Here is a 143,265-nt window from a genome sequence, read left to right on the forward strand (position 1 = left end):
CTGGCCCAGACTCCTGAGTAGCTGGGATTACAGGTGCACACCACTACACCCAGCTAATATTGGTATTTTTAGAAGAGACATTGTTTCACCATGTTGGCCAGGCTGGTCTTGAACTCCTGAGCTCAAGTGATGTGCCCACCCCAGCCTCCCAAAGTGGTGGGATTACAGGGGTGAGCCATCAAGCCCAGCCTTGGACATTTGTGTGTGAGTTTTTGTATAGACATGTTTTTATTTCTTTTGGGTATATACCTAGGAGTGGAATTGTTGGGTTATATTATTACCAGAATGGGGTCCTGATCGAGTCCCCAAGAGAGGGTTCTTGGATCTTATACAGGAAAGAAGTCAGAGTAAGTCCATAGAGTAAAGTGAAAGCATGTTTATTAGAGAAGAAACAAAAGAATAGCTGTTCCATAGGCAGAGCAGCCCTGAGGGCTGCTGGTTGGATATTTTTATGGTTATTTCTTGATTATACGCTACATATGGGGTAGATTATTCATGAGTTTTCCAGGAAAGAGGTGGCGATTTCTTGGAACTGAGGGTTCCTTTTCCTTTTTGACCATTTAGGGTAACTTCTAGACATTGCCATGGTATTTGTAAACTGTCATGGCACTGGTGGGAGTGTCTTCTAGCATGGTCACCATTATAATTTGTGTATAAAGAGCAATGAGGACAACCAGAAGTCAGTTCCATCTTTATCTTGGTTTGGGCGGGTTTTGGCCAGCTTCTTTACTGCATCCTGTTTTATCAGCGGGTTCTTTGTGACCTGTATCTTGTGCCGACCTCCTGTCTCATGCTGCAACTAAAAATGCCTAATCTGGGAATGCAGCCCAGCAGGTCTCAGCTTTATTTTACCCAGACCCTGTTCAAGATGGTGTTGCTCTGGTTTGAAGACCTCTGACATATTTCCCGCCTTTTTACAAGGGAATCTTTAATCCTAAGGGTTGCAGAGGGGCAAAGATCCATCTACTGTAACTTCTTTAGGCTGAATAGGGGCAGTGATATTCCTGCCTATTAGGGTGTCTTGTATCCAGGGTAGAGAGGAGCTCAGTCAGAGAGCTTCAGTATAGTGAGGGCCCTTCATAACTCTGAGTTCTGACAAAAGGTGATATCTGAAAGATAATAAGTACTCAATTTAAGAAAACATTGAATAAGCTTATCTTGCATTTTTACACAAAGAATATGAGAGCAATATATTCCACAAAAGTAAAGCAAAATAAGTAAAATTATTCCAAGTGAACTAAATAAGAAAGTGTTTCATGAACAGGGCAGTTGTTGGAACCAAGCTGATACAGAGTCACTAGCTGATTCCAATACATGCCCAGAATTAAGATATTGATCTAGATTTTTACATTACCTTCCCCTTTTGTTTCTTCTGAGCAGCAGCCAGAGATCACTGGTTGGTTCACAGGAAGAAGCAGAGTCAGTCTAAAATGCAGAAAAAACTCAAAAAGCAACAGATGAGACTAGAGTCTAATAACAGGTGTATCACAGTTTTTGAAAAATAATTTTTCTCTAATTCCCATTTTTATTAAAAACGAATCATGGTAGGACTCATTTATTTGCAAACTAAGTTTTAGTCTTATTATACTAGGTCTGATTGTTTGTATAAAGTGCAGCAAGAGTAATTATTTGCCATATAGGCTCTTTTTAAATTGGATTTGATGGAACTTTGTTCCATAAGGAATCTCGGATTAGAGCTTTTAAAGCACTGAGCCCAGCCATGGGTTTGTACCTTCACATACTTGTATGACTTGGGTACATTTCTCTCCTCTCAATTTCCCAGGATAATTGGGACTCCTGGGCCAGAGAGTGACATTTTTGGCCAGGCGTGGTAGTCACACCTGTAACGCCAGCACTTTTGGAGGCTGAGGTGGATTGATCACTTGATGTCAGGAGTTTGAGACCGGCCTGGCCAACATGGTGAAAACCCTGTCTCTACTAATAATACAAACGAATATTTAGCTGGGCATGGTGGCACATGCCTGTAATCACAGCTGCTCAGAGGCTGAGGCAGGAGAATCACTTGAACCTGGGAGATGGAGGTTGCAGTAAGCCAAGATTGTATCACTGCACTCCAGGCTGAGTGACAGAGTGAAACACTCTCTCAAAAAAAAAAAAAAAAAAAAAAAGTGACATTCTTTAGAAAGTGACATTCTTTACTTACCACAGGTCAGGATCTCTGTACAAGGATTGCATAGACAAGGCACGAGGCCAGTTTTCCCAGGGGGCTTTTTCTGACTCTGTAAGTCAACTTTTGATTCCTTAAAAGTAGTCTTTTTGCACCTGGCATGCCATTCCAGTCAAAGCCTTCACAAAATAACCATTGTCTCCAGTGGTGTCCTGTTACGAAAGAAAACAGATTCTTATTGTACTTGTGCAAATATTGCCATAGTTAAGAATACTTACAGTTTCCAAATTTTGGAGAAATGAGGTAGAGAGAAAGAAATATGCTCCAAATTTTATTTATTGGAATGTATTTTACTTGTTAAAAGCTGTAAATAGCTCAAAAGAAAAGTATTCTTGACTCTGAAAAGACAGAAAGGATCAGCAATGTTTTAGGCAAAAAGTCATAAAAAGATTATTTTCGTCTTTTGTTAGTTCAGTCTATGCAATTAATTCCTGTTTCACTCAACATTTATGTACACATTAGTTTTCCAAGAGAGTCTTTGAAGTTCTTTCCTCTCTATTTTAATGGCACACTTTCCAAAGTTATCAAAGGCCTGCATTTAAGAGTACTTGTCAGAGTCCTATAGCTGATTATAAACTGCCCTTTAAAGAGGATCAAAATAAGACAACAATTGTCTGTGGATGACAGAAATTCTTATGGCAGTCATGGTTCTTCTGTAGCATACAACAATTTTACAAAACAATTATAATTATTACTGATAATATACACTAAGTCATATCAGTATTATAGGACTATAGTATAATTTTGGAAAACATACCAATAACACATTTATACAAATACAGCCCAAAGAAAGCCAAACACTATTTCATATTTGACAATGCTTCCTGTATGATTTTAATATACCAAATAAGCCAAATGTGTCTCTTTTGGACTTTAGGGTATCTAATATCTAAAGGATTAATCAGGTCAGAAACTGGCAATTTATACTTTGATTTTGAAAAGTTTTCAAATGTCAAAGGTTTGAAATACTTGATATAAAAAAGAATCCCGGCACACTGTAAGTCATTTAGCCAAAATGATAACTCAAAGATTTTAAAAAGGGAAAAACCTGACTGGGCATGGTGGCTCATGTCTGTAATCCCAGCACTTTGGGAGGCCGAGGTGGGTGGATCATAAGGTCAGGTGTTTGAGACCAGCCTGGCCAATATGGGGAAACACTGTCTCACTAAAAATACAAGAAATTAACCAGGCGTGGTGGTGCATGCCTATAATCCCAGCTACTTGGGAGGCGGAGGCAGGAGATTTACTTGAACCTGGGATGCGGAGGTTTTAGTGAGCCAAGATTGTGCCACTGCACTCCAGTCTGGGTGACAGAGTGAGACTCTACCTGAAAAAAAAAAAAAAAAAAAAAAGGGGAAAAACCTTTACTCATTGACAGAGGGAAGACTTAGCTTTCCAAATAATCTTTCTCTTTTCTTTCATTCTTTTTCCTGTAGTTTATTCAAAAGGCAAACCAAAATCTTTCATTAAAAAGAAATTACACAAAAATCTTGTTCAAGAGAGAAAGCCAAATCTCACCTTTATGTTAGTGTACTATATTGATGTTAAATCTAGTTCTTAATGAAACCTAACAGACAAATCTGGTCAGGTGCAATGGCTCATGCCTCTAATCCTAACACTTTGGGAGACTGAGGCAGGAGAATCACTTAAACCCAGGAGTTTAAGACCAGCCCCCCCTTTTTTTTGAGACGGAGTCTCACTCTGTCACCAGACTGGAGTGCAGTGGTGTGATCTCGGCTCACTGCAATTTCTGCCTCTCAGGTTCATGCCATTCCCCTGCCTCAGCCTCCTAAGTAACTGGGATTACAGGTGTGCACTGCCACACCCAGCTAATTTTTGTATTTTTAGTAGAGACAGGATTTCACCATGTTGGCCAGGATGGTCTTGATCTCCTGACCTTGTGATCTGCCCACATCAGCCTGCAAAAGTGCTGGGATTACAGGTGTGAGCCACAGTGCCTGGCCAAAAAAAAAAAAAAAAAAAAAAAATTATACGCAAATCTGTCTAATCTTAATCATTTGATCATAAGGTAAGATTGTTATAAACCTTTTATAACACTTTACAGGTTTGTTGTTGTTGTTGTTGTTAAAGAATAGAACCATACTCTAAGAAAGCCATGTTATGCTTTTATTCCAATGTTCAATTTACAGATAAATTGAATAATACTCGTTTAATTTTAGCCAATATCTTCTCATAATTTCTTTTACAACACTAACCTTTCATAAACCTTTCACAACTTACTCAAACATCAGCTTTATTCTATCCTTTAACTCTCTAAATTAGGGAAAGAAACACATCTCCATACTTTCTTACAATCTTTTACCAAAAACACATTCTACTTTCCTTATATACCTTGCATGTAAAACTGTTTCTCCAGTAGTCTCAATTACATATGTTACAATGTTAACTCTTAGCAACTTTTATTTTTGGTGAAAGACCTGGTTAGTAAGCAATTTTATTTATGTACCAGGTGTGTAGCCTAGGACACCAGACAGAAATGCAGATAAGGTCTCACTATTTCCAACACAGTTGGGGGCATGGATAACTCCATATGTCCCCAGGCCTTATCTAGAATCTAGCTACAAAGTAGGTAAGTTGTACAAGTATCAAAAGTCAAAGATGTAGTTTATAACCTGAAGCCTTCTAGCAAAGACAGTATTTGACCTGACTAATTTAGACTAAATGTCTAAGTTTTGAAGATGTTTGTGTTTTACCAATAATCTTGAAAAGTTTCTTTATTTCATAAAGATTACTAAAGTCATGTGAATTAAAAGACATTAAAGTTTTTATTTTTCTGACAAAATATTTGATTTCAGCACTTATTTTTCTTTAAGCCAATCAATTAGAGCTTTTTATATAAATACCGCACACACAACACATATAAATACACAGACGAAAAACAAAAACAAGAACAAAAAACAAAACTTAGATACACAGACAGAAGCAGAACCAGTAGTTGTAAGATTTTTCATTTGCCAGTTTTTAAGTTTTTCTTTCCCATTTTATGAACTCTGTCATGACTTACACAGACCATGTGTGACATGCTTAGACTTTCTAACTTGTCTTATATTTCCCTCTTTCCTAAATAATCAGTCATTCTACTTTAGGACAAGAATTTACCATACAAGATCTTTTCTCACATAATATTTCTTTTCTTTATAACTTTCCTTACCAAAAATACATCTTCATATTCATAGCTTTCTTCACACCTCTCTCCTCTACTGTTTTTTTTCTTTCTACCTTGTTTCTATTTTCTTCTGTTCCCTGTCCTCATTGTCAGCTAAGCAATGCTAAATTACATTTCCAAAGGGCCAACTCTTAGATGAAACAAAATAGAGAATTCATATTTTATTCAAACCAAGGAAAATGGTGTGAATAACAGTTCAGTTAAGACAGCCAGGGCCAAGTGCGGTGGCTTACGCCTATAATCACAGCACTTTGGGAGGCCAAGGTGGGTGGATCACCTAAGGTAAGGAGTTCGTGACCAGCCTGGCCAACATGGTGAAACCCCACCTGTAATAAAAATACAAAATTAACTGGACATGGTGGTGGGTGCCACTCCAGCCTTGGAGACAAGAGCAAACCTCTTGTCTAAAAAAAAAAAAAAAAGACAGCTAGGAAAAGCATACACTCTTACACATAGAGATTTCTCCAAGGATGTTAATTACTGACTGGCTTTAGGGTGGAGCCTTTTAAAGAACGATGCCAGAAAAGCATGTGGTTTCTAGGGCCTAATAAGGAAACACAGCTGGAAGGCAAAACAGATCCCCAATAATTAAGGGGCCCATTTTTATACTGGATCCTGGATCCCAAAAAAGAAATAAACAGCCCATCTCCCATGGGAGACTCATCTCTCAGTGGGAGTTGCAGATGTTTCCATACCTTTTAGGTGGCTGAGAGCATGTTTCTCTGGTCCAAACATGCGAAGAGCTGAGTATTCCCCCATAACTGCCATTAGCCATCCCTTAAGTGTATTTCCTACCTAGTTATTACACATGAAGGCTAAAAACTCTCTTGTAATGCAAAGTAATTTCTTTTTTTTTGAGACAGAGTTTCACTCTTGTTGCCCAGGCTGGAGTGCAATGATGTGATCTTGGCTCACCACAACCTCTGCCTCCCAGGTTCAAGCAATTCTCCTGCCTCAGCCTCCTGAGTAGCTGGGATTATAGGCATGCACCACCACGTCCAGCTAATTTTGTATTTTTAGTAGAGATAGGGTTTCTCCATGTTGAGTCTGGTCTCAAGCTCCTGACCTCAGGTGATCTGCCCCCCTTGGCCTCCCAAAGTGCTAGGATTACAGGTGTGAGCCACCATGCCCGGCCAATGCAAAGTAATTTCTGATACCCCCCAAAAGTCAAAACGTCAGGTAATGCAATGCAAAACAGAACAGAGCCTTAGATTTTGAGAGGCATCTGTCCACTTTTATTTTATGGTTTTTTTTTTTTTTTTTTTTTTTTTTTTTTTTTTTTTTTGAGACGGAGTCTCGCTCTGTCGCCCAGGCTGGAGTGCAGTGGCCAGATCTCAGCTCACTGCAAGCTCCGCCTTCCGGGTTTGCACCATTCTCCTGTCTCAGCCTCCCGAGTAGCTGGGACTACAGGCGCCCGCCACCTCGCCCGGCTATTTTTTTGTATTTTTTAGTAGAGACGGGGTTTCACTGCGTTAGCCAGGATGGTCTCGATCTCCTGACCTCGTGATCCACCCGTCTTGGCCTCCCAAAGTGCTGGGATTACAGGCTTGAGCCACCGCGCCCGGCCTATTTTATGTTTTTTTGAGACAGAGTCTTGCTCTGTTGCCCAGGCTGGAGTGCAGTGGTGTAAGCTCACTGCAAACTCTGCCTCAGGAGTTCAAGCAATTCTCTGCCTCAGCCTCCCAAGTAGCTGGGATTACAGGAACCTGCCACCATGCCCAGCTAATTTTTGTATTTTTAGTAGAGATGAGGTTTCATCATCTTGGCCAGGCTGGTCTTGAACTCCTGACCTCGTGATCCACCTGCCTCGGCCTCCCAAAGTGCTGGGATTACAGGTGTGAACCACTGCGCCTGGCCTATCCACTTTTAATTCCTGGGGTTCCATGAAGAAAAGAGAAGTTTTCCCCAAAATGGGGTCTGTGTCACCTCCTCTGTTTTTCCCAAGGAGTCCCAGGCTATTAGAAATTATCTTAGGTCCTCGGCCGGGCGCGGTGGCTCAAGCCTGTAATCCCAGCACTTTGGGAGGCCGAGGCGGGCGGATCACAAGGTCAGGAGATCGAGACCACAGTGAAACCCCGTCTCTACTAAAAATACAAAAAATTAGCCGGGCGCGGTGGCGGGCGCCTGTAGTCCCAGCTACTCAGGAGGCTGAGGCAGGAGAATGGCGGGAACCCGGGAGGCGGAGCTTGCAGTGAGCCAAGATCGCGCCACTGCACTCCAGCCTGGGCAACAGCGTGAGACTCCGTCTCAAAAAAAAAAAAAAAAAAAAAAGAAATTATCTTAGGTCCTCTTATATAGGCATGAAGGTGGCAAGAATAAAAACTGGAGAAAGAGAATTCAGTTGTCTGAGAAGAAAAAGTTTTTGTTTTTGTTTTTTCCAGGAAAGTAAGATCAAAAAAAAAAAAAAAAACATAAACACCTTTAAAACGTATGCATAGCTTGGACATCTGCTTTAAATTAAGCTGCCTTTTAACCAAACCTCTTATTACTAGACTCTAGTTAAGACAAACAGTCAATATTTCTGGCTTTTGGACTTTACCAAAGGTAACTTCTCAGATGAAACCAATAAGTTTTAACTAAGGTTATGATTTAACTGTGGGTGTACCGGATATTTCCAAAGAGCTGGTAAGCAGTTTTTACAAGATCTGGAATCTGTTAAGGTAGCACAGAGAAAGGAAAATTTGAGAAGGGGAGTCAGAAGTTGTTCATGGACGGGGGCACATGTTCTCAGGATCTCCTGAGGGTTGTGTCATGGGCAAAAAAAAAAAAAAAAAGTAATAAAAATTAAAAAAGAAGTTGTTCATGGAGAGGCAGATAATTAATAAATGGCAAAGGTCACACAAATAAACCAGAAAGGACTTATTCCCCAGGCTGGAAATTGAACCCTGGCCACCATTGTGAAAAGAGAGAAATCTTAGCTACTGAGCTACAACATTGGGCAGTTTCTGTTACTCTTCCCAGAAGAAGCCTAGAACAGCCAATTTTGAACTTGCTAAGGCTTTTAACTGCTCAAGGTAATTTTTAGGGCTATGACATGAGCCCCCAAATTCCTGCCCTCCAGATGGCAGAGACCAAGAGAAAGTACCAGGGTTACAATGTCAGACTCCCAAGGACATAAAATAAGGTGAGGGAGAAACCTCATCCAGGTTTTTTGTTTGTTTTGTTTTTTGGTTTCATTAACCTGCAGTGTTTGTAACTGAACAGCTTTCTGGGGCGGCTTGAACAGAGGGCTTACAGGGGTCCTTGGCTGGCATTCTATCCTATGGTATCTCTTTTTATGACAGAATGACACAGAAAAACAAATTCGTAGAACAAATTACACTGGATTTGTTACAGCCTAAGATGAGCTTCATAAATCCTTTTTCCCAGTAATGAAAACTTTGCAGAGGAGATAAAAAGTGATTTTTACCATACATTCAACTGGTTTGCGCACAGAGAGAGAGGAAAGGGAAGGGAGAAAAGCATTGCCTGCAGCAGGGCGGGAGAGGCAAGGAGCTCAGAGGGGCCAGGGAAAGACCCACCCATTGCAGCGACACTGGATCAAACATTCAGGCAGCTGATTGTCAGTCTTGGCGGGATCTTTTCTGGTAGTCTCAATGGCTCTCAAGTTTCCCCCTTTAGGGAGAAAAAAGCTCCCTGTGTCCCACAATCCTGTACATGCCTAATCCTGTAACTTGTGGCTTTCAGCAAAGAGCGCAAGGCAGATTAATCCAAAGAGAATAGTGGTTAACATCCTGTAGTACCAAATCCATTTTTAACCAAGAGGAATGTTACCAAGGGAGACCTCTAACTCCCTATGTCTTAGGAGAGACTCTGACCTTCCTAAGTTGAGCCTTTAGCCCAAGTTCAGACAAGCATCCTTGCCCTTTACTGTGATGGGCCTTTTAACCCCTTATGCCTGCCTGTCTGCCTGCCTGCCTGCCTGCCTTCCTTCCTCCTTCCCTCCCTCCCTCCCTCCCTCCTTCCCTTCCTCCCTTCCATCTTCCTCCCTTCCTTCCTCCCATCCTTCCTTTCTTCCTTCCTTTTCTCTTTTAATATATAAAAACTTTTAGCTAATCTTCTCTATATCATTCCAATTTTAGTATATGTGTTGCTGAAGCGAGCACAACCCGCTATGTCTTAGGAGGGATTCTAACCCTTTCAGGTTGGGCCTCTAACCCAACTTTGTCCTTTACCTAGGACAAAATGTACCCCAGCACTTACCCAAAGTCAGCCAATTGGTGCTGCATGGATAATTTTCCTTTGGATTGGGAGGTCTCTCCAGTATTGTCCCTTCATGGTTCCCGGGAAGATGTTATGGGAAAGGGGTCCCAATCCAGACCCCAAGAGAGGGTTCTTGGATCTTGCACAAGAAAGAATTCAGGGCAAGTCCATAAAGTGAAAGCAAGTTTGTTAGAGAACTAAAGAAACAAAAGAATGGCTACTCCATAGGCAGAGTAGCCCTGAGTGCTTCCAGTTGGCTATTTTTATGGTTATTTTTTGATCATATGCTAAATATAGGGTGGATTATTCATGAGTTTTCCAAGGAAGGGACAGGGATTTCCCAGAACTGAGGGCTCCTCTTTTTTTTAGATCATGTAGGGTAACTTCCAGATATTGCCATGGCAATTGCAAACTGCCGTGGTGCTGGGGGGAGTGTCTTCTAGCATGCTAATACATTATAATTAGTGTATAATGAGCAGTGAGGGCAACCAGAGGTCAGTTTCATCACTATCTTGGTTTTGGTGGGTTTTGACCAGCTTCTTTACTGCATCCTGTTTTATCAGCAGGGAATTTGTGACCTAGATCTTGTGTTGACCTAGCTCATCCTGCAACTAAGAATGCCTAACCTCCTGGGAATGCAGCCCAGCAGGTCTCAGCCTCATTTTACCCAGCCCCAGTTCAATATGGAGTTGCTCTGGTTCTAACGCCTCTGACAGTATGGAGGACTTACAATTCTTAAGAAGAGAGAGGTTGCTGAGCTTTAGAGAATAAGCTGAAACATGCATGAAGCACTAATAACTAATACTCTTGCCCTGTACTTTGTTAATTTAGTGATAAATTTTACAGCTGGTTCTTTGAATAATTTACATTAATTAAGTTTCTCTGTCTGATGTGAAGTAGCCAGTGAATGAGCAAAGCCTTATTCTCCAATAAAGATAATAAAGCCCTTCTTGTGTTAAATGGAAGTGGGAGAATGTCACATCTGTTTCTGTCCATTTCCACTCCTTCTCCTTCTCCTCTGGACCAAACAGGGCTGGCTGATGGAGTTAACCAGGAAGGCTTCAAATGGGGAAATTGGCCTGTTTAAACTCCTGCTAGTATTAAACCGTTCCTAAGTCCTATGTAAGTTAAGACAAAAAAGTTATGAAACTCATATGAGTTATAGGTATAGGATTCTATTAACAAGTATATCGTATCCAGATAAATATGGGCACCTTAAAAGTAGTTGTCCTGGGAATAAACACACATCTATCCAAAAAATTCTGTCATCATTACTCAAAATATTTTGCTCAACTTGCCATGTAGAGTTACTTTCAAAACCAGTCTGAGGCCTACAAGAAAACCAGTTTCACTTCCTTATAATCACACTTAGGATTTCAGATACTTGCTACTCTGCTTGTGTTTATTGGCCTTTTTTTTTTTTTTTTTTTTTTTTTTTTAACAGTTACCTCTTTTTAATTCTCTAGCCCCAAGCAAGAAAAACTCTGGGTTCACATAGTGCTCCAGGTACAGGACAAGGCTCACATCATACAGAGCCCAAGCAATGAAGAAAGATTGGCATGCTTCACAAGACTTTGACCTTTAAACAAAGCATGGTCAGTCTGTTTTCTCCAGTGTCCTGTTTCTGCTTTGTGGTCCCCTCTCCCACCCTTCTTGCATTAAAGAACCCTTAAACCTGAGGCTGGGGACACGGCCTTGAATTGTCTTCTCAGAGGAAACAGGGAGAATGGGTAGAGAGAGGTACTTCGGAGGTCTCTTTTTCCTTCCGCTTGTGGGTAGTTAATGATCTACCAGCAGTCCCCACTCTTGGGGAGACTGGGATCATGTTCCAGCCCCACATCATGGCTCAGGGCAGAGGGCACTTTGTACACAGAGGGAACTGCATCTGACTTTCCTACTTGATCTTTAGAGTCAGTAGCCATCTGCGGTCTTGTATGTTCTCAGTTCTCAGGCTCCAGATATGAAAATGGATCTTCCCATTTTCTTTCTCTCTGAGTCTGCTCTGAGGGAAAATGAGGACGTTTACTAGCAGAGGAAAAAGAAATACTGAAGTTTGCAAAAATTGATAGAAAGCTGGGCTCCCTGCTCATCAGGCCTCCTTCCTCCCCAGCAGTTTCTAAACCCCCAGAACATTACAGTGAGATTTTAGCTGATGGTACAAACATGTCTACAGGATTTCCTCAAGCTGGGGCTACATTTGAAGGCTTTATATTTTGGCATCTGACCTGCTTTTGTCTTTTCATTTTGGCCATCTGACCTGCTTTTCTCTTTTCCAGAGGATTCTACTTTTCACGAATAGGTATGATCTAGGAATTCAGCCTCCCTCACCGTTCACTAATTGCAGAATAAGCAATGCAGAGGCTGTTCAGGGAGTATCTTATCTGTGGGGAGAGAGAGAGGAAGCACTGGAAAACCTGCCAGGGAAGGGACCAGAGGGCATAATTAATAAATGAACAACCCTGGAGCAGAATAGGGGAGGAGTTAGACACAAGGAAGGAAGCTAAAGGAAGCCAGAGAATTTCAGGAATTGAGGGTATCACATGGAGAAATAAAGAGGGAGTTAGACAGAGGCTGTTGATGGTCCCTCCCCTGCCACCTGAAAGAATTGCCTGATCAAGGCCTACTATGGGCGTGGTCTTAGGCTAGTTTTTAGGAATAAAGAGATAGATAAGACACAGTCCTTATTTTACAAGTTTACAGTCTAACAAAAAGGAGATACATTAACAAATTGGAGGATATTTTTCAGAATGTGCGGTATCGTAGGCTAGGAGTCTGCTACCATTGCTAATAGCTGGCATTTATTTTTTACCCACCGTCTTCTAAGCATTTTACACATTAAATAATTCATCAACTCCTGACATCAGCCCCTTGAAGTATATATTGCTATTGCTCTAATCCTTGTTTTATAGGTAAAGAATCTGAGGCACAGAGACATTACACATATCCTGCCTGAGGTCTCACAGCAGGCACTCAGAAGCAGAACTCCAGCACAGGTAGTCTGGTTCTAGAACCTACCCTTGCACTAACATGGCTGCTAGTAAGTCATGTGGGGAAGCTCTGCTACTTCATGTCTATGTGCCTTTGTACCCACTTGTCTTTCCTTGGCCTGAGATACTCTTCCTTAAAGCCTCTGGTCAACGAGGGGCTCTTCTTTGATATCTACTCTGACTCCTTCTGCCTATCCCAGAACCATTGCTGCCCTTGGAGCTGACCCAACACTTTGTCATTGTATTCTATTTGTTGGAATGTCTGACTCCTTTTATTATAAGCTTCTGGAGAGCAAGGAATTTTTATTCTCGGAAAACAGTTATAAAAGTAGAGCCAATAATGTAATGAGTTTGCATTTACTTATCATCCAGCTTCAGTGATGAACATTTCAATTCAATCTCTTGTCATCTATATTCCCACTTCCAACTATGAATTATTTTGTAGAAAATCATAGACATCAAATCATTTCATCTGTAGATATTTCAGCTTACTCCTAAAATACAAGGGCATTTTAAGAAACAATATCACAAATATATCAGAAACCATTATCACACTAAAAGATTGTTTCCTCCTGGGCCGGGCGCGGTGGCTCACACCTGTAATCCCAGCACTTTGGGAGGCTGAGGCAGGCAGATCACAAGGTCAGGAGATCGAGACCATCCTGGTGAGCATGATGAAACCCCGTCTCTACTAAAAATACAAAAAAATTAGCCGGGTGTGGTGGTGGGCACCTGTAGTCCCAGCTACTCGGAAGGCTGAGGCAGGAGAATGTTGTGAACCTGGGAGGCGGAGCTTGCAGTGAGCGGAGATCACACCACTTCACTCCAGCCTGGGCAACAGAGCAAGACTCTGTCTCAAAAAAAAAAAAAGATTATTTCCTCCTTAATATCATAAAATATCCAGCCAATGATCAAATTTCTGCAATTACCTTATAATTGTTCTTCCTTTCCGTTTTTCATTTATTTGTTCTTTGTTTCATTCCTTCCTTTGTTGTTTCCCTCCCTCCTCCTCTTCTTTTTTAAATAGTAGGATTGTTTGAATCAGAATCCAAATCAGAAGGACTTTATTTATTTATTTATTTATTTATTATTATTATTTTTTGAGACGGAGTCTCATGCTGTTGCCCAGGCTGGAGTGCAGTGGCGCGATCTCGGCTCACTGCAAGCTCCGCCTCCCGGGTTCCCGCCATTCTCCTGCCTCAGCCTCCTGAGTAGCTGGGACTACAGGCGCCCGCCACCGCGCCCGGCTAATTTTTTGTATTTTTAGTAGAGACGGGGTTTCACTGTGGTCTCGATCTCCTGACCTTGTGATCCGCCCGCCTCGGCCTCCCAAAGTGCTGGGATTACAGGCTTGAGCCACCGCGCCCGGCCAGGACTTTATTTTTTAATCTTCATGTTCTCTTCAACACCTAGCTTAGTATTTGACATATAGTAAGTCCTCAATAAATGTTTGTTAAATAATCAGACACCTAGAAAAGGTCCTGTTTGATATTTGGTTGGTTTCTTGGAATGCCTTTCAATTTCTGATAATCTTAGTTTTTCAGGGGTTAACTTTGGTGCTAGCTATTATCAGTGTATGAACATTACTAGAGGTTTGAGGGCAATGGGTATATCCTTGACTCAGACATTTCTAGGCTGGGAGGAAATGGGGGTCCTTTCTTTCTTTCTTTCTTTCTTTCTTTCTTTCTTTCTTTCTTTCTTTCTTTCTTTCTTTCTTTCTTTCTCTCTCTCTCTCTCTCTCTCTCTCTCTCTCTCTCTCTCTCTTTCTTTCTTTCTTTCTTTCTTTCTTTCTTTCTTTTTTTGCTTTGAGACAGAGTCTCTTGCTGTCACCCAGGTTGCAGTGCAGTGGCATGGCCTTGGCTCACTGCAACCTCTACCTTCCAAGTTCAAGTGATTCTTGTGCCCCAGCCTCCCGAGTAGCTGGGATTATAGGTATGCACCACCATACCCTGCTAATTTTTTGTATTTTTAGTAGAGATGGGGTTTCACATGTTGCCAAGGCTGGTCTCGAACTCCTGGCCTCAGGTGATTTGCCCGCCTCGGCCTCCCAAAGTGTTAGGATTACAGGTGTGAGCCACTGCGCCTGGCCTGGTCCTTGCTTTCTTGTTTCTGTTTTTTGTCCTTGGTCTCTGTCATGGGCTGAATTGTGTTCCCTTAAAATTCTTCTGTTGAAACCCTAACCCCTAGTGCCTCAGAATGTGACTGTATTTGGAAATAGGGGCTTTAGAGGTGATTAAGATAATGCCTGTAGGGTGAGCCCTAATTCATTCTGACTGATGTCCTTAAAGAAGAGGAAATTTGGACTCAGAGAGAGACACCACAGATATGTAGGTACAGAGAAGAGACCATGTGAGGAGATAGCAAGAAGGCACCTCCAAAACCATGAGAAATAAATTTCTGTTGCTTAAGTCATTTAGGCTTTCTGGTACTTGGTTATGGCAGCCATATAGTCATATGGCAGCCATATAGTCTGTTATAGCAGACTAATAACAGTATCTTATTACACATTAAATTGTGACTCACTCCTGTAATCCCAGCGCTTTGTTAGGCCGAGGCAGGAAGATTGCTTCTGTTCAGGAGTTCAAGAACAGCCTGGGCAACATAGCGAGACCCTGTGTCTACAAAAAATAAAAATATTAGCCCCATGTGGTGGTATGCGCTTGTGGTCCCACCTAGTCAGGAGGCTGAACCTAGGAATCGCCTGAGTCTGGGAGGTCAAGACCGCAATTAGCCATGATTGTGCCCCTATACTCCAGCCTGGGAAACATAGTGAGATCCTGTCTCTAAAAATAAAAGTTGGGGGCCAGGTGCAGTGGCTCACACCTGTAATCCCAGCACTCTGGGAGGCCAAGGTAGGTGGATCACTTGAGGTCAGGAGTTTGAGACCAGCCTCACCAACATAGTAAAACCCCATCTCTAATAAAAAGAATACAAAAATTAGCCTGGTGTGATAGCATGCACCTGTAATCTCAGCTACTCAGGAGGCTGAGGCATGAGAATCACTTGAACCCAGGATACCGAGGTTGCATTGGGCTGAGATCGTGCCACTGTACTCCAGCCTGGGTGACAGAGTGAGACTGTCTCAAAAAAAAAAAAAAAATGTTGGATTGATCATTTTTGACTTCTTTGCCACTTCCTCTGAACAGGATTATAAAGGAGCTTCCAGAAAGCACCAATGGCTTTATGTGTGCTTGGTACACAGAATTCTAAGATGGCCCCTAATACCTGAAACTATGAATGATGAGATATCACACCCATGATTATGCTACCTTGTGTGGCAAACAGGATTTTGAAGACATAATTAAGGTTACAACTTAGTTGATTTTGAATTAATCAGAAGGGAAACGATCTGAGTGGACCTAATGTAATCATGTGAGCTTTTTAAAAGCAAAATCAGAGAGTTTTTCAGGCTGGTCTCAGAAGGGAAAATTAGAGAGAGTACAAGTGTGAGAGGAATTTGACTTGAGAGAGGTTCTCCATGGCTAAGATGGAAGAGGTCACAGTGCTAGGACCTGAGAAGGTCTTCTAGGAGCTAATAATAGTCCCTGGCCGAAAACAGGACAATGGGGAACTCAAACTATGACTTCAAGGAACTGAATTCTGCAAACTAATGAGTAAGTGTTGTTTAAGCCACTAAATTAGTGGTGGTTTATTGCATCAATAGAACATGAATACAGGTGCTTTGTACCTGATAGATTGAATTATTGGCTCCTTTCCTTAGTTTATATTTAAAAATTGAAGTAAAATTAAAATACATTGAAATGTATATAGATCTCAAGTATACAAGTTGATTTTTGGTAAATGTGTATACCCATGCAATCACTACCTGAATTGAAATGTAGAACATTTCCATCAGCCCAGAGTTCCCTTGAGCACCTGTGCCATTAATCCCACCCTCTAGGGTGAATTCTTAACACCATTAATTGGAATTGCCTGTTTTTGAGCTTCATTTAAATGGCATCATATAGGCTGGGCATAATGGCTTATGCTTGTAATTTCAGCACTTTGAGAGGCCAAGGCGGGAAGATCACTTGCCTCTAGCAGTTCAAGACCAGCCTGGGCAACATAGCGAGACCTCCTCTCTACAAAAAATAAAAAATTAGCTGGGTGTGGTGGTGGCATGCATCTGTAGTCCCAGCTACTGAGGAGGTTGACGTGGGAGCATTACTTGAGTCTGGGAGGTCAAGGCTGCAGTAAGCCATGATTGTGCCACTGCACTCAGCCTGGTGACAGAGTGAGACCCTGTCTGAAAAAGAACAATGACATTATATAACATGTGCTCCTTTGTGTCTGGCTTCTTTTGCATGGCATAATGTTTTCAAGATTTATCTTCTCTTTTTTTTTGAGATGGAGTCTTGCTCTGTCATCAGGCTGGAGTGCAGTGGTGTGATCTCGGCTCACTGCAACCTCCACCTCTTGGGTTCAAGCAATTCTTCTGCCTCAGCCTCCTGAGTAGCTGGGACCACAGACGCCCACCACCTCGCCCGGCTAGTTTTTTGTATTTTTTAGTAGAGATGGGGTTTCACCGTGTTAGCCAGAATGGTCTCGATCTTCTGACCTCGTGATCCGCCCGTCTCGGCCTCCCAAAGTGCTGGGATTACAGGCTTGAGCCACCGCGCCTGGCCGTGAACTAGTTTTTAGGAAGATAATGAGGCAATCGTATGCAAGGAAGATTTTAGAGAGACTGGAGACAAGAAGTCAAGCAAGACTGTGTGCTGTTGAGGGTCTGGGTCAGTTAGGTTTATGGGAATGGTGAGAACAGTATAACTGAGAGTTGTTAAAAAAGGATCAAGAGGCTTTCACAGTGTATTGGATCTGGAAACAAATGAGCAGGGGCTGTGGAAACTTAGGAGGTGTCACTGGGAGAAATGAGTGAGCTGTGTGGGAGAGCTTGTTTAAATGGGTAATTTCACACAGTATTTCGATGTGGGTGTCATGAGTTCTAGAAGTAGTTGGGGTAGAGATATAAATTAAGAGCCATCTCCAGAGAGGTCACTAAGCTGATGAAAGAGGGTGGATGGAGATAAGAAAGGTCTGAGTACTAAATCTGGTGTCGGGGAGCAGTACATAAGTGGGATATGGAGGGAGGATAACTTTCCAGAATGGAAAAGTTGTCTGTGATCTTAGATATTGTAAAAGGAAAAAGTGTGAGGACCGTAAAAATGCCTTTGGATTTGGCCAAGACATGGATACTGATTTTGTGCTGTTTCCAGCGATCTTGGGTATGGTGGCACTGCAGAGGGCCAGGAAAAATTAGGTGATGAGGAAAGGGAAAGACAGCACATGTGTTTCAATTGCTTGGAAGTGAAGGAAATGAGGTTATAGCTTAGTACTTAGCAGAATTAATAAATGAAGGCTACTCAGGTTACAAGAGATCTGACCCTCCTAGAGGGCAGAATAAAGGAACTGGGAACCAGGAAGAGTTAGAAGGTGAATGAACCTGTGGAGATCTAATTCACTGGAGCCGCCAGAGTGGGAAGGGTTGTTGGCCCCTAATGAAGAGGCTGGGAGGTCTTTTACTCATGAGATCATCTTCTGTCCCAGAGGAAGGTAGGCACTTCCTCCCAGGCATGTTGGAGCTGTGGTCTGTTGCTCCCAGATAGACTCACTTTGTTAGCAGGTATGCAAATGAATTTACCTAATTCTCTGATCACTAGATCAAATATCTGTAGACTTAGAAATAGTTTTATGACCTCCGGCAGGCGCAGTTGCTCACGCCTGTAATCCCAGCACTTTGGGAGGCCAAGGTGGGCGGATTGCCTGAGGTCAGGAGTTTGAAACCAGTCTGGCGAACATGGTGAAACCCGTCTCTACTAAAAATACAAAAAAATTAGCTGGGCATGGTGGCATGCACCTGTAATCCCAGCTACTTGGGGAGGCTGAGATGGGGGATTGCTTGAACCAGGAAAGTGGAGGTTGCAGTGAGCTGAGATAGTGCCACTGCACTCCAGCCTGGGTGACAGAGCAAGACTCTATTTCAAAAACGAAAAAAAAAGAAATAGTTTTACTCTGACTCCCCATTGAACAATTTGTTTATTCTGCCTGTAGAGAAAAACATTGTCTAAGGTAGTATCAACCATGAGGCAGTATGTTGATGTCTGATATATTATTTTTATTATAAAAACATAGAACAATTTTCATATATAATTCAGACATGGTCTTAGCCAGGAAAAATTAAATAATGCAGCATAGCATGGATGAGGGAAAGTATGCACAGTCCGTATCAGGGTTAGAAAACCCTGAAAGAGGTACCTGAGTATAGAGAACTCCAAGCTAATCCTCTTGGAAAAAGCCTCTTAGGCCTAACATGAGATCAGTAGGCAATATAGAATAAAACCTTTCTCTTAGCCCCAAAGAGATTCCATCGGTGTAGAAGACTGGGTGAGAAGTACTTTTGCCTGTCTTCCTCCTGTCCTTCCTTTTTATTATAAGATACATTTATAGACCCCATAGGAGAAAAGATAAATTTCAGAGGCTGTTAAAAAAGGCTAGGCCTAAGTTACAATCCTCCTCCTCACAGCCCTGTTTCCTCAAGGGGCATCAGCACCAGTGCAGCTTTCTAGTTGTAAACAATGCCACCAGCACGACTGATAGTGTCCCTGTAGGGTGTTCCCACTTCTCAAGGACCAAATACACCTTAGCAGAGGCCAAGGTTTCCTGAGAAAGTGAGTGGGGGCAGACAGAAAATGCACAGGTGCAAACTTGGAACAGAATGGTAGTTGATGATTGGTCTGAGGTGCCTAGAAACCGAGTGAAATCTAGCTCTAGCCATGAGTGAAGAAAACCTTTTCTTATTTTCTATTTGGAGCCTCTGACAAAAAAACCTTGAGAGGCTTCTGACCAAGGGACCTGAGGGATTTTGGTGGTTTCTTTCACCTAAGGCAATCGGATTGGCTTACACAGTTAAGCTAAGTAAAAATAACCCTTTTCACATAAATAAGCAGTTACAAAAATTAAAATGGTGGAATGTCTCAGAGAAAAGGAGAAGAATCCCAATACCCCAAATTGTGTATTCTTTAACAATAATTTAAATAATCGCTGAAGGGCAGCTCTCTGATTCCTTTCCCAAGTTCCTAGCAGATTGTTTATCAGAAGCTGGTTCCCTCCTAAAGCTATAACCCCTCCCTCTCAGCACTGCTTTGAATAGAGCCCATAAAGATATTAAAACATATCTGTGCTTTTGCATTTTCCATCAGAAATTGCCTTGGATTTTGGCAAGTGATTTTCCTAGTTGCTTCTAGTGGATTCTCTGAAGACAGGCTTGCCAGAAGGACTAGGTGGTATTCTAGCTAAGCACCAAGGTGCTTAGACCCTGATCCTACAGGTAGACAACCCTGACAGTGGACAAGGGTGTGGAATTTCACTATTGGTTATATATTTGATTTTCTTGTGTTTGGTGAGTTCACACAAGGCTTTGGAGAAATAGGAGAAGGCATTACTGCCTTTCTCTCTCTCTTGTTTTCTGGCACATGTACTTAATGGAAAGGGACATAACCTCAAGGCTATGGCAGATCCGAATTAGAGTGATAGGACCGGACTGAGGTGGGAAGGAATGAGTGCTCTGAACAGGCAAGTTTAAAACAAGTCCAGGTGGGGAAAAGGGAAAGGGAGGGGAAGTTTTGGCCACTCTTTCCCAAAGTCAGCTTTGCCAAATTTCAATGACAAGAAAGTTGGGTTTCCTACAGACTCCCAATGTACCTTTTCATCTATTGACACTGAGGGAGGGGCTGTGACCAGGCAGTCTGGAGGTGCCTATTAGGAAGAAAGAGTAGCAGAAAATTCTTTCTGTCTCCACCCCTCTACCGCTACAGGGGAAAGGAATCTCCTACTGATGAGGGTGAGAGACTTGAAAGACATCAGCACTGCGGTGAGCAGGACAGGTTTCGTTACTTCTTTTTTACTTCTGAATAAATTATTTCTGTGGCTGTTGGGGATGAGGAGGCTGAAGTTGGTTTTGTGGGTTGCTGGGCTTCAAAGTTCAGGGTAGAATAAGTAACTTCATTCATCTGAAAAGCACAAGTAATGATCAGTTAAGTCGGTGACACAGGGCAGGGCCTCACCTTGCCTGGTGTGATTCAGCACCACAAGCTGTTACCATTTTGAAATTTTAGCTCTGGAGAAGGGCTTTTGTTGTTACCCATTCTCTGCTTGCTGACCTCCTGATGAATGATCATTAGAAGAGAGAAATTATGGTATATATGTAATGGAATAGGATAATGCAGCAATGAGAACCAGTAAACGACAAATACATACAACAATATGGATGAGTCTCACAAAGCAATGTTGAAGAAGCCACATATAAGGATATGTTATATTTCTCCTTTATGTAAGAACAAAACCAAGCAAAACTAATCTGGAGCATTAGAAGTCAGGATAGTGGTTACTGTTTGGCTCTTTGGAGGGAAGTGACTGGTAGAGTTTCTTTCTTTTTTGTTTTTTTTTTGAGACGGAGTCTCGTTCTGTCACCCAGGCTGGAGTGCAATGGCATGATCTCAGTTTGCTGCAAGCTCCACCTCCCAGGTTCAAGTGATTCTCCTGTCTCAGCCTCCCAAGTAGCTGGGATTATAGGCATCCACCACCACGCCCAGCTAATTTTTTATATTTTTAGTAGAGACAAGGTTTCACCATGTTGGCCAGGCTGGTTTAGAACTCCTGACTTCAAGTGATCCACCTGCCTTGGCCTCGCAGACTGCTGGGATTACAGGTGTGAGCCACTGTGCCTGGCTGGAAGGGTTTCTTTTTAAGGGGAGGTCGTATAGTATTTCATGATTTGGGTGCTGCTTACCTAGGTGTGTTCAACTTGTGAAAGTTCATACATTGTGAAAGTATAATTGTGATTTAGCATTTTTCAGTATGTGTGTTTGCTCTATAGAAAAGGTAAAATGAAAATGAAAAATTCTTTTTTTCTTGTTTTTTTTTGAGATGGAGTCTCTCTCTGTCGCCCAGGCTGGAGTGCAGTGGCGTGATCTCAGCTCACTGCAAGCTCCACCTCCCGGGTTCACACCATTCTCCTGCCTCAGCCTCCCGAGTAGCTGGGACTACAGGCACCCGCCACCACTCCTGGCTAATTTTTTGTATTTTTAGTAGAGACGGCGTTTCACCATGTTAGCCAGGATGGTCTCGATCTCCTGACCTCGTGATCTGCCTCCCAAAGTGCTGGAATTACAGGTGTGAGCCACCACGCCCGGCCATATAATGGAAAATTCTATACAATTATTATAAAAAACAGGATCTCAGATCTATTAAAATTGAAATTATCGTTTTGACTGTAAGAGCAGGATCAGACTGAAGGTAGGGGAGTGAGAATGATTCAGTGCTTTCCTTTTGTAGGCCATTGTGCTGGGTGCTCTATGTAGGTTATCTTGTTTAATCCCTTCAACTTCTCTTTGAAGTAGGCAGAATGCCCATTTTACAGATGACAAAGCTGAGGATCAAAGAGGTTAGGTTACTTGACAAGGGTCACAGAGCTACTAAGAGTAACATCCAGTATTCAGACACAGGATGGGAATAATTCCAAAATGCACATTCTTGCTGCAAGGTAGACTCATGGGAGTGATTACAAATATTTCTTTGTTGTTGCACTGAGGAACATTAACCCAAACTTGATGTTACATTGTGTCTTCAGGAATAACCAATTTTCTACAGAGTCATTTCCATGAGAAAATAAGCCCATGAAAACCGGATATGCTTACCTTGTTAGGTGGGTCGTTGGAGTGGTCCTGAGCTGGAAAAGCAAAAGAAGAGTTAGCAATCCATGGAAATGCAAAGCTGACTTAAGGTGATTCTAGCTGAAGGGGGTGGCAGTTGGAGGGTGGGGAGATTAAGGATTAGTTAAGGAATTTGCTTCCCTCAGAGTGTATGGTCCAGACCCAGCACGTTAGTACCAGAGAGGGGGCAGGGGCAGAGCCACAGGAGGCCACAATCCACTTCTGAAGAGTTCTACCAGTTCACAAGGCCTTGATTTTTGCCCAGATGTATTTCTCACCAACATGCTCCAGTGGCAAGGAGGGGCAGCACCCACAGCACCCACAAGACAAGGAAAGTCTCACCAAGGGAGAGTGCCCACATCCGTAATAGAGGCAGGAGGTGGAAGGAGTAAGGCTGAGGAAATGGCTCCTGGAAACACGGGATCTTCCTCAGGCCTGCCTGGCCAAGGCAGAGTGAGCCTCTCTCCTCAGATGTGTCTCAGGGGACTCCTGTGGCTAGGAAGGGTGGGAAGACCTATGCCACTTAGGGTTGGGAAATAGAGATCCTTTCTGTGACAATTCACAAGGGAGGGAGTGGTTTGGGAATCCAGGATTCCCTGCCAGGGGAGGGCACGTGGTGGAACATACCAGTTCTCACTGGGTAAGTGGCTTTACTTACTGTGGTTGGAGACTGAGGGTTTGTGCTCTGTGAGATCACGCTGGTCGGTTGCCCTAAATAAATATCAGACACTGTGACTGCTATTCCCAAGCACAGGATCTTTGTTCTTTGAGTTAGGAAGGACACTGTGAGCAGGTAATTCCTTGGAGTCCTTGATGTTCATACTGCCTTTCTTCTGAGGGCCTCATTCCTTAGTCTAACTACAGTCCCTTCTAATGTTTAATCTTTTCCTGTTTGCTGGATGTTCACATTTCGTTTCATTGTTTATCATCTGCTTCTATGCCTACTTCTATCCTTAAAACCTTTCCCATTTTGTTTTCCAGGGTAGATACTTTTTTTTTTTTCTTCTCTATTTATTGTTCAAGAGGACTTTGGTTGTTTTTGCTTTCTCTTAGGTTCTCTTCCTATGCTATTTCTCCCTCCTCTTCCTGCTGTGGTCAACAGAACATGTGACTTGCTTTCTCCTGCTGCTTCTTCCATTTTTTCATTTGTTTTCCTTCTTAGACCTTGCTTTCCCTGACTAGGGGACAGAGAAACATACTTGAGTCTCTTCCTCTAGATTAGATGGGGATTGGAATAGCCTTGTCCAGGAGATAATGGGAGATAGGGAGCATGAAGACCAGGGAAGAGGAAACCTGTGGGAATTAGTGCCAAGAAGCAGAAGTTTAGTGGGAGGAGAATGAGATCCAGGCCCAGAGACAGGCAAAGAAATTCTTTCCCTCTCCCAAGCATGGCAGTCAGCCTTGGAGGAAACAGAACAAGAGGAAAGGCCATCATACCTGCCAGTCTTCCTAAAATGCAGAAAACACGCCAGGGCTGCTACTATCAGAACAACCAGGGCCAGTACTCCAATCACAATGCCAGCAATGGCCCCAGCTGGGAGGCTATTTTCTTGTGCTGGATTATTATCCGTCATGGAAAGAAAAGAGAAGAAATGAAGGTGAAATTATTTTACAGTGGGGGCTGGGAAACAACTCTCAGAATGAAGTAGTTTCTAATAGTTCCTTCAAGGAATACAGTTTCGTTGTAGGAAGGTTGCTGGAAAGTGATTAGCTAACTATATCCTTGCAATTTTTTTTTTCAATCACCATGTTTCTTTTTTTCTTTTCTTTTCTTTTCTTCTTCTTCTTTTTTTTTTTTTGAGACAGAGTCTTGCTCTGTCACCCTGGCTGGAGTGCAGCTGGAGATCTTGGCTCACTGTAACCTCTGCCTCCCGGGTTCAAGCGATTCTCCTGCCTCAGCCTTCCAAGTAGCTGGGACTACAGGCATGTGCCACCAAGCCTGGCTAATTTTTGTATTTTTTTAGTAGAGATGGGGTTTCACCATCTTGGCCAGGCTGGTCTTGAACTCCCGACCTTGTGATCCACCTGCCTCAGCCTCCCAAAGTGCTTGGATTATAGGCGTGAGCCACCGCGCCCAGCCCCAGTCACCATGTTTCTAGGTTGATGATCTTTCTTCTGTCAATTCCACCCTGGCCTTTCTACACTCAGACATTTTTTTTTTTTTTTTTTTTTTTTTTGAGACGGAGTCTCGCTCTGTCGCCCAGGCTGGAGTGCAGTGGCCGGATCTCAGCTCACTGCAAGCTCCACCTCCCGGGTTTACGCCATTCTCCTGCCTCAGCCTCCCGAGTAGCTGGGACTACAGGCGCCCGCCACCTCGCCCGGCTAGTTTTTTTGTATTTTTAGTAGAGACGGGGTTTCACCATGTTAGCCAGGATGGTCTCGATCTCCTGACCTTGTGATCCGCCCGTCTCGGCCTCCCAAAGTGCTGGGATTACAGGCTTGAGCCACCGCGCCCGGCCACTCAGACATTTTTAAGGCTTTGAAATGTGAGAAAGGCTGATTGCTATTTTGTATATGATTAGAACTTTCCACCTTTTTCGTGGTTGCATCTTTTTCTCAGTGTCTCAGTTGTGACAGTCTGTGCATTCTGAATTCACCACCTCTTTTGCATAGAGAACTGGCTTCCCACTGGCTCCCAGCAGGGGTATGAAAGCAAGCCCAGTTCTGCATGACTGTTTTACTCTGAAGTGTGAATGGCTGGAGGACTCCCTGTCAGCCTTGCAGAAATGCTCTTAGAACTTCACTGCAGGCCGGGTGCCATGGCTCACGCCTGTAATCCCAGCACTTTGGGAGGCCGAGGCGGGTGGATCACGAGGTCAGGAGTTCAAGACCAGCCTGGTCAAGATGGTGAAACCCCATCTTTACTAAAAATACAAAAATTCGCCGGGGGTGGTGGCAGGCGACTGTAATTCCGGCTACTTAGGAAGCTGAGGCAGGAGAATCGCTTGAACCCGGGGGGTGGAGGTTGCAGTAAGCCGAGATCACACCACTGCACTCAAGCCTGGGTGACAGTGAGGCTCTGTCTCAAAAAAACAACAAAAAACAAACAAACAAACAAACAAAAAAACTGCACTGCAATCTAAAACTTCCTTCCTTTCTCTTCCACAGGAATCAGATCTGCATCATGGTCTGAGGTTCCTCTCACTCTCGCCTCACTTTCTCTCACAGGCATTTCCCCAGTTAATTATCTCGTATGTTTAATCTCATCTTCAGTATATCTAGGTAGATGGAAACTGACATACCAGGCTTGAGACTCTGCTTTAATTCCTTTTTATCCCCTTTCCCATATTTTATCATAGCCATGTCCCGGTGGGTTTCTTGTATAATGCTTCTCCCCCTATATATATAAAATAAATATACAAATAATACCTTTTGCATCTATTTCTTCTTCTTTTTTTTTTTGAGGCAGGTTCTCACTCTATCACCCAGGCTGGAGTGCAGTGGCACAATCATGGCTCATTGTAGCCTTTTGGGATCAAGTGATCCTCCCACCTCAGTCTCCTCAATAGCTGGGACTACAAGCACATGCCACCACACCTGGCTAATTCTTTTTCTTTCTTTCTTTTTTTTTTTTTGAGACTGAGTTTCACTCTTGTTGCCCAGGCTAGAGTGCAATGGCGTGATCTCGGCTCACTGCAACCTCTGCCTCCCAGGTTCAAGCGATTCTTCTGCCTCAGCTTCCTGAGTAGCTGGGATTACAGGCACGTGCCACCACGCCCAGCTAATTTTGTATGTTTAGTAGAGATGGGAGTTCTCCATGCTGGTTAGGCTGGTCTTGAACTCCCAACCTCAGGTGACCCGCCTGCCTCGCCTTCCCAAAGTGTTGGGATTACAGGCATGAGCCACCACGCCCACCCACCTGGCTAATTTAGAAAAATAATTTTTGTAGAGATAGGATTCTACTATATTACCCAGGCTGGTCTTAGACTCTTGGGCTCAAGAGATCCTCCAGCCTTGGTCTTCCAAGTGTTGGGATTACAGATGTGAGCCACTATGTCCAGCCTATTTCTCCTTTATATCTGTTGCAACTATTTGGGGCTTAACCCTCACCAGTCAACTCAGGCTGGTGATTAATGCTATGTTAGCTACTTTTGTGGGGTACTTCCTGTGTGCCAGGCCCTGTGCTGCTAAATGCTTTACGTGTATCTCATTTGATCCATAAAATGGTGCTGTCAGGTAGACATTATTTCCATTTTAAATATGAAAAAATGGAAGCTTAGAGTGGTGAAAAGCTTACCTAAAGTCAGAGGGCTAGTGAGAGGTGGATCTGAGATTTGACTCTAGGACTACCTGATTTCAAGGCTAATGATAATAGCAGTAGTAATAGCAGCTAACATTTATGAAACATTTCCTCTGTGCGTGGTGTTTTGCTGAAGGTTTATTATTACATTAAATCTTTAAAATAACACTAAGGGGCCAGGCGTGGTGGCTCACACCTCTAATCCCAGCACTTTGGGAAACTGAGATGGGAGGATTGCTTGAGCCCAGGAATTTGAGTCCAGCCTGGGTAACATGGTGAGATTCTGTCTCTTTGAAAACAAAAATAAAAATAAATTAGCCAGGTGTGATAGCATATACTACTTAGGAGGCTAAGGTGGGGGAATTGCTTGAGCCCAGGAGGTTGAAGCTGCAGTGAGCTGTGTTTGCACCACTGCACTCCAGTCTGGGTGACAGAGTGAGACCCTGTCTCAAAAACAAAACAAAAACCAAAAGCCTTGCAATACTATGGAGCAGGCATTCTCAGTGCAATTTTTGGTTGAGGAATCCGAGGCTCAGAGTAGTTAAAAATCTTGTGCAAGAAAGAAATTCATAACTGTAGGCCAGGTACAGTGGTGCACGACTGTAATCCCAGCAATTTAGGAGGCTGAGGCAGGTGTATCACTTGAGCTCAGGAATTTGAGACCAGCTGGGCAAGATGGTGAAACCCTGTCTCTACAAAAAATTACAAAAATTAGCTGGGGGTGGTGGTGCGTGTTTGTAGTTTCAGCTACCCAGGAGGCTGAGGCAGGAGGATTGCTTGAACCTGGGAGGTTAAGGCTGTGGTGAGCCATGATCAGCCTCGGTGACAGTGAAAACCTGTCTCAAACCAAAAAAAAAAAAAAAAAAAAGTTGTTCTTCAAAAAAGATCATTATAATTGACGACTTGTAACTAGATTGACTAAGAAAGAAAGAAGATTCATATTACTAAAGTCAGAAATGAAAGTGAAACATTACTACTAATTCTGCAGAAATAATAAGGATTATAAGAGTACTATGAGTAATTGAATGCCAACAGATTGGATTACCTGGATGAAATGAACAAATTCCTAGAAACACAAAACCTGCCATGATAGAATCATGAATAAATAGAAAATCTGAATAGACCTATAAGCAGTAATGAAAATGAGTCGATAAAAGCATTTGACAAAATTCAACATTCTTTCATGCTAAAAAACACTGAAACTAGGAATAGAAGGAAATTCTCAACATAATAAATGCTACACGTGAAAACCCCCAGCTACTATCATAGTCAATGGTGAAAGATTGAAAACTTTTCCTTTAAGATCAAGAATAAGACAAGGATGCCTGCTTTTGCCACTTCTATTCAATGTAGTATTGGAAGACCTAGACAGAACAATTAGCCAAGAAAAAAAAAGCATCTAGATTGGAAAGAAGTACAATTATATCTGTTTGCAGAATACACTAACTTATATATAGAAAACCCTAGAGATCCCACAAAAAAACTATTAGAATAATAAATTCAGCCAAGTGGCAGTATACAAAATCAACAAACAAAAATCAGTTGTATTTTTGTATACTAACAATGAACAATTCAAAGGAAAATTATGAAAAAAATTATGTTTATAAGAGCTTTAAAAATACTTAGAAATAAACTTAACCAAAGAGGTGAAAGATTTGTACCCTGAAAATACAAAACATTGCCAAAAGAAATTAAATAAGACATAAATGGAAAAGACATCCCATTTTCATGGATTAGAAGACTTAATATTGTTAAGATGACAGTACTACCCAAAGTGATCTACAGATTCAGTGCAATCTCTATCAAAATTCCAGTAATATTTTTTGCAGAAATAGAAAAATTCATTCTAAAATTTATATAGACTCTGAAGGGACCATGAATAGTCAAAGCAATCTTGAAAAAGAACAAAGTTGAAGGGCTCATACTTCCTGGTTTCAAAATTTTTTACAAAGTTACGGTAATCATCACGCCCATAATCTTAGCACTTTGGGAGGTGGAGGTGGGTGTATTGCTTGAGCTCAGGAGTTTGAGACCAGCCTTGGCAACATGGTGAAACCCCACCTCTACAAAGAAAAGCAACAAAACTAAATGAAAAAACCCCACACAACAACAATACAACAAACAAACAAAACCCAAAAGCTACAGTAATCAAAACAGTATGGTACTGGCAAAAAGAAATAGAAACCAGTGGAATAAAATATAGAGCCCAGAAAGAAATGTTTGCATACATAGCCAAATGTTTTTTGACAAGGGTGCCAAGTTCATTCAATGGGGAAAGGATAGTCTTTTCAACAAATGGCATTGAAGAAACTGGATATCCCTGCAAAAGAATGAAATTGAACCTTTATGTAACACCATATGTAAAAATTAATTCAAAATGCATAAAAGACCCAAATGTAAGAGCTAAAACTATAAAGCTCTTGGAAGACAGAGTGAAAACTTTGGAACTTTGAATTTGGCAATAATTTCTTGGCTATGACACCAAAAGCATAGGCAACGAAAGAAGAAATAGAGAAATTGAACTTCATGAAAATTAAAAGCTTTTGTGCATCAAAGCACATTATCACAAAAGTGAAAAGACCTCTTATAGAATGGGAGAAAATATTTGAGAATCACGTATCTGATAAGAGATTAATATCCAAAATATATAAAGAACTACTGCAACTCAACAAAAAATCCCCAAACAACCTAATTAAAACATGGGCAAAGAACTTGAATAAACATTTCTCCAAAGAAGATAAATGGCCAATAAGCACATGAAAAGATGCTAAATATTGCTAATCATTAGGGAAGTGCAAATCAAAACTCCAGTGATATACCACCTTACAACCATTAGGATGGCCCTTATAAAAAACAAAACAAAACTAAACCAAACCGAAAAACAACAAATATTTTTGAGGATGTAGAGAAATTGGAACTCTAGTGCATTACTGGTGGGAATGTGAAATGGTATAGCCACTGTGGAAAATGGTATGATGGTTCTTCAAAATTAACCAGAATTACCATTTGATCCAGCAGTTCCACTTCTGCGTATCTATTCAAAAGAACTGAAAGCAGGGATTTGAACAGATGTTTGTATACCCATGTGTGTAATAGCATTATTCATAATAGCCAAAAGGTAGAAGCAACCTAACTGTCCATAGATGGATGAATGGATAAGCAAAATGTGATATATCTATCTACACAGCGTAATAGTATTCGGTCTCCAAAAAGAATGAAATTCTGATACATTCTACAACATAGATGGACCTTGAAGACATTATGCTAAATGAAGTAAGCCAGACACAAAAGGACAAATACTGCATGCTTCCATCTGTATGACAGGTACTTAGAATAGTTAAATACAGGGTGGGCACAGTGGCTCATTCCAGTAATCCCAGCACTTCGGGAGGTGGAGGCTGAGACTAGGAGATTGAGACCAGCCTGGGCAACACAGTGAAACCCCATCTCTACAAAAAAATTTAAAAAATTAGCCAGGCATGGTGGTGCACACCTGTAGTCCCAGCTACTCTGGAGGCTGAAGTGGCAGGATTGCTTGAGCCCAGGGGATTGAGGCTGGAGTGAGCTTTGATCACACCACAGCACTCCAGCCTGGGTGACAGATCAAGACCCCGTCTCAAAACAACAAAATAAACAAAAAAATCCAACCAACCAAAAAAAAAAAAACCCAAAAAACAAAAACCATAAAAACTAAGTATATTTGATTCAGAGCCTAAGCTCTTAACCACTTTGCAATTCTGTTTGCTATAATGGTCTCTTCATTGAGATTCTGCCTTATGTGAGTTTTATCCATTTTGCACACCATTGGCAGAGTAATCCTCCAGGGACATATAGGAAGGGGTGAGGAGTCACTTACAGTTTACGATGAGCACGATGGGGTCGCTTCGGTTCTTACTGATTAGGTTGAAGACCTCACACGAATAATTCCCAGCATCCTCTCTCTTGACAGGGTTTATGCTGAGGGTGGCATTGTCCTGGGACAGTTTCATCCTCTCTGAGGACGGGAGACTCTGGTCCTTGAAGAACCAACTGATGGAGATTCCAGTGTCATTTGTGGAGCAGGTCAGGTTCACATAATCCTTATCTTCTGTGACTGTGGTCTTGCTGGCTTTGATTTGGGGCTGTGCTACTACTAGACTTTGTTCTGTGGACAAACAGAGTATCTGAGATAACCTCCTGAGAACAGGGTTGGGGCCTGGGGCCTGGAGCTATGCTCCTTTCCCTGAGATCTTAGCCAGCTCTCAGGTCCCACAGTGAGCTGTGCAAAGGTGACCAACCAGGGGATAGCCCTGACCCTCTGCAGAAGGTCAAGTGTCTTTGTTCAGGTGATGATCTGTAAGGAGAGGGCTACACTTCCCTTCTGACCCCAGATTGTCTCAGAGTGACCCTCTAGGTATCTCTGTATCCCCACTTGGAATCCTCTTCTCAGTGTGCAGACCGAGTAACATCATCAGGTAGAATGTTTTGCCCACTGACTTTTTTTTTTTTTTTCTTTTTTTTTTGAGACAGAGCCTTGCTCTGTCGCCCAGGCTGGAGTGCAGTGGCATGATCTTGGCTCACTGCAAACTCCGCCTTTCGGGTTCACGCCATTCTCCTGCATCAGCCTACCGAGTAGCTGGGACTACAGGCGCCTGCCACCACACCCAGATAATTTTTTGTGTTTTTAGTAGAGACCAGGTTTCACTGTGTCAGCCAGGATGGTCTCGATCTCCTGACCTTGTGATCCACCCACCTCAGCCTCCCAAAGTGCTGGGGTTACAGGCATGAGCCACCGTGCCCGGCCTCCCACTGACTTTTGTGTGACCCTTTCCTCGAGCTTTCTGTGATCAGGCCTCCTTCCTGTGACTGTCACTTTACATAAAAAGGGAAGGTAGTGTGTTTTTTCATTAAATAATTTTTTAGAGAATGAAGTTGGCCCATCCAGTCTTCACGACCTTAGTATCTGGAGAAGTTCCAATCCAAAGGATTTCTCACTGTAAAGAGGAGTTTTACTTCCTGGTCTGTGGATAGAATATCACAGTGAAGGAGATTCCTAGAGAGTAGGCACAGTGTTAACAAAAGGCTGATATTCTTACCTTCTCTACAAATACACACTGTTTGGCATTGCCCATTCTCTCCAATGCAGAGCCCCTGTGGCTGAATCTCTGGATTTCTCCAAGTGTGGGTCACTTGCTGTGTTCTGTGCTATCCCACGTGCTGTGCCCACAGCCTTATACAGCTGGTGACTTCAGAGCCAGGACAAGCTCAGGGAGGCAGCCTGACCCAGGAGAGGATCAGGTGTTGACTGCTTTTTTTTTTTTTTTTTTTTTTTGAGACAGAGTCTTGCTCTGTCGCCCAGGCTGGAGTGCAGTGGCCAGATCTCAGCTCACTGCAAGCTCCGCCTCCCGGGTTCACGCCGTTCTCCTGCCTCAGCCTCCTGAGTAGCTGGGACTACAGGCGCCCGCCACTTGCCCGCCTAGTTTTTTTGTATTTTTTAGTAGAGACGGGGTTTCACCCTGTTAACCAGGATGGTCTCGATCTCCTGACCTGGTGATCCGCCCGTCTCGGCCTCCCAAAGTGCTGGGATTACAGGCTTGAGCCACCGCGCCCAGCCTTTTTTTTCTTTTTTTTTTTTGAGACAGAGTCTCTCTCTGTTGTCCAGGCTGGAGTGCAGTGGCGCCATCTCGGCTCACTGCAACCTCTGCCCCCCAGGTTGAAGTGATTCTTGTGCCTCAGCCTCCCTAGTGACTGGGATTACAGGCACGTACAACCATGCCTGGTTAATTTTTTTTTTTTTTTAATATTTTTAGTAGAGATGGAGTTTTGCCATGTTGGTCAGGCTGGTCTCGAACTCCTAATGTCAGGTGATCCTCCTACTCGGCCTTCCGAAGTGCTGGGATTGCAAGCATGAGCCACCACACCCAGCCATTGACTGCCATTTTGATTTAGCTGGATTCACAACAGGCCACCTGGCCACCTTCCCCACACACCTGCGTCCTACCCCACATGGAGTCAGGGCAGAGCCAATCACCGGGCAAGCTGGGAGTAGAGCAGGGAGCAAAGTCTGAGCTGCTCATCGCTGATGAAGGGCATTTCCTTCTCTCATTTAGGGAAAACTAATGTGAACCTGTTTTAAAACCTCACATATTCCTTATGTCTCATGGAGTAGGTAAAAGAAGGCCAAGAAGTTACAGAGAGGGACATGTCAGTGACAGAAGCAACTTGACCTTGAGGACCCTTTCTGCTTTCCCGTCTGTGGAGCCCCTCCTGCTACATGGGGCTTTCTGGGACTGAGAGAACCCCCTCCCCACATTCCAGGCTGGACCTAAGTTCAGCTGTGAGAAATCAGAAAAACAAAGGGAAGAGAGTCGGCAGAGATGAATTGAGAGGGTTCAGGGGAGAATTTGGACTTGTTTTGCCCTTTGGATACAGGCTGGAAAAGAAAATTTCTTCTCCGCTCCTATTTGAAAACCAGAGAGCTTGTACCCCAGAGCTTAGTGTCGATGCCCCGGGGATTACTTACCAGAGACTATGATCATCTTGACTGTGGTCCTGTTGCGGCCAGTGACTGAGTTATTGGCGTGGCAGGTATAGGATCCACTATTATTCACAGTGATGTTGGGGATAAACAGCTCTTGTGTGCTTTGCTGGAATGTTTCATTAATAAGCCAGGAATATTGTGCAGGTGGGTTAGAGGCCGCAGAGCAGGAGAGGCTGAGGTTTGCCCCTGGACGGTAATAGGTGTCTGAAGGGGAAATGGTGGGGGTATCCGGGCCATCTGGAGCAAATAAAATAAAGCCACAGGTGATGTCATCAGAGGGAAGGGGAAGCTCCTGGTCTGGAGAAGGGCCACAGTGTTCCTCTCTACCAAGTCACAACCCTGAAGTCCCAACCAAACCTCCGCTGTGTCCACTGAGTCTGGGTCTGAGACATTCACCTGTTTCTTCCATCACAGGCTGCAGACCCTGAGCCTCCCAGGACAGGAGCAGCCCCTCCCCTCCTATTCTTGGTCCAGGCTGGGACTGCCCAGGTTTGCTTGGGACAGGAAGTCATGGCCAGCCTGGGTGTCTAGAGTTAAGGGTCTGCGTCCTTAGACCTGAGAGGGACTGAGAGGCCCGGCCTCTGGGTGCGTGGATTTGGGCTGGCGGCCTGGGCCACAGAGGAACAGAAAATACTCACAGGTGACATTCAAGGTGACTGGGTCACTGCGGTTGGCACTCACTGGGTTCTGTATTTCACACTCATAGGGTCCTGTGTCATTCCTTAAGACACTGAGTAGAGTGAGGGTCTTATTGCCATTGGAGAGCTGCAGCCTGGAACTGACCGGGAGGCTCTGATTGTTTACCCACCACAGGTAGGTTGTGTCCTGAGCCTCAGATTCACAGGTGAAGGTCACAGCATCCTTGTCCTCCACGGGGTTGGAGTTGTTGATGGTGATGTTGGGCTTGGGCAGCTCCGCTGTACAGATAACAGAGAGAAGATTGCCCTGTGTGGCACCTTTGATTCCTCCACAGGCATTTTTCTTTTCTCTCTTTTTTTTTTTTTTGGAGATGGAGCCTTGCTCTGTTGCCCAGGCTGGAGTGCAGTGGTGTGATCTCGGCTCAGTGCAACCTCCACCTCCTGGGTTCAAGCAATTCTCCTGCCTCAGCCTCCCAAGTAACTGGGATTACAGGCACATGCCACCATGCCCAACGGGCTTTCACTGTGTTGCCCAGACTGGTCTCGAACTCCTGAGCTCTGGCAATCCGCCTGACTCGGCCTCCCAAAGCGCTGGGATTACAAGTGTGAGCCACCGTGCCTGGCTGGGCATTTTTCTTTCTTTCTTTTTTTTTTTGAGGCAGAGTCTCGCTTTGCTGCTGAGGCTGGGGTACAGTGGCACGATCTTGGCTCACTGCAACCTCTTCCTCCTGGGTTCAAGTGATTCTCCTGCCTCAGCCTCCTGAGTAACTGGGTCTACAGGTGTGTGCCACCATGCCCGGCTAATTTTTTGTATTTTTGATAGAGATGGGGTTTCACCGTTAGCCAGGATGGTCTCGATCTCCTGACCTCGTGATCTGCCTGCCTCGGCCTCCCAAAGTGCTGGGATTCCGGCCAGGCATTTTTCAGAGTTGGCATCTCCCCACCTCTCAGCCAACCTGAGTCTTTAAAAGCCTGGCAAGTGTGTGTTTCACAAGACAGATGCACGATGATCTGAGGGCTCAGAGACTATGAGGCCGCCTGCTTTGTGTGAGAGAAGCACAGACTTTCTCAAGTGTGAACTGAGCAGCAGTGTTGGGTCGTGGACAGACCCAGGACTGGGACTCATAGCCCCCACCACTTCTGGTCTTTCCCTGACTGGCTGACGACTGCCTGGCCCACCTGTGGGTCCTCACCTGGAACGTGCAGGTGCTGGCTCCCTTCCAGCTTCACAGTCCTACTTTGCCCCACTAGGTGTGTTTTCTCTGCAGCTTCCCTGTCTAAGGACATCCTAGAGATGGGTAATGATGGGACTTCCCATTGTCCTTAAACCCTGAGGATACTGTGCAGCCTGGCCTGGGACTCTGCGTTTCAGCAGAAATAACACAGGGAACACCAGGGGCAAGCCTGAAGGTCAGCTCAGTCGTCAGGCAGTGGAACCACAAGGTGGGGCAGTTTTTCCCAGGTGTTTAATGATGACTGACTTGAGCCAGTGACTCCTAAAGATAAAGCAGAGTCCAAGGAATGATCTAGAAAAGAGTGAGGGTGACAGGCAGGAGCTGCCTGGATTTAACAGCATAACTATGTTCCTTGACTTTGGTTTTTAATGTCCCTTCTTCCCCTGAAAAGGGCAGGTGACAGCACTGTGGATCTTTTCTGAAATATGTGGGTTTTTTGCAAATGCAGAATAACTGACTAGTGGAATGGAAGGAGCATGAACTTGCTGAAAATCTGACCCTCATGGACTGTGTGTGTTTGGTAGATCTGGGATATAAATTTGAGAAGTTAGATTATTCCATTTGTGAAAATTGTTATTAATACTCTGGATCTAACACCAACTACTAAGAGGAATATTTCTCTAGAGAGCATGATAAACTCTTAAACCAAGCTCTGAAGTCTGATAGGATCATGTTATGATCAAAGAAAGATGCTGAAGTCAGTTTGAAATCAGTGACTCCCTGGGTAGAAGGAACTCCTGGGTCCTGTTAGGAAGACAGAACTTGTCAGAAAGGATATCTGAGGGTTCTCAATTGCATTAAGAGAGAAACGATGCCATATGAGGAGAAGTGATGTATGTTATGTTAGTAAATTTAGAAAGAGTTCTATGCTACAAATTCCTGTGGAAATTCAGGTAAAAAGAAGAGGAACCCAAAACAGTTGTGTGAAATACTTTCTTCCTTTTCTCTCAACCTCAGGAAACACAACTAGAGTTTGACCAAATTCATCCAAATTGGGCAGAGTCTAAGTGAGACACTAGTGGCTAATGCATCTGCCTGTCCGAGAGATCCCACCTTATGACAATGGTGTCATCATGAGGACACAGATGTATATGGAATGGGCAGCAAACCCATCAGACAGCACCTGCCTGGACAGCTCCACCTGGGGAAGGTCCCAGGAACCAGTAGAGGATGTGAGCCCACAGCAGGACAGGGATAGAGTTGGGAGTCAAATGGGTGAAATGAGCCCATGGGCTTTGGGGACTGCAGACCTGTCCTTCTGCCTCTGATCCCCTGGTGAGTCAGTGTAGAGAGTGCACGGAGGAGTCGCTCGTCCCTGTCCTGTGGCCTGTTCCGGGACTCATGTTGGCCTCACTGAGGGAAAGAGCCCTGGATGGGAACACAGTGGAAGCTCGTTCTCCTGGTGAGCTGGGGACAGTGGCTTGTGATGGACCTGGCAGGGGCGGCTGCTCCGGGTTGTTTTCTGTGCCTTTCCTACTGCCTGGGAGGTGGGCCTGGCCACAGTGTGAGCAGGAAGGGAACAGGACAGTCAGCCTTGTAAGAGGGAGTGTCTGGGAAAGGCCTAAGGTTGGAGGAAATGGTGCAGTTCAGCTGGGATAAAAGAAGAGGAAAATGAGGACATGGAGGAGCAGAGAGAGAGAGTCAGAGATGCCCATGATAGTGAGCAGTGGGGGCTACAGTGACCTCAGAGACCCCAGCAACCAGGAGCCTCTGGTGTCCCAGAATCAAGACCAGGGAGCCCTGAAAACCTTCCCACAGCCGAGCAGCCCCAGAGAGTCACATGAAATGTGGTACTTGGGGTGGCTTTAGGGGCAGATGGTCAGGGGATGGAACATGGGTCTCAGTCCCTGGAAGGATGGGGAGCAGGCATGGCAAGAACCTCCCAGGATTCTGCAACCAGATCCAGTTTCTAAAGAGGTTATGGATCATTCAATCATTCATTCATTCATGAGAGAACTACTGAGCGAGTGTGTATTTCTTGTTGGGCCCTGGCTGGTGCAGGGTGTGAGTGGGGAGAGAAAGCAAAGTCCTTTCCTTTATCCTCCTGTGGGAGTGACACCAACACATCAGGAAACACAGGATTTCAAGTCCAGGGAGCAGAGGCGTGGGTCTGAGGGGATAGGCCTGAACTTTTTTTTTTTTTTTTTTTTTTGAGATAGAGTCTCGGCTGGGCACGGTGGCTGACACCTGTAATCCCAGCACTTTGGGAGGCTGAGGTGGGTGAATCACGAGGTCAGGAGATCCAGACCATCCTGGCTAACACAGTGAAACCCTGTCTTTACTAATAAAATACAAAAATATTAGGCGGGCGCGGTGGCCCGCGCCTGTAGTCCCAGCTACTCCGGAGGTTGAGGTAGGAGAATGGTGTGAACCTGGGAGGCGGAGCTTGCAGTGAGCTGAGGTTGCACCACTACACTCCAGCCCGGGTGACAGAGCGAGATTCTGTCTCAAAAAAAAAAAAAAAGATAGAGTCTTGCTCTGTCTCCCAGGCTGGAGCACAGTGGCACGATCTTGGCTCACTGCAACCTCTGCCTCCTGGGTTCACGCGATTCTCCCACCTTAGCCTCCCAAGTAACTGGGATTACAGGCACGCACCACCACGCCCGGCTAGTATTTTTTTGTATTTTTAGTAGAGATGGGGTTTCACCATGTTGGCCAGGCTGGTCTTGAACTCCTGACCTCAAGTGATCTGCCCATCTTGGCATCCCAAAGTGCTGGGATTACAGGTGTGAGCCCCCACGCCTGGCCCAGGCCCGGACATTTCCGACACTGACTCTAATTGTTGAATAAGTTCCAGAATAAAACTTGGTTAATTCTCCATTTGATCTCACTCCCCAGACCAGGATCTCCCCTCTGGGCTGCAGATGCCTAAGAAGAAAGGAACTGAACTAACTCTGGTATTGGGGTCCACAGATGCCAAATACAGCCCCTGGAGTAGAGGAGAAGTTGAGGCTGTGGTTGAAGACACATCTCCTGTAACTGATTTGCCAGTTATGGTCTGTGTGACCTTGATATAGTGACTGTATTTATTGCCACGTGGCTCAGTTTCCCCTCAGACCTCAGAAAAACAGTATAAATGGTTAAAGGTTTTGGCTTGTCTTGTGTCTGTGAATTAACGTTAAAATATTTGTAATTATTTGACCTCAGCTCGGCATAGGGGAGCTGCCCAAATAAACAATCTTTTTTTTTTTTTTTTTTTTTTTGAGACAGAGTCTCGATCTGTCACCCAGGCTAGGGTGCAGTGGTGTGATCTCAGCTCACTGCAACCTCCACCTTCCAGGTTCAAGCGATTCTTCTGCCTCAGCCTCCTGAGTAGCTGGGATTACAGGCGCGCGCCACCATGCCCGGCTAATTTTTTTGTATTTTTAGTAGAGATGGGGTTTCACCATGTTGGTCAGGCTGGTCTTGAACTCCTGACCTCATAGTCCGTCTGCCTCGGCCTCCCAAAGTGCTGGGATTACAGGCATGAGCCACTGCGCCCGGTCACAGCATCTATTATTGTTGGATTCTGTGAGAGTGCCTCTCAGCCTGATCCCTGGTGGACAAGGAGCTTTCAGGAGCATCCTGTCTCCTCTGTTCCTCCTCCTGGGGATGCTGCACTTCCTATGGCATCTCCTAAGCCCCCAGGGCAGTTGGCTGATGGCCTGGGGAGCTTGTGCATCTGTCCTCTCCAGGCCGAGACTAAGGTGAAGGATGAGGCTCCGTCCTTGCCCAAATGAGGCTCTAGTGCCTGAACCCTGGCTGGTTACCAGCTCTAGGAGCCACAGCCCTTGGATAACTCAAATTCTTGTTCCCAGTCAGCCTGGCCCAGGAGGCCACAATCTAGCACTGGCCCAGGCTTCTCAGGGTCACCAGGAGTCGAGAACCTTGGGATAGTGTGTTGGAGCAGAGGATTCCCAGGGCTGAGCTTGTCTGTGAGGATCCCAGAAGGCCCCTCAGGCCAGACCCTGACTGAGTCCTACTGGGTCTTTCTTAGGGACATGTTCACCAGGAGGGTTCCAGGGGGCTACACTGAGACTGGTCTCCCCTCGATAAGTTACCCACATCAGACTGTCCTTCCTCTGAAGCAAGTGTCTGCAGAATCAGGACTCTGGAGTAAGAAATTTGATATTTTGGTGTCTATCCCTTAGTGTGTGTCCTGCACTAAATGCTCAAACCTTAACGTGGAGTGTAATGCAGAGGGGGACACAGGCACAACCCAGGCCTGACAATCCCATGTGTGTGAAGTAGAACTAACCCCAGAGGTCATGGGGAATCACTCACGATATACCCGGAACTGGCCAGTTGCTTCTTCATTCACAAGATCTCCCTTTATGACTTGTAGGGTGTAGGATCCTGTGTCATTCTGGGTGACGTTCTGGATCAGCAGGGATGCATTGGAGTATATCATCTCTCGACCGCTGTGTGCAGGCCCTGGGGTAGTTTGTTTAGTTTCTATTACATATGCTACAATTAGACGTTTGGCATCCACTCTTTCCCCTTTGTGCCAGTTGTAGCCAATAAGATTCTGGGACAGATTGTGGGCGAGTAGAAGAACCTCCTTCCCCTCTGCGACATTGAACGGCCTGGATTCAATAGTGAGCTGGGCAGTGGTGGGCGGGTTCCAGAAGGTTAGAAGTGAGGCTAGGAGAGAGGAGAGAGCATCGGTCAATATTGGGACCTATGCATTAGGGTGGAAAAACGGGGCCCCGGGTCCTGACCAGGTCTCTTCACCCCTCCACCTTGGAGTGTGTCTGTCCTACTGAGTCAAGGACAGCAGTGTGACTCCCATTCCCTTAGTGCCTCTGACCTTGTCATTTCCCTGGAATGCTCTTCCCCAGGGATCTGCATGGCTCCCTCCCCACTGCCCTCAGATCCTGCTTACATCAGGGTGTTCTTGGGAGATCCTTTCCCTGACATCTCCCCTAGAGACCCTGGGTCTTCTCTTTCTGACCTTTTTCTGCTCTGTTCCCTCCAGGGCTCTTGTCTACCCCTGACCTCACATTCTAGATCTCTTTGCGTGTCTGTCTTCCCCACTCATGAGAGCGTGAGCTCTGTGACGGCAGGGATTTGTGTGATGTTGGCTGCACCCCAGTGCCTGGGACAGGCTGCAGACTCCTGTGGATGAGTTCCTGAGCATTGCCAGGGCCCTTCATGTCCTGGGGTTTATTGCCAATATCTGAGGTTGGTGGCTCAGGGCTCTGTTTAATGCCCCTTTTAAAATGTTTTCCTTAATTGTCACACTGACTTAAATTGTGATTATTGTCATCCGTTTTTGAAATTTATTGCTCATTGATGATTCACTTGGAAAAGGTAAAAAATGGGAGATCGTTTCTTCACTAACAGTTTCAGATCACAGACTTTCCTTTTATGATCTCTATCCCTCTTTCATGGCTTCTCTTCTATTTGGCTCCAAGAGAAGCCCTCTCTCCCCTTGCAGAGCCCCATCCTCCCCAGGGGACCCTAGCCGTTCTCTGTGCACCCTCCTTCCACCCCTTCCCAGGGAGTCTTCCCCTCACCTGTGAGCAGAAGCCCCTGCCAGGGGACACGCACTCTGTGAAGTGGGGTTGAGAGGTACCCCATGGTGTCTGCTACTGGCCCTGTCTTCACCTGTGGAGGAGAGCTTGGGCTCCAGGAACGCTTCACGCAGGGCTGCTGTGACTGTCAGCTCTGCTGTTTTCTACCCTCTCTGCTGAGCCTCCTCCCTGGGGCCGGGAGCTTTGTCTGATGATGTGTGCTGGGGCGGGGTTTGCCCAGGAGGCTCTGTTTCTTCGTTCCTGCCCCTTTGTCCTTACTTTCTCTTTTCTTTCTGTCTACATTTTGGTTTCCCAGACCACACTTTGAGAATCAAGGCTGACGGGACCTCTGTCCTCATCAGGGGAGGAGGATCCCCCATCTCCAGCACTGACCTCTATTGTGTCCTGGCTATGGGCCTGTCAGCAGCACACAGAAAACCCTGGCATATCCAAATGTGGTAATTATTTTCTTTGCAACACAGTGAGCTTCCAGGTTTCCCCATGCTCTCCAGCGCTCTGGGAAGGTAGGAAGACACCCAGCAGGAAGGTGACAGAGGTGGCTCTGGGGGATAGAAAGGGGCTCACTGGGGTATGACTGGGGAGGGACCAGCCTTCTGTCTCTAGTGTCACCAGCCTGGCCTCTGACCCAGGGACAGAGACCCAGGCCCAGGGGTCTCAGGTGGAGCTGCAGCTCCTGGATATGGAGGGGGAGGTGTCCTGTGGGTCCTGGGAAGAGAGGACTGTGATGACTCTGGGTGGCTCTGGGCTCTACTGTCCTTGGGGAAGGCTTCAGGGGGACCCTCCCTCTCTGTGTCTGTTGGCTGAGCTGAGGCTCAGGGCCTGTCCATGTTCTCCCTGACCATCCTGGGTGGTCTCTGTCCTCTGCGAGGCTGATTGTCTTGTGGTCACTGCACCTTCCCCACGGGTGGTACTAGGAGGGAATGGGGAGCTGCACAGGGACCCCTCACAGAACAGGGTCCTCAGAGGACCCAGGAAGGGACAGAGCAGGTACATGGGAGGGCCAGGAAGGGTGTTTTGGAGCAAGGGATGGAAAGTGGGCTCTACCTTCGCCTCCTTAGCAAAGCCCGGCTCATGACCAGGGGAATCTGTTTCCTGAGTTTTGTCTGTGTGCAATGTCTCCCCCTGGAGGGCAAGATGAGACCTGCAGCCTTGTCAAGGGCCACCCCAGGGAGGCTGACCAGGGTCCACATGATGTGAGCTGGCCCTGACCTGTGGGCAGACGTGGGCTCTGACCTCCAGGCTTCAAGGTCAGCTCACGCCAGGTCCTGTTCATTAAGGGTCCCCAGGCTGCCCAGCTCCATGCAGTGCAGGATGAGCCCAGGGAGAGGACATGAGTTGTCCAGAGGACTTCTGTCAAGATTCGAGAGAACTGTCCACCAGGGGGATGGGCTGCCTCAGAAGGAGCCATCTGTCCCAGAGGTTTAAAAAACAAAAACAAAACCAAAACAAAACCAAAACAAAACAAAAAAACAAAGGCCCAGTGAGGTGTCTTTGGGGGCTTGAGAATGAAATCTTGTCACGTGTGGCAACATGAATGGAACTGGGCTAGGAACAGAAAGTTAAACACCACATGTTCTTACTAATATATGGAACCTAAAACCAGTTGATCTCATGGAAGGAAAAGGTAGAACAGAGGATACCAGGGGCTGGGAAGGGTAGAGGAAGGGAGGGACAGGGAAAGATGTGTTAAAGGATATAAAATTACACCTAGATAGGCCGGGCACGGTGCCTCATGCCTGTAATCCCAGAACTTTAGGAGGCCGAGGCAGGTGGATCATGAGGTCAAGAGATAGAGACCATCCTGGCCAGCATGGTGAAACCTCATTTGTACTAAAAGTACAACAAATTAGCCAGGCGTGGTGGCGGGCGCCTGTAATCCCAGCTACTTGGGAGGCTGAGGCAGGAGAATCATTTGAATCTGGGAGGCAGAGGTTGCAGTGAGCCGAGATTGCGCTGTTGCATTCCAGCCTGGCGACAGAGTGAGACTCCGTCTTTAAAAAAAAAAAAAAAAACAGCTAGATAGGAGGAGGAATAAGTTCTAATGTTCTATACCACTGTAGGATGACTATAGATTTTTTTTTTTTTTTTGAGACAGGGTCTGGAGTACACTGCAGCCTCAACCCCCTGCAATCAAGTGATACTCCTGCCTCGGTCTCCCATGTAGCTGGAACTATAGGTGCACGCCACCACGCCTGGCTAATTTTTTGTTTTATTTTTCAATTTTTTTTTTTTTTTTTTAAATAAAGAGACAGGATCTCACTATGTTGCCAAGGCTGGCCTTGAACTCCTGAGCTCAAGTGATCCTCCCACCTAGGCCTCCCAAAGTGCTAGGATTACAGGCATGAGCCACCATGCCCAGCCAAGTGTTTTGATTTTTTTGTAGAGACTGATCTCATTATGTTGGTCAGGCGGGTCTCGAACTCCTGGGCTCAAGCAGTCCTCCTGTCTTGGCCTTCCAAAGTGCTGAGATTATAGGTGTGACCCACCGCAACCGGCCTGACTATAGTTAACAATAATATATAGTTCCAAGTAGCTAGAAAGAGGATATTGAATGTTCCCAACACAACGAAATGCTAAATGTTTGAGATGATGAATATGCTAATCACCCTGACCTGATCACTATACCTTATATGTATCAATTCGCTATGGACCCATAAATATGTACAATGATTAGGTGTCAATTAAAAAATACAATTAAAAAAGTCATTTAGAGCTAAATCATGATGTGAAATGTTGTTTTCTTACCTCTCATCTCATGACAAACAACACATGGCAATGGCAAAACATCCTCAGGAGCTGTGGCTGTGTGCTTTAGTGCACAGACCAGTTTGTTTGTGAGAATGTGTCACCTAATGCGAGTGAACCTACATGAGATCATCACCCTTCCTGGGGGACCTCAGAGAAGGACTGAGAACCGCTAGCTCAGTTGTGTGGAAGAGGTTGCAGGTGAGTCACTTGCTGGAAGGAAGGCCTGTGGGCCAGCTTGAGGAGGAATCTATTTGTGGAGGCCACTGGATGGGGCCACCTGGGCCTGGGTGAAGAGGGCCTGAGGGCACAGGACAGGGGGAGAGAGAAGGTGGTGTGCATCGTCATGCCGGCAGGTGCTTCAAATGTCTCTTCATTCGTTCATGGCAGGCAACTCACACTTTAACAAAGCAACTCAGCAAATAAAATGAGGATATTGGCTGGGTGCAGTGGCTCACGTCTGTAATCCCAGCGCTTTGGGAGGCCGAGGCAGGTGGATCACCTGAGGTTAGGAGTTCAAGACCAGCCTGGCCAACATGGTGAAACCTCATCTCTACTAAAAATACAAAAATTAGCTGGGCATGGTGGCAGGCACCTGTAATCCCAGCTACTCTGGAGGCTGAGGCAGGAGAATCGCTTGAACCCAGGAGGCGGAGGTTGCAGTGAGCCAAGATTGTGCCATCGCGTTCCAGCCTGGGCGACCAGAGCGAAACTCAGTCTTAAAAAATAAATAAAAAAAAAAAAAGAAGATTTTTTTCTACTTAGTTCAAGTTCCTAAAAAGGTCTCCAGATTGTCAGATTCCCCTGGAAGCAGGTCAGGGAATGGTCCCCAGTAAGAACTATTGAAATACATTAACAAAAAATAAAGACAGATAGAATAGCTAAAACAATCTTGAAAAAGAAAATTGGAGGACTCACCTTTCTCTTTCTTTCTTTCTTTCTCTCTCTCTCTCTCTCTTTTTTTTGAGACTGGAGTACAATGGCACGATCTTGGCTCACCTCAACCTCCGCCTCCCGGGTTCAAGTGATTCTCCTGCTTCAGCCCCCCGAGTAGCTGGAATTACAGTCATGCGCCACCACACCTGGCTAATTTTTTGTATTTTTAGTAGAGACGGGGTTTCTTCATGTTGGTCAGGCTGACCTTGAACTCCCAACCTCAGGTGATCCGCCTGCCTCAGCCTCCGAAAGTTCTGGGGTTACAGGCGTGAGCCACCGCGCCCAGCCAGGACTCACATTTCCTTATCTGAAAACTTACTATGTGGTGGGTACAGTGTGCCTTGCTCCAGTGATGAATGCACTGAAGGCCTTGACTTTACCACAGTGCAATACATCAGAATAGCAAAATATGAATATGCACATATTTTTAAAAAAGAAAACTTACTACAAAGTTACTGTAATCTGAAGAGTGTGGAACTGGCATAAAGATACACTTATACCAGTGGATTAGACTTGAGAGTCTGGACGTAAACCCTCACATTTAGTCACTTGATCTTTGACAGGGTGCTGTGGTTTTTTAGGTGTCAATTTGCCTGGATTAAGAAACACTCTCATAGCTGGTAAAGCCTTGTATCTGGGTATGACTGTCAGGGTGTTTCCTGGAGAGACTGGCATTGGAGTCAGTGAACTCAGTAAGGAAGACCTGCCCTCACTCACTGTGGGTAGGCACCATCCACTTGGTTGAGGGCCTGGATAGAGCACAAAGGCAGAGGGATGGTGAATTCTCTGTCTCTCCTGGAGCTGGGACGCCCTTTTCCTTTTGCCCTTGGGCATTAGAACTCCAGGTTCTTTGGCCTTCGGCCACAGACTGAGAGTACACCATGGCTTCTTTGGTCAGAACTGAACCATGCTGCCAGCTTCCCTGGTTTTCCAGCATGCAACTGGCTAATCATGGGACTTCTCAGCCTCCGTATTCACACAAGGCAATTCCTCTAACAAATCCCCCTCGTATATCTACATCTATTTCTATGTCTACAACTGTATCTCTATCCTGTTGTCTCTGTCTCTCTGAGGACCCCAATTAATACAGGTGCCAAGTTAATTGAATAGGGGAAGAATAATCTTTTCAAATAATGGTGCTGGGACAATTGGATAACCACCTGCAAAGAAATGAAATTTTGGAGCTCTATTTCTCACCATATTCAAAAATTAACTCAAAACAGATTAATGAGTTAAGTATAAGAGCTAAAACCATAAGAAACTCTTAGAAGAAAACACAAGGATAAATCTTTATGACCTCAGATGGACTTTTTAGATATGACACAAAAACATGAACAACAAAAGGAAAAATAAACTGGACTTTATCAAGATGAAAACCATTTGTACATCAAAGGACATTATCAAGAAAGTGAAAAGATCACCCACTAAATGGTAGAAAAAAATTTGCAGACCATTATATGAATAAGGTTTTATGTCCAGAAAATATAAAGAACTGCTACAACTCAATAACAAAACCCCAAAAACCTGATTACAAATGGGCAAGGGACTCCGATGGACGTTTCTCTAAATGATATACAAATAGTCAATAAGCACATGAAAAGACACTTAGCATCAATAGTCACTAGTGAAATGCAAATCAAAACCACAGTAAGACCCCACACCGCACATACAACAATTGCTACAATTCATTTAAAATGTTAGATAAGATATGTTGGCAATATGTGGAGAAGCTGGAATCCTCATACATTGCTGGTAGGATTATAAAATGGCACAGTCACTGTGGGAAATGGTTTGGCTGTTCCTCAAAAAGCTAAACACAGAATTATCATATGAAATAGCAATTTAATTGTTAGGTATATGTCCAAAGAATTGAAAACAGGAACTCAAACAGATACTTGCATGCGAATGTTCATTGCAGCATTATTCACAATAGGTAAAATGTAGAAACAACCCAAGTGTCCATCAACACATGAATGAATAAACAAATATGGTGATACATACAACAGAATGTCAGTCAGCCTTAAAATGGAGTGAAGCTCCGACGTATGCTGCAACATAGATGGACCTTGGAAACATTATGCTAAACGAAATAAGCCAGAAACAAAGTGACATATGTGTATGATGCTATTTATATGAAAAATCAAGAATAGGTAAATTCAGAGACAGAAAGTAGATTAGTCATTATCAAGATCTGGGGGCAGGGAGCAATGGGGAATTTTTTTTTAATTTTTAATTTTTGTGGGTACATAGTAGGTGTATATATTTATGGGGTACATGAGACATTTTAGTACAGGTATGCACTATATAATAATCGCATCATGAAAAATTGGGTATCCATCCCCTCAAGCATTTATCCTTTGTGTTACAAACAATCCAATTATATTCTTTTAGTTACTTTAAAATGTATAATTAAATTATTGTTGACTATAATCCCCTTGTGCTATTGAATAGTAGGTCTTATTCATTCTTTCTATATATATTTTTTATAACATTAACCATCCCCACCTCTCCCCCTATCCCGCCACTACCCTTCCTAGTTTCTGGGAACCATCCTTCTCTTCTTTATCTCCATGAGTTCAATTGTTTTGATTTTTAGATCCCACAAATAAGTGAGAACATGTGATGTTTGTCTTCCTGTGCCTCGTTTATTTCACTTAACATGATGACCCTTACTTAGTTCCATCCATATTGTTGCAAATGACAGAATCTCATTTTTTTTATTATGGCTGAATAATACTCCATTGTGTATAAGTACCACCTTTTCTTCATTCATTCATCTGTTGATGGACACTTAGGTTACTTCCAAATCTTGGCTGTTGTGAACAGCTCTGTAACAAACATGGGAGCGCAGATATCTCTTTGATAAACTGATTTTCTTTCTTTTGGGTATATACCCAGCAGTAGGATTGCTGGATTGTATGGTAGTTCTATTTTTAGTTTTTTTGAGGAATCTCCAAACTGTTCTTCATAGTGGTTATACTAATTTACATTCCTACCAACAGTGTACAAGAGTTCCCTTTACTCCATATCCTTGCTAGCATTTGTTATTGCCTGTCTTTTGAATAAAAGCCATTTTAACTGGGGCAAGATAATATCTCATTGTAGTTTTGATTTGCGTTTCTCTGATGATCAGTGATGTCAAGCACCTTTTCATATGCCTGTTATTCGTATGTCTTCTTTTGAGAAAATCTATTAAGATATTTTGCCCTTCTTTTAATTGGATTATTAGATTTTTTCCATAGAGTTGTCTGAGCTCCTTATATATTCTGGTTATTAGCATTTCTAGTTCTTTAAGATGCATCATTAGGTTTTAGGTTATTTATTTGAAGTTCTTCTCTTTCTTTTTTGGATGTAGGCACTTAGAGCTATAAATTTCCCTCTTGGTACTGCTTTCATTATATCCCACAGGTTTTGGTATGTTCTGTTTTCATTATTATTTGTTTTGAGAAATTTTCCAATTTCCTTCTTAATTTCTTCATTGACCCACTGGCCATTTAGGAGCATATTGTTTTAATTTCCATGTGTTTGTATAGTTTCCAAAATACCTCTTGTTATTGATTTTCAAAATACCTCTTCCCATTGTAGTCAGGGAAGATGCTTGATATTATTTCAATTTTTTGAATGTTTTAAGACTTGTTTTGTGACCTAATATATAGCCTATTTTTGAGAATGATCCATGTACTGAGGAGAAGAATGTGTATTTTGCAGCCATTGGATGAAATGTTCTGTAAATATCTATTAGGTACATTTGTTCTATAGTTCAGATTAAGTCTGATGTTTCTTTGTTGATTTTCTGTCTGGGAGATCTGTCTAATGCTGAAAGTGGGGTGTTGAAGTCTCCAACTATTATGGTATTGGGGTCTCTCTCCCTAATATTAGACTTATATATTTGGGTGCTCCAGTTTTGGGTGCATGTATGTTTACAATTTTATATACTTTTGCTGAATTGAACCTTTTATCATTGTATAATGACCTCCTTTGTCCCTTCTAACAGTTTTTGTCTTAAAATCTATTTTGTCTGATGCAAGTATAGCTACTCCTACTCTGTTTTTGGTTTCTGTTGGCATGGAATATCTTTTTCCATCCCTTTAACTTCAGTCTATATGTATCTTTAAGGGTGAACTGTGTTTCTTGTAGGCAACAGATCATTATGTCTTATTTTTCAACCATTCAGCCAACTCTATGTCTTGTTTTGGAGAATTTAGTCCGTTTACATTCAATGTTATTATTGATAAGTAGGGACTTACTCCTGCCATTTTGTTGTTTGTTTTTCTGTTTTTGTTTATTGCAGTCTTCTCTTTCTTCTTTCCTTCCTTCCTGTCTTCCTTTTAGTGAAGGTGATTTTCTCTGGTGGTATGCTTTAATTTCTAGCTTTTTATTTTTTGTGTGTTTGTTGTATGCTTTTTGATTTGCGGTTATTATGAAGCCTGCAAATATTGTCTTAAAACCATGATTTTAAACTGACAACAACTTAACACTGACTGCATAAACAAACAAACATGCAAAAGGAAAACTCTACACTTCAGCTTTGTCACGCCACTTTTTAACGTTTTGTTGTTTCTCTTTATGTCTTATTGTACTGTCTGTGTCTTGAAAAGGTAATGTAGTTGTGATTTTTGATTGGTTCATCATTTAGTCTTTCTGCATAAGAGAAGTTTATACACCACAATTACAGTGTTATACTATTCTGTGTACTTAACTATTACCAGTGAGTTTTGTACCTTTAGGTGATTTCTTCTTCATTATTAACATCCTTTTCTTTCAGATTAAAGAACTCCCTTTAGCATTTCTCATAGGACAGGTCTGGTGTTGATGAAATCCCTCAGCTTTTGTTTGTCTAGGAAGGTCTTTATTTCTCCTTCATGTTTGAAGGATATTTTTGCCTGATATACTATTCTAGGGTAAAAGATTTTTTCCTTCAGCACTTTAAATATGCCATACACTTTCTCCTGGCCTGTAAGGTTTCCACTTAAAAGTCTGCTGCCAGATGTATTGGAGCTCCATTGTATGTTGTTTCTTTTCTCTTGCTGCTTTTAGGATCCTTTGATCTTAGGGAGTTTGATTATTAAATGCCTTGAGGTAGTCTTCTTTGTGTTAAATCTGCTTGGTGTTCTATAACCTTCTTGTATTTGAATGTTGATGTCTTTCTCTAGGGTTGGGAAGTTCTCTTATATTATTCCTTTGAATAAACTTTATGTGCCTATCTTTTTCTCTACCTCCTCTTTAAGGCCAATACCTTTTTTTTTTGGAGACAGAGTCTTGCTCTGTCACTCTGGCTGGAGTTCTGTGGCACCTTCTCGGCTCACTACAAGCTCCGCCTCCTGGGTTGGTTCACACCATTCTCCTGCCTCAGCCTCCTGAGTAGCTGGGACTATAGGTACCTGCCACCATGCCCAGCTAATGTTTTTGTATTTTTAGTAGAGACAGAGTTTCACCGTTTTAGCCAGGATGGTCTCGATCTCCTGACCTTGTGATCCGCCTGCCTCGGCCTCCCAAAGCGCTGGGATTACAGGTGTGAGCCACTGCACCTGGCCTAAGGCCAATAACTCTTAGATTTACCCTTTTGAGCCTATTTTCTAGATCTTATAGATATACTTCTTTTTTTTTTTTTGTCTCCTCTGTGTTTTCAAATAGCCTGTCTTCAAGCTCATGAATTCTTTCTTCTGCTTGATCAATTCTGCTATTAAGTGACTCTGTTGCATTCTTCAACATGTCAATTGCATTTTTTCAACTCTAGAATTTCTGCTTGAGTGTTTTAAATTATTTTAATCTCTTTGTTAACATTTTAATTTTATTTATTTTATAGAGACAGAGTCTCACTCTGTTATCCAGGCTGGTCTCAAACTCCTGAGTTGAAGTGATCCTCTGGCCTCTGTCTCCCAAAGTGTTAGGATTACAGGCACGAGCCACTGTGCCCAGCCTGTTTGTTAAATTTATCTGATAGGATTCTGAATTTCTTCTGTGTTTTGTCTTGAATTTCTTTTGAGTTTCCTCAAAACAGTTATTTTGAATTCTGTGTCTGAAAGGTCACATATTTCTGTTTCTCCAGGATTGGTTCCTGGTGTCTTATTTAGCTTGTTTAGTGAGGTCGTCTTTTCATGGATGGTGTCGATGCTTATAGGTGTTTGTTGGTGTCTGTCACTGAAAAGTTAGGTATTTATTGTAGTCTTCATGTCGTAGTCTGGGCTTGTTTATGCCTGTCCTTCTTGGGAAGGCTTTCCAGGTATTTGAAGGCACTTGGGTCCCAAGCCTAAGAATGCTGTGGTTTTTGCAGACTTAAATAGGTACCGCCTTGGTGATCTTGGATAAGATCTGGAAGAATTTTCTGGATTACCAGGTAAAGACTCATGTTCTTTTCCCTTAATTTGTGTCAAACAAATGGAATCTCTCTGTTCGTGCAGAGCCACCTGGAACTGGGAATGTGGTGATGCAAGCACCCCTGTGGCCACCACCACTGGGACTGTGCTGGGCCAGACCTAAGCACCGCACTGGGTCTTGCCCAAGGCCCTTCCCTTCAGAGTGGTGAGTTCTCCAAGCCTCAGATGTGTCTAGAAATGCTGTCTGGGAGCCAGGGATTGGAGTCAAAAACTGTGGCTGATTAGCCAGGCATGGTTGTGGGTGCCTGTAATCCCAGCTACTCGGGAAGCTGAGGTAGGAGAATCGCTTGAACCCGGGGGGCAGAGGTTGCGGTGATCAGAGATCATGCCATTGCACTCCAGTCTGGGCGACAAGAATGAGATTCCATTGCAACAAACAAACAGACAAACAAACAAACAAACAAACACACACACAACTGTGGCTAATCTGGCACTCAAACAATGCAGAGTCCTTCAGGCTCTTCCTTCCCCTTTCTCCACCACCACCACTGTTCCACAGGGGATTCCATCTGTCCTCTGCTGATGTTCACTTAAAGCCCAGGGGCTCTTCCATCAGCTTGTGGTGAATGCTGCCAGGCCTGGGACTCACTCTTCAGGGCAGTGGGCTCCACTCTGGTCCAGGGAAGGTCCAGAAATGCTCTCCAGGAACACAGGACTCGGGGACCCCAAGAGACTGCTTGTTACTCTAGCCCACTGTGGCTGAGCTGGTACCTGAGGCACAAGACAAAGTCCCCTTTACTTTTTCCTCTATTTTTCTCAAGTAGAAGGAGTCTCTCCGCATGGCTACCACAGCTGGGAATGCGCTGGGTCACCCCTGAAGCCAACATGTCTCAGAGCCCAAGGCCCACTGCATACTACCTGGGTATCACTGCTGGTTATTCAGGGCCCAGGGGCTCTTTAGTCAGCAGGTGATGAGTTCTGCCAGGATCAGGTCCTTCCATTCAAGGCAGTGGGTTCCCTTTTGGCTCACGGTGTGTCTAGAGATGTCATCTGGGAGCTAGGGCCTAGAATAAGGGCCTCATGACTCTGCCCAGTTCCCTCTCCTACTGTGACTGAACTGGTATCCAAGATGCGAAACAAAGTCCTCTTTACTCTTTGCTCTTTTCTCCTTAAGCAGAAGGAGGGAGTCACTTTCATTGCTCTAGCTGCATTGCCTGGGGTTGGGGGAGGGGTGGTGAAAGCGTTCCCTTAGCCATGCCAGCTGGTGTCTCCTTTGGTTACATGCCACCCTAGTCCACTGGCTTTAAGCCCAGCCAACTAGCAGTTGCCTTTCAAGTTTACCTAGGACTCCAGAGCACATCAGCCCTCCGTGGGGAGGCTCCCTGACAAACCGAAGTTCCGACTGTTGGGATGGGCGATTCCTCTCTGGCTAGGGCTGGTCCAAATACTGCCTCTGTGTGTGGGCACTGACTGAGCCCAGCATGGCTTTATTCTTTCCTGTGATGAGGCAGCACGGAATTTAGTGTAAGGTCCTCCAGTCGCTGCACTCACCCTTCCCAAAGTGCAGATTCTCTCTCCACGCTGCAGGGCTGCTGCGGGGTGGTGGGGGATGGGTGAGGGGTGGCGTGGCCTCTCTCTGGCCCTCTTCAGTGCCTTCTTTCTTTTTGTAAGACAGAGAGCCTCGCTCTGTCACCCAGGCTGGAGTGCAATGGTGCAATCTCAGCTCACTGCAGCCTCCACCTCCTGGGTTCAGGTGATTCTCATGCCTTAGCCTCTGGAGTAACTGGGATTACAGGAGTGCACCACCACGCCTGGCTAATTTTTTTTTTGAGGTGGAGTCTCACTCTGTTGCCCAGGTTGGAGTGCAGTGGTGCGATCTCGGCTCACCACAACCTCCGCCTCCCGGGTTCAAGCGATTCTCCTGCCTCAGCCTCCTGAGTAGCTAGGATTACAGGCACGTGCCACCATGCCTGGCTATTTTTGTATTTTTAATAGAGACGGGGTTTCATTATGTTGGCCACGGTGGTCTCAAATTCCTGACCTTGTGATTCGCTCGCCTCAGCTTTCCAAAGTGCTGGGATTATAAGCGTGAGCCACTGCGCCCGGCCTAATTTTTGTATTTTTGGTAGAGATGGAGTCTGTGTAGCCCAGGCTGGTCTCATGCTCCTGACCTCAAGTGATCTGCCTGCCTCCACCTCCCAAAGTGCTGGGATTACAGGCATGAGCCACTGCACCTGGCCCAATGCCTCTTTCAGCGATATGAAGTTAAAACCAGGTACTGTGATTGCTCCCCTGGTTTTTGGTTCTTGTGACAGTGCTTTTCTATGTGCGGATTAAAATGTGGTGTTCCAGTTGGTTGGGGGGGGGTGGTGCAAATGGTGTAGGTGTCTATTCTACCACCTTGCTCTGTACCCTGGGAACTATTATTTAATGATACAAAGTTTCTGTTTGGGGTGATGAAAATTTTTTGGAAAAAGTAGTGGTGATGGTGGTTTAGCTTTGTGAATATAGTTAATTCCACTTGTGTAATTAGAGACAGGGTCTCACTATGTTGCCCAGACTAGAGTCCAACTCCTGGCCTCAAGCAATCCTCCCTCCTCAGCCTCCTGAGTAGCTGGGGCTACAGGAGAACTCCATCAGGGCTCTGTAGTAAATTCCATTTAATTGTACAGTTTAAAATGATTAAAATGATACATTTTTTGATATGTATATTTTATTATAGTTTTAAATAAGTATTTGGTGAAAAAACCCCCAGCATGTAAAATACCCACCCTGGGCAGATAGTCCTCAAACTCATGTGCAGACCCATCATGACATTCTGCGCAGAGATCCAATGATTTAGACATGTGACTGACCACACAACTGCAGATGCATGAAATAAATGTACTCGCAAAGAAACAGTTGCGCTGGGCGCTGTGGGCCCCACAGACGGGAGGTCAGCAGCCCCTTGGAAAGGCCCTAGGCTGGGGCACTCTGGTGGACGGTGAGGAAATTGTAGAAGAAAAAGTCATGCCAAGCTGGTTTGGTTAAAAAAAAATCATCCTTTGTTTTTAACGTGTCTAGACAAAATTTCAACACTGTCATGTTCCATATATTTTCTTTCACAATGTTCTTTGATTCTAGCTCTTCTCTGGTGTTTTAAAACAAACTTACACTAAACTCAGATGTTCAAAGTCTGATGCCCTGCCACTTTCTTACTTCAGTGCACATTTCTTTTTCGAGATGGAGTCTTGCTCTGTCGCCCAGGCTGGAGTGCAATGGCACGATCTTGGCTCCTGCAACCTCCGCCTCCTGGGTTCCAGCGATTCTTCTGCCTCAGCCTTCTGAGTAACTGGGATTACAGGCGGGTGCCACCACACCCAGCTAATTTTTGTATTTTTAGTAGAGACGGGGTTTTACCATGTTAGCCAGGGTGGTCTCGAACTCAGGTGATCCACCCATCTCAGCCTCCCAAAGTCCTGGGATTACAGGTATGAGCCACTGTGCCCAGCCTCAGTGCACGTTTCTTATAATTCCTTCTAAAATCTGACCATTGTCATGGGCATGCATCAAGTCTGTGAATGCAGACCTCTGGGATATGCCCAATGGGAATATTGGGGACTCAGAGAATAGTTATTACCCAGGGTAGGAAGGCATGAGGCAGTATCAAGGGACACCTGCAGAGGGGTGGGGGTTGTGTCCCACAGATGGTGGGAGCCATGGATGGTTTCATCAGGACAGAGGCACAATAACCCCATCTTGATGGTCTCAGGGCTTAGACTCACCTGTTGCATCCAGAACCAGGCATTCAAATTAGTGCTCCACCTGCGGAGTACTGGGCAGAGATGGACAGCAACCTCCCCCTGCAGGACAGTCAGTGCAGCCTGGGTCACCTCAGCACTCCACGGGCCTTTGCCTGCAGTGTTCTGGCCGGGGAGGAGGCCAGGCCTATCCCTGTCATATCACCTAAGGGGCTGTCTGCCCTGAGGGTCTGCAGAGGAGTTGAACAGAGTGAGGGGCATAGGAAGCAGTAGGGCCGTGTTTCTTCTTGAGCTCTGTGAACTTTTGTCTTCTTACTCCCTGAGGTCACTCCAAAATGTGGGCATCTAGACCTGAGGCAGGAGGGTAGGACGGGGCCAGCTTCTTCTTGGCATGTGACCTGTGTCATCACATGGGGGCCTGTGCTTAGGAGGGTCCTGCACTTAATATAATGCCCTTCTGTGACTGTGTTGAAACTCTTAATCCTGTCTTGAAGAAGGGTACTGCATTTTTGGGTTGCACTGAATCCCTCACATTATGTTGCTCTTCCTGGGTCAGGAGCAGGGAGAGGGAGAGGCCATGAGGTGAGGGGGAGGCTCTGGGCTAGGTGGGACCTGTGTCCCCCAGGGCTCTGTGCTGCCCCTGTCTTAGGACCTGTAGAGTGGTTTGGTCTCATCTGTTTGCTCCCGGTGTCCACTGAATGGTGAATCCTTGTATACCAGGGACTGTCCCACTATCCAGGACAAGCCTACAGTGTGTGTGCTCACTCAGTATGTATGTCAGGCTGGACAGAACCTCACTTTATCCCTGTCTGCTGTGGGAACTGCAGCGAGGATCACCTCCTGGGAGTCTCGGTGTCTCTGTACCTGAGTGGTGGGATTAAGAGACCTCAAAGGGCCGTCTCAGAGGGGACTCAACAGTGTCGAGGCTGGAGGAGGCCTGGGCTCTGGCGCCCGAGGATGTCACACACCTCTTCAGTCTTTTGAAATCGTTTCATCTGTTATTTTGAAAATCACATAGGAGGCCGGGCGCGGTGGCTCACACCTGTAATCCCAGCACTTTGGGAGGCCAAGACGGGTGGATCACGAGGTCAGGAGATCGAGACCATCCTGGTTAACACAGTGAAACCCCATCTCTACTAAAATTACAAAAAATTAGCCAGGCGTGGTGGCAGTCGCCTGTATTCTCAGCTACTCAGGAGGGTGAGGCAGGAGAATGGCGTGAACCCAAGAGGTGGAACTTACAGTGAGCTGAGATCGCACCACTGTACTCTGGCCTGGGCAACAGAGCAAGACTCTGTCTCAAAAAAAAAAAAAAAAAAAAAAGTCACATAGGAAAGCGTAGCAATATAAGCATGTGTAAAATAATGTGTCAGATCCCTGACCCCACCCCACTCCAATTCCATTTCCAGGATGTAACCGCTGTTTGCAGTTGGTATGAATCTTTCAATAATACTTTCTCATTTGTTCCACTCATTGTTTATACAGTCAAACATTAATGAATTATACTATTACTTGGTAATGTTGTTTATAGTGAAGCATGTGTGGTGGACACTTCCTTTCTCTATACATGGATTTGCTCCAATTGTGTTTCTTTTTCTGTTTTAGAGGTTTCATTTTAGATTCAGGGGTACATGTACAGGTTTATTATATACATAAACTGCATGTCACAGGGGTTTGGTGTACAGATGATTTTGCCACCCAGGTATTAAGCCTAGTACCCAACAGGTGTTTTATCTGATCCTCTCCCTCCTCCCACTCTCCACCCTCAAGTAGGCCCCAGTGTTTGTTGTTCTTCTCTTTGTGTCTATGTGTTCTAATCATTTAGGTCCCACTTAAAAGTGGGAACATGTGGCCGGGCACATGACTCATACCTGTAATCCCAGCACTTTGGGAGGCTGAGGTGGGCAGATCATGAGGTCAGGAGTTTGAGACCAGCCTGGTCAGTATGGTGAAACCCCGTCTCTACTAAAAATAAAAAAGTGAGAATATGCAATATTTGGTTTTCTGTTCCCCTGTTAGTTTGCTAAGGATAATGGCCTCCAGCTCCATCCATGTTTCTGCAAAGGAAATGACCTCATTCTTTTTTATAGCTGTGTAGTATTCCATGGTGTGGATGTACCACATTTTCTTTATCCAGTCTACCACTGATGGACATTAATGTTGATTCCATGTCTTTGTTATTGTGAATAGTGCTGCAATGAACATTCATATGCATGTAGAATGGTAGAATGGTTTATATTCCTCTGGGTATATACCCAGTAATGGGGTTGCAGGGTCAAATGGTACTTTTGTTTTTAGCTCTTTGAGGAATTGCCATACTGCTTTCCATAATCGCTAAACTAATTTACATTCTCACCAACAGTGTATAAACGTTCCCTTTTCTCTCTCTCTGTTTTTTCTTTTTTAGACAATCCTGCTCTGTTGCCCAGACTGGAGTGCAGTGGCATAGCCTCAGCTCTCTGCAACCTCCACCTCCCAGGTTCAAGTGATTCTCGTGCCTCAGCCTCCCAAGTAGCTGGGACTACAGGTGTGCACCACCACGCCTGGCTAATTTTTGTATTCTTAGTAAAGTGGAGGTTTCATCCTGTTGGGCAGGCTGGTCTTGAACTCCTGGCCTCAAGTGATCCTCCCTCCTTGGCTTCCCAAATTGCTGGGATTACAGGTGTGAGCCACTGTGACCAGCGCATACCTTTTTCTCTGCAACCTCAGCAGCATCTGTTATTTTTTGACTTTTTAATAATAGCCACTCTGGTGTGAAATGGTATCTTACTGTAGTTTTGATTTGCATCTCTCTAATAATTAGTGATATTGAGCATTTTTTCATATGCTTGTTGGCCACATGTGTATGTTCAAGCTTTTGAAAAGCATCTGTTCGGCTGGGCGCGGTGGCTCAAGCCTGTAATCCCAGCACTTTGGGAGGCTGAGACGGGCGGATCACAAGGTCAGGAGATCAAGACCATCCTGGCTAACACGGTGAAACCCCGTCTCTACTAAAAAAATACAAAAAACTAGGCAGGCGCCTGTGGTCCCAGCTACTCCGGAGGCTGAGGCAGCGTAAACCCGGGAGGCGGAGCTTGCAGTAAGCTGAGATCCGGCCACTGCCCTCCAGCCCGGGCGACAGAGCGAGTCTCCTTCTCAAAAAAAAAAAAAAAGAAAGAAAAAAAAAAGAAAAGCATCTGTTCATGTTCTTTGGCCCAGTTGTGTTTTTTAATTGGTTTTTCCTTATTTATTTTGTTGCATGGCTACACTGTGATGCTTTATCCACTTGCCTATTGGATTTGACGCTGTGTCCCACTCTTCATGTTGAGAAGACATTCTGCAGTGACTATCCTCATACACATATCTTTTACCCACGTGGAGTATTAATCCAGGAACTCATTTATTCAGCTTTTATAAAGTGCCTTGTGCCAGGCTGTGGGCAGGTCAAGGGCTTTAACAGAGACAGGGCAGGCACAGTCCTGCCTTCTTAGAGCTCACCCTCAGTGGGGCTCTCAGAAGTAGGACAGTGGTCAAAGCGTATGCACACCGAACACAATGAGGCCAGGGCCGGGTGTGGTGGCTGAGCTCAAACCTGCAATTCCAGAGCTTTGGGAGGCCAAGGCAGGAGGTTGCTTGAGGCTAGGAGTTCAAGGCTGCCGTGAGCTCTGATCATGCCACTGTACTCCTGCCTGGGCAACAGAGCGAGACTCCATCTCAAAAACCCCCACAAACACCCCCCCCCAAAAAAATCATGGGCCAACGTTGTTGTAAGTACTGCGATGTCATCAGGAATATATGAAAATGTCCATCTCCAATATCCCTACGTTTCTTGGAATAATGATTAGAGTAGAAAGTGCCTGTATTCCTGTGCCTACCTCTGCCCACACACCGTCTTCACTTGCACTTAGTCATCTACCACTTACCCTTTCACTAAGTGCTGTTGATTATGTCCCTGTGGTGGACCAGATGCCAGGAGCCCTGAGATGTCCTGAGCAGCTCCCTCTGCTGGTCCTTCTAAGAGTTCTGGCCTACAGGTGACACACCTGAGCACAGGTGACCCCTGCAGAACCTGTGATTACCACTGAAGGCTGACAGTGAGTGATGGGTGTTCCAGGAGGGGCTGTCACCTCCATGTACAGGGTGGGGGAAGGTGGAAGGGAGCAAGTGGCTGATGACTTTGGCTGTAAGGCAGGTGGACAGGCTGATGTGGGCTCCTGGGAAAGGATGGAGAGGGGAGGGGAGAGGAGGGGAGGGAAGGGAAAGGAAGGGAGGGAACGATACAGAGGTTGGAACTTGCCTTCATGGACCAAGAACAGCAGTGAGGCCATCCAGGCTGCAGCTGGGGAGGGAAGACATGGGGAGTAGTGGGTCAAGGGAGAAGCAGACAGTAATTGACCTTGGGGGCTGGGCGTGAGCAGAGGTGTGTTATGTGTATCTGTCCCCGCCATTGATATGAGGAGGGGTGGGGCTGTGGGTGACACCTGGGTCAGTGGGATTTCCTAGCGTCTGCTGTTCCCCAAAGCCTCTCCATGTAGAGGGTCAGTATAGATCTGATGCTGTGTCTGGGGGAAGCGGCTGGTGGTCCGAGGCAGCCTGTGGTGCTTACTGTCCCTAGGGATGAGAGGAAAGAGATGAGGAAGCCTCTTTACAGTGAAGCCTCAGGTGTGTGAAGCCACAGGTGTCTCACATGTGCCTTGGGTGACGGTGGTTGTTATTGTTATGATGTTTGCCTGACAAGGACCCAGGTATCCAGGGATCCAGAGCACAAGGCCCTGGTGAGGGGAGGGTCAGATGAGGCTGAGCAGGTTCAAGTGGTCAGAATGGGAGGGACTCCTGGAGAAACTGAACCTCAACTCTTCCTGTCAGGAGCTGTGACTGTGTGCAGGAGAGATGACAGGCGTGACCCAGGACATTGAGTGAGTCATTGAGACATTGGATATGAGGGCAGGGTAGAGAGGACCCTGGTGACTGCTCAGATGTGGGATGTGAGCAGGGCTCTGACCCATGCAAGTTACAGGATCCCCCCACCCCCAGCCCACAGACAACCCTTACACTCGGGATTCTGAGTGCTGTGTGTGCCCAACAGGGACACTGGATTGGCTGGACCTGAGTCCCTGTAAGGGCAGGGATGGGCTGTAAGACCAGAGTCTTCTCTGTGGGTGTGATGTGAGCAGGAATGAGCAAGATGGGGGTGATAAGGCTTGGCCTGGGGGAGCTGGTAGAGGAGCCCAGGGGCTTGGGTCAGCTCAACTTCCCAGTGGCTCAGCTGGGGCTGGAGGAGCAGGATGCTGTACTCGGGGTGCTCCAGGCTGGGTGATGTGTGAGGTCAAATGTTAATCATGAAAAGTTCCCCCCTTTTGTAGGCAGACAGTGGCCTGAGTGTCAGTTGCAGGAAGATGCATCATGAGGCAGGAGCAGGCACTCATCCTCCCAGAGACCACACCCTGGGTGCAGCACTCAGCCCTGCAGGGAGTGGCAACAGATGTGCCTACAACCCTAATGTCCAGGCACATGCAACAAATGTTTCTCCCTCATTGCATCTTTCTCATGTGGAATAGAATGGGCAGTGATATGGTTTGGCTGTGTTCCCACCCAAATCTCATCTTGAATTGTAATTGCCATAATCCCCACATGTTGTGGAAGGGACCTGGTGGGAGGTAATTGAATCATGGGGGTGGTTTCCCCCATGCTATTATCGTGATAGTAAGTTCTCATGAGATCTGATGGTTTTATAAAAGGCCTCCCCCTTTGCTTGGCTCTCATTCTTCTCATTGATGCTGCCATTTGAAGGACATGTTTGCTTCCCCTTCTGCCATGATTGTAAGTTTCCTGAGGCCTTCCCAGCCATGCTGAATGTGAGTCAGTTAAACCTCTTTCCTTTATAAATTACCCAGTCTCCAGCAGTTCTTTATAGAAGCTTGAGAACGGACTAATACAGGCAGCTTTTCCCAAAGTCTCTTCCCATCCATGTGCTGCCTGCTGTGGTGCCTGGGAATGAGGGCCCTGGGTCACTGTCCAGGGTGCTGATGTCCATGAACTGTTGAAGAGCTGGTGAGTTGTGATCTCCCACTTACTTCTGCTTTCTTTTATTCTTAACAACTGAGCATGTCACCAAAGAGAAGATAGAGAGATACTAAGGGCATGAAGAGCCCTCTGTCTGTCTCTCTCTCAGGACCTGGAGGGTGCTGGGGACATCACTACAGGAACTGACACCAAAGTCAGGATGACCCCATCCAGATACACATGTGTAGTTTGTAATGAATGATGATGAGAAAATGGCCTTGAAAGGAGTGATGAACAGCACAAGAGCCTCTCAAAGATGTGCACATCCTCATCTCCATATCTGTGAATAAGTCTCATGGTAAAAGACACTTTACAGATTAAAGGAAAGTTCATGAGATGGGAAGTGATATGGTTTGGCTGTGTCCCCACCCAAATCTCATCTTGAATTCCCATGTATTGTGGGAGGGGCCTGGTGGGAGGTAATTGAATCATGGGGGCAGGTCTTTCCCATGCTGTTCTTGTGATGGTGAGTGGGTCTCAGGATATCTGATAGTTTTATAAGGGGGAGTTTCCCTGTACAAGCTCTCTTTTTGACTGCTGCCATCCATGTAAGACATGACTTGCTCCTCCTTCCCTTCTGCCATGATTTTGAGGCCTCCCTACCCATGTGGAACTGTAAGTCCATTAAACCTCTTTCTTTTGTAAATTGCCCAGTCTCAGGTATGTCTTTATCAGCAGCATGAAAACAGACTAATACAGTAAATTGGTACCAGTAGAGTGGGGTGCTGCTGAAAAGATACCCCAAAATGTTGATAGCAAAATGGACAATAAAGTCCAGGCTGAGGTGGTCTCAGATGGAAGTGAGGAACTTGTCAGGAACTAGAGCAAAGGTGACTCTTGTTATGTTTTAGCAAAGAGACTGGTGGCATTTTGCCCCAGCCCTAGAGATCTGTGGAACTTTGAGCTTGAGAGAGATGATTTTGGGTATCTGGTGGAAGAAATTTCTTTCTCTCTCTTTCTTTCTTTCTCTCTTTCTCTCTCTCTCTCTTTCTTTCTTTATTTCCTCCCTTTCTTTCTTTCTCCCTTTCTCCCTCTCTTTCTCTCTTTCTTTCTTTCTTGACACAGTTTCACTCTTGTTGCCCAGGCTGGAGTGCAATGGCACAACCTCAGCTCACTGCAACCTCTGCCTCCTGAGTTCAAGTGTTTCTCCTGCCTCAGCCTCCTGAGTAGCTGGGATGACAGGCTTGTGCCACCACATCTGGCTAATTTTGTAGTTTTAGTAGAGATGGGGTTTCTCCATGTTGGTCAGGCTGGTCTTGAACTACCAACCTCAGGTAATCTGGCCACCTTGGCCTCCCAAAGTGCTGGGATTACAGGCATGAGCCAACGTGCCCAGCCCTCTGGTGGAAGAAATTTCTAAGCAGCAAAGCATTCAAGAGATGACTTGGGTGCTGTTAAAGGCATTCAGTTTTATAAGGGAAGCAGAGCATAAAAGTTTGGAAAATTTGCAGCCTGATGATGCAATAGAAAAGAAAATCCCATTTTTTTTAGGAGAAATTCAAACTGGCTGCAGAAATTTGCATAAGTAATGAGGAGCTGAATGTTAATCCCCAAGACAATGGGGAAAATGTCTTCAGGGCACATCAGAGGTCTTCATGGCAGCCCCTCCCATCACAGGCCCAAGAGGCCTAGGGGGAAAAAGTGGTTTCGTGGGTTGGGCCCAAGTTCTCTGTGTTGTGTGCACTCTAGAGTCTTGGTGCCCTGCATCCCATCTGCTCCAGCTGTGGCTGAAAGGGGCCAACATAGAGCTTGGGCCATGGCTTCAGAGGGTGCAAGCCCCAAGCTTTGGCAGCTTCCATGTGGTGTTGAGCCTATGGGTGCACATAAGTCAAGAATTGGGGTTTCAGAACCTCCAAGTAGATTTCAGAAGATGTATGGAAACACCTGGATGCTCAGACAGGAGTTTGCTGCAGGGGCAGGGCCCTTATGGAGAACTTCTTCTAGGGCAGTGCAGAAGATAAATGTGGGGTTGGAGCCCCCACACAGAGCCCCTACTGGGGCACTACCTAGTGGAGCTGTGAGAAGAGGGCCACCATCCTCCAGACCCCAGAATGGTGTATCTACTGACAGCTTGTACCATGTGCCTGGAAAAGCTGCAGACACACTCAATGCCAACTCATGAAAGTAGCCAGGAGGGAGGCTGTATCTTGCAAAGCCACAGGGGTGGAGCTGCCCAAGACCATAGGAACTCACCTCTTGCATCAGTGTGACCTGGATGTGAGACATGGAGTCAAAGGAGATCATTTTGGAGCTTTAAGATTTGACTGCCCCACTGGATTTCAGACTAGCATGGGGCCTATGGCCTCTTCGTTTTGGCTAATTTTTCCCATTTGGAATGGTTGTAATTACCATTAGATATAAAGGGGAGTGTGTACTCCCCTTTATATCTAAGAAGTAACTAACTTGCTTTTGATTTTACAGGCTCATAGGCAGAAGGGACTTGCCTTGTCTCAGATGAGACTTTGAGCTGTGGACTTTTGAGTTAATGCTGAAATGAGTTAAGACTTTGGGGGACTGTTGGGAAGGCACGATTGGTTTTGCAATGTGAGAACAGGAGATTTGGGAGGGGCTGGGGTGGAATAACATGGTTTAGCTGTGTTCCCCACCAAAATCTCATCTTGAATTACCACATGTTGTGGGAGGAGCCTGGTGGGAGGTAATTGAATCATGGGGGCAGGTCTTTCCCATGCTGTTCTTGTGATGGTGAGTGGGTCTCATGAGATCTGATGGTTTTATAAGAGAAAGTTTCCCTGAACAAGCTCTCTCTTTTTGCCTGCTGCCGTCTATGTAAGACATGACTTGATCCTCCACCTTCTGCCATGATTGTGAGGCCTCCCCAGCCATGTGAAACTGTAAGTCCATTAAACCTCTTTCTTTTGTAAATTGCCCAGTCTCAGGTATGTCTTTATCAGCAGCATGAAAATGGACTAATACAGGGAGATTATTGTGGTTTATCCAAGCTGCATCCAAAATAACCACAAGGCCCCTTTCTTATAAGTAAGAGAGGGAGGCAGGAGTGGGTGGAGATGTGGAGACAGAAGCAGAGGACAGAGTGGTTTCAAGATGCTGCGCTGCTGTCTTTGAAGATGGAGAAAAAGGACACAACCAAAGATGTAGGCAGCCTCTAGGAGGTGGAAAAGGAGAGGAAACGGATTCTGACCTGGGGCTTCCAGAAGGCACACAGCCATGAGGGCCCCTTGTCACTAAGCTTGTAGTAACTTGTCACAGCATCAACAAGAAACTAAAGAGGTGTCACCTTTCCTCATCTGATGGTGTGTGCAGGTGGGATCAGGGGTCATTTAGAGTTAAATCCTGATGTAAATTCTGATGTAAATTAACCCATTACTAGTTGTTTTCTTACCTCTCATCTCAAGATGAAGAACCTGTGGCAGTGGCAGAACACCCTTGGGAACCGTGGTTCTGTGCTTTAGTGCAGGGACTGGCTTGTTTGTGGGAAGGGGCCGCCTGGTCCAAGTAAACTTACATGAGATTGTCACCCTTCCAGGGGCCCTCAGGGAAGGGCTGAGAACAACTGGCCCAGGTGTGTGGAGGAGCTGCAGGTGAGGCAGGGCTGGAGGGGTCTGCGGGGCCAGGTAGAGGAGCAAACAGGTTGTCCCATCCCCATGGGAGCCTGCATGAGCTTTAGGCTGGGGAGCCCTGCTCCTCTGACCTGGATGCTCCTGTGTGGACAGGAGGCTTGCTCAGTCAGATCCACGCCAGGGGGTAAATTGGGAACTGATGGGAAGTGAGTGGCTAGAGTCCTGGGTAGTGCCTGGGAGGACCTTGCTCAAGGACTGAATTCTTGGTCTGTCCCCACCTTGGTTACTCTGACAGCCCCTCTTTGTGTCCCACAAGAGTCAAGATGTCCTGAGCAGTAGCCACTGGGACAGAGAACCTGGTGGCCAGGGCTAAGTATCCAGGATCCTGGATTTGGGAACAGGCAAGCTCATTTGCAGAGGACAGTGATAGATGGGCCACCAGGGCCTGGGTGAAGAGGGCAGGAGGGCTCAGGACACTGGAGGCTATGTGGGGGTCACACCCATGATCTGCACCACCCATGGACGCTCCTGCATTGCTCACCTTTGTGTGGACATCAGATGGCCCCAACTTCCGCGCTCCTGAGACACCTTGTGCATTCACAGAGGGAGCCAGGCTGGGGCTGTGCATGGCCTTGGTCCCTGGGGCAGTGTGAGGACAGCCGAGCGCTCGGTTGGCTGGGCAGGGCTCCTGGGAATCCCACCCTTTCCTGTGTAGGGTCCACTCCAGCCTGAGTCCCAACCCCCTACTCATGTCTCCCAGGGAAGAAAGACTGGGGTTGAGATAAGGTGGAGATATTTTCCCTGTGTGACCCGGGAGAGAATGGACATGGAGTTTCAGGTGAGTTTCTAAGTTCCCATGAGCAGAAAAAGAGCCAATGAGAGGAAGGGTCCTCTTTATTCATATCCTTTCCGGGTGACCCTGAGTGGGCCACAGGCCCATTCACTTTCCCTGCAAAAGCCCCCGCTTCCTGTGGTGATGGGAGGCCTTTGTCTTGGCCCACCCAGAGCCTAGGGCAGCCTGTCAGGGTCTCCAGATATTCAGCAGGGACCCTCATCCCTCCCTGTCCCCAGGCCTGTGTCTCCTCAGGATTCAGAGCTGGTTCTCCGTCTCAGGCTCCATGTCCTTCCCCATCCCCAGGGCTGGGGGTCGGGGACGCCACATCGACCCACAGGAGCAGCTCCCAGAGGAACCTAAGAAACTACATCTGCTTTGTGGTTGACCCAGCAGTTAATATTTGTGTCATGGTTTAACGAGTCCTGAAAAAAAAAAACAAAAAAAAACCCAAAAGAGGCCTTGACCCCTGTGGCCTTCTCAGAACAGAGTCTGGTGTCTCCCAGGCTCTGGGCCCACCCAGGGCTGCTCTGGGACTGAACCTGGATGTGGCTCAGGGGGTTCCTGTTCCCAGGCCCCTTCCTCATCTGGTCACCATCCCTTGTTCCTGTTTGCAGTTTCCTGAATCTCAGAGCTCAGCCAGGTGTGAAGCCAAGTGGGGGCAGATCCTCGGTCCCCCTGGGGCCTGTGGGACCAGAACATCTGTGACCCACACTTACCTCATAGATGACAGCGGCTGTCCTGGGGCTAGGTAGTGGGGGCCTGGGCAGGGGAGAGAGGGCATGTCAGGGGACAGGGAGGGAGGGTCATGGAGGCCCAGCCTGGAAGGTTCCTGTCTCTGATTGGCCAGGACTTACTTCCCTGGGTCTACTTCTGGTCATTTCCCCTCAGGAGTGACCAGCTCTGCCCCTGAGCTCAGCCTCCCAGTGTGGACACAGCACCCCGACCCCTGTCCTGGCTGGGCCCACCCTGTACCCTTGTTAATGTGGGCCCCTGACTGATGCTCCCAGTGTCCGCTCTGCACCTACTGGGCTCCAGGGGTCTTCTCAGGCAGTGGAGGGTCCCGGGGTGGGGTCAGCACAGGGCGTGGGTGGTCCTGGCCCTGTAGGGAGGCCTGGATCCTGGCTGGAGGCACTCACTTTGACCTGACTGTTCTGGGGAAAGGTGGGTTTGTGCTATGCTGTGGGGTTGATGGTCCCTCTACCCTGAACCTGCACTGCTGGGACCCCATTAGAAAGGGGCTGGGGAGGGGATGGGCTTACAGGGTAGGTGGAGCTGTTTGAGGGACCATGGCCTGGGGGACAGAGACACGAGTCAGTAGCAGGGTGGGAGGAGAGCCTGGGCCCCTCACAGAGGAGGGTGTTGGGGTCCTGAACTCCCAGAGAATCAGGGAGAAGGGGCTTCTTACCAGGAGAGACCGTCCAGCCATTTTAGGGGCCAAGTGAGCAAGTGAGTTTGCAGAGGTGGCCCATGACCAAGAGCCCACAGGTCAGGGCTGACCTGGCCAGTCGGGGTTCCCTGCAATGATGTTTTATGAGACTCCTTGGAGCCCCATGGAAAGGATCAGAGGACCTCAGAGGGTGACTGGCAGGAGTGGACACTGTGGGCCAGGCTTAGGGGTTCCCAGCCACACCCAGGCTGAAGGGACACCGGGGAGCTGCTCTCTAAAGGCCACTGGCCCTAGGAAAGGTCAGGCTTACTTGTGAGGAGTGCAAGATTAAAAGCCAAACTTTGGAGTTAGAACAGGGGATGAAGAGGGGACCCTGTTTCCAAAGAGGGGCATGGGGATCTCCTTTCTCCATGGGTTCTGTAGCAGGAGCTGAGCCAGGTAAGGGGGTTGAAGACCTTACAAAGCCACATCTGTCCTGACCAGAGGGGAAGGACCCTCAGGTTGATGCTGGGCTGGGAGAACATTGACCCAGGGATGCAGGAAAGCAACTGAGGGCCCAGGGAAGGAACCAGATCGTGGGGGTTTGCTGAGAGGAAGGGTTAAGGCCCCAGAGGGGAAGCAGGGCCAGGCACAGGTTTAGGACACTGAGGGGACCGCAAGTGTCTTGGATTCTCCCGGAACTCAGTGTCCCTGCTGTGGCCAGACCCTGCACTCAGGGCTGGTGATGCTGAAATGGGACAATAGCCTTGTCTTCTCTCTCTACCTCTTAGCAAGAGACATAAAGGACATTCCAGAACATGCCATCCTGGAGCCCAGATTCTCTTGTCTCACAGCTCAGGGGCCTCAGGAACTGCATTAGCCATGGGGGCACTGACCCCACCCAGCGTGTCCAAGCTGTTACACCCTTCACTGTGTGACTATGCCCAGGACTCCCCCTCAGACCCCGAGCCTGCAAATCCCTCCTCACTTGGTGGGTGGATTCAATGAACAGCAAGAGGTACCGGGTACTGAGCACCCCTCCCCCACTCCCTTCCTCCAGGCAGCTGTGGCTTTGCTGTGTGAGGGAACGAGGACCACACCCAGAGGTGAGACCTTAACTGGGCTGAATTCACAGAGGAGGAAGCTGTTGAGGAAGCAGCCCAGGGTCAGCAGCTGGTGAGGGAGGAGCTGTGGAATGAGAGGGAAGGATCTCTTGGGGAGGGCTCAGAGAGCCTGGCCCTGAATACTGGGTGGGGTCTTCTTCCTCCTGGCCTGGGGTCAGACTGGGAGGTGGGAGGGAGGCTGGGGAAAAGCTGTAGTAACTTCCAGTCCTGGCGAGGAGCAGGAAACATGCCAGGGCAGCCACCGGTGCCACCCCAACCAGAACCCTGGTCACAATGCCGGCGATGGCCCCCACAGGAAGGCCTGGGGCATTTTTTTCTGCAGAAAGGGGAAGGCAAAGGGGATGAAGCCCAAGTCTGTTCCAGGGGGAACCATGAGGGGCCTTGCAGGGCAGGGGCTTGAGTGCGATCTCTTGTGATGTCCTCATAGCTGACTCCCTTGCTCTCTGCAGTTTTCAAGCCTGAGACATTTTCTGTGTCTCAGGCTTGAAATACTGGGATGCACCGACTCCTACATTCTCCCCCAGGTGCCTGCACCTCGCCCTGCTCCTGTGCCTTTAAATCCCCTTCTTCCTCTCACTTCACACCTCTTCCCTCTGTATTTTTTTTTTCTTTTTTCTTTTTCTTTTTCTTTTTTTTGAGACGGAGCCTTGCTCTGTCGCCAGGCTGGAGTGCAGTGGTGTGATCTCGGCTCACTACAACCTCCACCTCCCAGGTTCAAGTGATTCTACTGCCTCAGCCTCCTGAGTAGCTGGGATTACAGGTGTGTGCCACCATGCCAGGCTAATTTTTGTATTTTAAGTAGAGACGGGGTTTCACCATGTTGGCCAGGATGATCTCGATCTCTTGACCTCTTGATCCACCCACCTCGGCCTTCTAAAGTGCTGAGATTACAGGTGTGAGTCACCCCACCTGGCCTTTTCTTTTTGTTTTTTAGACGGAGTCTCGTCCAGGCTGGAGTAGAGTGGTGCGATCTCCTGCTCACTGAAACCTCCATCTCCTGAGTTCAAACGGTTCTCCTGTCTCAGCCTCCCTCGTAATTGGGATTACAAGCATGTGCCACCATGCCAGGCTAATTTTTGTATTTTTAGTACAGACGGAGTTTCACCATGTTGGCCAGGCTGGTCTCGAATTCCTGACCTCAGGCGATCTGTCTACCTCGGCCTCCCAAAGTGCTGGGATTACAGGCGTGAGCCACAGTGCCCGGTCTTCCCTCTGTTTCTTTTTTTCCATTCCATGATTGTCATACAGAGCTAGCCCTTGCTGTCCACTCAATGCTGATGAGTGGGGATGATGCTCTTTGACTGTTTTCAGGGGCCTTCCATGTGCCAGGCCCAGTGGGCACCAACCTACGTACAGCTCATCTCATCCTCGCATCACCTTGAGGGAAGGGGCATCACCCCCAGCTGCAGAGTTAGCATCTGAGACTTACAGTGCCTCAGTAAGTCAAGGAAGGTGACAGAACTCGTACATGATACAACCAAATTTTAACCAAGGTCTCCTTGACTTAGCTAATAACAAAGTTCATAAAAAAATAATACTAGTTGATAGCACTGATTGAGCCCTGGCTCTGTGCACTACTCTGTTAAGGGCTTTAATTACATTAATCATTGAATAAACATCCTCACAACCACCCTGAGATCCAAGTGTTTGTTAAAATTCTACAGGTGAGGAAACTGAGGCCTAGGAGGTTGAGTGTCTTGCTCAAGGTCAAACACCTGGAATGTTCCCGGCACTGACTGTCAGGCCTCTGAGCCCAAGCTAAGCCATCATAACCCCTGTGACCTGCACATATACATCCAGATGGCTTGGAACAACTGAAGAACCACAAAAGAAGTGAAACAGCCAATTCCTGCCTTAACTGATGACATTCCACCGTTGTGATTTGTTCCTGCCCCACCCTAACTAATCAATTGACCTTGTGACATTCCCCCTGCTAGACAATGAGTCTCATGATCTCTCCACTATGCACCTTGTGACCCTGCCCCTGCCCACAAGAGAAAACCACCTTTAACTGTAATTTTCCACTACCTACCCAAATCCTGTAAAACTGCCCCACCCCTATCTCCCTTTGCTGACTCCTTTTTTGGATTGAGCCCACTTGCACCCAAGTGAATAAACAGCCTCACTGCTCACACAAAGCCTATCTGGTGGTCTCTTCACACGGACACGCATAACACTGACCCTGATAGTTGACACAAGGGATTTAGTTCCAGGTAAAAACTGATGAATTCTCCTTTTGCTCCTCATTCCTCAGATCAGACTCTCCGCCCCTGCACTGTGGATGCCCAAGATGAAGGGAGATGAACCCATGACTGGTCTCAGGTCTGCAGATGCCTAATAACAAGCAGCCTCACACAGCCCCAGTGGAGGAGAGGAAGGGGCTATGGCTGCAGACAGACCTCGCCTGACTCTAATCTGCCAGCTATGGACTGTGTTGTTATAGGAATTATTAAGAAATTATTTTAGGGAGCTAGAGAGGAAAGGAGGTCCTTGGGAAGTTTTTCTTTTCCTTTTTTTGAGACGGAGTCTTGCTCTGTTGCCCAGGCTGGAGTGCAGTGGCATGGTTTCAGCTCACTGCAACCTGTCTCCCAGGTTCAAGCGATTCTCCTGCCCAGCCTCCTGAGTAGCTGGGATTACAGGCGCACACCATCACGCCCGGCTAATTTTTGTATGTTTAGTAGAGACGGAGTTTCACCATGTTGGCCAGGCTAGTCTCCAACTCCTGATGTCAGGTGATCCACCCACCTCGGCCTCCCAAAGTGTTGGGATTACAGGCGTGAGCCACCACCCGGCCAGTTTTTGTTTCTTTTAAAGCAGTTCCAGAAATGTTTCTTGTCTAGCAGAAAAGCCTCAGCTTTTAGAGACTGGCTGGCAAGCTTTGATATGCAAATGAAGGCCATTGGAAACTGGGTCCACCCAAATATGGTGATTCCCGCCCTCTTCTTGCCCTTGCTACCATATGTGCCTGGCAACATGGCCACGCCCACATATCCCCACATGTGTAGAACGTCAAGACACCCTGCATTTGTATATTAAAAGACTAGGGTGGGAGGGCCAGTTTCTTCTCAGGCTACATGAGTGACATGCCTGGTCAAACCAATCCTCTGAGCCCTGTGCAAATCAGACACCACCTCCTCTGGCCTCCTCATATCACTGGCTGTTTTCTGCTACACTTGGGGTTTCCTCTCTTTGCTTGGAACCCCCCTCCTTCTGTCCCTGTATGGGGGAACTTTTTCCTTCTTTTTTTGCCTATTAAACTCTTTGCTCCACATGTTCTGTGTTGTTTTATCTAAATTGGCATAAGACCAAGGATCCTGGTATTGCTCCAGTCACCAGAGCCATATCAGTGTGACCCTAGTCAGTGACTGTCTCCCTGGGCCTCAGTTTCCTTTCAATAAATAAGATAAATGTTATTTGGCTACAAGGTTGTTTATGAATTAACCTCAAAATGTTTACAATTACTTGACCTCAGCTGTGCATAGGGCAGCTGCCCAGATGAACAACATGTATGTGTTTGCAATGCTTGTTCCCTGGTGCCATAAAGAAATAGCACTTGAACATAAATTTAATTTTCTCAGCAAGGCCATTTTTATATTTTCTGCAGAAAGGGTACACTCGCCAGCAGTTTTGCCACGAGAGTACACCGAACAAGGGAGACAGGGTCATTTATAATTTGATGTGTCTACCTTACTGCTGTGTCCGGTTTCCATTGGCTGGAATGGGACCTCCCATTCTGTGTCTGTCCTGATGGGCTAGCAACTTAGAACTTTTTAAAAGAGGCAAAGGCAGAGAACAAAGCAAGGAGGAAGTAACTTGTGGAATGCTGAGAAAGGTAAAAACATCTTCATATAAGGAAGAGGAACAGGCTATGACCTAATGCTTGCTTGGACCAGTATAAGCATGCCAGGGCAAATATTTAGTCTAAATTGTGGGAGCTAAGAACATAACATACATTGATTTTTTTTTTTAATTACAGCTAGCAGATATTTAAGAATATTAGCACACGTCTTTGAGTAAATTTTGCTTCTAAGAGAAGTTGCTATTTATTCCTAATTAGACAGGGAGGAAAGTCTTTGAAGAGGAATCTCTACTTTACTTTTTACATATGCTTATTTGCCTCTAAGAGAAAGGGCCCTGGACCTGATTTCAGGTGGAGGAGGAGCTGCTGGGCATATCCTCTCTTCTTTGTTCCTCTCCCTAGGGACACTGAACTTCCAATGGAGTCACCTAAGTCCCCCAGGGCAATGGACTCATACATGCTGAGTCTCAGGTGAAGGTTGAGGCTCTGTCCTTGCCCAGATGAGGGCCTGGGGGCTGAGCCCTGACTAGTGACCAGCTCCAGGAGCCACTGCCTGGAGAGCTGGTAAATTGTTGCTCCCAGTCAGCCCTGCCCAGGAGGCAACAACCCAGCCCTGGCATAGGCTCCCCAAAGCTCCACAGGATTCCATAGACCCCTCAGGCCAGACCCTGACTTAGTTCTCCAGGGTCTTCTCAAGGTCATGTCCATGGGGAGGGCATGGGGTGCTTGGCTGAGACTGATCTCCCCCTGCTGAGTTCCCCCCATCAGACTGTCCTTCCTCTGCAGTGAATGTCTGCAGGGTCTGGATACAGGAAAGGAATTCTGATCTGTTGAAGTTTGTGTACCTTGTATGTGTCCTGCAGTAAATGTTCAAACCCCAACGTAGGACATAATGCAGAAGGGGACACAGGCACAGCCCAGGCCTGACAATCCCATGTATGTGAAGTAGAACTGACCCCCAATAGTCAGAGGCTGTGGGAAAATCACAATATACATGGAACTGGTCAGATACTTCCTCTTCATCTTTATGGCATATAGGGTGTAGAATCCTGTGTCCTGGGTGACATTCTGGATCAGCAGGGATGCATTGGGGTATATTGTCTCTTGAATGCTGTGTGCAGACCCTGGGGGTAGTTATTAGAGTTCCTATTACATATCCTGTAATATGGTGTTTGGTCTCCACCCTTTCCCCTTTGTACCAATAAGATCCTGGGGCAGATTGTGAGTGAATAGAAGAACCTCCTTCCGCTCTGTGGCATTGGACAGCATGGCTTCAATAGTGAGCCTGGCAGTAGTTGGTGGGTTCCAGAAAGTTAAAAGTGAGGCTAAGATGGGGGAGAAAGCATCAGTCAATATTGGGACCTATGTATTTGGATGGAAAGATGGGGCTTTGGGTTCTGAGGAGGTTTCTTCACCCCCCCAGCCCTGGAGAGAAAGAGAGAGAGAGAGAGAGACAGACAGACAGACAGACAGACAGTGTGTGCATGTGCATGTGCACGCGTGGGTCCTGCTGAGTCAAGGTCAGCAGCGTAACCCCCATTCCCTCAGCACCTCTGACCTTGGCACTTCTCAGTTTGGAATCCTCTTCCCCAGGAGTCTGCACAGGCCCCCACCCCTTACTGCCCTCAGATCCTGCTCACATCAGGGCATCCTTGGGAGACCCTTCCCCTGACACCTCCTCTAGAGACCCTGTTTCTTCCCTTTCTGACCTTTCCCTGCTCTGTTCCCTCCAGGGCTCTTATCAGCACTTGACCTCACATTCTAGATCTCTTTGGGTGTCTGTCTTCCTCCCCATGAGATCGTGAGCTCTGTGAAGGCAAGGACTTGTGTGATCTTGGTTGCACCCCAGTGCCTGGGACAGGCTGCACACTCCTGTGGATGAGTTCATGAGCATTCCCAGGGGCCCCCACCTCCTGGGATTTATTTGCCAATTTCTGAGGTTCATGGGTAAGGACAGTGTTTAGTAGCCCTGGTTCTGTTTTTTTCTGGAGTGTTACCCTGACATAAGATTTTATTGTCGTCAGTTTTCAGAATTTATTCATCAGTGATGATTCACTTGCAGTATGTTAACAATGGAGATTGTTTCTCCATTAACAGCTTCAGATCATTGAGATTTTCCTGGTGTGACCCCTGTCCCTCTCTGGTGTCCTCTCCTCTGAGGCTCCAACAGAAACCCTCTGTCCCCCCTCAGAGTCCCATCCTCCCCAGGAGATCCCAGTCAGTCTCTGTGCTCCCTCCTCCCTCCCACTCCCAAGGAGTCCTCCCCTCACCTGTGAGAAGGAGCCCCTGCCAGGGGATGCGCTCTCTGCAGGGAGGGCTGAGGGAAGAGCCTGAGCTCCAGGAACGCTCTTGTCAGGGCTGCTGTGACTATGACTCTGCTGTCCTTCCTCCCTGTGTGCTGAGTGTCCTCCCAGGGCAGGAGCACTTCCCAGGGTCATGGATGGGGGTGGACTCTGCCCAGGAAGCCTCTCTGCCCCCTCCCCTCTCAGTCCTGCCTCCTAGTCCATCCTTCCTTTTTCCTTTCTGTCTTCATTTAAATTCCCCAGACTATGCTTTGAGAAGCAGGGTTTATTTGGACGCCTGTCCCTTAACAGGACAACCCACCCTCCCCAGCACTGATCTCTGCTGTGTCTTGGCCTTGGGTCTATCAGCATCACAGAGAGAGTCCCTGGGGTCCCCAAACCTGGTGTTATTTTCTCTCTGACACGGAAACCCCTCTGTGTATTCAGGGTCTTCTTAGTGTTCTTAAATGTCTGGGAAGGTTGGATTTCCTCCCAGCAAGGAGGTCACAAAGATGTCTGGGGTCCTAGAAATGGACACATCTAGAGCTAAAGCCCGGGTCTAAGATTCTTACTTGTTCTTTCTGCAGCGCTATGTGACCCTAATTTCCTGGAAGTAACTGAGAATGAAGCTGCACGGTGCTGTAGTATTATGTCATCCAGACCCCAGACATTTCTAGATTGCTTTTATGATTTTCTCTACAGCTTGCACCACATTTATTATTATTTGCTTCATACTATTTTTGTTTTTTTTGGGAGATGGGATTTTGCTCTTGTTGCCCAGGCTGGAGTGCAGTGGCGTGATCTGAGCTCAACGCAACCTCTGCCTCCCGGATTCCAGCGATTCTCCTGCCTCAGCCTCCCGAGTAGCTGGGATTACAGGCATGCGCCACCACACCCAGCTATTTTTTTTGTATTTTTAGTAGAGACAGGGTTTCACTGTGTTGGCCAGGCTGGTCTCCAACTCCTGACTTCAGGTGATCCGCCCACCTCGGTCTCCCAAAGTGCTGGGGTTACAGACATGAGCCACTGCAGCCGGCCCATAGTATATTTTTTTCTAAATAAATGTAGTTTACAAAACATCCTTGTTTTAGCAGGGCACGGTGGCTCATACCTGTGATCCCAGCTACTCGAGAGACCGAGCTGGGAGGATGGCTGAGGCCAGGAGTTGGAGACAAAACATCCTTGTCTTAACGCAATATTGTCCATGAAATTATAGATTTTATATGTGCTTAAATGTTTTTCTAACATGCATTAAAATAAACACATGAGTATTAAAATTAAAAAAACAGCTTATTTAACTTTCACCTAAAATCAGTTTTGGGAAATGCTGATACAGTGGCATAAACATGGACTTTATATCCAGATAGGCCTGGGGTCAACTACTGACTCTGTCACTTAACTGTGTCAACTTGGACAAGTCACTTGGCTTCTGTGATCCTCGATTCCCTGATTTGTAAAAGGAGGATGGTAAAATCCTCCTCGCAGAGTTGTTGGGAATAAGTGAGCTGCTGTGGGAGCCCAGTGCCCAGGCGGGTGTTGAGTACATGATGGTTATCATTGTGGTTATTGCTGTGGAATTCTGGTTATTTTCCAAAGAGAGTATCTGGAATATTGGGCTTGTGGATTTCTGCTGACGTGCATATGTGATAAAGTTACTTTTTTGCTCGTTAGGACTTGTGGCGCATCTGTCATTATTTTCATGTCACAGTTTCACTACCTGTTTGCTCTGTGATTTTGGTCAAGTTGCCTACCTTTTCTGTGCCTCATTTACCTAATTTGTACAATGTGGGTAACAACTAGTGTGAGTGTGTATTTCCCAGATCTGACCACTAGGGGGCACAGAAGCACCAGCACCTACTGACCATGGGTCTATCAGTGCTGACGGTCTGTAAACATCCTTCTCCCATGAAAGAAACCAGGGCTCCCTGGAGAAATAACTGATTCCAGGGCTGGATCAGGAAAGCATAGAGGAACCTGGAGCTTCTTGTGGGGCCCGAAAGTAAGGAACTACACGAAAAATGATGGGGATGTGTCGAAAGATTTCCAAGGAGCTCTCAATGGTCAATTTTGGGACAATATGAACAACATAATAAATAACGATAGTAATGGATTCCAATTCATAAAAACCCATGAGTCCATGCTGATATAAATAAATAATTGAATAAATAAATAAATGAGGGAACAGAAGTAGCTTTTTCTTGTAGCAGAATTCCAGCTAATAAATGTAGAAGGAGTGATGGAAATAGAAAATCACTATTTGGCTAACACCACAGTAACTGTTATTTGTAGGCAAGGATCATCGTGGAATATGAAGGGGCCTGGAATGAGGCAGGAGTGAGAACAGGTGGAGTGACTTTGTTTCCCTGAGAGGAGGGAAGAAGCAAGCCATGAGTCAAAGCCCTTTGATTTTTGTTTGACAATTCTTCTGTCTGTGTTTTCAGATTCTCCCAGCCTGTTGCCTTGTCACAGAGTTGGTTGTGGACTCTGCTATGGCAGGATTTATAAAGCACCTGCAGGGGCCAGGGACTATGCTAGGCAGTGGAGCCTGTGTGAGTCAAAGGGTCAGGCAGGGCCTAAGCTTGGTCTCATGCAAACCACTGATGTGACTTCTTTCTGGAAAATTCTAAAAATAATCTCTGCCTTCAGGAGGCTCAAGTCTAATGAGGGAGATGACATCCACTTCCTAAAGCCTAGAGATATGAGTGCAGCCATCTCTCAAAGTGGCAGAAGTGGACAGGGGACTCTGAGTTGGGTGGGTGGAACTTGAGCTGGCCTCACAGGGTGGGGTAGGATTTGGGTTGGTGGAGGGCAAAGAGAACGGCTGCGTGGAGCAGTGGTGTGTTGTAGGAGAGGCGCTCTCTGGAGCTCTTTGTATGGAGATCATTGAGGGTAGGGGCTGTTTGTGTTCATTTTTGTATTCCCTGAACTCATAGAGCCTGGCACTTTGGGAGTATTCTATAATTGACTGTTGAATGGAATGATCATTTTGTAACCTGTTAACTGGGCCTGATGTGTTATAAAATATGCAAAAGTGCAGCCTATGTCTTAGAAAATATGTGAAAGTGCAGCTTATGAGCAGAAAGAAAATCTTACTGGAAAACGATTCCATGTATGCACAGAGCCTGGTGCGGCCACTTTACTTACGCTGCTGAGTTCTCATCAGTCCATACGGAGGCCACCATGGGGGCCGGGAGCTCCTCCTCAGACCTCCCTCCCAGTGCCTAAGTCTCTTTACCCCTCTGTTCTCCCAGGTCCTGCTCCCTGTCAGTTCACTCCATCTGGTTTCCTCTCCATGCACTTGGGGTGGGTGTCACATCCTGTGTCTCATCACTGGGGGCTTCGGGTCCTTCAGATCCATTGATTAAAATACCTCTAAAACAAATGGACTTTCCTCTTGTTAACATGACAACTTCTTATAACGCATTTCAAGAACATTATTTGTATCAAGAATCTCTCTGATGTACAGAGGCCCTTCCTTCCCCAGGAAGGAGGTAAGGGGAAGTTGGGAGAAAACACCACTCTGCCTGGGTTACTTATTTCCCTATTCTACAATGTACTTGGTAGACGTTCAAAAATATTTGTTGACTTTGTCCATGATCCATATGGCTCTCATATAGTCATTTATTCACACATATCTTCAGTGAGGCTTTGAGCGCCTAGTGTGTGCCTGGTATTTGCCAGACGGTGGATGCTGAGATCAGGTGTGCTGCTGTCTCTGAGGAGCTCTCACTATACAGCTGCACCTAGGGTGACCGAATCCACCTGCCCCACTTTACAGACGTGGAAATTAAAGTGCAGGGAAGTTACAGGATTAGTTCAATGTCACAAGGTCACTAGCCTCAAAGTTATAGGAGTAAAGCAAGTTTCCTGACTTGCTGGATTTTCTGTTAGTGTGCAGCTACCTGGCTGCTGAGGTACAGACGTGGTGAGCTCCCATAGGAAAGAGGACGTTCTGAGTGAAGTGGGAGCCCTGAGCACCCTGGATTAGCCAGGAGGATATGCTGGGTCCAGCTGTGACTGCACAAAGGACCATTGGGGACATTTGTATTCTCTTTTTCAGGTTGAGCTTGAAATGAGGAAAATTGATCTCAGAAAACCAGGAGTGAATTTTTTTTTTTTTTTTTTTTTTTTTTTTGAGACGGAGTCTCGCTCTGTCACCCAGGCTGGAGTACAGTGGGGCAATCTCAGCTCACTGCAAGCTCTTCCTCCCAGGTTCACGCCATTCTCCTGCCTCAGCCTCCCAAGTAGCTGGGACTACAGGCGCCTGCCACTACTCCCGGCTGATTTTTTGTATTTTTAGTAGAGATGGGGTTTCACCGTATTAGCCAGGATGGTCTCGATCTCCTGACCTCGTGATCCACCTGCCTTGGCCTCCCAAAGTGCTGGGATTACAGGGGTGAGCCATTGCGCCCGGCCAGTGGAAGATTTTTCACAGGGCATTGGTGAGGTGGGTCAGAGAAGCCTGTGCTGATATCTGTCACGGTGTTTCTCACTGAATGGTAATGGTCTGGCTTTGAGTGGGTTCCGTCCACAGCCTGGAGCTCTGTGAGGCAGGGACCGGGTGTGATTCACCTTTGTCTCTCCAGTGACAGTGCACAGCAGGCTCTGATAAATATTTCTTACAAAATAAAACTGAATAAAAAGTAGACATCTGCACAGACGTGGGATGACTGAGCAGCAGCAGAAGCAGGAAAAGTCAGTGTCCCCAGATCAGCTGATATGGGGTTTGGCTTCTAGGAGGTGCCAGGATGGGATTGGGGGTCCTGTGGCTCTGCTGCTCTGGGGAATACCCCTATGATTCGGAGTGTCTGCTGTGATTGCTGCATTTCACTTGCTCATGGGTAAATGAGCAGAGGGTGTGGGGCTTCACGTGACCCCTTATGGCAGGAGGCCAAGGAAAGATGGGGTGGGTGGCACATGGGGGTAGTTTACGCATATTTGAAGGCTGGTTGTATGAAAAGGTGTTAAACTTATTTCAGCCTGTGGAGAGTAGGATGAGGATTGGTGAGTGTGAATCAGATACATTTTGACTCAAGATGAAAAAGAACTGTCACAGTAAAGGAAGTTTCCTTGGAAAATTACAAGTTTACTGGCAGAATTCAAGCCAGGGATGGGGGTGTCTGAAAATACCTCTCAATGATTTTTAAGGTAACAAGGGCAGAGCTTGGCTTGGAATGTGGTTTCCCACTGATATCACATATTAAGTATTATAAAACGTGTCCTTTGCAGTGAGACATTGCTCAGTGATGCAGGCTGAGCTCTCTATGACAGTTACTTTCAGTCATGTGGGCAGCTGTGATTGTCTTATCCAGTCTGTGACTTGGACTTCACCAACTACCTCTGTTCCTACCCCGGCCAGCCCTATCCCCTCCTTTACCCCAGGAGTTAGGTGCATTAACTGATAATGGCCACAAGGTGGCAGTGCCGACTCTCTGTTCTTTTCTTCTTCTTGTTTCTTTTTTTTCCTCCAAGAGGGAGTCTCGCTCCATCGCCCAGGCTGGAGTGCAGTGGCGCGATCTCGGCTCACTGAAAGCTCCGCCTCCCACGTTCAGGCGAGTCTCCTGCCTCATCCTCCCGAGTAGCTGGGACTACAGGCGCCTGCCACCACGCCCACCTAACTTTTTGTATTTTTAGTAGAGACGGGGTTTCACCGTGTGAGCCAGGATGGTCTGGATCTCCTGACCTCGTGATCCGCGCACCTCAGCCCCCCAAAGTGCTGGGATGACAGATGTAAGCCACTGCGCCTGGTCCTTTCTGGTGTTTTCTAAAACCTCTACCAGAATGTGGGCAAGCCTAAGAGGCTTTTAGGATTAAGAAAATGTCACGAATGAGGTGAAAGGTAAACCTCATTATTATTTTTCTCTTGTGAGGTTACATAGTTGAGATGAGTATGAAATAGTTGCATTTTAGAAGTGGAAGACACTGGAGAGAAGTGCTTCACAAATCTTAATGTGTTCATGGATCACCCGAAGATCTTGATTAAATACAGGTTCTGATTCTTCTGGTGGGGCCTGAGATTCTCAGTTTCTAAGGAGTTTTGGATGATGTCGTTGCTGCTGGTTGGTGGACCACACTTTGAGTAGCAAGGTTTGAGGGTCATTTAGATATTAATTCTCATTGCATGTGATTTATGGCTGAAGAGAGACCAAACTACAGAGAGAGAATATAACTTACCTTCCATAGCCATGCCCTCACTGCATGACTTTTTGCATTTAAGCCCAGGACTTCAGCTTCTCCGTCCAATTCTTGTTCCATGCATCACGTGGCCCCCTACACTGTTGTTGGTGGTATCTCTTTACCTTAGGAGCCCAGAACCCCGTTTCCACCACCCACTGATCTTGGCTTAAGGTTTCACTTTGACTGATTCTGCCCTTGCTCAAAACCTTCAGGGGTTCTTCTATAATCACAAGATCAAGTTTGAACCTCTATATCTACTGTTCATGCCTCTACAACGTGTGATTCCCCCTTTAGCAAGCTTACATAACTTCCCTGTGTTTTTAACTGACTGTTTGTGCTCTGGCTCCCCCTGCTCCTTCCTGTTCTCTACACATACTTCGTTCAGGTCTCTCAGTGGTAGTGGTGGTTACACGGTCTCTGCTGTTAGCCTCACCAAGTTTCTAATCCCATATCCACCACCGACCTTGACAAGTTACTTCCCCTTTCTGAGGATGAGCATCCTCCTCTGAAATAATTTCAAGTATTGATTGAGAGAGTAAATAAAATAACATCTGCAAGCCTACTCTCATTCCTCGGGCCCTCTTTAAAACTAGCATCTACGCAGGGTGGGGAACATCACACACCAGGGCCTGTCGTGGGGTGGGGGAAGGGGGGAGGGATAGCACTAAGACATACACCAAATGTAAATGACGAGTTAATGGGTGCAGCACACCAACATGGCACATGTATACATAAGTAACAAACCTGCACATTGTGCACATGTACTCCGGAACTTAAAGTATAATTAAAACAAAAACAAAAACAAAAAAACCCTAGCATCTACAGTGGTGCCTGACATCTGGTTCCCTGGCTTATGTTTCTCCATGTCTCCACTTTCCTAAGGCTGAACCATTCAAGGCCTAACCTGAACCCTGTCTCTTTTGTGAGCATTTCTTTTTCTTCCTTCCTTCCTTTCTTTCTTCCTTCCTTCCTTCCTTCCTTCCTTCCTTCCTTCCTTCCTTCCTTCCTTCCTTCCTTCCTTCCTTCCTTCCTTTCTTTTTCTTTCTTTCTTTCTTTCTTTCTTTCTTTCTTTCTTTCTTTCTTTCTTTCTTTCTTTCTTTCTTTCTTTCTTTCTCTTTCTTCCTTTCTTTCTTTCTCTCTTCTTTCTTTCTTTCTCTTTCTTTCTTTGTCTCTCTCTCTCTCTCTTTCTCTCTTTCTTTCTCTCTTTCTTTTTTGAAGGAGTCTCACTCTGTTGCCCAGGCTGGAGTGCAATGGCACAATCTCGGCTCACTGCAACCTCTGCCTCCTGGGTTCAAACAGTTCTCCTGCCTCAGCCTCCCGAGTAGCTGGGATTACAGGTGTGTGCCACCATGCCCAGCTAAGTTTTTTTTTTTTTGTATTTTAGTAGAGATGGGGTTTCACTTTGTTAGTCAGGATGGTCTCGAACTCCTGACCTCAAGTGATCTGCCTGCCTTGGCCTCCCAGAGTGCTAGGATTACAGGCGTGAGCCACCATGCCCGGCCTTATGAGCATTTCTGACCCAGTTGATCCTACCCTTCTATAGATTGTTTCGCCCATGTATTGGCATTTAATTATGTGCCAGTCCTCCCAGTGAGACCCTGTAGGGAGGCTGGAAGGGTATTGGCTGTGTGAGAATTGAAGGCTAATTGAGTGAGTTCTTTTCTTACTACCCCCTGAGTGTTAGAGCTGCCGTCTCTTTTTTTTTTTTTTTTCCAGCTATTGCCAGCAGCAGTTCCTCCTGCACCAGCAGCACCAGACCCTGGCAGGCATGTGAATACCCTAGGGATTGCTCTTGTCAGGTTCCTTCCTGACTCTGGGTTTTGGTTGAATTGGCGTTTTCTTTTTTCATCTTATCAGATGGCCCCTCCGAGGAGGTGATTGATGATATCCCTTTATGGAAACCCTAAGATAATAACTTTAAGGAAGTTTACCACATTCTTTTCTTTTCTTTTTTTTTTTTTGAGACAGAATTTCACTCTTGTTGCCCAGGCTGGAGTACAATGGCACCATGTCGGCTCACTGCAACTTCTGCCTCCTGGGTTCAAGCGATTCTTCTGCCTCAGCCTCCTGAGTAGCTGAGATTACGGGCATGCACCACCACGCCTGGGTAATTTTGTGTTTTTAATAGCAATGGGGTTTCTCCATGTTGGTCAGGCTGGTCTTGAGCTCAGGTGATTCACCCTCCTCGGCCTCCCAAAATGCTGGGATTACAGGTGTGAGCCACTGTGCCCGGCCTGACCACAGTATTTTCTAACTTAAACAACTTGGTGGCAGGAGATGTGTACACTTTCCTATTTCATAAAATTTACAACAGATTCAGAAGAGATTAAGGACAAAGGACCAAATGGGGAGGACAGGTTTGTTTAAGGGAGGTCATGTACTTTCAATCTGGAGTCTATGAATTGTTCATTCAACTCTATGTGGAAGTGTGCATCTTTGCACTTGTGGTTGTATATTTGGATCACATGATTCATAATTCTGTCCCTATCAGTGGCAATTAGGAGCTCATGTCAGGCTTATGAAAATAAAATATATGGGTGTGCACTATTACTGAAGCCAGGGTTTCTGATATCTGGAGAGAAAATAGGCCAGGAGGGCTGGTCACTTCACTTAGTGTCCTGCCTTCTCTCTTTCTCTCTCTCTCTCTCTCTCTCTCTCTCTCTCTCTCTCTCTCTCTCTCTCTCAACAGAGTCTCACTCTGACACCCAGGCTGGAGTGTAGTGGAGTACAGCTCACCTCAACCTTCACCTCCTGGGCTCAAGTGATCCTCCCATATCAGCCTCCTGATTAGTTGGGACCACAAGCACATGCCATCATGCCCAGCTCATTTTTTGTTTTGTTTATTTGTTTGTCTGTTTTTGTAGAGATGGGGTTTCACCATATTGCCCAGGCTGGTCTCGAACTCCTGGGCTCAAGTGATCTAGCCATTTTGGCCTCCCCAAACGCTGGGATTACAAGTGTGAGCCACCATGCCCAGCCCTGCCTTCTCTTTTTATTAGACAGCAGTCTATTCACTCATCATGTTCTCAATAAGAGGATTTTTAACCTTCTCATTTTCCTACCAGGGGTCCATGCCAAAGTCCATATGTATTTATTTGTGTCTAGAATTGGATGTTCTTTTTGAAAAGAGAAGCCCAAGGAATGGCTTCCTAGCTGATTTCCAGGATTCTAATCTTCATTGTCTAAACTTTGAGTTTCCATCCCTGGATACTGGTTAGAGTCACTTGTAGGGCATTTGAAACCTACCAATGTCTGTGCCTTCTCCAAGTATGTCTGATTCGATTGGTGCATGGTGTGGCCCAGCCATTGGTTGGTTAAGAGTGCTTCCAAGGAAAATGGTCATTTTATTGTGGAGGAATTTTAGTCCAGGGCTCAAAGTTAACATCCCGTTAATTAGAGATATCGACATCTCAGGGCATCCTAATATGGATGGAGAAGGCACAAAATCACCTCTTTGGTTTTCTTGCCCGAAGTGCATAACCTCAGTTTAATCATGAGAAAAAATTAGAAAAATTTAAACTGAGGATAACTCTACAAAATAACACGCCAATTCTTTTCAAAAATGTTAAGGTCATGAAGGCAAAAGAAATTCTGAGGAACTGTCCCAAATTAAAGGAGACTTAGAGGACAGAACAATGAGATGCAATGTGTGGTCATACATTGGACTCTGTTTCAGAAAAAGGACATTAGTGGGAAGATAAAGAGGATTTGAATAAGGTTTGTAGATTCATTCATTGTACGATGCCAGTGATCATTTATTGATTTTAATGTTTGCACTGTGGTTATCTAAAACAATATTTAGGGAAGTTGAGCAGAAAGTATATGGGGACTCTATTGTTGGAACATTTTTGAAAGTCTGAAATTATTTCAAAATGAAAAGTTTGGAAAACAAAGAAGAAATCTAGGTATTTCTGTTAAGTTGCCAGAGTTGAAGACCATTTCCCAAGTTATCTTGCCTAATATTGTAGAGTAATCTTCCTGGAAATGCTATTTGTCATGTTTGTGAGCTTCTCAGAGCTTTCCAGTGACTTCTCTTATCTGTAGGATGAAGTTCCCATTCCTTAGGCTGTCATTCAGAGCCCTCATAGCCCGGCCCCAATCTACCCCCTTGATTTACATTGAAGGACCTGACCCACATTTTACTTTCTCATTTCCAAACATTTTCTAATTATTTTCCCTGTTCATATCATACCCTTGCCTGTGTTCTCAGCCTCCTGAGTTGTTCTTTGTCCTAATGGCCCATTTCAGATCCTGTCTCTTCGTTGAAGCCTGTATAGTTATTTCTGTTAGAAGCAGTCATCTTTCCTTTCTTTGAATTCCTGTAGGCACAATGGTATGGAGTGAAACATGAGTTTTATTTTATTATATTATATTTTAGAAAAAATCAATTTATTCTGCTCATTAAAAGTTTTTCTTTTAAAAAAACTTAAAATTTTGATTGGAGAAGGATTAGAGATTAAATTGTTGATGTTTGAATTTTATTGTGGTTTTAAAAAAACTTTTATTTTAGGTTCAGGGTACATGTGCAGCTTTGTTATGTAGGTAAACCCGTGTCACAGGGGTTTGATGTACAGATTATTTCATCACCCAGCTACTAAGCCTAATACTCAGTAGTTATGTTTCCTGCTCCTCTTCTTCCTCCCACTCTCCACCCTCTTGTAGGCCTCAGTGTCTGTTGTTCCCCGTATTATGTCCATGTGTTCTCATCATTTAGCTCCCACTTATTTTTTTAATTTTAATTTAATGTAATGTTATTTATTTATTTATTTTTTCGAGACACAGTCTCGCTCTATCGCCCAGGCTGGAGTGCAGTGGCGCCATCTCCGCTCACTGCAAGCTCCGCCTCACGGGTTCTGGCCATTCTGCCTCAACCTCCCGAGTAGCTGGAACTACAGGCACCCACCACCATGTCCAGCTAATGTTTTTGTATTTTTAGTAGAGACAGGGTTTCACTGTGTTAGCCAGGATGGTCTCGATCTCCTGACCTCATGATCCACCCGCCTCAGCCTCCCAAAGTGCTGGGATTACAGGCATGAGCCGCCGCACCCAGCCTTATCCCCACTTATAAGTGAGAACATGCAGTATTTGTTTTTCTGTTTCTGTGTTAGTTTGCTAAGGATAATGTCCTCTAGCTCTACCCATGTTCCTGCAAAAGAGATGATCACATTATTTTTTATGGCTGCATAGTATTCTGTGGTGTATATGTACCACATTTTAAAAATGCAGTTTTCCATTGACAGGCATTTTGGTTGATTCTGTGTCTTCTCTATTGTGAACAGTACTGCAGTGAACATTCGTGTGCATGTGTCTTTATGATAGGATGATTTATATTCCTCTGGGTATATACCCAGTAATGAGATTGCTGGGTCAAATGGTAGTTCTGTTTTTAGCTCTTTGAGGAATTGCCATACTGCTTTCTACAATGATTGAACTAATAATTGACACTCCCACCAACAGTGTATAAGCACCCCCTTTTCTCCACAGCCTTGCCAGCATGTTATTTTTTTTTTTTGACATTTTTGATAATAGCCATTCTGACTAGTGTGAAATGGTATCTCACTGTAATTTTGATTCGCATTTCTTGAATGATCAGTGATAGTGAGCTTTCTTTCCTATGCTGTTTGGCCACATGTATGTCTTCTTTTGAAAAGTGTCTGTTCGCCAGGTGGAGTGGCTCACACCTGTAACCCTAGCAATTTGGGAGGCTGAGGTGGGTGGATTGAGGTCAGGAGTTCAAAACCAGCCTAGTCAACATGGTGAAACCCTGTCTCTACTAAAAATGAAAAAAAAAAAAAAAGCTGGATGTGGTGGTGGGCACCTGTAATCCCAGCTACTTGGGAGGCTGAGGCAGGAGAATTTCTTGAACTCGGGAGGTGGAGGTTGCAGTGAGCTGAGATCACGCCACTACACTAAAAAAAAAAAAAAAAAAAAGTGTGTTCATGTCCTTTGCTCACGTTTTAGTGGTTTTTTTTTTCTTGTAAATTTGTTTAAGTTCCCTATAGATGCTGGATATTACATTTTTGTCAAATGCATAGTTTGCAAATATGTTTTCCCACTCTGTAAGTTGTCTATTTACTCTGTTGTTAGTGTCTTTTGCTGAAAGCATGAGTTTAGGATTCAGAAATATGTGAGTCTGAGTCCTTTTGTCAGGTGAGATAAGGGACAAGTTAATTTTGATGTCTTGGAATAGAGGGATAATAGTGCCTACTTAAAGGGTCATTGTGAGCATTGGATGAGGTGCAAACATAAAGGTCCCCAGCATATAGCAGATTACTTCCTCTTCATTCCTGTAGCTCAGTGGTTCCAAAGGTATTGTGGGTGGTGTGAACTCTCTTATCAAAATTTTCTATAGATCTTCAAAAATATTTGTATCTGGTCATCACTAAGATGACCTTGAACTGAACTGAATGCTTAGGACTTTAAGAAGTTCAACTGACATTTGGATTTTTGTGAACACAACTCAGTAAATAAATTATCTATCAACAGAGGAATGTAACCCAGCAGAGGAAGAAGGGAATGACAATGGGATTGTAAATGGGAGAAAGCTGTGATGCCTTCCACACTCATCCCTTTGTTCTCAGTCAGACAATATCAAGAAAGTACAACTTCTAAAATTATGTAAAGGAAAATAAACACCTCAGGACTGCCAAACTCATTTCACCAAAGCGATACTTCAGCCTGGAGATTGAGTCATGCAAGACCCTCATTTTTTCCCCAAATGAACAACTGTTACTTTACAACCTTGTGTCAAAGCATTGTACGTTAGCCAGAGCCTCAGGAGAAGACGAAAAGGCCCTAGGCATATCCGGATGACCTCCCTCATAAATTGTTTTTTTGCTGTCCTCGAACCACATTTGAGGTGTATTTGTGGAATAGACTCTTCCAAGTACTCTTGAATATTGGCTTCTCATAACTATGGAGATCATGCCATTGGACTAGGAAAAAAAACCCAGGACTTTAGTTACAAATAAATGCATTCATGATGATTGCTAACCCAACATCAAGTGGAACAAGAGTGAATTATGTGGGGGTAAATTGATACAGGACTAAAATGATTTTTTCATGACCTTTTTTGTCATGAAAAAATTTCTTGCTGACTTTTTTAATGTTTTGTTCTCCAGAGTCAAAAAAGTTTTTTTTTTTTTCTTCCTTTTGAGCTTTTTAGCGTACAACAAATTGGATAAAGTATAATTTTGTGAGCACAATTTGAAAGATTTATCTTTCTCTCTACCCAATTTCTACAAAAATAAACTATTTGTGCATATTCTTAATTTATGGCAATATAGGTATTTGCATAAATTCCATAAGAATTTGTTTTCTCTTGTAACAGGATACAATTAGAGACACTGGTTATTTTACTAAGGCTTTGAGTGAAATGGTATATTTTCAGATATGACCAGAATGCTATGAGGAATTGAGATTGACTTTATAGAACTCACAAAAAGCCTCTTAGACGGACTGACCTGGTTACCTTGTCTATGCAGTTTCTTTAAAAAGTTAATGATCTGTGGTAAGTAAAGAATGTCACTTTCTGATAGGGCCAGGAATCCCCAAGTTATTTTGAGACCTCAAGAAAAGAGGAATTCACGTAATTCATACAAGTATCTACAGGCACAGATAAATCCCTGGCTTGTATAGCCTTGAGAGGCTTTTGGAAGTCTAATTTGAGATTCCTTATGAAAAAGGTCTCAGCAAAGCCAATTTAAAAAGACTCTCTTTATGCCAACCACTATTGTTGCTGTACTTTATGCAAATAATCAGGCCAGGTATAAGACTAAAACTTATTTTGCAAATACATTTGTCCTACTATGATTTGTCTTTCATAAAAATGGGAGCCTGGAGAGAGAAAAATTTGTGTTTCAGAAGAAAACTTCAGTACAACTGTTATTAAATTCTAGGCTTGTTCATTATTTTTGAGTTTTATTATTTGCCTATAATTTGGACTGAATCCTAAATTCTTTCCTGGCTATGAGTATCAAAAGTAATGATTTCAAGATTTTCTTCCATTTTGGAATATTAGAAATGAAAAATGTGCTTTTCTTCAAGCCCTGAAAACTGAAACTAGACGAGTTAAGTAAACTGTTGGAGAAATCACAGGAACTTATATATAAAGAACCTTTGTGCCTGTTGATGTATGGACTACACAAAAGGGTCACATGAACACTAGATTTGGACTGAGATTCAGAGAAATCTGTGAGAGTGTCACTGCAGTTAGAAGATGCTTCAGAGACTCTAGAAAAATGAGTCTATAGGCCGGGCGCGGTGGCTCATGCCTGTAATCCCAGCACTTTGGGAGGCCGAAGCGGGCGGATCACGAGGTCAGGAGATCAAGACCATCCTGGTTAACATGGTGAAACCCTGTCTCTACTAAAAATTACAAAAAATTAGCCGGGCGTGGTGGCAGGTGCCTGTAGCGCCAGCTACTCAGGAGGCTGAGGCAGGAGAATGGCCTCAACCCAGGAGGCGGAGCTTGCAGTAAGCCGAGATTGTGCCACTGTGCTCCAATCTGGGCGGCAGAGCCAGACTCTGTCTCAAAAAAAAAACAAAAAAAAGAAATGAGTCTATCCTATAGATTGCTGCAGACATTACAGGTGAGCCAATGTGCAACTGGAAGTGTTAGTGGCGATGGCCCAAAGAATTGCTCTAATCGAGGAGGCAGTTGTGTATCCTCGATTGGATTCCAGGATTATACTTTTTGTTGTTGTTGTTGTTGCTATAATTAGTCCTTGGTCCTTTTCTGATTTGACTTCACCCCCTTTTCCATGGGAGATGACTTCCTAGGAATGAGCCTTCATAGTGATGTAAGATCAGATGAAACATACAGCCACAAAGTCATGTATTTAACAGTGATTTCTCTGAAAGATTTAGAATAATATAGGGGGTGGGCAGGTGTGGTGCCCTGCCCATAGACCACACCTGGCCTATAGACTCATTTTTCTAGAGTCTCTGAAGCATCTTCTGAAATCTTCACATTTTGAAAGGCCAAGGTGGAAGGATCGCTTGAAGCCAGGAGTTCAGGACCAACCTGAGCAACAAAATGAGACCACATCTCTACAAAAAATAAAATAAAATAAATTAGCTGGGTGCAGTGGTGCATGCCTGTAGTTTCAGCTATTCGGGAGGCTGATGTGGGAGGACCTCCTGAGCCCAGGAGTTTGAGGCTACAGTGAGCTACGATCATGTCACTACACCCTAGCCTAGGTGACAGAGTATTTTTTTTTTCTTAAAAAAAAAAAAAGCAGGGTGGGGGGTGGGGGGAACAGGAAGCCAGAAAGCCTCAGGGATCTCCAGATGATTGCCCCCTAAATAGTTCTTTCCTGGCCTCAAAATCTTTCAAAATGTATAGCGTTTCATAAAACAAGGCATGTCAATTATAACTTCAGGTGTGCAATCAAAATCTAGCTCCTAAAACTAGAGCCTGTTAAGTTTTATTCTAATATTTATCGTCCCAGGCACAGAACAAAGGCAAGATGAGATCAATTATTCTTCCACCTATCCCATCTCTTTCTACCTGCCTTCCCCCCCGGAAGGAAATATATAAATACTAAGCCTTCTGCAGCCTCTTCAGAGAGAACATTACACCCACAGAAGTTTTCTGTGATTCGTATTTTTCCAGGGTGCACTCTCAAGCTCTGGCTCCATAAACCTTAACTGGTTAAGACCCTTGCCTCAGTCACTCATTCTGGATGACCACCATGAGTCTTGCACAGGCCTTCACTGATCCCTTTGCTACCCAGGTGATGTGTACCTAGGTGAATTAGGTTCCCACGAGTCAAACACTCTTCTCCCTTTCTGCCTCCTCTACCTCCCCCTCCTCATTCAGTGCTGTGTGCCCAGGTCTGGCCCCAGCTCCCAGGCCATTAGTATTAACCTAAGAAAGCAAGACCAGGAAGAACAGGCTGAGAAGGAAGTCAGAGGCCAACAGGCATGAAAAGAGGCAGATGAGACTGTCATTTCTCAGAGCCACCCACTCTGGGTGTGTTTTATGACTGCTACTGGATTTGGAATCTTTTCCTCTTTGTGGCCATAATAGGAATTCACCCTTCTCCTACTTCCTTCCTGTTATACTTTCTATTCATAGGGAACTCCATTTGTGACCAGAGAATGGCTGTAAAAATGGTTGACAGTTGAGTAAAACTGACTTTATAATGACTGGGAACCTGGCTCTGTTTTTTTCCAAAAGAGACTGAGATTCCTCAAAGCCAGCTTTTATGCAGGGCTGTGCCATTGTGAGTGTGGCGTTAGGGAACAGGTGCATAAGTGAAGGGTGAGACAGAAAACAAAATCCTGGCTCTTTGTCAAATCCTGAAAGTAGAGGCGGCAAAAATCATTCTGGAAGGTGGATGTCATTCAGGAGACCTTGGAAATCTCAGGGTATCCTCTTCCCAGATGAAGTGGAGGATGAGGTTAAATTATGGAGTTGGGTGATAGTGGGTACATTACTTCTCTGCCTCGTTTTTTTTTGACGGAGTCTCAATCTGTCACCCAGGCGAGAGTGCACTGGCGCAATCTCACCTCACTGCAAGCTCTGCCTCCTGGGTTCACGCCAGTCTCCTGCCTCAGCCTCCCGAGTGGCTGGGACTACAGGCGCCTGCCACCAGGCCTGACTAATTTTTTTGTACTTTTAGTAGAGATGGGGTTTCACCATGTTGGCCAGGATGGTCTCAAACTCCTGACCTTGTGATACGCCCGCCTCAGCCTCCCAAAGTGCTGGGATTATAGGTGTGAGCCACCGCACCTGGCCTGCTTCATTTTTTTAATCTGTAAAAATGGGGATAACATGCAGGAATTTTTGTGAAGATGTTAGCTACATGGAAAGATCTTAGAATAGTGCCTGGCACATAGTGAGTGCCAAGTCAGTGCAAACTATTATGATTATGGGAATAGGAAAAGGTGCCATCCTGGATGTGTAGGGTGAGGAGGTATTTTCCAGCCAGGGTCCTAGCAGGCCAACTGGAGATGAAGATGGTTAAGCAGAAGCAGCTTAACTTCTAGGAGTGGAAGGATTGGGGAGCAGTAACTCATGCACAAGATTCTGTGAAAATGCCTTTACCCAACAGCAGGGATACCCAGAATGGGTGTGGCTTCTGTCACAATTGTTGCCTGAGAGTGTGTCCTAGACTCAAATGGCTTTGGTGTAAGCCAAGTACAGAAACGGGCTTCAGGGCTACCTTGCACATAGCATTCATCTCGTCAAAGGAAAGCATTCGTCTTGTTAAAGGAAAATATTCATTTTGCTAAAGGAATCCCCTCTTGTAGCCCTGGTTATTATTTTTGTCTCAGTACTACTCTTGTTTATAGGTTGTGAAGAGAAAGACTGAAGAAGTGTGAAATACGGAAGTGCATGTATGAATTAACAGGGCAGAATTGGGACTGAGAAAGTGTGTATCAATTTATGTGAACATAAAGAGGACTTCTTGTTTTAAACAGACCTCTTTGTATAAATAATGTGGGCTGTCTTGAGTGGATGGCAGACTCTATCACGAGAACAGCCCAGCAGAGTCCCAAGAGAATGGGGAGCATGACTTCTTTCTCAATGGCAAGTTAAGAGTGTGTAAGTCGATGAAGAGAGAGGAGATGAAGAAGAAGATGGGTGAGGATCAGAGAAATGAGATGGTGAAAAGAACAGATTGAAAGGAATGTTTACCGAGTGCTCATTGGGTACAGGCTCTGTGACTAATACCTTACACATCTTAATTTACTCTTGGACTGTCATCTTCTGATACAGTAAGAGTCATCTTTGTGCTGCCGATGAGAAAAGGCTGTGGGAGGTGAAGTGAGTGGTCCAGGATCATCCAGCCAGGAACCTGTGCATGTTACTTTATTTGGCAAAAAGACTTCACTGTTGAGATGGGAGGTTATTCTGGATTATCTGGGGAGGCTCAGTGTAATCAGAAGCGTCCTTGTAAGTGAAAGAGGGAGGCGGGAGGGTCAGGGTGAAAATGCAGCAGCCGGAGAGACTCCACTAACCATTGCTGGCTGTGAACATGCATCAAAAGATAACATTTCAACTAATGTAGTTACAGATCTAATAGGCTTTTATTTGTGATTCAGGATTTGGGGCAGCTCCCACTCTACGAACACAATGATAGCTCCCCCTGGGCAATACAATAACAGAACAATGGGTTTTGTCAAATTGGAACCAGTAAACAGAGCCATAGAAATAAATGGATCGGTTAACATCAGGGTACTTCAGGTTACTTTTTTTTGGGGTAAATGTTAAAGCAGAGGGGACTTCCTTATGATGTTGACTCAGGGAGACTGGAATCTTCTGTTTTCAGAAAACACTAGTCTGTTTTGAGATCTGCTTCCTTAAAATTCCAGTTGGAGTATGTAGCATGTAGCATGAGTGGCTCTAATTTGGAGTCTTTAGACTCTCACTTTAGTGAGAGTGTGACCAAAAGTTAAAGCATTAGCATTACCTTCAGTTATCATCATTTTTGGCTTCCATCATTTATAGGTTATGATATCCTCCTGATCACACATTTCTTTGAGTTTATGTAATTCCAGCCAAATAGAGACCATTTGATATTTGATGGATGGCAGCACGCAAACATTTAAAACTTTTAGAGATTACAGCACACCAGGGAGACCGCTAGTATGACGATGAGGAAGATAATGTTAAGAGTTTGGAGTATGCACTTTTGGCAAGATGCAAACCAACTAAAATAGAATAGATCAAAGAATGAACCAGATGAGTGTAGCCATTTTAACCAAGTAGCATGTTTGTTAGTTTTTGTAACTGAGACTCTGTAACACCTGATATATTTGTCCATGTGCAACAAGAAGCGTCATAAACTATAGAGACTCCTTTCTGATCAGCCAATAGGGAGCAATTTTATTATCTAGCGTTGCATACCTGGGTTAAATTAAAACAGGCAGTGAGAACAAGTAAGTCTAGGAGTCTGACTCTAAAAGGGACCATAGTACATTTGAACAAACAGTTGTGTTAAAGATGCTGCTAACATCAGCCATTGGGTGGACTAAAGGATCTCATACGTAAAAATTTGGGGTTGACACGATAGATTAGACAGTTAATCTATCATTCTATGTATATTCTCAAATATAACATCCCAATCAAAGCCTTGGTAATATAACGGATGTTTTAAAATATGTCCCATTATAAAGATAGCAGATTCTCACTGAACTTGTACAAATAACTGAATTACAATAAACATATGAATACTCAGGAATAGTTGCCTAGTTCTGTGGCAGTCAGGTAGGGAGCAAAAGTAAATGTTATAATTTTTGTTCACAAAAGTCTACTTTACCAAATGGCAGTAAGTTATAGATAGCTTAAAAGATGAAGAAATTCATAAATCTGAAAAAGAAAACACTTAAAGAATTGGCAAATTTTCAAATAAAAAATCTTAAAAATGGGCTGGACGCAGCATCCCAGCACTTTGGGAGGCTGAGGCAGGCGGACCATGAGGTCAGGAGATCGAGACCATGGTGAAACCCTGTCTTTACCAAAAATACAAAAAACTAGCCGGGCGCGGTGGTGGGCGCCTGTAGTCCCAGCTACTCGGGAGACTGAGGCAGGAGAATGGTGTGAACCCGGGAGGCGGAGCTTGCAGTGAGCCAAGATCGCGCCACTGCACTCCAGCCTGGGCGACAGAGCCAGACTCCATCTCAAAAAACAAACAAACAAACAAACAAACAAACAAACAAAAACTTAAAAATATTATCCTCATTATTATTTAGTTCAATGAAATTGATGTTTTTTTCCTTCTGTGTTTTGGTTGGCAATTTCATGACGGTATCAGCCTGTTTGCAAGTTCTTAGACAGTTCAGTGGTATGATCTTAAAGTTATCAGAAACTTGTGTTTGAGAGTGCTTGTCAGAGTCTTTTCCATAAATCTTGAAAAAGAAGCAATTTTGAATGGTAGCTTATTGCAAATGCTTTGAGGAAGAATATAAACAACTGTCTGTGAATGACAAAGATTGAAAACGACTATGGTTAAAACTCTGAGGGGAGTTCATTATGATAAAGACACGGCTCACATAGAAATTTAGTTACTTCTGTGGCATATGACATTATGAATGATAACATATTCGATTTCTAGGAATCTCATGTAATTTTTGGAACACTCATATCAGTAACATACCTGTAAATATAACTTAGAGAAGGTTTAGCAGCACTTATCAGTTGACAATGCTTTCCATGTAATTTAACATATCAAATAAGGCAGCTTTTCCACTTAGCTTCTGTTTTTCAACCGGATTACTGAGTTTTTGGTGGAGCCCATTAATGAATAGGGCCAGCAAAGTATAGGCTTGTATATGTTGAAAAAGTTTTCTAGGAAATTCTAATGCTCCCAGCTAAAGAACCATTGTTTTAGCCTCATGTTCTACCTATTAGAACAGGAGTTCTCCATCCTGGTTATGTGTTAGTAGCATCTGGGAAGGCTTAAAAATTACCAATGCCTGGGTCCCACTCCAGATAGTAGGTCAGAATTTATGGGTGGGGCTTGAGCATCATTTAAAAAAAGTTTCTCAGTGATTCCATTGTGTGGCTATATTTCCCATCAGATTTCTCTGATTTCTTGTGGCATTTACTTTTTTCTATTTTGGTATCACGATTATTTTTCATATCTTATCTCCTGTCTTAGGCTGTATGTTCTCTGGGGTAGGGACCCTGCCTTCTTCATTTCTGTATCTTTCATGAACACACGAATTGGTCATCAGGAAAAGGTTCTCAACAACACATAGGTTGTGTTCTGAATCTCAGGTTCACACATTAATGCGAGAGTCATTGTTCTCCATGAGGTCAGAGGTTACTTGTTTTGAAGGGTATGTGGGTAATTCCACAGTTCAGATAGTGGATGGGAAATTACCCTGTTTCTAAGCATAGCATTGGAACTAAGAGTTCTATGTGTACTTGGGGTAGAGGGGCAGGGATGTGTAGGAAGACAGTTCTAATTAGGATGGCGGAATTATACTAGGAAGTAGAGATAAAGGAAGTGAGAAGGATTAGTAAAGAGAAGAAATGTGAACTTATAAAATAGGCCAGAATAGGACCCTTTAGATTCTTCAGTAGGTGAGTGAACTAGATTTTAGGAAGGTAATGAGGCAGTCATATGCAAGGAAGATTTTGAAGACTGGAGACAAGGAGTCAAGCAGGACTTTGAACAGTTCGTTGAGGTCTGTGGGAATGGAGAGAATGACGCAAGAGAGATGTTAAGAAAGGATCAGAAGACTTTCATAGTGTATTGAATCTGGGAAACAAATGAGCAGAGGTTGGGGATAATTATGTCTAAGAGACAGTGGGGTACAGGAAGCATGCAGACCAGGGAAGAAGAGACCTGCAGGAATTAGTGCTGAGAAGCAGGAGTTTATTGGGAGGAGGAGGAGATCCAGTCCCAGGATACAGGTCTCTCTCCCAAACATGGCAGTCAACGCTGCAGGAAACAGGACAAGAGGAAAGGCCATCATACCTGCCAGTCTTCCTGAAATGCAGAAACTACACCAGGGCTACTATGTCAGAGCCACCCTGGCAAGTATTCCAATCATGATGCTGACAGTGGCCCTAGCTGAGAGGCCAGGAGAACTTCCTTGTACTGAAGCATCTGTCATGGAAAGAAAAGAAAAGAAGGAATGAAGGTGATGCCATTTTACAGTGGGGTACCCCAGGAACCAGTTCCTAGCATGAAGTAGTCTCTACTTGTTTTTTCAAGGAATACATTATTTTTTGTGGGAAGCTTGCTGGGAGGTGATTAGCCATCTGTATTCTTGCAGGGTTTTTTCCCTCTCACCATGTTTCTAGGCTGGTGATCAGGCCTCTGTCAATTTCATCCTGGCCTTTCTTTACTTAGATATTTTTGAAGGCTTTGTGATGTGAAAAAGCTGATTGCTATTTTATGTGTCATTAGAACTTTCCATCTTTTCACGGTTGCATCTTTTTCTGAGTGTCTTAGTTTTGGCAGGTCTCTATGGCAGGGAGTTGATTGACAGAAGGCCCAGGTCAGGGCATTCCAAATTGACCACCTCCTTTGCACAGAGACCTCTCTTTCCAGGGGCTCCCGGAAGGGGTATGGAAGCAAGCCCAGTATTGTGAGACTCTGTTTAACACTGACGGGTGACTAGTTGGAGGACGCCCCATCAGCCTTGCCTAAACTCACTTAGAACTGCATTGCTATCTAAAACTTCCTTTTCTTTCTCCTTCACAGGAATCAAATCTGCATCGTGGTCTGAGGGCTCTCCTGGGCTCCTCTCACACCTGCCCCACTTTCCCTCACAGGTGTTTTTCCTAATAAATTATCTTGCATGTCTAATCTCATCTTGGTTGCATCTCATTGGGTAAAAACTAACATACTTGGTTTGATTCTTTGCACTTAGTTTTTTTCTGTCTCTTTCACATGTAGCCAGTAACCATGTCCTCGTGTTTTCTGTGTTGCCTCTTTTTTAAATATGTGTGTGTGTTTACATAAGATACCTCTTACACACACACACACACACACACACACACACACACACACACACACAACCTTTTGCATCTGTTTCTTTATTTCTATTGGAACCGTTTACTTTTGGCCCTCACCAGTCAACTCAGGTTGATTATTAATGCTATGTTAGCTACTGTTGGGGGCGCCTCCTATGGGCCAGGCCCTGTGCTAAATACTTTACCTGTATCTCATTTGTTTTATACAATAATCCTGTCAGGTAGACATTATTTCCATTTTACAGATGAGATGACAAAGGCTTAGAGTGGCGAAAAAACTTTCCTGATGTCATATGACTGGTGAAAAGTAGACTTGAGATTTGATTCTAGGACTACCCAACTTGAAGCTAATGATTATAGTAGTAATATACCAGCTAAAATTTATGAAACATTTTCTCTGTGTGAGGCATTTTGCTGAAGGTTTCATTGATGATTACATTAAACCCTTAAAACAATGCTATGAAGCAAACACTGTTACTGCAGTTTTCAGTTGAGAAATCAGAGGCTCAGAGAAGTTAAGAATCTTGTGCAAGAAATTTGTAACTGTAAACACTTACAAAAGAGGAAATAAATCAACAACCTAATTTACAACTTTATGATATAGGAGAAAAACTAAACCCAAACACAGTGAATGAAGGAAGTAATAAGGATTAGAGTTGATATAAATGAAATGGAGAATGGAAAAACAGTAGAGGAAATCAATGAAACCAACAGTTGGTTCTTCAAAATAAGATCAACAAAACTGATAACCATTAACTAGATTGACTAAGAAAAAAAAGAGAGAAGATTGAAATTGCTATACTCAGAAATGAAAATGGACTCCCAGCATGGTGGCTTACACCTTCAATCCCAGCACTTTGGGAAGCCAAATCGGAAGGATTGCTTGAGGCCTGGAGTTTGAAACCAGCCAGGGCAACATAGGGAGATCTTGTGTCTACAAAATTAAAAAAAAAAAAAAAAAAAAAAATCAGCCAGGCATGGTGGCATGCGCCTGTAGTTTCAGCTACCTGGGAAGCTGAGTTGGGAGGATCACTTGAGCTCAGGAGGTTGAGACTATAGTGAGTTGTGATCACACCTCTGCACTCCAGCCCAGGCTAGCCTAAAGAGTGAGACTCTGTCTTTCTCTCTCTCTTGCTCTCAAAAAAAAAGAAAAAAAAAAAAAAAAAAAAAGAGAAAAAGAAAGAAGAAAAGAAAATGGAGATATTATATATCAGTTCTAGAGAAATATTGTTTACAAAAATACTATGAATAACTGCATGCCAATAAAGTGGATAACCTAGGTGAAATGGACAAATTCCTAGAAACACACACAAAAAGTCTAAATAGACCTATAATTAGTAGGAAGTTTGAATAAAAATTTCATTTGACAAAATTCAATATTCTTTCTTAATAAAAACATACTGAGTATGAATGGAAGGAAACCATCTCAGTATAATAAAGGCAGTATATGAAAAGCCCAAGGCTAACATCATACTCAGTAAAGAAAGACTGAAAGCGTTCTCCCTATGATCAGGAACAAGACAAGAATGCCTGCTTTTGCCACGTCTGTTTAACATAGTATTACAAGTCCTAGCCAGAGAAATTAGGCAAGAAAAAAAAAAAAAGACTTTCAGATTGGAAAGAAGAAGTAAAATTATCTGTCTGTTCACAGCTAACTTGAACTTCTATGTAGAAAACTCTAAAGATGAAAAAAACCTGTTAGAATTTATGAATAAATTCAGTAATGTTGCAGGATACAAAATCAACGTGCAAACATCAGTTGCATTTCTGTCTACTAACAATGAACAATCTAAAAAGGAAATTAAGAAAAAAATTTAATTCACATTAACATCAAAAAGAATAAAATACTTAGGGATAAGTTTAACCAAGGAGGTGAAAGGATTGTATTCGGAAAACTAGAAAACACTGCTGAAGGAAATTAAAGACAACCTCAATAAATGTGAAGACATTTTGTTTTTATGGATTGGAAGACTCAGTATTGTTAGGAGGACAATACTACGCAAAGGGAGCTATGGATTCAACACAATTTCTTTCAGAATTCCAATGACTTTTCTTTTTGCAGAAAGAGAAAAATCTATCCTGAAGTTCATATGGAATTTCAGGACTCAAAATAGCAAAACAATCGTGAAAAAAAGAACCTTGAGAAAAAATGCTGAATCCTGATTTCAGCATTTACTACAAAGCCACAGTAATCAATACAATGTGGTACTTGCATAAAGGAAGACATAGAAACCAGTGGAATGGAATAGGAAGCCCAGAAAGGAATGCTTGCATATATGGCCAAATGATTTTTTTTTTTTTTTTTTGAGACGGAGTCTTGCTGTGTCACCCAGGCTGGAGTGCAGTGGCGCGATCTCGGCTCACTGCAAGCTCCGCCTCCCGGGTTTACGCCATTCTCCTGCCTCAGCCTCCGAGTAGCTGGGACTACAGGCGCCCGCCACCACGCCCGGCTAGTTTTTTGTATTTTTAGTAGAGACGGGGTTTCACCATGTTAGCCAGGATGGTCTCGATCTCCTGACTTCGTGATCCACCCGCCTCGGCCTCCCAAAGTACTGGGATTACAGGCTTGAGCCACCGCGCCCGGCCGGCCAAATGATTTTTGATAAGGGTGCCAATACCACTCAATGAAGAAAGTGTAGTCTTTTCAACAAATGATTTTGGGAAAGCTGGAAATCCATGCAGAAGGATGAGCTGAACCTTTACCTGACACCATATACAAAAAACTAACCCACAGTAGGTCAAAGACCAAATGTAAGAGTAAAAACTATAAAACTCTCAGAAGGAAACTCAGGGAAAAAAACTCCACGACATTGGATTTCACAGTGGTTTCTTGGTTATAACAACAAAAGCATAGGCAACAAAAGAAAAAATGGAGAAGTTGAACTTCATGAAAATCAATAAATTTTATACATCAAAGAACATTGTCGAGGAAGTGAAAACGCAACCCTTGAAGTGGGAAAAATATTTGCAAATCATGTCTGATAAGGGATTAATTTTCAGAATATATGAAGAACTACTACAAATTCACAACAGCAAAAATCTAACAACCCAATTAAAAAAGGACGAAAGACTGCCTGGGCGCGGTGGCAGTCGCTCACGCCTGTAATGCCAGCACTTTGGGAGGCCGAGGCGGGTGGATCTCGAGGTCAGGAGATCGAGACCATCCTGGCTAACATGGTGAAACCCCATCTCTACTGAAAATACAAAAAATTTGCCAGGCGTGGTGGCGGGCGCCTGTAGTCCCAGCTACTTGGGAGGCTGAGGCAGGAGAATGGCATGAACCCGGGAGGCGAAACTTGCAGTGAGCCAAGATCGCGCCACTGCACTCCAGCCTGGGCGACATACAAATGGCCAATTAGCACATGCAAAGATGCTCAACATCACTAATACTTAGAGATACGCAAAACAAAACCGCAATGATGGAATACCTCAAACACATTAGGATGGCTTTGATTAGAAAAAACCACACACACACAAACAAGTGTTTTTAAGGAGGTGGAGAAATTGGAGCTCTAGTGCACTGCTGATGGAAGTGTGAAATGTTATAGCCTCTGTGGAAAATGGTATGGCTGTTTCTCAAACAATTAAGCAAAGAATTACCATTTGATCCAACAATTTCACTTCTGGACATATGTGCAAGAGAACTGGAAGGAATTTGAACAGATATTTGTACACTAATGTTCACAGCAGCATTAGTCACACAATAACCAAAAGGTGAAAACAACTGAAAAGTCCATTGAAAGATAAGTGGATAGAAAAATGAGGTGTATCCATACAATGGAATGTTCTTCAATCTTAACAAGGAAGAAAATTCTGATACATGGTGCAAAATGGATGAACCTTAAAAACATTATGTTAAGTGGAACAAGCCAGACACAAAAGGCGAACTGTTATACAATTCCATTTATATAAGGTTGTTAGAATAGTCAATTACATAGAGACAGAAAGTAGAATGGAGGTTACCAGGGGTTGGGGGAGGAGGAGTAAGAGTTACTATTTATTGGGTAGAGAAATTTATTTAATATGGTAAGATGAAAAAGTTCTGGAAATGGATGGTGGTGATGGTTACACAACACTAAATTGCACGCATCGTAATAGTTAATGGTGGCTGGGCATGGTGGCTCACGCCTGTAATCCCAGCACTTTGGGAGGCCGAGGCAGGCGGATCACCTGAGGTCAGGTATTCAAGACCAGCCTGACCAACATGGAGAAACCCCGTCTCTACTAAAAATACAAAATTAGCTGGGTGTGTTGGCGCATGCCTGTAATCCCAGCTACTTGGGAGGCTGAGGCAGGAGAATTGCTTGAACCCAGGAGGCAGAGGTTGTGATGAGCCGAGATCGCACCGTTGCACTCCAACCTGGGCAACAAGAGTGAAACTCCATCTCAAAAAAAAACAAAAAAAGAAAAGAAAAGACATAGTTAATGGTCTCATGTAAAATATATATATAGTGGCTGGTAGTCTTACCTCTATAAATACACACTGGCACTGCCCCTTCCCTCCCATGCAGAACCCCTGTGGCTGAATCTCCCTATGTCTCCAAGTGTGCATCACTCACTGTCCTCCGTGCTGTGCCCACAGCCTCATGCAGCCCGTGACTTCAGAGCCAGGACACAGCTGAGGAGTCTTTCTGGAGGCTCCCTGTCTTCCCATTTTTCTGCAGCCTGACTTGGGGGAGGTTTGGCTTCAACAGGCAACTTAATTTAGCCAGATTTGGGACAGGCCACCTGGGCACCTTCTCCATACACCCTGGCCACTCCCCAGGTGTCACCAGGGGAGCTGGGAGCAGAGATGGGAGCAGAGTCTGAGCTGCTCCTCCCTCATCCAAGGGGCTTCCTCCTCTCATTTGGAGAACGTTGTGGCTTGTTTCAAAGCCTTGGATGTTTCTTTCAGCTAATGGCATAGGTAAAAGAAAACAAAGGGGTAACAGAAACATAGGGGGTGCCATGTGTTGGTGACAAAGAAAAGCAACTTGACCTTGAGGACCCTCCTTCTTCCCACTCTGTGAAGCCCTTTCCATGACATAGGGCTCTGGGGCTGACGAAGGCCCCTTTCCACATTTCTCAGGTCAGCCCCAAGGTCAGCCAAGAGAAATCAGAAAAACAGGCAGAAGAGAGTCTGTAGAGATGAATTGGGAGGGTTTAGGAGAAAAATTGGCGATTTGCTTGTGCCATTGGACACAGGCTGGGAATAAAACTTTTTTTCTGGCTCATCTCTGAAAGCCAGATAGACTCTACCAGAAAACATACTGCCAGTGCTCCAGGGATCCACTTACCAGAGACTGTGATCATCCTGACTGTGGTCCCGTTGTGGCCAGTGGCTGAGTTAGTGGCATGGCAGGCATAGGATCCGCTGTTCTTTGCAGTGATGTTGGGGATAAAGAGGTTTTGTGTGTGTTGCTGGAATGTGCCATTGACAGACCAAGAATACTGTGCCAGTGGATTAGAGGCCGCATGGCAGGAGAGGTTGAGATTTACCCCTGGAAGGTAATAGGTGTCTGAAGGGGAAATGTTGGGGGCATCTGGGCCATCTGGAGCAAAGAGAATAAAGCCACAGGTGATGTCATCAGAGGGAAGGGGAAGCTCCTGGTCTGTAGAAAGGCCACAGTGTCCCTCTGAGCCAAGCCACAACTCTAAACTCCCAACCAAACCCCTTCTGTGTCTACTGAGACAGAGTCCAAGACATTTACCCGTTTCTCCCATCAGAAGATGTGGACCCCAAGTCTCCCATGACAGGGACACCCCCTCCCCTCTTATTCTTGGTCGAGGCTGGGCCTACCCATGTTTGCCTGGGGTAGAAAGTCATGACCAGCTGGGTGTCTAGGGGTGGGGATCTGCATCTTTGGAGCTGAGAGGGACTGAGAGGCCCGGCCTCTGGCTATGTGGATTTGGGCTCGCGGCCTGGGCCACAGAGGAACAGAAGATACTCACAGAGGACATTCAGGGTGACTGGATCACTGAAGTTCACACTCACTGGGTTCTGTATTTCACACTCATAGGGTCCTGTGTCATTCCTTGTGACATTGAGTAGAGTGAGGGTCCTGTTGCCATCGGAGAGCTGCAGCCTGGGACTGACCGGGAGGCTCTGACCATTTACCCACCACAGGTAGGTTGTGTTCTGAGTCTCAGGTTCACAGGTTAAGGCCACAGCATCCCTGTCTTCCACGGGATTGGAGTTGTTGCTGGAGATGGAGGGCTTGGGAGTCTCCGCTGTGCAGAGAACAGAGAGAAGATTGTCCTGTGTGGCACCTTTGATTCCTCCACAGGCATCTTTCAATCAGAGTTGGCATCTCCCACCTCTCAGCCTACTCGAGTCCTTAAAAGCCCATGGCAGGTGTGTATGTCACAAGACAGACGCATGATGATCAGGGCTCAGAGACCATGAGGCCGCCTTCTCTGTGTGGGAGAAGCACAGACTTTCTGAAGTGTGAATTGAGCAGCAGTGCTGGGTTGTGGACACACCCAGGACGGGGAGTTACAGATCCTGGTGTCTCTTCTCATCCCTCCCTGACCGGCTGCCTGCCTAGCCCACCTTGGGGTCCTCACCTGGAACATAGGTGCTGGGTCCCTTCCAGCTTCACAGTCCTACTTTGCCCCTTGAGGTGTGTTTTTGAGAGTTCTGTTTCCAAGAACATTCTAGAGATGGGAGACGATGGGACTTGCCATTGTCCTTAATTCCTGAGGATACTGGGCAGCCTGACCTGGGACTGGGTATTTCAACAGAAATAACACAGGGGAGCCCAGGGGCAAGCCTGGAGGTCGGTTCCGTCATCAGGCAGTGGAGCCACAAGATAGGGCAGTGTTTCCCAGGTGTTTCATCGTGACTTACTTGGGCCAGTGACCTCTAAAGATAGAGCAGAGTCCGAGGAATGATCTAGAAGCAGTGAAGGGGACAGGCAAGAGCAGGTGGCTTTGGAGCAGAACCATGTTTCCTTTCCTTGGTTTTTAATGTCCCTTCTTTCCCTGCAGAGGGCAGGTGAGGAGCTGCGGATCCTCCCATAAATACATGTGGACATTTGCAAATGCAAACTGACTGGCGGGAAGGGGGAGCATGAAGTGCTGGAAATCTGGCTCTCATGGACCATGGGTGTTTGACAGTTATGAGAGAAATTTGGGAAGAAGTTTTGCAAATATTTTCTCCCATTGGACACTATGCAAAGTGAAATAAGTCACTCACAGGATAGATACTGTAGGATTCTACTTACATGAGGTTCCTAGGGTAGTCACACTCACAGAATCACGTAGTAGAATGGTGGTTGCTATGGGCTGGGAGTGGGTGGAATGGAATGTTGTTCATGGGTCTGCAGTTTCAGTTACACAGGATGAGGAGGTTCTAGAGGTGTGCTGTACAGCTTCATGCCTATAGTTCATACACATTGAGTATTTCTTATACATACAGCTTAGGAACAAAAAGTATTTTGAATTTCTAACTTTTTAAAAATTTTGAACGTTTGCAGTATACATACCGGTTTAGTATCTCAAATCTGAAAATCCCAAATCCAAAATGCCCCCGTGAGCATTTCTTTTGAGCATCACATTAGTGGCCAAAAAATGTGGAATTTTGGAGCATTTCAGATTTTGGATTTTTGATGGTCCATGTGTAACTGTAGCTTGCGTTTTAAAATTTGTCAGGAGTTTAGATATTATGTTCTGACTACAGTCAAAAACAAAATTGGAGGAAACATGAAATGTTTACCATAAGTAGAAATTGTTCTTAATTGTCCACAGATATAAATCAGTTGGTGGGAGGAGTATTTCTCTTGATAACAAAATAAGGTTTAGGCGTCCTGTGAATTCCAGCAGGATCACATTATGCTCAAAGGAAGATCCTGAAGTACACTTGAAATTAGCAGCTCCCAGGTAGAGGGAGGCACGTGAGTCCTGTTAGGAGGACACAACCGGTCAGAGAGGAAGTCTTAGGTGTGTCAGTTCCATAAAGGGAGGAACAATGCCAAATTAGGAGAAGGGATGTGTGTTATGTTAGTAAATTTAGAAAGTTTCCTGCCCCTAATTCCTACGCAGAGTTAGGCAAGATTGAGAAGAACCCAAAATAGGTATGTGCAATGCTGTCTTCATTTTCTCTTGACCTCAGGAGACACAGTAGAGTTTGATTAGGTTTTTGCAAATTGGCTACGGTCTAAGTGAAATGCCAGTGGCTCACGCGTCTCCCCACCTGAAGGACCCCATTTATCACAATGATGCCATCACGAAGACACAGATGTGTGTGGAACAGGCAGTAAACCCATCAGACAGCACCTGCCTGGCCATCCAGGATCTAGTCTCTAAAGAGGTTTTGAATCATTCATTCTCTTGTTCATTCCCTCTCTCCTTCATGAGAGAACGATCAAGGGTGTGTCATATGTGGGGCCTGTCCTGGTGCAGGGTATGAGTGGGGAGAGAAAGCAAAGTCTTCTCTTTTGTCCTTCCATGGGAGTGCCAGCAACACATCAGGAAACAGGATTTCAGGTTCAGTGAGTGGGGTTAGGATCTTAGAGGGAGGCTGGACATTACTCGCACCGGCTCTGACAGTTGGGGCAGGTGATTTAGTTCTGTACAAATTAATCAGTTGTGCTGATTTGCTCTCACTTCTCTGAGCTTTGGATGCCCAGGAAGAAAGGATTTGAGTCAATGGATGACCATGGGGTCCATGGAACGCAATAAGCCCTGCTTTCTTGTGGAAGAGAGGATGGGGCTGTGGCTGGAGGGAGACCTCATGCGACCCTGATCTGTCCCTCGTGTTTGTGTGACCCTGGTTCAGTGACTGTGTCTTCCTGTGCCTCCATTTCTTCTCAATAATAAGCTTCTATTAAAATAAATAATAGTCTCCTAAGCCTCCCAGGCCAGTTGGCTGATGACCTAAGAAGCTTGCCCATCTGTCCTCTCCACTCTGAGTCTCAGGCGAAGGACAAGACTCTGTCCTTACCCAGGCTCTGGGTCTGAGCCGTGGCTGGTGAGCAGCTCCAGAAGCCACAGCCCTTAGACGGCTGGTAAATCTTTGCTCCTAGTTGGCCCTGCCCAGGAGGCAATAACCCAGTGCTGGCACAGGTTCCCTGGGGTCACCTGGAGTCAGAATCCTGGGACAGGGGTCTGGAGCAGGGGCGTCCAGGGATGAGCCTCTCTCTGAGGATCCCAGGGGGCCCCTCAGGTCAGGCCCTGACCCAGTTCTTTAGTCTTTCTCAGGGTCAGGTCCATGGGGAGGGCACGGGGTGCTTGGCTGAGACTGATCTCCTCCTGCTGAGCCCCCGCCATCAGACTGTCCTTCCTCTGCCGCGAGTGTCTGCAGGGTCTGGATGCAGGAAAGGAATTCTGATCTGTGGAAGTCTATCTTCCCTGTGTGGGTCCTGCACTACATGTCCAAACCCTAAAGTGGGATGTAATGCAGAGTGGGACACAGGCACAGCCCAGGCCTAACAATCCTGTGTGTGTGAAGTAGAACTGACCTCCCAACACCCAGAGGTCATGGGGAATCACTCACGATGTACGCTGAATTGGCCAGTTACTTCTTCATTCACAAGATTTAGCGTTATGACTTGTAGGGTGTAGGATCCTGTGTCATTTCTGGTGACGTTCTGCATCAGCAGGGTTGCATTGGGGTATATTGTCTCTCGACCGCTGTCTGCAGGCCCTGAGATATTTACTTGAGTTGCTATTACATATCCTATAATTCGACGATTGGCGTCCACCGTTTCCCCTTTGTACCAGTTGTAGCCAAGAGGGTCCTGGGGCAGATTGTGGACAAGTAGAAGAACTTCCTTCCCCTCTGCAGCATTGGATGGCACAGCTTCAATAGTGAGCTGGGCAGTGGTGGGTGGGTTCCAGAAGGTGAAAAGTGAGGCTAGGATGGGGTAGAGAACATCAATCAATATTACAACCTGTGTATTGGGAGTGGAAAAATGGGGACTTTTGCTTTGGAGTTTGTGGTTGTGGTTGTGTGTGTGTGTGTGTGTGTGTGTGTGTGTGTGTGTCCCCTACTGAGTCAAGGTCAGCAGCCCCCATTTCTTCAACACCTCTGACCTTAGCATTTCCCTGTGTGAAATCCTCTTCTTCAGGGTTCTTCGCGGCTCCCTCCACACTGCCCTCAGATCCTGCTCACATCAGGTGTTTTGGGAGACCCTTTCCCTGACACCTCCTCTGGAGACCCTGGGTCTTCCCTTTCTGACCTTTCCCTGCTGTGTTCCTTTCAGGGCTCTTGTCAGCACCTGACCTCACATTCTAGATCTCTTTGTGTGTCTGTCTTCCTCCCCAGGAGAGTGTGAGCTCTGTGAGGGCAGGGACTTGTGTGATGTTGGCTGCACCCCAGTGCCTGGGACAGGCTGCAGACTCCTGTGGATGAGTTCATGAGCATTCCCAGGGCCCTCTGCTTGCTGGGGTTTATTTGCCAATGTCTGACATTGTTGGCTAAGGGCAATGTTTCATACCCTGGTTATGCTTTTATTTGAAGTGTCATCTGGTATGGTTATTATTATCATTTTTCAAATTGTAGCAGCCAGTGATGATTAACCAGGAATATGGAACACTTGAGATGTTCCTGCCTCTCACCAATTCCAGTTCAATGTGATTTCCCTGTTGTGACCCCTGCCCCTCTCTTGTGTCCTCTCCTCTGTTAAGGCTCCAACAGAAGCCTTCTGTCCCCTCTCAGAGCCCTGTCCTCCCCAGGAGACCCCAGCTTATCACTGTGCTTCCTCCTCCTGTCCTCTCCCAGGAAGTCCTCTCCTCACCTGTGAGCAGCAGCTCCTGCCAGGGGATGCACCATCTGCAGGGAGGGGCTGAAATGGGCCCCATGGTCTCTGCTGCCTGTGTGGTCTCCTCTATGGAGATAAGCCTGGGATCCAGAAACTTTCTGAGCACGGCTGTCAGCTGTGCTGTCCTTCCTCCTCCTGTGCTGAGCCTCTTTCCGGGGCAGGAGCACTTCTCAGGCTCATGGGCGGGGTCTGTGCCCAGGACACCTCTCTGTCCCCTCCCCTCTCAGTCCTGCCTCCTTGTCCCTCCTTTCCCTTTATTTTCTGTCTTTGTTTCAGGCCCCTGGGAATTGCTGAGGCCTCTGCCTCCTTCAGCAGTGATTCTCTCACCCAACCTCTACACACACTATGCCCAGACACACACACACACACACACAGACAAACACACAGAGACACACACACAGACACACACACACAGACACACACACACACACACAAAGAGACACACACAGACACACAGTCACACATACACCCTGTAGGTTGGGTGAGCACAGCCGTGGACCCTCAGCGTCCTGCAGCCCCTTGTCTCCAGGTCGGGTGCACAGTTGCTTCCCCTGCCCTCTCCCATCCCCATCTGACTCTTCCCATCAGATCAGGAGGTCAGGGCTCCGCAAGGACCCTGTCACAGGGACACCACCACTGAGCTTTGGGGAGGTGGGTGCTCACTGGTGAGAGGGAGGATCCCTCTCTCTCATTGTGTCAAGCTTGGTTGCAGCTTCCAAGGATGGACATTCAATGCCCTGGATATCCCAGAGGGAACTGTCCTTACTGGTGGTGTGCAGAGCAAATAATCTCTTACGCCTCCCGAGAGAGAGGGCTGTTCTGGTTGGTCAGTTGGGGGCTGTGGGCCTAGTGGTCACCAGGGACAGGTATCAGCTATTTTCTTGCTCTCTGGGTTCTGGCAGCTGAGCTGGGGCTTGGGCCTTCCATGTTCTCTCTGATCATCTTGGGTGTCCTCTGTTTTCGCCCAGCTGACTATCCTGTGGTCACCCCACCTTCCCCATGGCTAGTGCAGCAGGAAGTGGGGAGTTGCCCAAGGGCCCCACAGGACACTGCTCTCTGAGATCCAGGAGAGGGAGCCTGGGACACAGCAGGGGCTCAGAGCTGGAGAGACTCATCCCAACTTACTCTGCAGCCAGGATAGGCTCAGCCCTCCCCATGCTGACATCCTCTGGGGTCTGTCCTAAGGGTTCGGACCTGGTCAGGCCCCTCTGTGTAGAGGAAGGATGGGCAGTGGCCAGAGAGTCCGTCTGGGGGGGACGTTGCTCACACCTGAGAGGGCAGGCAGGGATGGGCCATGTTCTGGGAACAAAGAGAGCTCATCCCTTGCCCCCAGGTTGTGTACATGAGAGAGCTCTGTCCTCCCTCCTGGCTTCACTAAGGACAGCAGGGGGCAGGTGGTCACATCCCAGATAGTGCCTGGGCGTGATCATCACATATTCTTCGAGCTTCCTGGGGTGCAGAGGGAAGGTCACAGGGTGCCTGGCTGATTCCCCAGAGGCACTGTGGGCCCTCAGGCAGCTGTGGTTCTGTGTCAGCGCTGGGCTCAGCCTGTCATGCCCTAGAGAACAGGACATACAGAGCGGGGGGAGGGCATTTAGGGAGCAGTCACAGAAAGAGTTGATGAGGATGGAAGGAGATCATGAGGTGAAAGCGCCCAGAGTGGCGTTGCGTGCACCAGCGCTGCCCTGGCAGATGCTTTTTTTTTTTTTTTTAGACAGAGTCTCGCTCTGTTGCCCAGGCTGGAGTGCAGTGGCCCGATCTCGGCTCACTCTTAGCTCCGCCTCCCGGGTTCACGCCATTCTCCTGCCTCAGCCTCCCTAGTAGCTGGGACTACGGGTGCCCGCCACCATGCCCGGCTAATTTTTTGTATTTTTAGTAGAGACGGGGTTTCACCGTGTTAGCCAGGATGGTCTCGATCTCCTGACCTCGTGATCCGCCCGCCTCGGCCTCCCAAAGTGGCTTTTTAGCTGGACCCCAGGGAAGGAGTGGGTGTGTGGGGCAGGAGGTGCCTGCAGAGGGAGCGGCCTCATGCTGGCGGCTGCCTGGCTGCAGGGAGGAGCTGACAGAGTCTGTATGGGGAGCTTGGAGGGTAAGGAGGACGTGGGCTGGGGTGCCCTGTGAAGGTGGACCCTGCTTGGCTGTGGGTTCTGCTGAGGGAGGTCCACAGTCGCTGGGAAGGCTCCAAGCTGGAGGGACTCTGCCGCCCTCTGGTGAACTGGAAGGGAAGTGTGGGTGGCCGCAGTCCCAGGCCAGGCTCCGTGTTTTATTCCACATGGATCTGCACATTTCACGCGAGGTCACCCACATGTTAAGTCAGAGCTCCATCACGTTCCAGCCACGTGAGTCCCAGTTTCTGTGGCTGCAGGTTCACTGTCCTCCCTCTTTCACAATCAGATGTCCCAGACACAGATTTGTGTCACCTGTGAGTTTGTGTTTGTGTGCAGTGGGCTGCACTGTGTATGTCCTGGGGCAGTGATGTCTGCGGCTGAGCACTGGTTGGGGGTTTGGGAGCAGAAGAGGGAGGTGCCGGGTGGGAAGATCAGTGTTAGGGGAGCAGAGAGGGAGCAGGGACAAGTCATCTTTATTTCTTACTCCCAGGGGACCAGAACTCAGGACCCTGACTCTGGGGCTCAGCACCACACCCTGTTAGTGTCCCTGGGTGTCGTGAGTGCTCATAATTTTATGTTGCCTTGGATTTTTTTAAGTTGTAAGTTTAAGTGCCTTATATCAGAGGCAGGGCTTGGTCACCATGACAGTTTTCAATACTGTACCCGGTCCAAATGGCTCCAGTTGGTGGCCAGAGATAAAATCTTAGAGACATCTCTCCTGCTTAATGTGTTGGGCTCCCCTCTCTCCAGCTGGTTCTTTTAAAAGGACAATTCTGACATGTTTTTTCTTAAATTTAAAGCTCTCAGTCACAGCGTGATCTCCTGGCCCCAGTGCCTGCTTTAAACGAACTCAGTCAATCTGTTTGCTGGAAACCTGTCAGATAGCATCCTGGCCCCAGTAAAGCCAAGATCCACAGGTCCCTTTTCTTCCTTCCTTCCTTCCTTCCTTCCTTCCTTCCTTCCTTCCTCTCCTTCCTCTCCTTCCTCTCCTTCCTCTCCTTCCTCTCCTTCCTTCCTTCCTTCCTTCCTTCCTTCCTTCCTTCCTTCCTTCCTTCCTTCCTTCCTTCTTTCCTTCCTTCCTACCCTCCCTCCCTCCCTCCCTCTCTCTCTCTCTTTCTCTCCCTCCCTCCCTCCCTCTCTCTCTCTCTTTCTTTCTTTTCTTTCTTTCTTAGACGGAGTCTCACTCTATCACCAGGCTGGACTGCAGTGGCATGATCTCAGCTTATCACAACCTCAGCCTCTTGGGTTCAAGTGATTCTCCTGCCTCAGCCCCCTGGGTAGCTGGGACTACAGGCACGCGCCACCACGCCTGGCTAATTTTCGTATTTTTAGTATAGATGGGGTTTCACCATGTTGGCCAGGATGGTCTTGAGCTCTTGACCTCATGATCCACCCACTTCAGCCTCCCAAAGTGCTGGGATTACAGGCGTGAGCCACCGCGCCCGGCCCAGGTCCTTTTCTTTTCCCTGTCTGGGCTCCCTCACCTTGGTGTCTGTGGTCTCCAGGTGTGCCGTGTGCCCCCTAGTGTTGGTAAGTAGTAACAACACTTAAACTTTCACATTGTGGTTGTGTCACGGAGCCTCACCTGCCATCCAGCGCCTGACACTGAGGCTGCCCCATGGGACCCGTGCAGGTTGAGCCCCTGCTGGTGCTCTTTTCTTGGGGCCTTTGGTGCTGTTGGGGACAGGAGCTGCCAGCTAACTTTTTGAAGAAACTGAAGAGTTTTATTTGAAATAGTGGGGTCAGATGATGCATTCCTGGGCTTGGGCTGGTATAACAAACACCGTAGCCTGGGTGACTTAAACAGTAGAAATCTATTTCTCACAGTTCTGGAGGCTGGGATGTCCAAGGTCAAGGTTCCCGCTGATCCAGTCCTGGTGAAGGACCCCTTGCAGATGCCTGCTTTCTTGCTGTATCTGCACATGGTAGGTGCTTGGGAGGGGGTGGAGAGACAGAGAAGGAGAGAGAACATTCTCCTGTGCCTTCCTATTTTTATAAGGGCACTAATTTTATTATGAAACTTCCACCTTGTGACCTAGTCTTACTCTAATTGCTTCCCAAAGACCCTCTTCTCCAAATTCCATCACATCAAGGATAAAGGCTTCAGCAATTTTTGGGGGGCACTTTCAGTTTCCAGCAGGGGAGCTGGGAGCTGCTTCTTTTCCCGTTCATGAGACCTGGCTTTCTTTGCTGGGATGGTTTCACACTCACTGTCCCACACTGGGCTGTAGCCCCACAGAGCCTGTTTCCTCCTCACTTCTTCTGCCCATTCCTGGGTTTTTCTTCCTGGGCTACCATCTCCCTGTGGCTTCACCTGCTTCAGTTGCAAGCAGCTGCCCCTAGGTCGCTGCCCTCCTCACCATCTCTGGCCTCACTGGCCTCTGCCATTTTTTCTGAGCCCTGAGCCCAGAGTTCTGAGCCCTGATCCCAGGAAGGGTGAAGCTGGGATGGGCACTGTCCAAGGTGCTGCTCTCTGTGGCCGGCTTAACAGAGAGGCACCCTGATGTGTCACCAAGGAGGAGGCCCTTGAAAAAAGCTGTTCTTCAGGGGTGCTTGCATCATGGTGGGGTTGGGGGGGTAGACACTCTGGAGTGGACCCATGAACTGCAGGGACCCTGTTCTGTTTCAGCTACCAGCCCCTCCAGCCCCGTGTTTTTCTCTGTAGCTGATTCTCTGGTGTGATCTCTAAGCCTGTGTTAGTCCTCCTCACAATGGTCAGAGCTGTGTGAGGAGATCTAATGGGGGGTATGTGGCTCATGTGCTCACATAAAGTGTCCGGGGGTCAGGCTTTGTGACCTACCCTGCCCCAACTCCACAGCAAGATCTGAATAGTGCGCCAAGTAAGATAAAGTCAGAATCCATGGGGGAGGGTGAGAATCCTGGCAGTGCTGAGGTCTGTGCCTCCAGCTTAACTCTCAGTTTCTCTGCAAATACACTTATGTTGTGCATCTGCAGTTGGCTGGGCAGTTTCATGTCTCTAAATCCTTGACTCTCTCTGTGGATAAGGTCATGAAGGGTCTGCATATAAGTGTATGAGGGCTATCTGATCAGGGTGGGTATGTTTTACATAGTGGGTTTTCTTCACCAAAGACTTCAAAAAATTGTGGTAGAGTGTATATATGTACACTTGTACATATTTATATGTGTAAGACAAATATATATTTATAAATGTATCTGTAAATATGCACATTTATAGATGTCTAATGTGCCATTTAAGCCACTTTAAAATGTGCAATCAAATGGAATTAACCACATTAACTATGTTAAATAACCATCACTAGTATTTTTCCTAGAAAATTTTCATCATTCCAAACTGAACCTCTGTATCTTTTAAGCAACAACTCTCTATTTCTTCCACCCTAGACCTTGATTATCTCTAGTCTGCTTTCTGTCTCTATGAATTTGCCTGTTCTTGGGGTTTCTATAAATGGAATCATACACATATATCATTTTGTTTCTGGCACATTTCACTTAGCATAATGTTTCCAAGGTCCCTGCATGTTCCAGTGGGTGTCAGAGCTTCATTCCTCTTTATGGCTGATTCACATTTTGTTTTTATGTATCACTGTATTTGTTTGTCCATATTCATGTGTTGATGGACATTTGGGTTGTCTCCTTATTTTATCTATTGTGAATAATGCTGCAATCAACACTTTCATCTGAGTACCTGTTTGAGTCCCTGGATTCAATTCTTTGCATATAGAGCTAGGAGTAGGTGTTGTTTCACACAATAATTCTATGATTAGCACTTTGAGGAACAGCATAACTGTCTCTCATAGTGGCTGTACCTTTTTATATTCTCACTAGTAATGTATGAGGATTCCAAATTCTATGTAAGGCTGCCACATGTTATTTAACATTTTAAAAGAATGATAGCCATTGTTATCACTGTGATATGGTATCTCATTGTGGCTTTGACTTTGCAGTTTTCTAATAACTAATGATGCTGAGTGTCTTTTCATGTCCTTATTGACTATCTGTATTTCTTCTTCTCCTTCTCCTTCTTCTTCTTTCTTCTTCTTTGTTTTATTTATTTATTTTTTTGAGATGGAGTCTCGCTCTTTTGCCCAGGCTGGAGTGCAGTGGTGCGATCTCAGCTCACTGCAACCTCCACCTCCTGGGTTCAAGTGATTCTCCTGCCTCAGCCTCCCAAGTAACTGGGACTACAAGTGTGCACCACCAAGCCCGGCTATTTTTTGTATTTTTAGTAGAGATGGGGTTTCACCATGCTGGCCAGTCTGTTCTCAAACTCCTGACCTCGTGATCTACCTGCCTCAGCCTCCCAAAGTGCTGGGATTACAGGTGTGAGCCACTGCACCTGGCCTGTATATCTTCTTTGAAGAGATATCTATTTGAGTTTTTTGCCCACTTATAAATGGGGTGGTTTGTCTTTTTGTTATTGAGTTGTAGCAGTTCTTTATTTATCCTGGACATGAAGCTCTTCTGTATGTAATTTGCAATTTTTTTCTCCCGTTCTGTGCCTTGTCTTTTCACTTTCTTGATAATGTCCTTTGATGCACAAAAGGCTTGCATCTTTATAAAGCTTAATTTATCTGTTTTTCCTTGTTGTTGTTCATGCTTTTGTGTCATATCTAACAATCAATTGCCACATTCGAAGTCATCAAGATTTACCCCTCTTTTTTCATTTTCTTTCTTAAAAAAATGTATTTTATTTACATAGGTTTTTGGGGGAACAGATTGGTATTTGGTTACATGAGTAAGTTATTTAGTGGTGATTTGTGAGATTTTGGTGCACCCATTACCCAAGCAGTGTACACTGAACCCAATTTGTAGTATTTTTTCCCTCACTCCCTTCCCACCCTTTTTACCTGAGTCCCCAAAATCCACTGTGTAATTCTTATGCCTTTACAGCCTCATAACTTAGCTCCCACTTATGAATGAGAACATATGATGTTTGGTTTTCCATTCCTGAGTCACTTCACTTAGAATAATAGTCTCCAATCCCATCCAGGTTGCTGAGAATGCCATTAATTCATTCCTTTTTATGGCTGAGTAGTATTCCATCATATGTATATACATATATACATACCAAGTTTCTTTATCCACTCATTGATTGATGGACATTTTTGTTGGTTCCACATTTTTGCAATTGCAAATTGTGCTGCTATAAACATGCATGTGCAAGTATCTTTTTTGTATAATGACTTCTTTTCTTCTGGGTGGATACCCAAAAGTGGGATTGCTGGATCAAATGGTAGTTCTACTTTTAGTTCTTTAAGGAATCTCCACACTAGTTTTCATAGTGGTTGCACTAGTTCACACTCCCACCAGCAGTGTAGAAGTGTTCCCTTTTCACGGCATTCATGCCAATATCTATTTTTTTTTATTATGGCCACTGTTGTAGGAGAAGGGTGGTGTCACATTGTGGTTTTGATTTGCATTTCCCTGATTGTTAGTGATGTTGAGTATTTTTACGTGTTTGTTGGCCATTGTATATCTTTCTTCAGTAATTGTCTATTCATGTCCTTTGCCCACTTTTTGATGGGATTGTTTGTTTGTTTTTTCCTTGCTAATTTGGTTGAGTTCATTATAGATTCTGGATATTAGTCCTTTGTCCGATGTATACATTGTGAAGAGTTTCTCCCACTCTGTGGGTTGTCTGTTTACTCTGCTGACTGTTCCTTTTGTTGTGCAAATGCTGTTTAGTTTAATTAAGTCCCAGCTATTTATCTTTGTTTTTATTGCATTTGCTTTTGGGTTCTTTGTCATGAACTCTTTCCTAAGCCAATGTTTAGAAGGGTTTTTCTGATGTTATCTTCTATAATTTTTATAGTTTCAGGTCTTAGATGTAAGTCCTTGATCCATCTTGAGTTGATTTTTGTATAAGGTGAGAAATGAGGATCCACTTTCATTCTTCTGCATGTGGCTTGTCAGTTATTCCAGCACCATTTGTTGAATAGGGTGTAATTTTTCCATGTTATATTTTTGTTTGCTTTGTCAAAGATCAGTTGACTGTAAGTATTTGGGTTTATTTCTGGGTTCTCTGTTCTGTTCTATTGTTTCATGTGCCTATTTTTATACCAGTACCATGCTGTTTTGGTGACTATGACTTTATAGTATAGTTTGAAATCAGGTAATGTGATGCCTCCAGACTTGTTCTTTTTGCTTAGTCTTGCTTTGGCTATATGGGCTCTTTTTGGTTCTATATGAATTTTAGGATTTTTTTTCTAGTTCTGTAAAGAATAATGGTGGGGTTTTTTTTTTTTTTTTTTTGAGACGGAGTCTTGCTCTGTTGCCCAGGCTGGAGTGCAGTGGCCGGATCTCGGCTCACTGCAAGTTCCGCCTCCCGGGTTTACACCATTCTCCTGCCTCAGCCTCCCGAGTAGCTGGGACTGCAGGCACCCACCACCTCGCCCGGCTAGTTTTTTTGTATTTTTTTAGTAGAGACGGGGTTTCACCATGTTAGCCAGGATGGTCTCGATCTCCTGACCTCGTGATCCGCCTGTCTCGGCCTCCCAAAGTGCTGGGATTACAGGCTTGAGCCACTGCGCCTGGCCAATGGTGGTATTTTGATGGGAATTGCATGGGATTTATAGATTACTTTTGGCAGTATGGTCATTTTCACAATATTGATTCTACCCATCCATGAGCATGGGATGTGTTTCCATTTTTTTGTGTCATCTATGATTTATTTTAGCAGTGTTTTGTAATTTTCCTTGTAGAGATCTTTTACCACCTTGGTAGGTATATTGCTAAGTATTTAATTTTTTTCCAGTATTGTAAAAGGAGTTGAGTTCTTGATTTGATTCTCAGCCTGGTCGCTGTTGGTGTATAGGAGAGCTACTGATTTGTGTACATTAATTTTGTATCTGGATAGTTTGCTGGATTCTTTTATCAGTTCTAGGAGCTTTTTGGAGGAGTCTTTAGGGTTTTCTAGGTATACAATCATATCATCAGCAAACAGTGACAGTTTGACTTCTTCTTTACTGATTTGGATGCCCTTTTATTTCTTTCTCTTGTCTGATTGCTCGGCTAGAACTTCCAATACTATATTGAATAGAAGTGGTGAGACTGGGCATCCTTGTCTTGTTCTAGTTCTCAGAGGGAATGCTTTCAACCTTTCCTCTTTCAGTATTATGTCGGCTGTGGGTTGGTCATAGATGGCTTTTATTACATTGAGGTATATCCCTTGTATGCTGATTTTGCTGAGAGTTTTAGTCATAAAGGGATGCTGGATTTTGTCAATTTTTTTTTTCTGCTTCTGTTGAGATGATCATGTGGTTTTGTTTTTAATTCTGTTTATGTGCTGTACCACATTTATTGACTTGCATATGTTAAACCATCCCTGCATCCCTGGTATGAAACCCACTTGATCATGGTGGGTTAACTTTTTGATATATTGTTTGATTCAGTTAACTAGTATTTTGTTAAGGATTTTTGCGTCTATGTTCATCAGGGATATTGGTCTGTAGTTTTCTTTTTTGGTTATGTTCTTTCCTGGTTTTGGTATTAGGGTGATACTGACTTCATATAATGATTTAGGGAGGATTCCCTCATTCTCTATCTTGTGGAATAGTGTTAATAGGATTGGTACCAATTCTTCTTTGAATGTCTGGTAGAATTTAACTGTGAATCCATCTGGTCCTGGATTTTTTTTTTTTTGGTTGGAAATTTAAAAAATTACCATTTCAATCTCACAGCCTGCTATTGGTCTGTTCATGGTATCCTAATTCTTCCTGATGTAAGCTAGGAGGGTTGTATCTTTCCAGGAATTTATTCATCTTTTTTAGGTTTTTTAGTTTATGCATGTGCTGGTGTTGACAGTAGCCTTTAACGATCTTTAGTATTTCTGTGGTGTCAGTTGTAATATCTCCCATTTTGTTTCCAATTGAGCTTATTTGGATTTTCCCTCTTCATTTCTTGGTTAATCTTGCTAATGGTCTATCAATTTTATTTACCTTTTCAAAGAACCAGCTTTTTGTTATATTTATCTTTTGTCTTTTTTTGGTTTCAATTTCATTTAGTTCTGCTCTGGTCTTGATTATTTTCTTTCTTCTGCTGGGTTTGGGTTTGGTTTGTTCTTTTTTTTTTTTTTTTTTTTTTTTTGAGACGGAGTCTTGCTCTGCCGCCCAGGCTGGAGTGCAGTGGGGCGATCTCGGCTCACTGAAAGCTCCGCCTCCCGGGTTCACACCATTCTCCTGCCTCAGCCTCCCGAGTAGCTGGGACTACAGGCGCCCACCACCTCGCCCGGCTAGTTTTTTGTATTTTTTAGTAGAGACGGGGTTTCACCGTGTTAGCCAGGATGGTCTCAATCTCCTGACCTCGTGATCCGCCCGTCTCGGCCTCCCAAAGTGCTGGGATTACAGGCTTGAGCCACCGCGCCCGGCCTGGTTTGTTCTTTTTTCTCTAGTTCCTTGAGGTGTGACCTTAGATTGTCAGTTTGTGCTCCTTCAGACTCTGGTGTAGGCATTTAGGGCTATGAACTTTCCTCTAAGCACCGCCTTTGCTGTATCCCAGAGGTTTTGATAGGTTGTGTCACTATTGTCGTTCAGTTTGAAGAATTTTTTAATTTCCATCTTGATTTCATTGTTGACCCAGTGATCATTCAGGAGCACATTATTTAATTTCCATGTGTTTGCATGGTTTTGAAGGTTCCTTTTGGAGTTGATTTCCAGTTTTATTCCACTATTGTCTGAGAGAGTACTTGATATGATTTTAATTTTCTTAAACTTATTGAAACTTGTTTTGTGGCCTATCATATGGTCTATCTTGGAGAAAGTTCCATGCACTGATGAATAGCATGTATATTCTGTGGTTGTTGCGTAGAATGTTCTGTAGATATCTGTTAAGTCCATTTGTTCCCCCTTGGGAGGCTGAGTCAGGAGAATTGCTTGAAACTGGGAGGCAGAGGTTGCAGTTGGCCGAGATTACGCCACTATGCTCCAGCCTGGGTGACAAAGTGAGACTCCATCTCAAAAAAAAAAAAAAAAAAAAAAAAAAAAAAAAGAATTTGGAGGTGGGGACTTTGGGAGGTAATTAGAATAAGAGTCAGTCGTAAAGGTAGGGGCTTCATGATGGAATTAATGCTCCTATAAAAAGTGGAAGACCCAGGAAAATGATCTCTATTTCCTTTTTTCTGTCTTGCCACCCCCTCCCAACCCTCCACTGTATGCAGATACAGCAAGAAAGCAGGCATCTGCAAGAAAGCCCTCACGAGGACTAAATTAGTTGACACCTCCACCTTGGACTTCCCAGCTTCCAGAACTGTGAGATATAGATTTCTATTGCTTAAGTCACCAAGGCTAAGGTGTTTTTAATAGCAGCCCAAACCCAGGAATATATCATCTGACTCACTGTTTTGAATGAAACTCTTCAGTTTCTCCATCAACTTAGCTGGCAGCTCCTGTCCCCAGCAGCATCAGAAGCCCCAAGAAAAGAGCTCCAGGAGGGGCTCAGCCTGCACGGGGGGCAGCCTCAATGTCAGGTCCTGGATGGCAGGTGAGGCCTCAGTGACACAACCACCAATGTGAAAGTGTAAGAGTTTCTAACTACTTACAGATACTGGAAAGCACAGGGCACACTTGGAGACCATGGACACCGGGGTTGGAGAGCCTAGGCAGGGAGGAGAGAAGGGAACTGTAGGCCAATGGCTTTATTGGGTCCAGGGTGTTGTTGATAGGTTTCCAGAAGGGAGCTTTGATGGGTGTGTTTAAAGAAGCAAACACTGGGGCAAGAAGATCACGCTGTGGCTGAGAGGTGGACACTTTAAATTGGAGGGCAAATGTCAGAACTGTTTCAGTTTAAAGGAAGCAGCTGGAGAGAGGGGAGCCCAGCACACTATGCAGGAGAGAAGCCTCTAAGATTTTATCTCTGGCCACCAACTGGAGCCATTTGGACCGGGCACAGTAATGGAAACTCTGTGATAGTGACAAATACGGGAATCACTCTGATGTGTTGCAGTTAAATTTACACCTTAAAAAATGGATGCCAAGACAACATAAACAAGACCCAGGGACACCAACAGGGTATGGTGTTGTGCCCCAAAGTCAGGGTCCTGGGTTCTTATCCAAGTGAGAAATAAAGATAACTTTTCCCTGCTCCCTCTCTCCTCCCCTGACACTGATCTTCCCACCCTGCACCTCCCTCTTCTGCTCCCAAACCCTCACCCAGTGCTCAGTCCCAGATATCACTGCCCCCAGGGCATGTGCAGTGCAGCCCACTGCACATAAACACAAACTCACAGAAGGTGATGACAATTTGTGTTTGGGACATCTGATTGTGAAAGAGGGAGGACAGCCTACTTGCAGCCACAGAGACTGAAACTGGAACGTGCTGGAACATGCGATGTTTGGTTTTCTGTTCCTGTGTTAGTTTGCTGAGAATAATGGTTTCAAGCTTCATCCATGTCCCTGCAAAGGACATGAACTCATCCTTTCTTATAGCTGTCTTGTATTCCATGGTATATATGTGCCACATTTTCTTTATCCAGTCTATCATTGACAGGCATTTGTGTTGGTTCCAAGTCTTTGCTGTTGTAAATAGTGCTGCAATAAGCATACGTGTACATGTGTGTTTATAGTAGAATGATTTATAATCCTTTGGGCATATACCCAGGAATGGGATTGGTGGGTCAAATGGTATTTCTTGTTCTAGATCCTTAAGGTATTGCCACACTGTCTTCCACAATGGTTGAACTAATTTACACTCCCACCAACAGTGTAAACATGTTCCTATTTCTCCACAACCTCTCCAGCATCTGTTGTTTCCTGACTTTTCAATGATTCCAGTCTAACTGGCGTAAGATGGTATCTTATTGTGGTTTTGATTTGCATGTCTTCACTGACCAGTGATGATGAGCTTTTTCCGTATGTTTGTTGGTCAATAAATGTCTTCTTTTGAGAAGTACCTGTTCATATCCTTCTCCCATTTTTGGTGGGGATGTTTGGTTTTTTCTTATACATTTGTTTAAGTTCCTTGTGGATTCTGGATATTAGCCCTTTGTCGGATGGATTGATTGTAAAATTTTTCTCCTATTCTGTAGGTTGCCTGTTCATTCTGATGAGTTTCTTTTGCTGTGCAGAAGCTCTTTAGTTTCATTAGATCCCATTGGTCAATTCTGGCTTTTGTTTCCATTGCTTTTGGAGTCATGAAGTCTTTGCCCATGCCTATGTCCTGAATGGTATTGCCTAGGTTTTCTACTAGGGTTTTTATGGTTTTAGGCCTTACATTTAACTCTTTAATCCATCTTGAGTTAATTTTTGTATAACGTGTAAGGAAGGGGTCCAGTTTCAGTTTTCTGCATATGGCCAGACAGTTTCCCCAACACCATTTATTAAATAGGGAATCCTTTCCCCATTTCTTGTTTATGTTAGGTTTGTCATGGTTGTAGGTGTGTGGTGTTACTTCTGAGGCCTCTGTTCTGTTACATTGGTCTATATATCTGTTTTGGTACCAGTACAATATTTTTTTGGTTACTGTAGCCTTGTAGTATAGTTTGAAATCAGGTAGTGTGATGCCTCCAGCTTTGTTCTTTTTGCTTAGGATTGTCTTGGCTATACAGGCGCTTTTTTGGTTCCATATAAAATTTAAATTAGTTTTTTTCTAATTCTGTGAAGAAAGTCAATGGCAGCTTGATGGGGATAGCATTGAATCTATACATTACTTTGGGCAGTATAGCCATTTTCATGATATTGATTCTTCCTATCCACGAGCATGGAATGTTTTTCCATTTGTTTGTGTCTTCTCTTATTTCCTTGAGCAGTAGTATATAGTTCTCCTTGAAAAGGTCCTTCACATCCCTTGTAAGTTGTATTCCTAGGTATTTTATTCTCTTTGTAGCAATTGTGAATGGGAGTTCACTCATAATTTGGCTCTCTGTTTGTCTATTATTGGTGTATAGGAATGTTTGTGATTTTTGCACATTGATTTTGTATCCTGAGACTTTGCTGAAGTTGGTTATCAGCTTAAGGAGATTTTGGGCTGAGATGATGGGGTTTTCTAAATATACAATCATGTCATCTGCAAACAGAGACAATTTGACTTCCTCTTTTCCTATATGAACACCCTTTATTTCTTTCTCTTGCCTGATTGCCCTGGCCAGAACTTCCAATACTATGTTGAATAGGAGTGGTGAGAGAGGGGATCCTTGTCTTGTGCCTATTTTCAAAGGGAATGCTTCCAGTTTTTGCCCATTCAGGATGATATTGGCTGTGGGTTTGTCATAAATAGCTCTTATTATTTTGAGACACGTTCCCTAAACACCTAGTTTATTGAGAGTTTTTAGCATGAAGGGTGTTGAATTTTATCAAAAGCCTTTTCTGCATCTATTGAGATAATCATGTGGTTTTTGTCATTGGTTTTGTTTATGTAATGGATTATGTTTATTGATTTGTATATGTTGAACCAGCCTTGCATCCCAGGGATGAAGCCATCTTGATCATGTTGGATAAGTTTTTGATGTGCTGCTGGATTCGGTTTGGCAATATTTTATTGAGGATTTTTGCATTGATGTTCATCAGGGATATTGGCCTGAAATTTTCTTTTTTGGTTGTCTCTTTGCCAGGTTTTGGTATCAGGATGATGCTGGCCTCATAAAATGAGTTAGGGAGGAGTCCCTCTTTTTCTATTGTTTGGAATAGTTTCAGAAGGAATGGTACCAGCTCCTCTTTGTACCTCTGGTGGAATTTGGCTATAAATCCGTCTGGTCCTGGGCTTTTTTTTTTTTTTTTTTTTTCCTGGTTAGTAGGCTATTAAATACTGCCTCAACTTCAGAACTTGTTGTTGGGCTCTTCAGGGATTCGACTTCTTCCTGGTTTAGTCTTGGGGGGGTGTATGTGTCCAGGAATTTATCCATTTCTTCTAGTACCTTTTGAAACCAAAAACACATTCTACTTTTTATAATATACTTTGATATAGGGTTTTAAAAATATCTGTTTTAATCACATACTGTAATTACATAATAAGCTCCTAGTAATCCTTTGATATGGTTTGGATCTGTGTCTCTGCCCAAATCTCATATCAAATTGTAATCTCCAATGTTGGAGGTGTGGCCAGGTGAGAGGTGATTGAAACATGGGGGAGGTCTCTCATGATATAACATCGTTGCCCTTGGTGCTGCCATAATAATTGAGAATTCTTGTGAGATCTGATTGTTTAACCATGTGTAGCACCTCCCCCTTGCTCTCCTCTTCTTGCTTCCATCGTGTGAGATTCCTTGCTCCCTCTTTGCCTTCCCCCATTGTAAGTTTTCTGAGGCCTCCCCAGAAGCAAAGCAGGTGCCAGAATTGTGCTTCCCGTACAGCCTGCCAAACCATGGGTGAATTCGACCTCTTTTCTTTTTCTTTTTTAATTAATTAATTAATTTATTTTTCAGATGGAGTTTTGCTCTGTCGCCCAGGCTGATGTGCAGTGGCGTGATCTCGGCTCACTGCAACCTCTGCCTTCCCGGTTCATGCCATTCTCCTGCCTCAGCCTCCCCAGTAGCTAGGACTACAGGTGCCCGCCACCATGCCGGGCTAATTTTTTGTATTTTTAGTAGAGATGGGGTTTCACTGTGTTAGCCAGTATGGTCTCGATCTCCTGACCTTGTGGTCCACCTGCCTCAGTCTCCCAAAGTGCTGGGATTACAGGCATGAGCCACCGCACTCGGTGTCAATCTCTTTTCTTTATAAATTACCCAGTCTCAGATATATCTTGGTAGCAACATGGGAACAGACTAATACACCCTTATATTCAGTAGAACAAACTAGAAAGTAAGCAGTTCTAACTATGTACCTGATGTGAAGCTCAGGACAAAGAACAGAGCTATGAAGATAATGCCTGGAACCTCTCCCAGCCTGGCCAAGAGGCATAGCTGGGACATGGACTGGCTGTTGTTCCCAGGCTTTGCTATGGTTACATCTCTTGAACTCAGAATCTAAGAGCTCAAATCTAAAGACACAGGACTACAGACAAATTAAAGAAATGTGTATATGCAGAGCAGCTGTTTGATGACCTTAAAACATTTAGTAGGCATTATAAACCTGTCTGCCAACAGACCCAGGCACAAATATCTAAATTAAATTCTGAAGACATTTCTACTTTATTTTACCAATAATTTAAAAACCATATTTATTTAAAGATTACTAAAATTGCATGAACTGAAAAGCATTTGTACTTATTTACTTTATGAGTACTCATTTATCTTTACATTAAATTGATACCATGTGTAAACTACATACAAACATATGGATAGACATATACATATATGTAATGTAACATATTGCATATACATGTACCCATAAAGATAGAGGGTGACAAAAAGACTTTAGAGTTTTGATTTTAGGACTTTAAGCATGAGATGGGTAAAACTCAGTATTTTAAAAGGACAGTTGGATTCAAATTGTGCCTTTGTAAATGAAAAAGGTAACGTTTATCTGAAGAAGCCCTTACTGAGTTTTAGAAAAAATGGGTAGCAAATTTACATCTCAAAACACAAAAAGGGATAGAATTTAAGCTTTTACAAGAAGGAATTTGGATGTGTTCAAGAAAGATTAAAAATAGATGCTAAGTTAACACAAGAATGATAGAAATTTACCATAAGATTTTATAAGAAAACTAATTTTATTTTAATAGGTAGCTTTACTTTGGTCTCTGTTTACCAACTGGACCACTGAGCTCAGGACAGAGCCCATTAAAGAAGAGGGATGACAAAGTCTTTGCAATGTTTAGATACTAATAGTTTAAATATGTGAAAAGAAGGGAGAGGACCTAGACCATTAAAAATCAAGGATTTCATTGAATCTCAGGTCCCCGAGAAGAGTAAAATGCCATGGGAACCATAATGTGCAACACTTCCACAGTTTACTTTGCTACAAAGGCATTTTTCTCATTGTTTAAACTGTGTCTTTCTTATCTAAACATGCAAAGATATAAGTAGTCTTCTGAAGTAGTAATCATTTATTATAACCACGGTTAGTCACCTCCCAAACCACAGATTTACCACTGACACAGAAGCCAGCACACAAACAAGTTGAAGCATTTGTACAGTACAAAGTAATCTCTGATGCCCCTAAAAGCCAGAGGTCAGGTAACACAACAGAAAACAGAGCAGAGTTTTAGACCTGAAAGGAATCCATTCACTTACAATTCTTGGGGTTCCATGTGGAAAAACAGAGAATCCTCCCAAACAGAAAAGTCTGTGGCATCTTTCCTGTTTTCCCTAAGTGGTCCCAGGCTGTTCAGAATTCTTTAGGTCCCCTCGTGTGGCATCAAGGGTAGCAAGAGGGAGACAAAGAGAGGAATGAATAAAAGAACAATTGTTAAGAAAGGAACAGAGAGACTAAGCACATGATTTAAAATGATTCCAGTCACCTGAAAAAAAAATTCAAGAAACAAATAAGAAAAGGAGAAAAGTGAAGCAGCATAATTGTCTGGGGTAAATACCCAAGATTTATTGTCTCATAGCCACAGAAACTAGGTTCAGAGTGGAAGTTTAATAGGTGAAAGAAAGAGAAGAGCTCTCTGCAGCAGAGAGGGGTCCTGGAGAAATGGGTTGCTGCTTCTGTGGTGAAATGCAGCAGGTTTTATAGATGAACTTGAGGAGGTGGTGTCTGATTTACAAAGGGCATGAGGGATTAGTCAGACCAGGTGTTCCATTTGCGTAAGGTGCAAAAAACTGGTTAGGTCTAGGTGTACCATCTGCATAGGGTGTGAACATCTGGCTTCCCCCACCCTAATCTTTTATTATGCGGATGGGTTTTCTACCTGGCTGGCACCATGTTGCCAGTTTCTTTACTGTACATGTGGTGACAAAGAAAAGGAAAGATGGAGCCTCCATGTTGAACATGTCTGGCTGCTGCTGCCGCCCCCCACCCCACCCACTGCCCCGCCCTGGTAGCTCCTTTCTGTTGGCACAGCTGCTGGCATTCACCTGTGCAAGATTCCAGCTTGCTTATCTATTTCTGCAGTTCGATTTTTTAGGCTGCTCTTTGTTAGGAAAGAAATGTTTTGGGGGCTGCTTTTTTATTAAAAGAGAAATTTCACCAAGGACTCTGTTTCTCTTACTATCTGCCTAAGTACTTTCTTTCTATCTCCTGTATCATATTTCCCCCCTCAGAAGTAGTAACCCTAACTGCTGTTAAGGGGTGTTGGACAATGGCTCTTTCTGGCTACTTCCTGCTGAAAAGGGGTGTAGTGTGAGAAACAACAGTTAAGTCTCCTCCTGAGGTCAATCTAAGGGTCCTCAGAAGAGATGCATGTCCATGTGTGGTTTCATTGTGTGCAGCACTATTTGGAGTTTAATAGCTTCTAGGTGAGAAGAGATAAATGTTACAAGATGGTTTAGGTATAGAGTTTGAATATGAGTATTAAGATTACCATTGGTAGTGGGGGTACTATAGGTCACAACCATGACAGTAGAGTTTGATACTTGTCAACTGTTCTGATGGGTTGCAATACTGATTTCCTCCACCAGATGTCACTGCATTTTACCAGAAGCATTAATATAGAAGCAACTTTCTTTTAATTTTTTTCTTTTTGAATAAGTGGCATTGGATTGGGTGTCGAGAGTAACTTTAGTGTTAACTTTGGTTAAATCTTTTCTGTAACTATTAGTCCTGCTATAAAGATGATAATTAGGTAGAATGTTACAGAAATTAGAATTTTCCATCCAGTATTTCACATTGTGAGTGCCACAGTGTATAGTCATGCTGCAAATAGTAGAGTGAGTATAACAATTTCTGCAAGGGTGGTGTAGTAAATAATTTCCATCTAAAATTTTGCTCCCCAAGATACAGAATTTCCCTTTTGGGGTCTATGAAATTACAAATGTAATCCCATGGATAATCAAAATCTCCCTGCAAGTATGTGTCAAAAAGAAGTTCTAGTATCTGGAGGCGAATCTTGAGAGGAAAGGTATAAATGACAAAGTATTTGGTGAGGTAGGGGTGGAACTGAGGAGGATGAGTAGCCTTCACTCAGTTACTTATCTTTTATGATTTTCAGCTTAAGTTCTCCTATCTCTTCACATTGATACCTGGGACATTCCTCTAGGCTGTCAGGGGTTGCTCCCTCAGTTTTCCAGACTTTGACTCAAGTGTCACGTATCCAGGAGTCAATACCTGTAACTTTTACCACTGAGGGTGTTGAAAGAAGAACAGTGTAACTTTCTTCCCAGCTTGAGCTTAGGGAAGGAGAGAGAGAAGGGAGAGCTTTCCTAATACCAAATCTCCTGGGTTAAATAAAGGTGGTCTTATTTTCTGGAGTTGGGCTTCTGCTGGTTGTGTTAATTTCTGTTGAAAGTGAGCCAGAGAGGTTACATGTTTAATCAATTCAAAGGTTTAATAGAAAGTCATTGGTAAGGCTGGGCGTGGTGGCTCACGCCTGTAATCCCAGCACTTTGGGGGGCTGAGGCGGGTGGATCACCGGAGGTCAGGAGTTTGAGACCAGCCTGGCCAACATGGTGAAACCCTGTCTCTACTAAAAATAAAAGAAAATAACTGGGTGAGGTGGCAGGCACCTGTAATCCCAGCTACTTGGGAGGCTGAGGCAGGAGAATGGCTTGAACCCAGGAGGCAGAGGTTGCAGTGAGTGGAGATTGTGCCACTGCACTCCAGTCTGGGTGACAAGAGCGAAACTGTCTCAAAAAAAAAAAAAAAGTCATTGGTAAGGAAAGGTCATCCATACAGCATTTCGAAAGGGCTTAGGCCTAACTTTGAAAAGGTATTTCTTACCCGCAGTAAAGCCATGGGAAGAAGAGCAACCCAAGGAAAGTGAGTTTCTTGGAACTGTTTTCTGAGGTGTCTTTTGATAATATCATTTGTCTTTTCTACCTTTCCTGAGAACGGGGGTCTCCAAACACAATGGAGATGGCACTATATGCCTAATGCCTTTGAGACCCCCTGTGTGATGGCTGCCTTAAATGAGGGGCCACTGTCAATTTTGAGGTACTTAGGTAGACAAAAGCAGGGAGTTTTTTAAATTAGCTAACACTTTTATTACCTCAGAGGCCTTTTCTGTAAGGCATAGAAATGCTTCTACTTAGTTAGTGAAAGTATCTACCTATACCAGGAGGTATTGGATGCCCTTCATCTTTGGCATGTGGGTGAAGTCTATCTGCCAGTACTCCCCTGGATAGCTTCTCATCCTTTAAGTTTGAGGAGGAAGAAGCCACCTGTTGGAATTATTTTTAAGACAGACTTCTCAAGCATGAACAACCTGCTCAACTGTTTTTAATAAGTTCTCTCCTGAAAACAATCTCTGGGCACACTAAGTTTTATCATTTCTCAAGTGACAATCTTGGTGAAAGATATTAAGGGTGTTCCACTGGCTGGAGTCTGGCAAGTGGAGTTTGCCATCCTCTGACTATTCCCATCCTGAGGGCTGGAAAGTGTACCTTGAGAGATGGCCCAATCTATCTCTGCAGGGGAGTACTGAGGCTTAATTTTTCTTATGGAGCCTTCCCAGATTAGAGAGCCTTTTAGTGTGTTAAGATCCTGAGGCTTTCTTGCCATTGACTTGGCTACCTGATCAGCTAACTTGTTTCCTTTGGCAAAGTCATCTGTTCCCTTCTGATGTCCCTTACAATGCATTACTGCTACCTCTTGTGGAAGGAAAACTGAGGATAATAACCTGTTAATTTCGCAATGGTATTTTATATGAGATCCATTAGTGGTAAGACTCTTTCCTTCCAAATTGCAGCATGACCATGGAGAACTAAGAAAGCATACTTGGAGTCAGTGTAAATGTTAGCTACCTTTCCCTTGCTTAATTCAAGTGTTCTTGTAAGAGCTATCAGTTCAGCTGGTTGAGCATTTGTGCCTGGAGAGAGGGGCCCACTTTCAGTAATATCATTCAGAGTGATTATGGCATATCCTGCCTTATGGACTCTGCTTTACAAAGAAACTTCCATCTGTGAAGAGGATCCAGTTTGGATTTTCTAGAGGAGGTTCCCTGAGATCCTCCCTGGCTATGCAGGTCTATACCACAACTTCTTCATAGTCATGTTCAGGTTCCTTGGAGAGGAAAGTGGCTAGGTTTAGGTGAGAACAAGCTTTCAATTGGATTGTAGACCTTTCTAATAGCAGAGCATAATATTTAAGGAGCAAGCTATCTGTTAGCTAAAGGCTTCCCCTAGAAGAAGCCTTGTTACATTATGTGGGGTATAAAGAAGTCTTGTTACATTATGTGGGTTATAAAGAGTTAAGCCATTTCCAAGGGTTAATTTGGTGGCCTTCAATATGAGTAGGGCCACTGTGGCAACTGCTCGGAGGCATGCTGGCCATTCTTTAGCCATCAAATCAAGTTCCTTGCTCAGGTAGCCCACTGGCTGTTGAGCTGGTCCTTGGGCTTGAGTTAAAACTCCCAGGGCCATTCCCTAAATTTCTGATACATAAAGATTGGAGGCCCTCCCTATGGGAAAGCTGAGGGATGGTGCCTTAAGTAAGGCTTGTTGTAGCTGGTTGAAGACCTTTTGAGCTTCAGGTTCCCAGGTTAGAAAATGAGTTTTAGCCACTTGAGTTTCTTTTATTAGGTGGTATAAGGGATGTTCTATCTCACCATTCCTAGGTATCCATAGTCTGCAAAATCCTGTAATGCCCCAAAATCCTTAGTTGCTTGAGGGTTTTAGGGAGGGGGAAAAAGGAAATGGACTTAATCCTTTCTTCCTCTAATGCTCTGGTCCTTTCAGACAATATTAAGCCTAGGTACTTCACTGAGGTTTGGCAAAGCTGGGTCCTGGATTTTGAAACCTTATATTCTCTGTCTGCTAAGAAATTAAGAAGAGTTTTCAGTACCTTCCTGAGAAGCTTCCTCAGTTGCAGCACGGAGCAGCATATCACCCATATATTGCAAGACCCTGACCTGAGGATGGGACAACTCAGAGAGGTCCTTTGACAGTGCCTGTCAGAAGAAGTGAGGACTATCTCAAAATCCCTGAGGCAGCACCATCCATGTTAACTGGGTGGTCTGGCCAGAGGGATCTTCAAAGGCAACAAGTATTGAGAGTGAGGATGTCATGGTATACAGAAAAAGCCATCCTTTATATCTAGGATTGTGAACAATTTAGTTCCCCCAGGTATTTGAGTTAGCAAGATATAGGGATTAGGGACCACTGGATAAATTGGGACGATGGCCTTATTAACGAGGCAGAGGTCCTGAACTAGTGTCCATTCCCCGTTGAATTTTTGCATTCCTAATATTGGGGTGTCGTAGGAGCTGTTACAGGGTTTGAGGAGGACTCAACCTATTCTTCCTTGAACTACCCATGCTTCTGGGTTAGTATTAGCTTCCACTGGGGGAGACAAAGTATTTTTCCTGGGGCTATAAGGATGTTGGCCCCTATGTGAGTAAAAATATTTCTACCTAATAAAGCAGTGGAACTTTCAGACATACTTAAGAAGGCATGTATAAATGATAGGTCTCCCACTCTACAACTAAGGGGTTGAGAAAAACATCGGGTTAGAACCTTTCCTGAGATGTCTATCACAGTCATGCTACAGGAAGAGGGCAGGCCTGGATTAGTGAGGAGAGAGGCTGGCTCCAGTGTCCAGAAGGAGGTCCACCCTTCTTTTAATTTCCAATATCACCTGGGGTTCCTGTGCAGTAATGGAAGCTTGAGCTGCCGGAGCCAAGGGTTTGAATCCTGGGACCCATCGGTCCCATTGGACCATCTGTGAAACTGATTCTGATCTGAGTGACGTCCATCTCCAGGGGCAGTCTGATGGAATGGGCGCTGTCCAGGTTCCTGCCCTCTCTGGAAGCTTGATAATGAGGAACCCTGATGTGTCACTATGGAGGAGGCTGTGGGAAAAAGCTGTTTCTCAGGGCTGCCTGGATCACAAGGTGGGGGCACTTTTGACTTGGCTGGGCCTGTGAATTACAGGAATTCTGCTCCATGTCAGCAACCAGCTCTTTCAACTTGTGTTCCTCTTTGTAGCCGATTCTCTTGCCTGATTCCTGAGCCTGTTCTAGAGTCCTCCTCACAATGCCTGATGGTCAGGGCTGTGTGTGGAGAGCTAATGAAGGGTCTTGTGTGCTCACACAGAGTGTCCAGAGGACAGGCTTCATGACCTCCCCTGCCCCAACCCCACAACAAGATCTGGATAGTGGGCCGGGTCAGATAAAGTCAGAATCCCCAGCAAGGGTGTGTGTCCTGGCAGTGCTGAGGTCTATGCCCCAGATTAACTCTCAGTGTCTTTGCAAATACATTTATGTTTTGCATGCATTGTTGGCTGGGCAGTCTCATGTCTCTAAATTCTTGTATTACTCTGTGGATAAGGTAATAAAGAGTCTGCGTGTAAGTATATAAAAGCTATCTGATCAGGGTGGGTGTGTTTTACATAGTGGATTTGTTTTTCACCAAAGACGTTTCAAAAAGTTATGACAGAGTGTATGTATAGACGCACATGCATATTTATATGTGTTAGATGTTAATATATTTATATAAATTTAATATATGTATGAATGTACGTATATTTATATATAATGTACCATTTTAACCACTTTAAAATATGCAATCAAATAAAATTAACCACACACAGTGTTACATTACCATCACCACTATTTATCCTAGACAATTTTTATCATTTTAAACTAAAGGTCTATATCTTTTAAGTAATAGCTCCCAATTTTTTTTTATGAGTAAATTTTTATTTTTATTTATTTTTATTTTTTAAAAATTTATTAATTATTATTATTATACTTTAAGTTCTAGGGTACATGTGCATAAAGTGCAGGTTTGTTACATATGTATACTTGTGCCATGTTGGTGTGCTGCCCCATCAACTCGTCAGCACCCATGAACTCGTCATTTACATCAGGTATAACTCCCAATGCAATCCCTCCCCCCTCCCCCCTCCCCATGATAGGCCCCGGTGTGTGATGTTCCCCTTCCTGAGTCCAAGTGATCTCATTGTTCAGTTCCCACCTATGAGTGAGAACATGCGGTGTTTGGTTTTCTGTTCTTGTGATAGTTTGCTAAGAATGATGGTTTCCAGCTGCATCCATGTCCCTACAAAGGACACAAACTCATCCTTTTTTATGGCTGCATAGTATTCCATGGTGTATATGTGCCACATTTTCTTAATCCAGTCTGTCACTGATGGACATTTGGGTTGATTCCAAGTCTTTGAATAGCTCCCTATTTTTTCCACCCTAGACCTTGATAATCTCTAGTCTACTCTCTGTCTCTATGAATTTACCTATTCTTGATGTTTCATATAAATGGAATCATACACATACGTCATTTTGCTTCTGGTATATTTCACTTATCATAAAGTTTTCAAGGTCTATGAATGTTCCAGTGTGTGTCAGAGTTTTGTTCCTCTTTATGGCAGATTAACATTCTGTCGTATGTATCACCACATTTGTTTATTCATGTATTGATGAGCACTTGGATTGTTTTCACAATTTCTCTTTTGTGAGTAATGCTGCAATCAACATTCCCATGTAAGTACCTGTTTGAGTCCCTGGATTCAATTCTTTGGGTATATAGCTAGGAATGGATGCTGTTTCATATGAGAATTCTGTGATTAGCTTCTTGAGGAACAGCACAACTGTTTCTCCTAGTGGCTGTACATTTTTATAATCTCACCAGCAATGTATGAGGATTCCAAATTCTACATAAGGCTTTCACTTGTTATTTAACATTTTAAAAGAATGTTAGCCATATTTGTAGGTGTAGTGTGGGATCTCATTGTGGCTTTGACTTTGTATTTTCCTAACGACTAATGATGTTGAGTTTCTTTTCATGTCCCTCTTGATGATTTCCATATTTTCTTTGAAGAAATGTCTATTTGAGTCCTTTGCCCATTTATATAAATTGGGTGGTTTGTCTTTTTGTTATTGAGTTGTAGCAGTTCTTTATATATTCTGGGCATGAAACCATTATCTGAGTGATTTGCAACTATTATCTCTCATTCTGTGTTTGGTCTTTTTATTTTCTTGATAATATCCTTTGATGCACAAAAGGCTTACATCTTTAGCCCAGTTTATCTGTTTTTCCTTTTTGTTTCTCATGCATTTGGGTCATACCTGAGAATGCATTGCACATTTGAGGTCATTAAGTTTTACCCTTATATCTCTTTATTTTGTTTTTCCAAACGATTGCATTTATTATAAACAAGAGTACAGACCATAGACTCAGAAACACAACAGATTCGAAGCTAAGACAGCTCTGGTGAAACAGTAATAGAGGTAAGAGGAACACTGAAGTATTCATGTCTGGGCCAGAGCTACCATCCAGGGCCCCACACTCCACCTTTGGTCCAGATGGCCCCTTGGCCCAGGTGTCCCTGCTGCCAGAACACCCTGGACTGGGGTACAGGAGTTGCATATTGCATGAGGTTGGTGTCAGGGGAAGCAGGGACTCACAGTTGCCAGGTTGTCCGTCTCCTCTGAACCAATTTCCCTCCACAACCCTGGGATTTCAGTCTCATATCAACTATCATGTTTTAAAACAGAAAACAGGCAAAATGTTTGGTTAAAATGAAATGAAAACACTGCAGGCAAGAGACCTGAGTGTGCTGGTGGACAGGAGCCCTGCTCACCTGTGGGAAGGGCAGGGCCAGCAAGGGCAGCAGAGCTCCCTGTGGGCAGCTAGGCTTTGTGTGGATGTGGCCCTCCGGGTGGTCCCAGGGAAGATGCAGGGACAGGGGACAGTCCAGGCAGACAGCTATCAGGTGAGTAGGGCTCTGCCTGAGGTGTTCTGGCATCAGGGGACTACCTGACCCCCAACAGGCATGACACAGGCTCCAGGGAGCAATGGGACATCTGCCTAAAGGATCAAAGCCCAACTTGGTCAGATCCCAAGCTTTGCCTGCATCACCTCGAGCAGCAACTGGCTACGCTGCCGAAACCGGGACACATCTGCATCATACAGAAAGCTGCACCATCCTGGTGTGACAGGCCATACTTGGTCACCCTAGGGTAAGCTGGAGAAGAACTCCAGATGTGCCCTGGAGAAACCCCCACCTCTCAGGGGCCACCTCACAGGGTGCCCCCACCACCCCATTCTTTGAGTTTGGCTTGAGATTTTAGGAAGCATAATTTCAGGTGAGGAAGAGAACAAAGTCTGGTCCCAGCCCACTCTGGCAAGGATCATTCCCCACCTCCTCAGCATCAGAGGAACCCACATATACAGGCAGCACACACACAGCACACCTGGGCCATAAGGAACCGTGCCTGAACACCACTCACACACAACATAACCAAGTGGCAGCCACAGAGGCCAGGAGATGCTCAGAGGGCCGCCTTCGGGGCATCCATGTAGGCTGGGTTGTAAGGAGGCTGGCTGGCCGGGTAGGGCGCGGTTGCTCCTCCAGCCAGGGTCTCATGGTAGGCTGGCAGGCCCATGGGCTGGGCCGGGTAAGGTGGTGGGTACTGCATTGGGTAGGGTGCTGCTGGCATCCCTGGCTGAGGCAGCATGGTGTGGTAGCCCTGGTAGCTTGCTCCAGGGTAGCTGGGCGGCACACTTGGAGGCTGAGGATAAGGGGTGTGTACCACAGTGGTGGATGTGATGGTGGTGACAACCGGACGTGGTCAGTGGCAGGTCTTGTATAGGCAGCAGCAGGAGCAGGTGAAGCAGGTGATGATAGTGATGACAGACAGCACAAAGATGGTCAGGCCAACGGTCAAGGTTGCTCCGAACCCCATGTTAGCCTCTGCATTCACCCAGAGGCCTCCTGTACCCCTGGGCTTCCCCTCTTCCCTTCGTGGGCCACTCAGATTCAACTTCCTCCCCTTTTGGAGAAAAGGAAAGCAAATCTCCAGATGATGTCGGCCACAGGAAGCACCTCCTATGTCTCTTTCTAATATGTTTTTATGGTTATAGATCTTATAATTAACTCACTGATCTATTTTTAGATAATTGTTTGATATGGTTGGAAGCATAGTTCTCTAAGTTTATTGTTTTGCGTGTGGTTATCTAGTTGTTTCCGCACCGTTATTTAAGAGGATGATTGTTCCTCCATTAAATTATCTTGACACCCTTATGCAAGAGCAATGAACTATAAGGGTGAGGATTTATTTCTGGACTCTCGATTCTATCCCTTTGGTCCCTATTTGTATTCTTATGCCAGCAGCTTCTGTTTTTAATAGTTGTAATGTTTTGTGAGATTTCAAATAAGAAAGTTCAAGTTCTACAATTTGTTTTGGCAAAATTGTTTTGGCTATTTCAAGGGTACTTTTTTGAAAAGCAAGGAGGTCCATTTCTGTGTTGTGAACACAGAAAAGCCTTTTTTGTGTTCTTTCAGCAGGAAATTTTGCTGTCTAGGGATCTTTTCAGGAACTTTGTCAAAGTAGGTAAATTATCACCACTTCCTTTGCTGAGGTACTGTGTTAAAATGTGTGTTATCTCCCGTTGAGGAATTGAGAGACCCTGGAAGCACTTGCCCATGTGGTGAGGGACAGTGAGCTCCTTAAAGAGGGTCACAGAAGACATTGCTTTGGGACACAATGTTGTCAGGGGAGCTGTGTGCATCTCTACTTCTTTATTTTTTGTACAAGTTGCATCTCTGCTGGACATACTAGATATTGAAATCTTTGTTCATTCTCTTGGTTCTGGGTTGGCTGACCTGTCAGCTGGAGCTGGAGGACATGCCTGGCAGGGGAGTGACCCCCATGGGAAAGAGCAGGGCTCAGCAGAATGAAAGCAGCTGGGACCCAGAGAAGCCAGGGAGGTCCGACTCTTAGAAGCCAAAGACCAGCAGGTGGGTGTCCTCAGGTGCAAATGGACTGTACTGGCACCCATTGCAGTTGACTGGAAAAAGGTTAGAGGCTTTGGATATTCCATTTTCTCTCTCAGCTCTTCAGCAGGAGATTTGGGTCCTGGGCTGGCACTGTCCTGCAGCAGGGGCAGGGTAGACAGGAATGGCTGCATATCAGGCCTAAGTCCATGTCATCCTCTCAGGCATTGCCACTGAAGATGGAGAATTTTGTTCAGAGGCCCAGCCTAGGCACATGGGAGGAACCACCTTATTAAAAATTAAGAAAACAGTATACATGCTTTATTCTTCTAGAATAATTATTAATGTCATGTTTTACAATGTATCTCTTAAAGGAATGGTGAGAATCATCTACATAATGTATGTATTAAGTGATCTTTTCTATAATTGCAGCTTTCATATGTTCTTATAGAAACCATTTTCTTTGGGAACACACAGGCAATATCTCTGTGTTCATTCTACTGGGAAATCTTTATGCAGGGTGGAGAAAGTCACATTTCCTAATGAGAGATGGAAAGCATCTGACTACTGAAAAAGTGTCCAAATGCTGCTGGTAATGATCATGGGGCTGCAGGTAGAGGTCAGTTTAAGGAGGTGTCAGGGAAAGTCATTTTGAGAGTCTTTTTTTTTTTTTTTTTTTTTTTTAAAAAATCATGGGCAGAAGCCACCACCTGGACCCACCACATATTGGAATGGATGAGGGACATAAATAGAGCTCAGTAAATTAAGAATGAAATCCATGAGTGGGCAAGAGGTTTGAGAGGTTGACGGGTGTGAGAGGTGGATAGGTGAATGTTGAGAATGTTCAAAACATCTTCTTTCTCCATAATAAGAGAGCATTTAGGCCCCTGAGCCAGACAGTGTCCAGGCCAGGGGGAACGGGATGTTGTCAGCTCTCCTGGCCAAAAGTAAGACTCCAGCAGTGTCCAGTTACTTGGTCCAGTTTGGGATTTGTTCATATTTTTAAAATGATCCAACAGTATACAATTTTGAAAATATACAAAAATCCCTATGCTACCATTCATAGATAGCCAAGATGGCCCTAAGATGGTGAGAGAATCAGAATGGGGTTTGGGTTTACGTTGTGTATTTTTTCTCCCAATATCTACAGAATTCCCTACATCCCACTTTTTAAAGTAACCCAGTGGGTGTCATTCCCTTTCACAGTTACAGACATTTCCAGTTCATGGTTACAGACCCTTGGAAAACCCACACCCTTTCTGCTGTGAGGTACAGGCAGCCCTGTGACATCACCTCTAAACATGCCTTCTGGGACATCAAATTGCTGATTAAGTAAAAGTCATTTCAGTAGATATTGAAGACCTCCATTTTACCACCTCACACTTGTAATTCTTCTACCAAAAGGTGATGGATTTTAGTGGTGATTTGCTTTTATAGATTAGTGTAGATTAATGCTTCTGCCAGGGGCAGTTTTTTCATTGGGAAAAGCATTTGGCAAAGTCTGGAGACATTGCTGGTTGTCAGAGCTGGGGGAGGGAGTCCTGCTGGCCTTGAGTGGGTAGAGTCCCCAGAGAGTGCTGAACATTCTAGAGCTCACAGAGCCCCACCAGCATGACCACTACAAAGTTCAATGCTGAGGAGGAGTGGAGAGCCCTGATGTGCCTCCCCGAACTTCCCTGGAGCTTTTTACCTTCTCCTTCCATCAGTCTCTACCACTTTCTCACCTCAGCTTGCTCCTTGAACCTGAATGCCCTCCACTTGAACTTGCCCTTAGTTTAAGACCTGCTGTAATCTCTTGACTTTCTTGGCCCCTTTCTGATCCTTAGCAAGGTGTCTTCTAGAGGGTACCTTCACCTTTCCTGGAGCTTCCCAGGATCCAGATGCCCCTGCCTTGTGTGGGCACCAGGGATATGGCCCTGTGCCTGTGTCCCTAAAGTTCCTGTCACTCAGGACCTTTGTGTGAGAGCAACTGAGGTGATATTACCCTCCCCTACTTTTCTTGGAACATAAAAATATGTACAAACCTTGTAGAGTAAAATTTCTTAATGCATGTGAAAATTTAAAAAATATATATTTTTGCCTCCCAAACTTTACTGGGAAAAATTTATTACAGTCCCAATCATAAAAAATGACACATATTCAGGGTTATTCACTGTATTGTTTGTTTAACAGCAAAATATTGGGGACAACCTAGACTTTCACCAGCACAATGCTAATTAAACAGGTTAGCTTATATCTACACAATAGAATATAATGCAGCTGCATAAAAAGTATAGAATCTTTCAGGTATTCACATGGAAACACCTCCATGTTCTATTTTAATTATAGCATCTAAACATCACAGAATAAGATGCAGTTTTTGTACTAGATCTGACCTTAGAACATTATTTTTACTGTTTTTTTTTTTTTAAATTTAAAGAGAGAGGGTCTCACTCTCATACCCAGGCTGAAGTGCAATGGCGAGATCGTAATTGACTGCAGCCTCAATCTTGTGAGCTCAGTGATCCTCCTGCCTCAGCCTCCTGAGTAGCTGGAATCACAGGCATGTGCAACCATGCCTAGCTAATTTTTTCTGTTTGTTTCTGTAGAGATGGGGTTTTACCCAGGCTGGTGAAACCCCAGGCTGGTCTCAAACTTCTGGGCTCAAGTGATCTGCCCACTTTCATTCCCAAAATGCTGGAATTACAAGCAAGTGTCATCACACCTGATTCTGCCTTTAAAAAAAAAAAAAAAAAAAAATTGAACTGCAGTCGACTCACTCATCTCTTTCCCCATCAGGTGATTTCTATTTTTTCCTCTATTTCTCCACCGTATGTCCATACCAAAATCCAGATGTATTTGCTTTTGTTTAGAATTAGATTTTTTTTTTTTTTTTTTTTTTTTTTTTTTTTTTTTAAAGAGAAGCCCTAGGAATGGTCTCCTAGCTGATTTTCAGGATTCTAATCTTCACTGTCTAAGCCATAGGTTTCCAACTCCAGATACTGATTAGAGTCACTTGTAGGGCATTTAAAGCCTACCAATGCCTGTACCATCCCTCAAGTATATCTGATTTGGCTGATGTGTGGTGTGGCCCAGGTATTGGTTGTTTAAAAATGCTTTTAAGGAAAAGGGTCATTTTGAAGTGGAGGAACTTTAGCCCAGTAATCAAAGTTAACATCCCCAGTAATCAGAGATAATGACATCTTAGGGCATTGTAATGTAATGTAATGGATGGAGAAGGTGCAGCATCATCCCTGTGGTATTCTTGTACAAAGTGTATAACCTGAGTTTAATCATGAGAAGATATTAGAAAAGTCCAAACTGAGGGTCATTCTACAAAATAAGTAACCAATACTCTTCAAAAATGTGAAGGTCTTAAAGGTAAATCCTAACTTTTCCAGATTAAAGGAGACTGAGAGAACAGTACAATAAAGAGCAATATGTGATACTAGATTGGATCCTGGTCCAGAAAGAGGACATTAGTCAGAAGATAGAGGGGATTTGGATAAGGTCTGTACAGGCATTCATTTTACATTGTTAATAATCATTTATTGATTTTGATTATTAGGTGCATATCTATAATGTTAATATTTGGGGAAGTTGAATGAAAAGCATATGAGGACTTTGCCTATTTTTGGAACATTTTTGAAAGTCTGAAATTATTTCAAAATTAAACTTGAAAAAAAAAAGAAATATAGATCTTTTATTATTTCTATTAAGTTTCCAAAGTTGAAGATAATTTCCCAACTTATCTTGCCTAATACTGGTCAGAGTAATCTTCCTGGAAATGCTGTTTGTCATGTTTGTGACCTTCTTAAAGCTTTCCAGTGACTTCTCTTATCTGTAGGATGAAGTTCCCATTATGTAGGCTGCCATTCAGTGCCCTCATAGCATGGCCCGAATCTCCCCCCGCTTTTTTTTTTTTTTTTTTTTTTTTTTTATCTGTGTTGAAAGACCTGACCAACATTTTACTTTCTTATGGCCAAACTTGTTCAAATTTTTTCTTGCTTATATAATGCCTTCCCTGTCTTCTTAACTGTGGGACTTTAGTCAAGGTAGTGGGAAATATTTTAGAAGAAAAATTATAAAGATAGTTACAGGAAGTAGTCACAAACCTTCTTGGAAGTCTGGGGGTTTGCATAGCTTCAGTAAAAGGTTTGGCTGAAGGCAGCTGAATTATCTTAAAAGCTTAGGGCATAGATACACAGGAATGTAGAGGAGTTTATCTAAATAGCTTGTTTACTCAGGCGATCCTAAAGCCAACATTTAATCTTATGCTGGGGAACTACTCTCCAGGAGGTCAGTAATGTCAATTACCTTTTAGTGGTGTTTACTGAAGACCTTTGTCATTTAATCTGTACTAAATAAATGCGAACTTCACGGGCTTATTAGGGCCTCTGCTGTTAACTCTTTACGGGACCCATCTCGGTATCGGTGAGTGACAGGGCCACCTAGCCTGCTGTTTCACTGGATATTTGTGTCCGAGTGTATTTGTTCATCCATTCCTGGGTCAGGGTCTGCGGGTTGGACCCAGACAGTTGGTGCCCGTGTGAGGACCTGGCAAATTGGTGCCCAGGACTGAGGTATAGCTGCAAATAATCGTGACAGAACCCTCAAAAACTAAGGTGAAGACTGTGCGGTTGGTAAGCCAGTAAGTCGATAAGTCAGTAAGTCAGTAGGTCATCGGTGCCCGCTTGGAATCTCCAAGTTCGAGGGAATTGTTCAGGGTAGGGTTTTATCAGGGGACAACAGTTATCAGCACAAGAGAAGCAGTATCTAAAAGTATTCAATCAGCTGCTTAAAGCCACTGGAGCCTCGGTTTTGCAGGCTCAATTAAGGGACCTATTGCAAATTGTATCACTTAAGCCATGGTTCCCGAAAGAAGGTGAGCTAGACAGAGAGCTTTGGGAACAGGTGGGAAGAAATTTTTTTTTTTTTTTTTTTTTTTTTTTGAGACAGAGTCTTGTTCTGTCACCCAGGCTGGAGTGCAGTGGCGCGATCTCGGCTCACTCCAACCTCCATCTCCTGGGTTCAGGCCATTCTCCTGCCTCAGTTTCCTGAGTAGCTGGGACTACAGGCGCCCGCCACCACAGCTGGCTAATTTTTTTGTATTTTTAGTAGAGACGGGATTTCACCTTGTTAGCCAGGATGGTCTTGATCCCCTGACCTCATGCGCAAGAGTAACGGGTCCCAGTATAATCTTTAATGCTATGGGCTGTAGTGAGGGCAACTCTGGTCCCATTATACACAGAAGAGCCTAAAAAGGGGTTAGGAGAAAGAACCGTCACCTACTTTACCACCCCTGAGTCCCTCAGCCCCACTATCACCTGGCCAAAATAACAAAGAGGAAAGGGAGGTTTTGCCTGAGCCCCCTCCTCCAATAAATAAGAAGAAAGACAAGGCATACACTACAGCTATGGGACCCTGTCTTAAGCAAGCGGCATTGGAAGGGGAGCTTTTAGCCTGCCCAGTGATGCAAAATCAAAAAGGCAATCAGGTGTATGTTTATAAAGAGATAAGAAACGGCATTAGAAGCCGAAGCTGCGAAGCTGCGCAGCCAAGCGGGCGGAGGACTTTAGGAAAGGCTCAGCGGGAAAAAAGCTCCTAGTGTCCAAGCTGACAGGGTCCGCCAAGGCCGGCAGCCTCCGCCCAGCAGTGGGAGGAGGGAGCCGTGCAGACAAAAAGTGGCGCGTATGCAAGCGCAGTGCGACCGTTGCCCAGGACGTGTGTCACTGCCCTCTGGCTCCACAGGCAGCCCACGGTAAAATTTCATGTGTTCCTTGTATGCAAGGAACATCTCAAATTATAATTCTCTGTTAAAATTTACGTTAAATTTAAATTATAATTATGGCCACTGTTTTTCCTCCACTACCCCTGATGTGGCTCTCTCAAAATCTTAATTGTGTAGAATAGTGACCTCTGAAGGGAGAGAAATTACAAAGAGCCCTTGAATTAGTTGAGGAACAAGTAAAAGCCGGTCATATAGAACCATCTAACAGCCCTTGGAATTCGCTCATTTCCTCATTCCCAGAAGTCTGGCAAATGGAAATTTTTATATGACTTCCGTGCTATTAATGCTAATCTACAGCCTATGGGACCCCTTCCGCCATGGCGATTGCTCAAGATTGGCCTATAATTGTTACTCACTTAAAAGACTGTTTTTATACTATTCCTCTCACAGAACAGAACAGAGAAAAATTTGCGTTTACATTACCAGCTATTAATAATGAAAGGCCAGCTTGCCGATTTCATTGGAAAGTGCTTCCTCAGGAATGCTGAATAATCCTACCTTGTATCAGTAACATGTAGATCAGGCTGTGCCCCCCAGTAGAAAAGAATTTGCTAATTGCAAGATTATTCATTTTATGGGTGATATATTACTGGCAGCCCCAAGAGAGCCAGCACTTTTAAGTTTATATGCCCGTCATAAAGAATACACAGTTGGCCAGGCGCGGTGGCTCATGGCTGTAATCCCAACACTTTGGGAGGCCGAGGCAGGCGGATCACGAGTTTAGGAGATCCAGACCATCCTGGCCAACATAGTGAAACCCTGTCTCTACTAAAATACAAAAATTAGCCGGGCATGGTGGCCTACACCTGTAGTCCCAGCTACTCAGGTGGCTGAAGCAGGGGAATCACTTGAACCCTGGAGGCGGAGGTTGCTGTGAGCCGAGATCATACCACTGCACTCCAGCCTGGTGAGAGAGCAAGACTCCATCTCAAAAACAAAAACCAACCAACCAACCAAACAAACAAAAAGTTAAGATGTTTAATTATAGCACTTGAAAAAGTACAAATGTCCTCCTGTTGGAAATATCTGGGGTACATACTAACTTCCCCGTCAGTAAGACCTCCAAAGGTTAAATTAAATACTAGCAACTTACATACCTCAAATGATTATCAGAAATATCTGTGCGATATAAACTGACTTTGCCCCGTCTTGGGCATAACTACTTAATCAGTTGCAAAACCTGTTTTCTGTCTTAAAGGGCAATACAGCCCTAGATTCTCCCAGATATTTAACCCCTACAGCAAAAAGGGAGATTGAGGAAATAGAACAAGCCATCTCTCACAGGTGACTAGATCGCATGGCTCTGCTCTATTCTGTTCAGTTGTCTGTTTTTCCCACCAAACACCCCCCTACAGGGTTAATAGGACCGATGATCCTGGGACTGTGCTTTCTAGAATGGGATTGTTGCTCATATACCAGGACTAAAACACTATCTCCCTATATCCAGTTAATAAGTAAAATTATGTATTTGGGCCACAGACAATGCAATCAGTTGCTAGGTTATGATCCTTGTATTAATCAGGATTCCTTTAAGTAAAAAGCAAGTCAAAGCAGTTTTGCCTCCATAGAGAAATAAAGGGAAAGAATGAGTAAGAGAAAGACTAGAAGAGACAGATCAGAGAGAGACACAAAAAGTAAGACAAAGAGAGATAAAGTAGGAAGAAGAGAAAGAAACATCGAGAAAGTTATAAGAATGCACCTTTAGTAAGGAATCTTATAAAACAAAGTCAGAAAGTTAAGGTATGTCAAAGATTGTGAAAAATGTTATAAAAAAGAATTTATGCAAGAAATGTATAATTTTTGTTTTGAAGGTATAAGTGAGTTTTAAAATGTTAATTGTAAAAGAAATTCTGTGTGTAAATGTATTGGCTAAAGAAGTGTCATCCAGTTTTTCTGTAAACTGGACCTTAAAATAAAGCACAAAAGGTTTTTCTTTTTTTTTTTTTTTTTTTTTTTGTTTTTTGAGACGGAGTCTCGCTCTGTCGCCCAGGCTGGAGTGCAGTGGCGCGATCTCGGCTCACTGCAAGCTCCGCCTCCTGGGTTTACACCATTCTCCTGCCTCAGCCTCCTGAGTAGCTGGGACTACAGGCGCCCGCCACCGCGCCTGGCTAATTTTTTGTATTTTTAGTAGAGACGGGGTTTCACCGTGGTCTCGATCTCCTGACCTTGTGATCCACCCGCCTCGGCCTCCCAAAGTGCTGGGATTACAGGCGTGAGCCACCGCGCCCGGCCAAAAGGTTTTTCTTAAAGCACTAACCTGCTCTTTAACAAATATTATAAAAGATCTCTTAGCACAGGCACTACTGCTAGAATTTCCAGTACACCAGCACCAGCCTGGAGACTATGTCCTCATCAAAGGATGAAAAGAAAAAGCTCGAGCCAGTCTAGGAAAGACCCTACAGGACCCGCAGCCCAGGAAGATGTGGCTTCTGCAGAGGACACAAGCCCTGGACGTTACTTGGGGGATGCTGAAGAAGACAACTCAGGAGGCTGAATGAATCCTGCTCTGGACACAGACACCACTTACTCCAGATTATTTGTTCCTGGCTATGCTCTCTGTTGTACATTGCAACTCGTGTAGGGTATTGATCGTTTTTATGCTCTCGCTTTGTCTGCAACCTGTACCTGCTACACTCTATTGGGCTCATATCTTAGATCCGCCTTTCTTTGGCCCTGTCACCTGGGCAGACAGTTCCTTCCCAGCCTCAAAGGATGTGACGGCTTGACTAGAAAGGATTAGCATACCCCCAGGGGGGTTTCTCAGTAATGGCATACTGTGAACTGAGGTGCCAAGTAACACTACAGGTCACTCCTTGATTGGAAAAGAATGTTGCATATTATGTTTGTCTCATGTGATTTGCTAATTCTAGGATGCAAAGCTGGAATAAAACAATGACCGTCTCAACTGACAGAGCTGTTGCTGCACACACCTGTGCTCTTCAATCAACAGAGCCTGATACAAGAAACAGAAAAGGGGGATATGTGGGAGTTCAGTCAGGGTGGTGGGAAAGATTTTAGAGGAAAAATTATAAAGATGGTTATAGGAAATAGTCACAAACCTTCTTGGAAGGCTGTGTGGGTTGCACAGCTTCAGTAAAAGATGTGGCTGAAGACAGCTGAATTCTCTTAAAAGGTGTAGATACATATGATTGTAGAGGAGTTTACTCAGGTGGTCTTAAGAACACCTGATTATCTGCAGGTGCATGATTGCTCTCTACTCAGGAGTTCAGTAATGTCAATTACCCTCTAGTGGTGTTTA

General features: G+C 44.8%; 1 protein-coding gene, 2 long non-coding RNA genes and 1 pseudogene across 17 annotated transcripts; 1 reads left to right on the forward strand and 3 right to left on the reverse strand.

The window, feature by feature from the left end:
• Positions 1 to 364: 364 nt before the first annotated feature.
• Positions 365 to 12,916, reverse strand: LOC144337534 (uncharacterized). The gene is made up of 4 exons (XR_013410737.1): positions 9,579 to 12,916; positions 2,165 to 2,340; positions 1,355 to 1,425; positions 365 to 1,109 (listed from the first exon to the last, which is right to left on the reverse strand). It is a non-coding gene; the product is annotated as an uncharacterized LOC144337534 (long non-coding RNA).
• Positions 12,917 to 18,656: 5,740 nt separating this feature from the next.
• On the reverse strand, positions 18,657 to 106,880 carry CEACAM1 (CEA cell adhesion molecule 1). 13 transcript variants are annotated; one of them, XM_077982999.1, is made up of 11 exons: positions 106,483 to 106,666; positions 105,240 to 105,599; positions 101,696 to 101,974; positions 101,041 to 101,295; positions 33,671 to 33,949; positions 33,015 to 33,269; positions 30,369 to 30,656; positions 23,710 to 23,827; positions 22,931 to 22,983; positions 22,258 to 22,289; positions 18,657 to 20,571 (listed from the first exon to the last, which is right to left on the reverse strand). In XM_077982999.1, exons 1-11 carry the CDS (start codon positions 106,544 to 106,546, stop codon positions 20,452 to 20,454), a joined length of 2,103 nt encoding a protein of 700 aa, XP_077839125.1. In that variant the 5' UTR covers positions 106,547 to 106,666; the 3' UTR covers positions 18,657 to 20,451. The 13 variants fall into 13 exon arrangements, 12 of the variants coding, with proteins under 12 accessions (XP_077839125.1, XP_077839126.1, XP_028694718.2 ...); XM_077983000.1 differs by lacking the exons at positions 101,041 to 101,295; positions 101,696 to 101,974; positions 105,240 to 105,599; positions 106,483 to 106,666 and adding exons at positions 30,790 to 30,801; positions 39,169 to 39,528; positions 40,404 to 41,890 and having other exon boundaries at positions 23,710 to 23,839; positions 30,369 to 30,641; XM_028838885.2 differs by lacking the exons at positions 101,041 to 101,295; positions 101,696 to 101,974; positions 105,240 to 105,599; positions 106,483 to 106,666 and adding exons at positions 39,169 to 39,528; positions 40,404 to 41,890.
• Positions 40,796 to 69,203, forward strand: LOC106994780 (uncharacterized). 3 transcript variants are annotated; one of them, XR_013410745.1, is made up of 5 exons: positions 58,417 to 63,053; positions 63,707 to 63,761; positions 64,501 to 64,578; positions 67,002 to 67,047; positions 68,730 to 69,203. It is a non-coding gene; the product is annotated as an uncharacterized LOC106994780 (long non-coding RNA). The 3 variants fall into 3 exon arrangements; XR_013410744.1 differs by lacking the exons at positions 58,417 to 63,053; positions 63,707 to 63,761; positions 64,501 to 64,578 and adding an exon at positions 40,796 to 40,924; XR_013410743.1 differs by lacking the exons at positions 63,707 to 63,761; positions 64,501 to 64,578.
• A 25,862-nt stretch (positions 106,881 to 132,742) lies between the features above and the next one.
• On the reverse strand, positions 132,743 to 133,300 carry LOC114673984 (protein shisa-5 pseudogene; annotated as a pseudogene).
• Positions 133,301 to 143,265: the final 9,965 nt, after the last annotated feature.

This window comes from Macaca mulatta, chromosome 19, assembly GCF_049350105.2.
Source record: "Macaca mulatta isolate MMU2019108-1 chromosome 19, T2T-MMU8v2.0, whole genome shotgun sequence".
Taxonomy (NCBI): domain Eukaryota; kingdom Metazoa; phylum Chordata; class Mammalia; order Primates; family Cercopithecidae; genus Macaca; species Macaca mulatta.

Coding starts and splice junctions, on each gene's coding strand:
- CEACAM1 (XM_077982999.1), bottom strand. CDS start 106,546: ATGGGGCCCATTTCAGCCCCTCCCTGCAGATGGTGCATCCCCTGGCAG. Junction 101,296..101,695: donor AGTCACCCTGAATGTCCTCT/GTGAGTATCTTC, acceptor TCTTTGCTCCAG/ATGGCCCAGATGCCCCCAAC. Junction 22,984..23,709: donor CATTTTAGGAAGACTGGCAG/GTATGATGGCCT, acceptor ATATTTATTTAG/GGCAACCGACCAGCGTGATC.